This window comes from Leucopleurus acutus (assembly GCF_964270905.1).
Source record: "Leucopleurus acutus genome assembly, chromosome: 13".
Taxonomy (NCBI): domain Eukaryota; kingdom Metazoa; phylum Chordata; class Mammalia; order Artiodactyla; family Delphinidae; genus Leucopleurus; species Leucopleurus acutus.
In genome coordinates this window covers 19,752,419-19,896,597 of record NC_139155.1, presented here as the reverse complement: position 1 = coordinate 19,896,597, position 144,179 = coordinate 19,752,419, and the positions used below count along the sequence as shown (strand labels likewise).

At 40.8% G+C, this 144,179-nt stretch overlaps 1 pseudogene across 1 annotated transcript; it reads right to left on the bottom strand.

The window, feature by feature from the left end:
* Positions 1-119,870: 119,870 nt before the first annotated feature.
* Positions 119,871-120,413, bottom strand: LOC309970628 (cyclin-dependent kinase 2-associated protein 2-like; annotated as a pseudogene). The gene has a single exon. The product of its transcript is annotated as a cyclin-dependent kinase 2-associated protein 2-like (transcript).
* Positions 120,414-144,179: the final 23,766 nt, after the last annotated feature.

Genomic DNA, 144,179 nt, shown 5'->3' with positions numbered 1-144,179 from the left:
TGTGAATGTGGAATGAACAGGGAATGGAGAGAGAATGGAAAGGAAATGAAAGGCACAGTCCCCTGGCTCTGGTGCTGGGCTGTCAGGGGACCCATTTAAGATCACTGAAAACTTGATTCCAGGGTTTAAGGGGGAAGAAAGGTACAGAAATGGAAGCAGGGGCTGTCTAACTACACTTTAAAGAGTTTTTTGGTTAAAAAAAAATTGCAGTGGGATCCAAATAGTTGGTTAAAGTGGTAGAATCATAAAAAATGGCATGTAAATACTTTAAACATTTCACTTTAACTTCAAACGTAAGTGTACCTTTATTCATCAATATTTTGAGGCAGGGCCCAAGTCTTTGAGTAAGTGGCTGACGTCTGTTGAATCATCTTCGGGCATCTTGATTCTAAATGCATACACCCAAAAGGGCACATACTACAATGTCCACATTCAGTTTCTTTAAAAAAGCCGAGACTTAAACACACTTATGAAGCCATCTAAGGGTACGCCCCTTCTAGATTTTTACTGTTTCTCCTAATCTGTTAATTTTCTTACCTATACCTATTTCAAAAGCAAAAATTTTTTTTAGCAATCTGTCTTTAAGCCTTCAAAGCATTCAACTTGTTTTCATAAAAACAACTACTCCTTTTCACACTATTTTATCAGTTTACATAATATTTAAGTAAATTAAAAAAACTAAAATGTAGAGTAAAACTGGCATAAACAGGTCTGGGGAAAAATGTAATTGATACTTAATAAGCATACAGTTCACTGGTGTGAGCAGAAGTATTTGGGGGCTCTAGAGACATACCTTACCAGCTGCCCATATTCAGGGCAGTGGGTATCACTCACAGATTTTATCAATGGAATGGACACTGGAAGTTACATCCAGTGAGTCAGTGAGCTGGGGATCAGATAGAGTTTTGTAGATTCTGTGCTAGCTTGAAGGATCGCAGGGTACCAACAAAGTGGTAGTGTAACATGTCTACTGATTATTTGAAAGATCATTAATTAGTTACATTAAACAACATGGGGTTTTGTGGGGGGTTTTTGTTTTGCGTGTACAAATCACTGATTTAGTAGAGTTAAGTTCCAATATGCAGTCTAGGCAAACTTTCTTCTTTTATTTCAAATGTCCACTAGCCTGCTTTCCCGTCATTGCTATATGTAATACAAATGTTTACTTATTGTCTGTTTTCCTATTGAAACCTATGAGTAATTGTGAGGGCAGAGACTATGTCTATCTGGATCACCACTGAATTCCTGAGGTCTAAATCAAGAAGTCAGTAAATATTTGTTTAAGGAACAATGATATACTTCGTTCTTGCTAAGGCTAAGTTTCCAGCGCTCAGCAACTACAACTTGCAATAATTCTAAACCATTCATGTATACCATTCATGTGCTTTTTGCAAAACAAGCCGGTGAAGCAGCACTATACGACATTGACGGATATTCATGTTTCACCATCTAAAGGCCTACATCCTGAAGTCAACAAATATTTGTTTGATGAACAATGATATCCTTTATTCTTGCTCAGGCTAAGTTTCCAGCTCTCAGCAACTACAACTCTCAATAATTCTAAACCGTTCAGATACTGACAGGGTATTCTTTACAAAACAAACAGATAAAACCCTACTATACAACATTTGCAACTATTTCTATATTACCACAGGGTGACTTTCAATATAATTGGAAGTTTATGCTGGAGGACCCTTCCTCAATAATACATATTATAATCAATAAGCCTGCTTTTCCACTATGGGCCCCAGTACCATCACTAATAACAGCAAAAGTAATTTTAAAATGTTGCTTAAAAATCTGAGTGTGAGAATGAGAATTTTATAATAGGCTGACAGGTTCATTTTCAAGTAATAATTTGATCATGAATGACTTTTAATTAAAAAGTAAAGACTTAGCATGTGTATAGATCAATAATATATTATTGTTTTATTCTAGGCAGTGGGATTTCAGAAGCAATGCCTGTAGACAGCCCTTGTTCTGGAACTTCATTCATCAATATCAACTATTCCCCATCCATTTAATGCTTTACAGTAAAAGTAAGTAAGCAAGCAGTTGTGTCATGGCACTTTCAAAGCACTCTCAATAATGTACTCAAATGTGTATTATGTAAAGTAACAAAGTTTCATCCTACAAATATTTTCCAATTCATCTCCTTATAATGGTTTTGTTATATAATTGCGCTTTCCCTATAAACCTAAACCCTTCCTCAGGATGTAAATCTTTAATGTCAATTGGAATCATTAGGAATGTTTTCTACCTCATCCACAAATTTTTTTATTTACTCCTTGTTCTCTCGTTGATAGCTGTTTCCCAAAGCTTCATGTCAGATTCATCAACTTCTTCTCCCTTGTGCCTTTTCTATGCCTCTCCAAATAAACACGCTATAAAGGGAGTAGCACAAGAACGTAAATTAGAAGTTCACTTTGGAGAGATTACTTTGATATTTGTGAAAAAATGCCGCCCTTGTTTTATCACACAATCAGTCCCATGTGCTGTTCCTTACTGTTTTCATCTGCATCAATACGTTGATCAAAGAACACAAAATCCATGAGAAGAGAAAACTTCTTTATCCTTTGTCTCTCTAAGTTGTTAATATCACGGCAAATGAAAAGAAGGGCAGGCAATGAAATTTTTTGAATCATGGATATGAACATCTCCTAAATTATTCATCCTTCGTCAGGAAACCAACAAGTTAGAACATTCAAAATTCAAATAAAGAAGAGCCCAAGAATAGGAAATAGACGAATCCTAGAGTGTAATAGTTAGCATTACATTGCTCTTACGATACAAGGATAACCACTTCAAACATGTGAACAAAAAATGTTATTTTTTAAACAAGAAGCCACTAGTTGAAACGTTTCTTTTCTTCAAATGATGAATGTAGCCAGCGCATTTTTGTTTGAGATAACAAAATTCTTAATTATCAGTTGAGGGGAATTTAGTCTCTCAGGATTCTTGCTGCAAATTTAGACAGTGAGGACGGTAAATATGACAACATGTTGCCACCTAGCGGACATTTCAGAAAATGTCTAGACATCCAGTTTCCTGATGCTGTGTTTATACTTAGGATCATAAAACCCGGGACTTTGGGGTACCTTCCACACCGCCCTATACAGCCCTCTTGTTTCACATGGTCATCATAGGCTCTAGAATCATCAACATCTGCATTGTAAAATCAAGTGTCAAGATCAGAAGACAGAAATGAGAAATGCCTAACATTTATTGAGCATCTACTTTGTGCCAAGGTTTACCTGGATTATCTTATATGATTGATATATCTCTGATGTATATATCTCCCTATTTTACAGATCAAGAAACCATGGCATAGGACAATTAAGTGACTCACCCAAGTCACTTGGTCCCAAGCTGTGCAGCTGAGGTTTGAATGCAGAGTCCAGGCTCTTAAGTGAACAGACATCACTCACTCCCTCAGTTTATCTTGTGCAAGAGATCAAGAATGGACATCATCTTATAAAATATGGCATTGGGTGGGGAGTCTGGTGACTTCATGTTTTTTTGTTGAGTGTATACAATACTTGATACTTGGAGTAGCTCTAGGCTTCCAAGAAAGAAAGCAAGAGGACCTCAAGTAATGTGTCCCCTGGGCTGAAATAGAGTAGGCAGTGCCACTGGAGTAGGATTGCAGTAGGTACATCCTCCTTACTCCTACATGACAAAGCATCTCCAGAATTCAAACTTGAGTGGCCAATTTCTTTTTTTAAATTAATTAATTAATTAATTTATTTTTGGCTGCATTGGGTCTTTGGTGCACGTGGGCTTTCTCTAGTTGCAGCGTGCACTCTTCATTGCGGTGCATGGGCTTCTAGACGCACAGGTTTCAGTAGTTGTGGCACAAGGGCTCAGTAGTTGTGGCTCGCAGGCTCTAGAGCGCAGTCTCAGTAGTTGTGACGCACGGGCTTAGTTGCTCTGTGGCATGTGGGATCTTCCCAGACTAGGGCTCAAACCCGTGTCCCACGCATTAGCAGAGGGATTCTTAACCATTATGCCACCATGGAAGTCCCTTGAGTGGTCACTTTTTAGGGGATAAAAGATTGCTATCTGGGAAGGTAACCCAGAATCTCTGAATATTTGATCGTTTTGCCTGTTGTTTTTGCCTGTTGTTTCTGAACTCGACCAGCCCCTCTTGCTGGGGTAGAAGGGAGGAAGGGTTGAAACTAAGAACTAAAAAGTCAAGGAATTGTCCGCATACTAGGGATGGAATTTGCATGTGGAATGGAGAGACAGTGTTTTCCTCTAGTGCACCCACACAATTTGTTCAAACTTTTTCTTTACAGCACTTGGTTCTGTTATAATGAATATTTCGGTCTACTCATTGACTCCTTAACATCACCTGCACCTCTGCCTCATACAGGATCCTAATTGCAAAAAAAAAAAAAAAAAGGAATTAAAAAAATCTCTGCACCCCCTGGTATCTAGCACAATGCCAGACTTTTGGTATTTAGTTAATAACTGTTTTTTGTGTGAATAAAATAAATTTAGGTATAGCTAAAATTAAAACACTAAATATGCAATTGGATGGTATGCTGGTTTTCTCAGCTCTGTTTGCACTGGAAATCATGTAAGGGATGATTTGAGAGATTTTTGTGACATTGATTGGTAATTTACGTCACCAAACAAAATTCATAATTTGGAAATAACATAACTGGGTCTATCCTGATAAGGAATAATTAAATTGTGTGTGCAAAGGTTTAAGTCAAGTTATTTAGAAGGGAAACTAAAACAAACAGGTATTAATAGTCACCACCCTGCTAGAAAATCAGGAATTTATGGCTTTCTGGTTTTGCTTGTATGATTTTAAAAGGAAAATGTAGTTTTTCCAATGAATCCAGAAAGTAATATCCTAGTTTCACCTCCTATAGGCTATCTCTATTTAAATGTCTAGCGAATAGCTCACCGTTAATGTGTCTAAGACAGAAATCCTAGTCTCTCCTCTAAACCCTCTTCCTCCCGCTGTCTTCCCATCTCAGTGAAGGGCAACCCCATTCTCCTAGTTTCTCAAAGCCTGTAGTCATCCTTGACTTCTCGCTTTTTCTCATACCCTTCATCCCATCCATCATCAAATTCTTTTTCCCTCTACCTTGAATATATACCAAGAATCCGCCCCCTTCTCACCACATTCTCTGCCAGCACTGTGTCAAGCCACTGCATGTCACCCGGATTTCTGTAATGGCCTCTTAACTGATCTCCACCATACCCCAGGGCAGTGTAGCCTCACCCAGCAGGCAGCTGAGTCAGATTATGACCACCTCCGTGCTTAAAACCCTCCACGGGCTCCCATTTTCTCTCCGAGTACAAAGTAAATTCTCTTAACCGTCGTCGAGGTTTTAGACCATGTTGTTTCCTGCTCCCTCTCTGAGCTTTCTTATTACTCCTCCATTCCCGTTTGTTATTCAGCCTCACCAGCTTCCTGCTTTGCTTTAACCATGAGGCCAGATCCTGCTTCAGGGCCTTTACTCCACCAGCTCCTTCTTTCTGGAGCCTCTTCCTCAGACCTCCACACACCTCACTTTTCTCCCCTCAAGTCTTTGCTTAAGTGTCACCTTTGAATTGTAACTGCCCTGCACCCTCCCCTGTGGCACTCCCAATGCCTCTTACGTTATTTTTTTTCTCTTTCCAATAGCCTGTCTCACCTTTCAGCATATTATATGATTTGCTTACTATGTTTATTGATTATTCTCTCTCTCTCTTCGCTAGAACAGAAGCTCCACAAGTAGAGGAAGTTTTTATGATTTGTTCACCGATGCAGCTCCGATATCCAAAATCGTGTCTGGCATATGCAAGTTGCTGAATAAATATTTGTTGCATGAATGGATAGATCAGTCTACCCATTCTGGACATTTTAATAGATCCAAATGTCACCATATCTCGGATAGGAATTGTACTACATTTAGTTGTTTTCCTTTTGTTCTATTTCTCCTAAGTTACCTGGAAATATAGTCTAACTGGCATGTCCTTCTTACAAAAGATGCTCATATCTCTTTTATATCATTTGAGTCTCCAAAAGAAGCCCCCTTTTTAGCAGAAAGTACAGCATCACCACCTAGAGGACTTTTGTGCCCTCCAATTGCCCAAGAACATCGCTGACTGTGTCCAGAAGAGGCCAGTTCTGCTTCCAAATAACAGACAAGACCAACAAGTCAGGAATGTAAAGTCCAACAGCTCCTCTGTCACTAGAGCTGCAGCTGGACACCAGTCCCACTTCCGTGGCTGCCCTCTGTATCAGTTATCTATCGCCACAGTAAAGCTGCAGAACATACAACTTCAAAACCTTAGTGGCAGATAACGATAAACATTTTGGGGGCTCACATGTTTTCAAGGTTCAGTCAACACAGGCTGGGTTCAGGTGACCTTGACTGGGTTTACACATGCGTTTGGCGTTTTACGTTTCGTTTAGCTTTGGCTGGGATGGTGGGGCTCTGCTCCTACATCACAGCTTCCAGCAGCCTCCCCCAGTTGTGTTCTCATGGCCACCACAGAGGAACAAGAGGAGAGCAAGCGTGAACATGCCTGGGCCCCTGAGGCCTGGACTTGGAACTGTCACACTGTGATTTCCGCTGTATTTAACTGACCAAAGCAAGTTACAAGTCGGGCCAAAACTCAAGGGGAGGGGAATAGAGTTCACCTCTTGACTAAAACTGCAAAATCACACGGCAGAGGGCACAAGTTCAGGAAGGAATGAGGACCATTGGAGACCATTGACTCAGTCTACTATACCCCTCCTGACCCATATTCTACACAGAGCCTAGTCTAGCTCAAGTCCCCTAAGCCATCATGTCCCAAATTTCTATACTGTTCAGGCAGGTCTAGGTTCAGTGGAGCCTCTAGCCTCAGCCAATTGTTACACCAGAATTAACCATGCCCTGAAATTTGACTCTAATTTAGTAAAGCAGAGAACATTCCGATTATCTAAGGAAAATTAAATATAAGGGATAAATAAACAGATGAAGAAACTGATGTCTTATAAAGCATCCCTCTATGCCCAGCTCCATACTGGAGTCTGGGAGAGGGATACAGACACAGTTATCCCTAGACTACAATTCTCTAATGACCTCAGCATGGGGTACCAATTTACATAGAGTGGAGGAAGGATTTTAAAAGACAACAAACAGGGTAGAAGAGAGTAGAGCTAAACACAAACAAGATACACCAAATAACCAAAAAAACTTGAGGCTTCAGCCCATGACCACAAAGGAATGATGGGTATATAGGCATATATATGTACTTTTGTGGTATGTATGTACCACACAAGTTTCTGCCATCACCATCCACTCCTCTGCAGGCTCCGCATTTCTTCTTTAATAATTTCTTTTCCTTTGAAGCCTGTCTTTATTACACACTTTAAATTATTTCAATTCTATGAAAAAGAGTTTAGAAAGGGTTGTGACTTAAAGAGCATAGGATTTAGTCTGATGTTGAACCAAGGAATCCATGAATCTGGATACAGAAATGTAGAGCAGAGGCTTGGCTTTCAAAAGCCTTACAAGAGAGTTGGACTAGCATGCATGAGTCCACAGTAAACAGGACAAGATAGAATGGATTTAGAGCTAAATCCAATGGTGTAGACAAGAAGTTCTCAGGAGAAAAAGTACAACCATTAGGAAGACACAGTTCCTGCCTGGAAAATTAGCCACTGCCCCAGTGGATTTTGGAATTACAATGCTAATAAGTCATGTCTAAGACCCAGATGAAACGACCATTTCTCCATGAACCTTCACTTGCTTCTGCAACCTCAGAAATGACTGTGCACCCAAATCTTAGAATACTCAGAATCTGTACCGCATAACTGAACACCTAATTGTATTTTTTTCTAGTAATGCTTACTGTTTTTTCAGGATGCTTAGTCTTCAACTCCTACCGGATTGCAAACCCACTAAGGCCTGGGAACATATGTGTCTGCATAGAATTGAATGAGACCTTCGAGGTCTTTCTGTATAATCTTTTCATTTCTATGGCTGGGAAAATCAAGGACTAACAAGTTGTGACTGGCCCAAGCTCATACAGCCCCTTCGTGTTTAGAAGACTCCTTAAAATTCTGTTTGTTTTCTCTTCCTTTGATTGGTTAGGAAAGAAAAGTGGGTGAAGCTTTTTCCAGGGACTTTGTTTCATAGTATAATGTTTTGTTTAGGATTTTGTCACCTTAAGAAGTAGATAGAGAGGTTAGGCTGTAGACTTTTTTTTTTTTTTAAAGAATGTCGATTAGCTACCACTCTGTGCAAGACTTGAATGTAGCAATGATGGGATTCTACACACTGCTTAAATTCTTTCCCCCCATGCAGGGTAAGGAACTAGAACATACAGCTTTTCTATAAGTGAGTCAGCTGATGAGCTAAGCCCTGACTATGGGTAAGAAGGAGCAGTTAAAACTGGTCTAGGGGCTTCCCTGGTGGCACAGTGGTTGAGAGTCCGCCTGCAGATGCAGGGGACGAGGGTTCGTGCCCCGGTCCGGGAAGATCCCACATGCCGTGGAGCGGCTGGGCCCGTGAGCCATGGCCGCTGACCCTGCGCGTCCAGAGCCTGTGCTCTGCAACGGGAGAGGCCACAACAGTGAGAGGCCCGCGTACCGCAAACAAACAAACAAACAAACAAACAAAAAAAACCCAAAACTGGCCTAGGTTGGTAGGACCAGAGACAGAAAGGGAGCATTGTAATCAGCTGAGTCTGGGTCTGGAAGTGGGAGTGCTGTGCTTTCTCTTCAAAGACCTAAAATGAGAGGTGCTTTCTTTCCAGCCAGAGCCTTGAATGGTCCAAGGTGGCTAGCCATCACCAGTCCCATCCATTCTTGAGCTGAAGATGCCTGGAAGCTCAGCGTCTTCAGCCCTGATAGCAGAAGTGGGGAAAAGCTCAGACAGATCATTGTACATTTGCCTTTTTCTCCACTATTGCCAATAAATAGCCCATTTTAATTTTTTCTTAAAAAATGATCAATATAGTTCGATGTGTTAGCTGAGTTAGACAGGATTACCATAGTTCATCTTTAACCTCCTCTCTGTTTAGAAACCATTCTTGAACACTAATACTCTTTCCTTGCATGAAACTGAACTATCCATCCAGTTGGATTCTCTCCAGAGGATTGAATCATTCTGTAAAGCTGATGATTGGTTGTTTTTTGGTATTGTAACAACCTTATGGAGGTATAACTAATATCCAATAAGCTGCAAATATTTAAAATGTACAACCTGCTACATCTTGACATACAAACACACCTGTGAAACACCAAAATTTCCTTGTCATTTTTTGTAATCTCTTTCTCTTATTCCTGCCCCATGGTCCCCAGGCAACCACGGATCTGCTTCTGTCCCTTTAGATTGGTTTGCATTTTCTAGAATTTTATGTAAATGGACTCATACATTATATACTCTCCTTGCCTTGTTTCTTTCACTCAGCAAAATCATTTTAAAATTCCTTCATGTTCATCATGTAGTTCATCTCTTTTTGTTACTAACTAGTATTCCACTGTGTGGATACACCGTAAGTGAACGTTTATCCATTCGCTTTTTTATGGACATTTTGGTTGTTTTCAGTATTTGGCTAGATAAATAAAGCTGCTTTACATGTACAAGGCTTGGTATGGATATTCACTTTTATTTCTCTTAGGTAAATACCTAGGAGCCAAATGGCTGAATCATATGACGGCTGTATGTTTAACTTTTTAAGAAGTTACCAAATAGTTGCACCATCTTATATTCCCACCAGGAAGTTACGTCTGGTTTCCCCGTACTCTTGGTATGGTGAGACGTTTTCATTTTAGCCCCTCCATTTGATGTGTAGTGGTATCTTGTTATGGTTTCAATTTGAATTTCCTTAATGACTTAGGACGTTGAGCATCTTTCTATGAGTTTATTTTCCAGTCGTATGTCTTATTTGGTAAAAAGTGTGTTCAAATCTTTTGCCCATTTTTTAACTGAGGGTTTTTGTTTCCTATAATTAAGTTTTAAGAGTTCTTTATATAATTCGGGATAAAAATCCCTTATAAAAAAATCCCTTATAAAACATCGGATACACAAATATTTTATCACAGACTCTAGCTTGGTTTTCATTCTCTTAACAATGTCTTCCCAGAGCAGAAGTTTTTAAATTTGATGATGCCCAATTTATCAACTTTTTCCTTTATGGATCATGCTTTTGGACATATATATATACATTTTTGCCTTCCCCAATTTCACAGAGGTTTTCTCCTATCATTTTTTTCTAGTAGTTGTATAGTTCTGGGTTTTGTATTTAAGTCCATGATCCATTTAGAGTTAGATTTACATATGTATCTCTTATTATGATCATATGGTTTTTCTTGTTTGGTCTGATAATATGGTTGATGACTGTGATTGGCTTTTTATGTATTTTTTTATGAAAAAATGTGGCACCATTATAGGAAAAGATTCTGAAACCTCATTCAGGCTCAGCAGGAAACAATAGGGCAATTGATGAGTGATGCCTGATCTGCGTACAGGAAGTGGATAGCTGCTCCCGTGACATGAAGTTGCCATTTCGTCCCTCAATGGTGGCGTATTCACTAAGTGATGCTTTCACCTGTCTCCTTGCAGGCAGCTTGCTGGTCACTTCCGCTGATGAAATGCTTAGATCCAAATGCTACGGTGATCAGAAGGTAGCTTCTGAGACCCCAGTATTGTGGAGGTTGGATGTCATTACATTTTCAAGGTATTCAAAAAAAATATTTACCCTCTTCTCAGAGGAAAAAAAAAAGAAAGAGTCTGATAGACAAACAGCAGGCCAATAAGTATATTGAAGACTAGAGCTCCCATTTCTTCTGGATAAATTTATCCTTTTTTCCCTCCGTTTGGATCCGCCTGGGGTGTGAGTTATCTGGAGAAATGTGTTTCCTTTTGAAGCTGTGGAGTGTTAACAAGATATTGGCATAGGGATTATTTTCGCCTGTGTCACGCAATCCACCCTAACCTCACATGCCAGTTCTTCTGTCCCCTGCAGAGAAACCACCGAATGGGGAGAGATGTGTTTCTGGTATGTGTTACTGGAATTCAGAATGAATTTCTTATCATCACTGGTGGCTACGTGCCATTAAAATATTGCTGAAAGTGCTTTGTACTGATGCATTATGGTTTAAATTATTTTTTGTTTTTCTTGGACTCTACCCTTTAATGCTACCACTGTTTCTCTAGGGAGATGTGTAACATGCTTTAAATGGTTGATAAAAAGGTTTTAGGAACTTAACCCATTTGTAAATTGGAGACAGTCTGAATGCTGTCCTATGCCATATCGTTAAAACATGTATGTCTTATGTGTGTTGAACAATATGTGAGAGCATTTGAGAAGACATTGAAAAAGGAAACTTAGTTTTCTTGTGCAACAAAATGAAAATTGTAGGAAAAAGTTCTCAGACTGCTACTGAACTCTCTGAGACAGCTAAAGTTGAAATTGATTCTGGCAAGGACATTACGGGGGTAATTGTCCAAGAGAATGTTTTCTTACACAAGAAATTAGAGACTGGGAAAACATTATTAAAAGCAAAAATTTGTAGATTTTTGAGTCTGCCAGCATGTGTAGCAGCTATTGTATCCCCTTATGGGATTAACAACTGAATTGAATTTTAGTTAGACTCAGATTTTGAGCTGAATTCCAACTTTGAAGAAGCTTCGAGGAGGAGGGGAAAAAAGGCAGAGGGATTCAAGATGTTTTTTGACACAGTGAAACTCACCCCTACAGCCCCCCACCCAAATCACATGTTTTACAAAGTTACAAAACAAGGTCAAGCAAGGGGGTTTATTGCTTATATTAAATGAAAGATCAAAATGTTTTGATTTGTGCTTTAGAAAAAAAATCTGGTCGTGATTCTGTACCAAAATTCACCATATGTACGTGATTCTACAAGTTAGATATGACAAGATATGAAAAATATCTGTCACTAAATCTTATGATTAAACTCGACAGCAAAATGGAGAACTGGTTGACTAATCCAGGAATATGGATGTGTGTTTGTGAGCAAGTGTGTGTGTTTGTTGTGTGTGCGTGTGTCTTATGTGTTATGTGTTGTACATGTTGGGTGAGTGTATGTATTTTGAAGGGGGAAGGAGTGGCAAGATTAAAAATGTTAATTTGAAAATAAAAGTTCTTGAATATCTGAATCACAGTAATGATTCATATTAATTAATTTTGCCAAGTAGTCCATTTATTTTTTGTTTGGCTTATATATCTATAGTTCTCTGAATTTTCATTTTAAAATGCACCTGTATTGATAAACAGCTTCTACCACTCTGCATTGATTTCAAGGAATAGTGATTGTATTCTGTCATGTAGATAGACATTTTTGGACCAGACATGATGTGAATTCATTAACAGCTCATTTATTTACCATTATAAGTTTGGCATAAGTGAATTTTCCAGATAACCAACATTAAACCCGCAAAGTTTTTATTTTAACCATTTTAATAGAAACGTCTTAACTTTCCTTGTTTTTTTTTTTTTTTTTTTTGGCTGCGTGGCTTGCAGGATCTTAGTTCCCCAACCAGGGATTGAACCTAAGCCGTGACAGTGAAAGTGCTGAGTCTTAACCACTGACTGGACTGCCAGGGAATTCCCATCCTTATTTCTTAGATAAATCATTCTGATGAGGATTCCAACTGAGTACCAGATAACTGTGAGAAGGAAATCCTGTTACCTGGTGAAGAGGAATTAGAATACAATATATAATTTAAAAGATATTTTTGCGTGATATTTAATGATATGGAAAAAAAACCCTCTATAAAGTTGAATGGCAAAAAAGGAAGTAAAGCTATATTCTGTATTATCTCAATAATGAGCTACAGATAGAGTATGTACAGGGAAAAGTAGATCTTTTGATCTACTTTTAAAAAATGATCTATGTGTAGAATATGGGCAGGAAGATAGGAAACACCACAAATTGGTACATGGTTCTCTTTGGGCGATTAAAGAGGATTTTAATTTTTTTCCTCATTCTTTTTTTTATACTTCAGATTTTCAACACTGAATGGTTTTTTATAATCAGGTTTTCTTAACGTTGTTGGGGAGTTGGAACTTCCTTTCTTAATGTTGTTCTTAACGTTGTTTCTTAATGTTCTTAACGTTTTTTGAATTGTATGACAGGTACACTATTTACCTCCCTCTCAACAGTTCCTATAACATATTAAGTAATGAATACATATTTTATGTAATAGATGCTCAGAGAACATTCATTTATTCATTTTTACATAAAGACACTCTCACAAAAATTCTGAGGGCATTTCCATGCACAAGCTGCTCTTGAACTATTTCATGTAAGAGAAAGATTTTTTTAGCTTTCTTATATAGACTAAGATTTTTTTAAAAAAATATATGCACTCATTTATTACAGAGACTAAGTGATATAACCAGAGTTATAATATGGGTAATCCCTCACCTTGTACCTACGCTCTACGAAGCAAAGTAAGGATATGCTGTTTACAGGCTTCAGTCAGCATAAACCCTTAAGGATGTGCTACTCCAGCCCCAAATTTTTGCCAAAAGCTAAAAGTTGTCTGACTTGCTGCTGCCATTAATCATGTGAATGGAAATATAAGCAACGATGTCAGTGCATCATAGAATAAAGATGTTCTCCACCAACAGTTAAATCTCCCCTTCCATTCTCTGTGGATAATCAAAAGACAGCAAGAAAAAGAGAAGGAAGTTACCATGGCTAAAACGCTTTAGAGTGGTTTCTGAGGTAACGGTACTCAACCTTTAATATCATTGAGGAATGGGCGATCACCGATGGCACTGTTGTTATTTCTTGGGTTACAGCTGGTTAAAGCACACTCAACGAGCCATTTTCACCGTGGTACCATTGGGCTTATAATCCTCACACCTAGAATCACCTGAACAGTGGTAACTAGTGTGGGCTCTGGAGGTTGACCACTTGGATATCTTTCAACCAATCTTGAGCAAAAGATACTCAACCTCTCTGTACGTCAATATCCTCATCTTTAAAATATGACTCATATTAGAATCGACCTCATAAGGCCATGGAGCAAATTAAATGAGATAATTCATATACCATGCTTAACACAGTGCCTAGGACACATTAAGTGTTCAAGAAATGTTGTTGTTGTTCTTCTTATTATTAGCTTTTTAACAGTTAACAATGAACATAACTGTGCCCGTAAATATTTATAAATTCTTAATGTGCCAAAAACATGATAGGATACCAGCAAGTCTGACCTGGCAGGTGATAGTCCAGAACAGAGGCGGGCAAACTGTGACCCAGAGGCTAAATCCAGTCTTCTGCCTCTTTTATAAATAAAATATTATTGGACCACGGTTACAGCCATTTGTTTAAATATCGTCTGTGGTGCTTTTGTGCTGCAGCGGCAGAGCTGAGTAGTTGCTACAGAGACAGCATAGTCAGCAAAGCCTAAAATATTTACTATCTGGCCCTCGACAGAAAAAGTTTGCCATCTCCCTATCCAGACCAAAAAGTGAATACAAGAAATCTGGGAAGAATATTTTGGAGCTAAAGGAAATCCAATACTTAGAGAAATACCAAAGGAAGAGACTCCGAGAATGACCCTGGTTCACTAATTAGCAAGTAAAACAATAATAGTAACCATGGTAGAAGCAAGTGACGACGTGAGCAGAGCAACATCAAGGAATAAATAGAAGTTGGCTTATTTGAGGACAACAGTAAAGATCCCCTTGAAGGGAGAGGGACTGAATGAGGAAGAGGGAGTAAAAAAAAGTTTCGTGGGCTTCCCTGGTGGCGCAGTGGTTGAGAGTCCGTCTGCCGATGCAGGGGACGCGGGTCCGTGCCCCAGTCTGGGAAGATCCTACGTGCCACGGAGTGGCTGAGCCCGTGAGCCATGTCCACTGAGCCTGTGCATCTGGAGCCTATGCTCCGCAATTGGAGAGGCCACAGCGGTGAGAGACCCGTGTACCGCAAAAATAAATAAATAAATAAATAAATAATAATAAAGTTTTGTGTTATCAGTGAAGGAGAACAAGGAATACCATCTTCATGCCGAATAGCTCTGTATACCAAGGCAATAATAAAACACAGAAATGAATCAATGATGTATACAATTCCTAAAAATGTATGTGTGTGCACATCAACAACATTGACACTATAACACGACTAAGGCAGAGAAAATAGAACCTAGAGAATTCTGCCAAATCCAGTTCTCTGATTCGCTAAAAGTAGGTGTCAACCTCTTGGGAAATATGTGAGGATAACACAAGAGCACCCAGCCTATCCAAAAATAACAATTGGATGATGTCCTGCGTTGAGTTACATACTCTTTGGAAAGATTAAGGCAACAGCGCCTTCCAGAGACAATAAGTCATAGAAAACATCAGACCAGAACTACTTTCCTGAGGAAGAAAGCACTGACTCTGGGATAAAGTAGCCAAAGCTAGGAAACCTCCCATCATTCCTCTCACACCGAGCTGACCCCTCATGCATGAAGGCACCAAATGCTAATACTCAAACCTACGTAATTTGAGTCTGTAACGTTTAGGTCTGTAAGCCACATCAGTGATCATTAATATCAAATCTCCATTCTCAGATTTAGAATAACTTCTCTTGTGCTTCCACTGGAGACAAGAGAGTAAGGGTCAGCCTGCTGAGTGACCGATTGTCGCAGCTGAACTTCCAAGGTCTCCTGAGTCCTCATTCAAGCAGCCACACAGCAGTTCAAGTGGGGTAAGCATGGACATGCACAGTCAGATGCAAAGTCCACTCCTACAGAACCTGAATTTCCCACAGAACGATCAACATTTCCCTTCACTTGGACTATGTCGACTGTTTTCTCATCAATCTTTGGTAAAAGACTAAGCAGTGCAGGGAGCAACTTACGCTTTAAGCTAATGGAATCAAAACAGACCTATTACTGGCTAATGTCTTCAGGGAAAAAAAAATTCTTACCATGTATTATGTTCCAATTTTGGAACCAATGGATACCTCCTGAGACATTAAGTTCATTAGATTTATTCTACACTGACACTCTGAATGGTGCGATTTCTTCATTGACGCTGCTTTCATGGTTCCATCATCATTATGATGCACTTGGGAGAGAGACTTGGGAACAGTCTATGGAGGCTCTGCTCTGTGGCACATATGGTTGAATACATCAAAAGCAGTGAGGGATGCAAGGTTGAAATGAACTCAGCGTAGACTAAAACATCATTTCTGCAGGACTCAGAGAAAGATGCATGAACTAAAGATTCCTGAAGCATTTTGTTGCTTCTTTTCAATCTGGGACAAAATAATAAGAATATATCAGTAATTATTAAATATTTTAGTGGTTTGCAAAAATGTTGCTTTAAACCCGTTAAGTGGTCATAGGGGGAAAAAAAGACTGGAAGGAAGGAAATTCACTAAAATGTTAAGATTTGTTTTCTTTGGGTGGTTAAAAATAATGATTTTTCCCCTCTATTTTTCTTTATTTCGAAGTTTTCTAACAAGTATATTATTCTTAGGCAGTGGAGAAGATATATAATAAATTACATTACATTAGTTTATCTAATTTTTTCTAGCGTATTTGAAAAAGAAAGAAAGAGAAAATTAGCCTATTTCCTGATATGACAGATGGGTGTCTGGGAACTACACTTTTAAAATGATTTTAATAAATGAGAGTCGGCAAAATAATTACATTTTTCTGGCATTTAAGCCTAATATAAATGAGTAAAAAAGGCACAGCCCTACCTTAATGAAATATTTCTGCCAAAAAATCATTCATTTTTATTCGTCACGTGGCTAAATAACTATTATTTCCCCAAACTCCCACCATTATTCTATTTGTGTTTTCTTCCTTTCTATTTTTCTTTCTCCCTATTTCCACCTTTATTGTCCAGATCTAGCAACAAGCCGAATTGTTCCAATACATAAAATAAAGGTGTTTGTCTTTTGAGGTAATGGACTTAGCATTTTGTACATTTATTTTCCATCTTGCTTCCTACCTATAAATTACGTATGTGTGAATTGCTCTATATTGGTCATTAAAATGAGGTAGGTATTATTCTAATTCAAGAAATAGAGAGTAACTGAGTTATATTTGCAATTAATGAGAATGTTTGATATGTCTAAATCACAAGTCAACATTTAAAAAGACATTTCTCAGCACATATAGACTAAAATATGTATTTTAAGCTGTTATAAGAACTCTAAGAACAAAAATTGCTCATGTCTAAAACAATTTGTACTTTTGCATTTGCAATTTTCTTGGTCTATTATAAACAAACGTGCATTTTGTAGAGCACATTTAAATGCACTATTTCCGTGCTTAAAAATGTGCCCTTTAAGAAAGAGCATTAAAAGAAATGCTAACGTAGCCATTTTACTAATTTCACGCGGGCAAAAGGTGAATCAGTTGAAGGTCGGGAATTCAGATCAAATATCCTGTGTTGACAAGATACGTGATCCTGTACTTTCAGTACAGCAGTGAATCCGTCAGGCTGAGCCTGATCCTACATGTAACAGACATTCCCAGACCAAGGAGATATCCTACAGCATCTAGTACTGTAAGCTTCCAAGTCAGAGAAATCTTGTGCAAGTTCTGCCACTTACACTGGTAAAGAGCACCCATCTCAAAGGGCTCCTGCAAATGAAACAATGCTTGTGAAACATTTCATGTAATGTGTGTCCTGTAGTAAGTACTCAAGCAAGGTCATCTGCTGCAGTTTTACCGTTGGCACTGCCCTCCATCATTCTACGACCCACTCATAGAGTCCAATTTTAAAAACACACACACACATACTACCAGGCATTGAAATTAGTAAAGTATTAGTAAAATTAGTAAAATTTTCAATTTTAACTCCTTAAAAGTAGCAGAACTTGACCATATTATTATTACATGTATTTGCCCTTAGCCCAGCTGGACACTCTCCTTTCTCTGTCTCTCAGTCTTTCTCTGTCTGTCTGTCTGTCTCCCCTGCAGACATAGCACTCTGGAGATAGAAGGCCAATCCTATCTTTAGAAGGATGAAGAGAAGGAGTCAGAACCCCAGACATGCAGAGGGGGGCCTCACGTGGACCCCTCTGAGGAGCTGCCCTGTCCATGCTCAGCAGTGGGGCTGCTACCATCTTTGGGAACCATCTCTCACGGGAATCTGCCTTGTTTCCCTGAGCCCAGGTCCATGCTTCAGTGACCTTTCCAGGTCTCCTTGAGAAGGAGGTGGAGAGGCCTGTGGCTTATTCCTGCCAGTACCCAGGGATGGAGGCCTGCACTGAGTTCCCCTCAGAAACTCTCCTTTACCGTAACTCACTTTCTAAACTCTCTCACCCTGATGCCAGGCCCACCCGTCTGGAATCCCCCTGCAGCGCCCGCTCCCTGATCCCTGGGATGCTGCCACCCCCTCCTTGCCACTCCGCTGTCTGGACACAGAATTGCCATAACTGGCTGCATGTCTTTTGTCATCAGCATGTGTGTGTCACCCCAATCACCATGCCCCCGTCTCTACCAGTGTGCCCCCTTCCCTGGTCTCAGTCACTCAGTCTGCCTCTTCCCAGTGTCTACTGGTTTCTGGCTCCTTCTCTGACTTGGAGGATACAAAAACGCACTTTCGGTTACAGCTTTTGAGCCCCGGAGAGCCACAACTGAAGAACAGGTAGAAATCTTGTGGCTCTCATTGTAAAGGCTTCAAGTAATGTGGATTGTTTTTCCCCTCCATTAATTTCATTCTGACTCTGTAAATGCCATCTGGGATTCTTTAAAAGTTTTCTCAATCAGTGTTTGTTGTTTGAAAAATACTCCAACTTGCTTCATTGCTGGCTGTTGAGAGAATTGACGCTCTGTCCTTTGTTCCACTGTGCTTCTCTGTTTACTAACGCCCCGAGAGCAGTATTTTTAACAGATGAAGGAGTTGGGAAAGTAGCCTTGAAGCAGACCAAAATCAAACAGAAAAAGGATAGTAGTAAGGCTGCTTGAGATGGAAATGTTCACATTCCTTCAATACAAATCATATTTATATATATGATCAGGGAAGATATATATAGGGAGATATAGATCTATATATTTGTATCTGCCAGGATTTGCAAGCGAGCCATCTCTACCTCTCTACCTTCCCATAAGAAAGGGAGCTGGAGCCTCAGCAGGGGTAAATGAGCTTCCTGTAGGTTTAAGAAGCTGTTCCCTGATCCACACCGTGGTGCTTGAAAGTTCCGATAATGAAATGAAATGAATTTTTAACTGCTACAGAAATGCTGTTCAGCTGACCTAGACAGGAATCTCCGTCGGTGCTCACACAGAAAATGAGTTTATCACAGATGTTCCATCTCTTAAAAGTCTTCCTCCCATTTTATTTTAAGTAACTCACTCTCTGACTGGGTTCTTCACAAGGTTATCCACCTCTTAGCAGCAGAAAGAGCACCTAACCTGTACCTTTCCATAAAGCAACTGCAGCAAATGCATTTTTAACCTGGCCACCCTGATAGAGGCAGAGGAGTGAGGCTGGACGATCACCAGCCAGCAGCCACCTGCATACACAAATATACCCATTCCCATTTACAAACTATTTTAGGAATGTCCTGATTAGAAAGATTTATTTACGTATGCATTTACATTTGTAATTCTTTCCAAGTCCCTGAGATTTGAACATATGAGAATATTACATTTCTGTGACTGAAAATGACCATAAGAAAGCCAAATATCGAACCGAGAAAAATATTTACAATAAATGACAAAGGTTTATTATTCTTTTACAGAAATAGTTCTTACTAACCAATAAGGAACAGATAAAACCTTCCATTCCCACTTCCCACCAAACTATATAAAGGAAAAGACCAGGTAATTTGTAAATGGTAATATATGGTTGGTCAAAAAGCACATGGAAAAATTTTAAATCTGCAGTAATCAAATAAATACTTTCTAAAAATTGAAGACATACCGATTTTTATTTGTTTAAAATGAAATCAAATGAAATATTTAGTGCTTGTAGGTTTAAAGATGGTGAATATTCTTCAACACGAGTGGAACTATAGATTGGTTCTCTTGCTTTAGAAGCCAGTTTATTTAGGCTGTATGTTGATTGATGCAAGTGGTAAAAAGTATTTAATAATATGTTAAAATGTTCACTTTATTATGTTAGTCATGCCGGCACTTAAAAATGTATAGCATAGTTGCTAAATATATATATAGTACTAATCAATACATTTGTAAGAAAAAGACTAGAAAATAATAGATCAAAATATTAGTGGTTATGTTTAAATTATAGACTTTTGGGTGCCTTTTTTAGTTTTGCTTTCCTATGTTTTCTAAAATGTCATCTTTTTTTATGTTAGGTAAAAGAAATTAAAAACATTGTATACATGTCTTTTAAAAAATACCTACCTAATAATTTTCTTACTAAGAACTTTTAGCATCTCGTTCTTTGAACAGTTTTACAAACCCCCTTATATTTAACCAGTGCATAGTCAAGAAAGACTTTCTGGCAGCGGAAAGGCAAGTCTATGTGAGTTACGGAGAGTGAGAACCACAGGTGGCCCATCAACCTCATTACTCTGTAATTATATGTAATGTTGTAAATCCTAGCTTTCAGTTTTCTCCTGGTAGAGGTTTCTGTTTAAAAAGAAATCACTAGCACATCTTATTGTACAACCGCTGTCAGTCTACTTTTTCAGAAAATTAACTGAATTTTGTAAAGTGGTTTTGTTTTTAGTTTTCTGTCTCTGAGGTTAGTGACGTCCTGGGCACTGGTTGCACTTCACTGCAGAGTCCAAGTGTAGTTTAAGCGGGGTCTTTGCTTATGCCTGCATTTTGTAGAACCCTGCAATCTACAGTCCACTGTGTAACTTCAAGGTTGAGGGGTTGCGCCTGGCCCAGATGAGCTGACCTGGCAGGACGCAGGCTAACAAATGCAGAAAGCTCCTATGTGTAGGAGGATGGACTCAGAGAGAGCCTGACGTGTTTCCAGAAAGTCTGATGTGACCCTCACTCATCCAAACCTTAATGCTTTGGGGACCAGCAAACGGTACGCTGTCAATCTTGGAGAAAGTAACTGTCTTTTGCCACGAATCTTGACTCCAGTGAAGTTCTGTATCAATTTGCTACTATAATAAAATAACCGTGTCATTTACACAAGGGATTGTCTGACCTGGTTTTGGTGTGTAAATCTCTGATTTTCATATGTCAATAGGGCGGTCATTCAGTTTTGTGTACATTTCGTATGTGTGTGTGTATATGACTGAACATTTTATAAACATTATTTTTGTTAATTTTTTTAAAAAGCCTCTGAATTTATAACTATCCCATTATATAAAAAGGGGAAACTAAGTCTTACAAGGGGTTAAACAACTGCACGTTACCACAGAGCTAGAAAAGGAAAGGTTAAGTGTACGAGCCTCAGAGACAGACGGAAGTGGGTCCTAATCCCACCATTGACTAGCCATCTGACATTGAGATTTCACCTAACCTCTCTCTCTCTCCCCTCATGGTCTATCTCTCCAGAAATCTACTTGGATTCTTTACTTGGTAATGCCTTGTGAGAGACAAAGGTGAAAGCTGTCAGACTCTTCAGGTCTCAGACTCCCTTGCAGTCAGAAATAGCCTCCTATCATGGTTCTGGACAAGAAAATGCCTGCAAGAATCCTTGGGGAAGGAGAAACTGACAAACATAAAGGGCAAAACCTCCGTAGGAGAAGCTCAGCTTTTCCCCCTCGTTCTAGCGCCCCTTTCCCCTTTTCCCTGCCCAAACCACATATGTGATACTTATAACAGCAACCACCATCTTGTGACCATGAGGTGACAGCGGTGAGGACAAAGCCTACATGGTAAGGATGGCAAAGCAGGAACATGGAATGATCTAGGTTTTCGATGGCACTGGACTGCCCCGTACTTCACTAAACAGAAAAATCCCTGTATGTTTTCTCTCGCTGTTATACTTGCTGTTTTGATGGCCCAACCCTTTCCAATGGATGATAAAGGGAATCCTTGTCATCTGAACCCCAATTCATATTTACTGTACTCACACTGCTCAGTTTCACTTTTATTCAGTAATCCGTTCATTCAACAAATATTGAATGTTATACGGCAGGAACTCTTCCAGATGCTGGTAATACAGTGATAAACTAGATCAAGTACCTGAACAACTGGGAATGATATTCCAACTCCTGGAAACTCAGACTCTGCTGCAAGACACTCTTCCAAATAATCCTATTCTTCATTCAAGATGCATGTTTTTGTGAAATCCACTGATTCCCAACATAAAGAGGAGCTTAACTAGGGAGTGATTCTCTTGTTTCACCAACTAAACTGTAGGATTCTCAAGGTGAGAGACTGTGATTTGTGCTTCTTTTATGCCTTCAGTTTTTTCCACTTGATATTTTATCATAAAGTCCTGTTGGTTGACTCATTTCTTGGCCAAAGGGGAGAAATTTTAAATTTTGCCAAAAATACCTTTCCAGCAGCCTCTACCTCCCTTTCATCTGCCACATGTCCTTCCAGGCAGGTTAGAAACCTGGACCAGGTCACTGACATTTCTGTTCCTCTCTGCTGTCTCTCTGGCTTATATAGTCTGTGCAAGTTAGATTTATTTACATTGTTCTTGGTTGAAATTTAGTTCCTACAATTTCTCCTTTGGGTAGGTTCCTGCAAATCTCCTCATGCTTCATGCCATTCCTTTAAGCTATGTTTCAGCACAAAGCTTTCTTTGTTCACAGGAATTCTGAGAGTCTCTCACCACAGCTACACACAACCTATGCAGAAATGTTTCCACCACTGCTTCAGGAAGGGAGATACATGCATGGTTTCCCAAGCACAGTGGGACAATGGAAGTGTAGAGGAAAGCTGACGTAAAAAAGATTTTCATTCTCTAATGCCAAGACAGTCGTAAGCTTGAAACAGAAAAAAAATGCAAGTCTGAAATGGAATGCCCTTGCTTGGAGCAGGCAAAGTGTGTCAGCTCAGTGTAGGAAACTATCCTGTTCCACATTGGTTGACTATTAGCATATTGTAACTGAACATCATAGTTCAGAGATTCTTTGTGTAAATGGTTTAGAAAACTCTGTAGGCAATTATTGTTAATATCAAGCAATTGGCAGCACACAGGGATCCCAAAGCCTGTTACAAACTAGTAAACAGCATCGTTTCAAGCTCACCATTATGAAAAGGATGCTCGGAGAGGTTAAATGGCTTGCAAAGACCCCATGGCCAATCACAGGGAACAGTGAAGCTACAAGAGTACAGGAGTCAACGGAATTCATCCCTGAAGCACCATTTTCCCCCAAGTCCCTTGCACCATAGCAATCCCACTGACACTGTGGTCCTCTTCTCTCTTGCATTCCCATCTCACCCATTCATCAGATTTTTCTGTATGGTCCATTTAGCTTTCAACGAGTTGAGCAAATATAGTCAAAGACATCACCATGGATATATGGACACAGTGGAATTTGAACACCTGCATGGGAATAATTAATAGGCAAAAGAAAACTGACAAAAACAAATTATTCCCCAAGTAACAGATTATTTTAATCAGTGTATAGGTGACTAGATATTGTTCATTTGGACCCCGACGATTCTTCTTCCTTACTCTCCCCGTCAGAGATATTTTTGTATAACGAGTCCCAAGTTAGAGAAACAGTCATAGTGGAAGTAAAAATTAAAAATAACTTGAAATCCACAGAAACCAAGGAAAGATGTTCCTGTTACCTTTCAGAGAAAATGAAAATATCCTGCAAGGCAGATACATCTGTGGAGGATACATGAGGGTCTGTACGACCTATAGTATCTTTTTTGGGACACAGGGTGAGCTTTAAGATTGACAAGACTGACGGTTATAGAAGTGGAGGCTGAGTAATATTTATTTGAGGGAGAGAGAAAAAATAGCTGTGTGTGAGTTTTTCCACCATTCTGCACAAAGGGATTTATTGGCTGGATTCTAGCTCTGGTTTAAGCTCGTCTGTGGAATGCTGTGGCCTCACCCAGTAGAGTTTGAAGATCCTCTTGCATAATTTCTCCTTTCTTGCTTGCTCTTGTGCCAACTTTTTTTGTGATGAGGCTGTTTGCACCACTTCAATAGAGGAAAGCCTTTTGAGCTTACATAGCCAGCAGGTGAGAAAGTTCTCAAGCCCACTGTGTTCCTTGAAGCTCTCTTCAACTACTCAAGCCAACCAATAGAATCCAATGCAGCTCAACAAAACTCTATAGTAGGTTTTGAGGGTGAGCAAAGGAATGAGAAATTGTCTCATCCCCCAGGAGGATGCAACCTCCCTCTTTGCTAAATATCCATTGTCAAAAATATCTGTATCATGCATGTGACATTTAAATATATATGGTCTTTATTTTTATTTAACTTTTCAAGAGAGGCTGTCTTATCTCTCCAATTATGTTGTCAACTCTTAAAAGCCAGAAATTTTGCCCTTTGTGCTTTCCAAAGCACCCAGTAAAATTCAAGGCCTATAGTAATTGCTACTCTATAGATAGTTTTGGTCAATCAATCAATAAAAGAATATTAATTGCACCTTTATAGGAAGGATTATATTAGGCTCCTGACTCTTCACTTTAGAACTTCATCTTAAGAGCTCCCATCTAAAGGAGCAAATGTGATATTCACAAGAGATCAAAGTTCATAACCATATTCTGGAAATTAGAAATTACCCCTGTATGTATATGGAATTAGCTAGGAATTTCCCAGAACTTTCTACCAGTCTTTCCATCTCACTAAAATTATCTGGACTGTAACACAATGAACGTAATATGGCTGCAGTCAAACAATAAACAGAGGCCACAGATATTTGATAATATAAAAATCACCACTGGGCTTTCCTGGTGGCGCAGTGGTTGGGAGTTCGCCTGCCGATGCAGGGGACACGGGTTCGTGCCCCGGTCTGGGAAGATCCCACATGCCGCGGAGCGGCTGGGCCCGTGAGCCATGGCCGCTGAGCTTGCGCGTCCGGAGCCTGCACTCCGCAACGGGAGAGACCACAACAGTGTGAGGCCCGCGTACCAAAAAAAAAAAAAATCACCACTGATATATAAAAGCTTGATCAAAAGCTCCTTTTTCAAAAGTGTTGTGCAGGGTGTTAATAGTTTACCAGAGAGAGAAATAAGGGTAAATAAAAATTCTTACATCACAGGATGTCTCAGAGTCTTCACTTGATTAGAGTGAATTGTGAATCTTGATAAGGAACATATATTCTGCAACATTTCCAACATACACGTGAAAATGGGACTCATGTTTTCAAAATACCTTGTAGGACTGGGGTTCCAATGGGACATAAATTGGCCAATCTATGAGGTTTGTAGGACACTGGATCCAACCTTCAGAGAATATGCAGAGCATGACTCAAGTTCTTTGTCAATCTGAACATATTTAGAAAATATGTATAAGTAGAAATTTGCTATAACTTTCAGCTCTACATTGATTAAAAAATCTTATTCTTATTACAAACTGACATGTGACATTGCTCTTCTCTAAACGTACTCTTAGACGATCATTCTGACCTGATTCTACAGCACTGTGCAAATAGCACGCTTTCTTGCATCTATGCTTCCAGAGTATCTAGCCATGGTAGCCTGTATATGCCATTCTTGAGATAACGATCAAGAATTAGTTAGATTCATTTCCCTGATACGAAAGAGCACATTTGGACACTAAGGTCTAGGCCTTGCATATCCTCAAACACAGTATATTGCAGAATAAGTAATAACAGCAAATGTAGAGAAAATCCTGATGGCCTCCCTAGGGAGAGTTCTTTGTTTTCATGGTTTCTATTGCTTTTGTAACCGCCTTGACCTTCATCATGACTCAGGCCTTATTTTTGCAGAAGAATTCACATCAAAGCAAAATATCTGACAGGGTTTTTGTGTCTAACAAATTTTTTAATTAGACCCAAGAGTTCCTTTTCTTTCTCACATTGAAGATTTATGTGCTCACCCAAAGGTACCATATGCCCCTGAGTTTCTGGATCCTCAAAACCACCAGCCCTGATCTTTATTGTTTTAAAAATGGAATACACCCACACCTGAAATAACTACAAAGGTTCACTCCTCTGACCGTTCACCAATCAGACGACACCTGGTCTAGTCCACCGCTAATTGATCCCATGCGCAATACACACAGAAATGCACGTTGCTCTACTGAGTCCTCTAATGGCTTCCAGATCCCAGAATGCCATGAATCACAACAGAGCGTGTGTCGAAGTTTTAACTGGGAGGTTGTGTTATATATTTTTTGTTATATATTTTTAATAAGAATTCCTCAGAAAGGAATATTTTCTGAGATCTTTGCTACCCAAAGAGCAGCCCTCAGGCCAACAGCGTTGGCATCTTGTGAGATCTTGTTAGAAATTAAAAACTAAGGCTGCAGTCAAACCAGCCTAATCCAAATCTCCAATTGAACAAGAACCTCAGGTGATCCCTGCACACATTAAATTTGAGAAGCACTGAAATCTGGGAGAGATTTGGTCAAATTTCCCTTTTCTAGATTTAAACCTCACCCACACTCATTGTATGGCTAACGATTTCTTTCCTCTCGTACAGAAATAAAATGTAATTAACAAATCATGGTATATTACAAAGTGATACTAAAAGATTCGGTAGTTTTCCCAAAGATAAAAATCAGATGTTGCAACAAGCAGGGTGTGTAAAGATCTCAAAGTTCCTTTAAGAAATCTTTCCTAACCAAAATTTTGCTTATTAACTATAATGTTGTCGCTAAGTTATAGGGGGGCCTGTTAGTCTCATGTCATATAAGGTAATGGGTTTATGATTGACTTTCACAAAAGTTGATCATTTCTGCCTTGGGGAGGTAATAAAAAAGGTCAGCAAAACACCTCCATTTAAAGCAGTTTGCCTTGTATCATCTTCCCCACTAAGTGCCTTGGATTTTTGGAAAAAGATTATTTTAAGCCAAGGACTTGAACCAGAGTGGTACTTAACACACTTGAGATAGAGCAAAACAGCAGGGTAGAAAAGTGCCCTGGTCTCCATCTTTCGGTGTGCTATTTCTGCTTTGCTGTTAATTTTAAAAAGTCCCGAAATTAGGTCTAGCCCAGGAAAGAGAGTCATCCACTGATCTGAAACAGCAAAGAGCTAAACGGGACAAAGCACAACCCTAAGGGAAAGCTGTCAATTTTTAACAAACTCCAGATTTTGTATATTCAGGTTTGTTGGATCTCCTTCAAATTAAACACTCTAGGACAGCAGTCCCCAACCTTTTTGGCACCAGGGACCGGTTTCATGGAAGACAATTTTTCCACGACGGGGAGGGGGAGATGGGTCAGGCGGCGATGTGAGTGACGGGGAGTCACAGATGAAGCTCTGCTCACCAGCCTGCCACTCCCCTCCTGCCGTGCGGCCCGGTTCCTGGTACCCCTGCTCTAGGAGGCTCCTATGCTTTCATTCCCAAGGTGTTGCCATCACCAGAAGCATATTCTTCTAACTCATCTTTGAAGACTGACCTCAAAGTAATCTAGTGAGCATCACAGAAAAATGACATGATTTTGTCCTCACTGGTTAATTTTAGATGTTTCTATCCAGCCTGGTCTGCCACCTTATCTCCCAAAGTTACCTCCCAGGGATCTCGAAAAATTTCTCTAAAATTCAGAAAGTAACTCTAAAATATATCTTGCACTCTTTGATTAATTAAAAGTTTGTGTCCCGGTTTTGTTATTCCAAAAAAGAATTCTAGGACTTCCCTGGTGGCGCAGTCGTTAAGAATCTGCCTGCCAATGCAGGGGACACATGTTAGAGCCCTGGTCCAGGAAGATTCCACATGCCGCAGAGCAACTAAGCCTGTGTGCCACAACTACTGAACCTGCGCTCTAGAGCCCTCGAGCCACAACTACTGAGCCTACAAGCCACAACTACTGAAGCCCACGCACCTAGAGCCTGTGTTCTGCAGCAAGAGAAGCCACCATAATGAGAAGCCTGTGCACCGCAACGAAGAGTAGCTCCCGCTCACCGCAACGAGAGAAAGCCCACGTGCAGCAATGAAGACCCAACAAAGCCAAAAATAAATAAATAAATTTATTTATTTAAAAAAATAAAAAGAATTCTAGGGCTTCCTTGGTGGTGCAGTGGTTGAGAGTCCACCTGCTGATGCAGAGGACATGGGTTCGTGCCCCGGTCCGGGAAGATCCCACATGCAGTGGAGCGGCTAGGCCCGTGAGCCATGGCCGCTGAGCCTGTGCGTCCGGAGCCTGTGCTCCGCAACGGGAGAGGCCACAACAGTGAGAGGCCGGCGTACCGCAAAAAAAAAAAAAAAAAAAAAAAAGAATTCTAAAGCAGTTTGGGGCAACAGCAAAACGATGGCAGCACCAACTCCCCCAGTTTCTCTTTGTGAAGACAGAAATGACTCAGATGAAGATAAAATGTTCAAAGAGTATTTGTAGACCACAAGGAGTATTATAGTCCAACAAACTCAGGGATGTCTGTAGGCATTCTGGTAGGTGTTTGCAGATATCATTCAATTCACTCTACTGGCATGTCTCATCACGTATAATAGCCATCTAATTACATATATGTGAATTATACAACTAGTAAACTCTTGAAAGATTTCTCCATCTCTCAAGGCCCTTACCCCCAACTCCTCTGCCCTAGCTCCCTAGAGAGTAAACCAGAAATAGAGGGAGTGAGATGTCACAGAGAGATATAGTATGTGCATAAGGCTGTGTGCGTATGTATGTGTCTGTGTGCGTATGTGTGTGTAGCTGTGTTTCTAAATGTGTATTCATAACCCTATCACATCACTCTGAGTCTATTTTTCCTGCACACCCAAGTCAGTTGTAATATTTTCAGTGAATATGTGTGCTCCCCTTAATAGCATGGATATTTGAGAAATAATATTGATAGTACTGCATTTGAGGGCCCTATCCATGGGGGGAATAATGATAGAACAGTCAGTCCCCATCATGGGGATCAGGGCAGGCATTGCCACATGGTCTCTATCGAGAGAGCGTTTTACAGAGCCAGGGCCAGGGCAGGAATTGTGAGTTGCAGCAGTGCAGGGCACCATGTGCTGGAGGGCTGAGTTGTCCCAGTGTGTTGGGGAAAACACAGCCCTGCACTGGGGATGCCCAGCACTACCTTCCAGTTCCAGGGGCCAAAGGTTGAGTCAAGTTTAAGTGACAGAGTCCAGTGTTTGAAATCCATCAGCACCATAGAGATGTTCAGGAGATATCACAGATGACTTGTCATTCCCACTGGAGCCCCACAATCACCCGCAGACAGAACTCTTGAGAGTCCTTGGAGGTACCTGTGCGCTACTTTATAAGAGCCCCGGTGGTCTGGAGGGAAGACTGGTAACTACTCACAGGAAGTCTGGAATCAGACAACCTGGATTAAAATTACAGTCCTGCCATTTGCAAACTGTATGATCTTATGATTACCACTCACTGTACATAAAAAGAGATAAATATTTTCATTAACTACTTATCCAACAAGTATTTAATTTTCAGGGGACACAGCAATAAAAGAAAATCACTATCTTTGATAATGTCACTAAAATGATGACAGCATTCATTTATCAGGCTCTTGCTCTAGAGCTGGATCGATTAAGGTGCTTTACACACATCATCATCATTAATTCTTCGAACAGTCCTATGAAACAGGTATTAACTACATCTACTTTACAGTTGAGGAAATTGGGGCTTAGGAAGTTAAATTACTGAAGTTTACAAAGTAAACTTTGTAGATTGAGAGTTTGAACCCAGTTGTTTTCTGCTCACAAAGCCTGAGTGCTTAACCTCTTATACCATCCAATAGATCATAGGGAAGAAGCATGGTAGGATCATAAAAGTCACATTACAGATACAAATACATCCTGCAAGGGTCAGGGACCACATGAGTGTTAGAGAAGGAAGAAGAAGCACATCTACATCTAACCAGGGGATATCAGTGAAGTCATCCTGAAGGATGAGATGGCAGAGATGGATTGGAAGAGCTTTCTAGGTAGAGAAAAATATATAGATTAATAATAATGGTCTTCCCTGTAGGAATTTATAAGAAATTGCTTATACCTTTCTCTATGAAACTCAAATAACTGCCCCAGCTTTATACTAATTTGCTTTCTCCCTTGAGAGGAAAGGAATAGGTACTAATTTTGGTCTCTCATTTGCAGGAGAGGAAAACGACATTCATAGAGCTTAAATAAATCTTTCAAGATCATGTAGAACACCAATAAAACAAAAACAACAACTACAAATTGAGATCTGGGACTCTGTTTCAGTCCACGGTCTGTTCACATAATCAGTCTCTTATTTAAACACAGGCCTGAGCATGGCTTATGATGCGTGCTATTATTATTTGCTTTGCAAATACTTTGCAAATCCATGCACATCTTTTCTTTTCCTTTTTGCACATATAGAGCTTTCTCAGGAAGACTGTGGGAACATGTTCAATTTTTGAGAACGATGTGGAGAATTCATTTTTCCACATTTTTCTTGGCAAACCTGGGGATCACAGTATATTGCTTTAAAAAGTTTATCTGGGGTTATTTCATTGGCTCTTCTCATCTGTAACCCTAGTGCAAGTGATTGATGCTTACAAAGGTGGAGAGAAGTAAAGACATGGTGATGATAACTTAGCTTCACCAAGCCATTTAGTCACTCAGCCAGGACAAGAAAGAAGTTATGGTAGGGTGTGAAAATGACCAGAGTCTCCATCCACTTTTTTACTTCTGAATCTTGTCAGGATGTGGACTAGCCTGTCAAAAAGTATTTGAGCTGGTGCCCATAAATGGTGATTTACGAGGCAGTAGGGCAGAAACTGACAATTGTCTTCTCCACCTCCCTCAGTAACAGAAATACTTTTGTCCGATCATTTAGCTACCCAGAAAAAAAAAAAAAACTGTATTTCCTAGCCTTTTGCAATCAGTTGAGTCAGGCAACTAACTTCTGGCCAGTACAATAGAGGCAGAATTTGATTGTACAGCTGCCAGGAAGCATCCTTAAAGATAAGCGGAAGATCCTTCTCCCTCTCCCTCTCTTCTCCATCCAAACGGCTGGAATATAAGCTTAATAGCCGGAGCTCCAGCAGCCACTTTGAACCATAAGGATCAATGCAAAGGAAACCCACAGATAGAGCAAGAGAGAATGAACCCTAATACAATGTCTTGCCATACCAGCTCTAGACTTCATGATTTCTTGAAGTGACAAAGAAATAAACTTCTATCTTGTTTAAGTCACTCTTTCTTGGGGTTATTCTATTACTCATAGCTGAACCTAGGAGAGACTGGAACAAACTCTTGGGTTTTGTAGTGTGCTCCTCAATCAGGGGGAAAGAAAGTATCTTTCTCCTGATTTCTCTAAATAGTGGCTCGTGCAATAATTATTAGCTAGAATAGTTAATTTGCAATTTATCAAGACTATCTTTTGACATTTTTGTTGTCATTGTTTTAAACTCACATTTAAAGCATTAATTACAATTCAACTTGTATATTTCCATGCATTACACCTGTTTTTTTTCAACTAAATTGGGAATTTCTTCCATTATTGAATTTCACTCATGAATTCCAGATTTTCAAGTTTCAGTGATAACTTAGGGATACATTTACCACCTGTGTTAAAATTGGAAATGCACTTTCTTTCAGAAGTTGTCTGTGCATTTGTATATGCAGAGTTACTGAAAAGGAAAGCAGCATGGGGTTTAAGAGCTCGGTTTCAATCCCAGATATATTACTAGATGAGTTATTTACTTTCCTTGTTCCTCAGTTTTCTCATCTGGAAGATGAAAATAATAGATGATAATAACATAGATAAAAATGATAATAGAAAGTACTAATTTAGCAAGTTGATGCTATAATCAATCTTGTTTACAGATGAATACACTGAGACACGGAGAACATAAATTGCTCAAGGTCACAGAATTAGTAAAGGCTGCCAGAGGGATGCACAGGCTGGCATCCTGTGTTTTCAACAAGTACTGCGTCCCTGAAGATGTGACAAAAGCAATACTGATATTTCTGCCCCAAACCAACTAAAAGTCTACCGTAAACCTATTACTTCTACCATTCATTTTACACTGACTATAAGCTACCTTGTAACTTTTGTTTTTACCTTGTTAGGATGCTTTCCAAAACTTAATAAAAATTAAAAATAATACAACTATAGTATATCTTTGTCATCTAAACACTTTTCAAACAGTCAACAGATAGTGTTTATGCTGATGACGTTTTCAGGTTGGAGAGCATTGCAAATTATGGGTAACAAAAAGGGACATCAATTCTAATAGTGTTTGGTGGTTTTTTTTTTACCACATTCCAAGCCTTTTTATGATAAGAGGAAAATGGCACAAGTAATACAGGACCCAAATATAAATCCTACAAACCTAATTGACCAATGCAATTTGCCATGGACACTCTAAACATTAAAATAATTATTCACATGATCGTTAAGACATTCACTGCCTATGTTTCTGTTTTAACAAGTAGTGGTTCATTTTGTACATTAAGTGAATTTATTATTTTTGGCTTATCAAAATTAGAAGGAAATTGCTTAAATCGAAGGATCAAGCAGTCAAATTCCCAATCTGAGCCATAGGAGATTTACCTAAGAATTATTTTGGGACTCCCTAGATGACCTCAGGGAGTCCCAAAACTACGTAACTACTTATTCATCACTGTTAAAAATGGCCATAGTGTAGTCTCAGCCTCTAGTAAAATCAACTGAGTGGAAAAATATTTAATAATGTGACTGTTACAATCTATCAGAGACTTACTACTAAAAATGTGTGTAGTTTTAGAAGTAAAGTTATCAATATGAAAAATCCAAAATTAGAGAACAGTTATGTTAGGAGGTCATAATTTATATTTATAAAATAGTCTTCACTACTCAAAGATAAACCATAAATTTGCTCTGGAAAATATGTATTTTGAGTGTCTATTAATAAATGTAAACATTCTACAAAATGGAAGTTGCATTGAAGTTCGTTCCATTTTTAACTGAAGACCAAAAGAGAATAATTATAACAGTGTCTTATTTGTTTAGGACTACAGTTTGTAAATCATTTTGGCCTCTACTATCTCATTTAATTCTCATATGAATTCAGAGGTAGCAGGTATTATTACCCATCTCTATTTTACAAAATGGGAAGCCAAGGATCAATGATCAGAGAAGTAAAGTCTCTTACTGTCTTTACATAGTAAGTAGCTGACCTATTTATTTTAGGTCCAAATCCTGCATTCTTCCTAACACAACATGCTTCAAAATTTTAGCATAGGTCAGTAACAAACTCAAGTCCAAAAATCTGATTTTTAGCAAGCTTTCCAAGAAAAGTGAATGAAAAATGACTATAATCGGTACCTTGCATGAGTATCTAAGTTAAAATATATTTGTCCCCAGTCTAGTGAAAAAATTTTTAAATCCCTAAGAACAGATCCATTAACTCTACTCTCAATGCATGTATATTATCTACACTTAGGCATCAAGTCTACATTTATCTCAGGAGGTACATGGAGAAATAATTTGAATTAATTCCTCCCCACCTCAAAAAAACCAGAGTCAAAAATCCTTGATTTTTCCCCCAATTAAAAGAACAAGACAGAACTGCTAAAATCTTCCTTCCCCCAATACTGAGGTGCACATGCTTTTTCGTCAGCTATCCCAGTAGTTTGTTTCACAGAATTAAACACTGGGTGTGGAGTCTGTGGCCATCCAATGACTGAGTACACAGGGGAATGGGCCCGGATGATCCGGTCCAGGTGCAGAGTAAACAAATGTTCTTCCTAAAGTGTTTCCCCTTCTTAATAATAATAGTAAAGTTATAATCACTTTTTCAATAAGTTTTTTCCCATTTGGAAAAGCACAGTCCATGTGTGTGGATCTCTCTGCTCCAAAGTGTACTGTTTATGCCTGTTAATGATCGACCCCCATAGTTTACTAATCATAAGCTCATCTCACTTTGGTGGGTTCATATTGACACTCAGCTCACTTACAAAGACTATTTATTATCAGTTTTTCAAATCAGTGGTTGATTGGCATTCAGCATAACTTCTTTTGAGGGACAGTGTCTTTGTATACAACTAATTAAACTAAGAAGCTCATCTGTTCAAAGTTGCTAGAATTAGGATTGTGAAAAAATAATATTTTTTGCCTCAAAATTGCTATACTCATATATACAAAGTTTTTATATAATGTGATGAAATAATTATTGTAATTAGCATCTTAATTTGAATTTAGATGCAATTTATTTTGTCTTTTTAGAAATCTAAATTAATTCCCTGGGAAACTGATGAGAATTTTTCAAAGTAGAAATAAATGCCTGTAATAAATTGAGAGAGAAGGGAACAGGCAGACATTATTCTGCAATTAAAGTTTACTAAATTAATTCCACTTAAACTCCTTGGAGTTTAATGTGAAAAAACCAGGAAGTATGTATCTTCTTGAATTAAAAAATTCACACACTGAAATTTAAAGGCAAAGAAGAGAAAAGAACCACATAATCAGTATTTCCCTAAGCACTAATCAGAAAATAAATGTTAATATTCCTCTCACAGTTTGATATTAAAAATATAAATAAAAGGCACCAAACTTAAGAAAATTAAATGAAAGCATGGACAGGTGACTAGAAGTTGAATGTGAATATTTGTTTTACCCCAATGAATGTAAATTTCATTAGTTGATAATTAAAAGGAAATTATACAGACATTACAATTACTGCCAACGGCATAAATTATGAAGCTGTATGGCAAAACAATTTAGGAACCCATATTACCGTTACTATTGTCAAACTGGTTACCAGAGAAATCTAGGGTAAATAATATACTCTGTGACTATGGAAATGAGGCCTTGATGTGTTGCTAGACGGTTAAGGCTAATGTCATTGTATAAAACAATAATGTTAAACATTATTAGTTTTTTAATTATGTCAGTTAATTAGAATTGTTCCTGTTAATTGCCTATGATTCATCTCCAGATGAAAAATGCTCAAGTAAGAGCTTTGGCTTTTTCTCTCCCAATACACCATCTACAATAAGGTCTGAGTTTTGTACCATTGGATTTTACAGATACCATTAGCCTGAGCGACAACGATAATGATGATCAAATTCATCCATAATAAAAGGTACTTTAATAAAGATATATTATTAAGGAAGGTGCTCAAGAATAAAAGGCCATCCTTTTACTACTGTGGACTCAAAGATAGACCCTCATTTCCCAAATGTTGGTTTTATGTCACAGATTTTCACCAACAAATTAAAAAATTAAAAGCATATTGTAAGGTTAAACTAAACACTATCTGACATTTGCTTAGCCTACAAAGACCAAAACATTGAACTTCTATGAACCCTCAGCTTCTTCTCTTATATTTCATGACCTCAGGAAATATTTATATTTTCTGAATTTTACTCATATGGTTCAATACTTACTGAGCACCTTAATATACGATTAGGACCATGTAAAACACTGGATGTCCAGTTGTGGGGAAACCTTATGAGCCTGCCTTTGCAGGGCTTAGAATCTAAAACCACAAGGCAATAGTAAACCTTTTGCTGTCATTCAGACCATCAAAATTTTAAAACCGTCCATAGCTTCATGGCCAGAATACCAACAAACTAACTCTAACTTCCTCAGTTTTCCCCCATCTTGAATAAAAACACAAATGCTTGTTCATGAAGTTTTGTCCATTATTGCATTCCTAGTGGCCAAACAGTGGCTCATAATAGGTGTTTACTTAATATTTGTTGAATGGATGAATTATCCATTACAGAAAATGCAAACAATATCAAATAAGCCTCTCAATATAGATTTTTCCATTGATATTAAATGTTCTTAATAGAACACTGAGATCGTTTACACTGAAGAAAAACCAGTTTTTAAAAAAATAGGTTAATTTTTCAGTGGCCATAGTTTAGTATTAGGTACAAGGAAATGTTGTAGAATTTTGTTTATATTTTGATGAGAAGTCCTCGTTTTAAAAATATTTAAAGTGTTTAGGGAAAGAGGAGATTCCAAAGAGCAATTTTTCATACCACAATAAAATGACATCTGTGATATGATTGCTCCAACCTTCTACAATATGTGGTATCAAAAGACTCATTTTATAGATAGCAAAAGAATCAGAACAGGACAGGCCTTTCCACCCTACCAGCCATCTGCAAGATAGACCCTTCAAAGAACCTTTCAGAAGTGTTTACCATCATCTGTGGGGTGGCTTAATTAAGTCAAGATCCAATCCTTACCTTGGTTCTGAAACAAAGCTGGTATTTTAGATTTTATATTTCCATTTGCGTTTTAATGAGAAGGAGAATTTTCTGCTCCTAAACCACTTGAATTGGTTACAGTGATTTCAATTCAGTGGCAGGAGGGACTGACTAGGACAATGTAAAGATGCTTTAACACCTGCAAGTTTCTGGAAAACTTCACATGTCATATCCCATAACTAGAATCTGGACCAATGGGTCGGGATGGATGTATTGCAGAAACCTACTATCCCTGTATTACAAAGGGAGCGGTATTGAAGAATAAAGAAAGGACTAGGCAATGTTAACACACAGAATGATGAACCCTGTACACATTCGTACCTTTCTAGAAAATTGCCCGGCTTGTTCCACATGCTATTCAGTAGTCAAACTGCCAAGCAGACTTTTTGTCCTTCCAAAGATGGTCTCATTCCTTGACGTTTCAGTTTTTGTAATTTGGTTGATTGGAGAACTTGGCTGAGCAAAGCATCATCAGAGATGATTTCTCTTGTCGTGAATTCAAAAGGCTTCAGCATACAGCATAAATGATCCATTAGCGTTCATTGTCTAGAGTTCAAGAAAACACCTTCTGCAGCATTGTCACTAATGTGTGTGGATTTTTTTCTTTATCTTTCTTCTCCTTCTATGGGGAAAGCCCGCCTCCCGACATATAGAATGACTGTGTTTTCAGTATGTGAGCGCTTTGTGTGATTAACTAAAGTTGGGGGAAACTGTCACGTTTCAAAAATTCTCAAAGAATTCTGGCAAATGGCAAGAACAAGTTCCAAAGAGACTGGGAAAGACAGCCGTATTTCTAAGTTTATTGAAAAAGCATAAATCAGATAAAATTGCTAGACAAAAAAAAAAAAAAAAAAGGATTTAGCATGCATGGTGAAATATTTTCATGTGGTCAAGATAGAATAAAACATTGCCAACTCTTTTTTTTTTTTTTTTTTTTTTTGCGGTACGCGGGCCTCTCACTGCTGTGGCCTCTCCCGTTGCGGAGCACAGGCTCCGGACGCGCAGGCTCAGCGGCCATGGCTCAAGGGCCCAGCCGCTCTGCGGCATGTGGGATCTTCCCGGGGCACGAACCTGTGTCCCCTGCATCGGCAGGCGGACTCTCAACCACTGCACCACCAGGGAAGCCCCATTGCCAACTCTTTTTAGCTTACAGTTCTAGTGTAAAAACAAGGACACAAAACAATACATTGAAAAAAATAGTAACCAAAATAACTTTGAGAAAGCACAAAATTGGAGGATTAACACTATCTGATTTCAAGACTTATTAGAAAGCCATAGTAACCGAGAAAGTGTGGCAACCGGTAAAAAGATAAATGCATAGAAAAATGGAAGAGAGGAGAGTCCAGAAATAGACTCATACATATATGATATGTGGATCAATGAATTTCAACAAAGATGCAGAAGTGTTAGTTGGAAAAAGGATAGTCTTTTCAAAAAATGATGCCTAACAATTGAAATTTCAGATGCAAAATACAAATTACTTTGATTTATACCAATACAAAAATTGATTCAAAATGCATCATAGACCTAAATGTAAAACCTAATAGTTTAAAACTTTAAAAGAAAACATAGGAATAAGTCTTTGTGACCTTGGGATGGGCAAAGATACCTTAGATTCAACACCAAAAGCATGATCCATGAAAGAATAAACTGATGAATAAGACTTTGTCAAAATTTAAAATTTCTGTTCTTAAAATCACTGTTAAGAAAATGAAAAGACAAATCACCAAGTGGGAAAAAGTATTTGTAAATCATATATTGACTAAAAGACTTGTATCTAAAATATATAAAAAATTCTCAAAACTCAATAATCAGAAAACAAACAACCTTTTTTTAAAATGGGAAAAACACTTATACTGACTTCTCCAAAGATATACAGGTAGCAAATAAGCATATTAAAAATATACTTGATATCATTCATCATTAGGAAATGCAGATTAAAATCACAATGAAATACCATTACACACCTAATTTAATGGCTAAAATTTTTAAAAACTTACCACCCCAAGTGTTAATAAAGATGTGGAAGAACTGAAACTCGCATATACTGCTGATATGAATATAAAATTATCCAACCATTTTGGAAACAACTTGGTCATTTCTTAAAAAGTTAAAGGTACACCTACAATGAGATGATTCAACCATTCAATTCCTGTGCAGTTACACAAGAGAAATGAAAACTTGTCCATACAAAGACTTGTATATAACTGTTCATAGTAGCTTCATTTGTAATAGCCAACCCAATGTTTATCAATAGTTGAATGACTAAACAAACTGTGGTATATCTGTACAATGGAATACTATTCAGCAGCAAAAAGGATTGAATTACTGATAACCCAACAACATGGATGGACTCAAATTATGCTTAGTGAAATAAGACAGACAAAAAAAATGAGTACATACTTATGATTCTATTTATATAAAGTTCTAAGAAATACAAATGAATCTGTAGTGACAAAAAGTCAATCAGTGATTATTTGGAGAGGGTAATACAAAGAGAGGTTAAGGAGCACAAGGAAATATTTAGGAGTTATAGATGATGTGTTAATTTTCATAATCGTGGTGGTTTTTTCATGGGTGTATATATATGTCAAACCATATCAAATTATACACTTTAAATGTGTGTAGCTTATTGTATGTCAATTATACCTTATTAAACCTGTTAAACCAAAAACAAACAAAAAAGCAGTATGTGATGAAGTTGGAAGAAGATTTGGGGATGATGAATTGTAGGAATTCTAACAGGATCAATATACCGCATGGTCAATTGGAAACGTTTCCCAGAGGAAATGACACCTGGCATTGTCCCGAATGAATGAGGAAATCTTAGTTCATGCAGATCAGTTCATTAAATAGTTTTTGAGCACCTACTATGTGCCAGGTGTGGTTCTAAGGAGCTTACTGCTTAATGGGATAGACAGAGCTATAAATACTGCATTTCAAGGTAATTTGGAGTTAGAGCTGGATAGAAGTTTGCACGCAATGTTCTGAAAGCACAAAGGAAGGTGGATTAGCTTCACTTAGAGGTTCTGGGAAGGCTTCATAAAAAACACTTCCTGAGCTAGGTCTTGTAGATGAGAATTATTAGCCAGGAAAAGAAAGGCGGAGTCAGTGCCCAAGAAGAAGGATACATCTGAGCAAAGATTTGAAGGTGTGGACAGTATGGTGCCTTCCGAGAAATCAAAGCAATTGACATTGGTAGATAATAAAAATGAGGTAAGGAGTGACACTCATGTATTCATCCACTCAGTTTGTTATTCAACAAATATTTATTAAGTGGTTTCTATGGACCAGGCGACATCAGGACAAAACAGGTGAAGTTCTTGACCTTATAAAGCTTCCATTGTGCAGCGGGAACTCATACTAGAGGGTGCCCTTGATTCAAAAACCCATAAAGGTCAACGAAGACCAGACTATGAAGAGTCTTGGATACCATCCCAAGGTGCTCAAGCTTTATTCTGGAGGCAAGAGGGATCCATGAAGAATGTTAAAAGAAGAATAACGTGATCAGGTTCATTCTCTGAAGATCATGCAGACTTAGAGGGGAGGGTTGATCTGATGAGAACAAGACTAGAGAAGGGGAAACCTGTTAGTTCACTGTTATAAGAACCAGGATTGGAAACAGGAGAATAACAGGTTTGAGGGCAAATCCATGATGAGTTCAGTTAGAGACATGAAGCTTTGACGCAACCAGGAAACAGCTGGCTGTATTCGTCTGGGGCTCACCACGAAGGTCAGACTTAGAGATGGAGACGTGCTGAGAATCTGAATCAAGAGAAGGAAGGAAGCCTGAAGGGACGTACTTCCCACTGGTGTATCTATTAGACATTGGATGCTCACTTAATTTTTGCCTAAGGCTTCCTTTGTCCTAGCTATTTCCTCTTATTTACTATTCTTACATAGCCACCCCAGCATAATCTACTGCCCCTAGGAGGTGCCAATCTGTGGCAACAGACTCAAGATTATCAAATCAAGCAATGTTGGATTCAGAAGGGGTTTTAGAGATCATCTCACTCATTCTCCTCCACTTACAACACTATTGCTTCAAAAATACTATTTTGATAATCTACCATCGATTAACATATAAACTATCCAAAATGACCTCACATCTGGGAACTAGAGGTGCAAAAATCCCACTGTAGATTTAATAATCTGCCTAAACATTGCTTAATGATTTAAAGAAACACAAGCAACAGACATCTAAATAGAATGACGTTTTGCATGTGAATCTCTCTGAGTGTGAGGGAGGATGATACCTTCATCATGCTAAATTGTAACCCCTAAAATTTAGACTAATGATGGTGTCACTTGTCCTAATGTTTTTAAGATGCCCAGAGATGTAAATGGTCACTTATGTCTCCCATAGACCTCACACTTGAACTGCCTATCAAGACCATATCTTACACATATCTTCATGTTGAAGCGATCATATATGAGAAATGAAAGGCAGTTACAGAATCATAGTCCTTGATACGTTGATAAACCAGGCACATATCCTGGCCATTAAAATGAACAGAGCAACTTCTGGGTGGGCGTTTCCATAATCCCATTTCTTCCTTTTTGACAAAAGGGCCCCTGATTTCTGTCCTTTGCTGAATGTAGCCTAAAAACATTCTAACCTAGAGTTTAACCAATAAAGGCAGCAGTCCTACATTTAATACTGAGTGTTGTGATGGAACAGAAGATTTCCATCCCTGTGGAAACAATGTAGAAACCTGTAGAAGCCCAAGAGAAGAAAGAGTCACACCCACATCTTTTATTTCCTGTCAAGGATATTCCAGCTTTCTTGACAGAAAAATGGCCTTTTCAGTGACAGGAAGATAAAACTCAAAACTTTTGAGTTGTGGTGAAAGTTATTGTTTTGATGGTAGTGATGGTGTCACTGCCTCTCCCCGCTTCCTCCTTCTATGCCTCTATATGACTGTCTCATCTAATTGAAAACAATAGCTCTTATTCATCCTACCTGATTCCAGGGACCCTAAGTAGACTGTGTAACTCTCACGGCTCAGAGCAGCTCAGACACCATGCAAATATTGATTAGTTTCTGTCTCACACAGCCAATTATATTTTTCTGGATTTGCTTTGATCTGCTTGGTGACACTTTGGTCCTCTGTACACTTCCGATGACAAGGAGAGTTGGAATGCCTTATGGGACGCCCAGCACAGCAGCCTACACACAAAGGTCCTAGCTGCCAGATGATGTAGAGGCTCTAGGTCAGAATGTTGCTACCTAAAGTCATTATTTTTGCTAATATCTATGGAACCCCCTTCATCCTGTGCTTTAGCACTAATGTAGGAACAAGAATCTAGCCTCCCTCTTCACTCTTATAAGAGGCTCCCTTATTTAGCTAAACTATTGTCAAACTTCTTATGTTGAATATTTTAAAAACATAATTTGTATCAGGTTTAGATGACTAACACATATTTACTTTTGACATTCATCAGAAGTCTTTGACAAAATAGTCACAATTCATTTCTTAGCTCAGAGTTTCATAGTAGAGAATGTTTGTGTGTACTGTTTGGGACTGTCTTTGACTGGGAGATCGTTTCAGTATTTAAATCCAGAAATTATATGCAGTAGTTCTTATCAAAGTGTTTATCATTTCTAAATGAAGTAATCTTAGGAAACATTTTGTTATAACTTTCAGTTCATAGAAAAGTTCAATCACCATTCTAAAAAGAGGGTCTTAAAACTTCACTAGTCAGAGTGTTTGTTCCTCTTTCTGAATTACAAGGATCAAAGGCATTAACTCCAGCGAGCATATATGCTAGTTTTGTTTGGCACGGTGAAGGCAACACACAGCACCTCTCATGTGAGTTTATTGAACTCCCAAAGTACAGGATCTGGGTCCTACAGTGGTTATAAGTGAAGACATTATAAATTTCTGACATCTTCTAGAGACTGACAGTAAAGGAAACGGGCTTTCATTGTTTCTCCCTTATAGTTCACAAATACAACCCAGGCAATTTAGGAAGAAAATGAAAGACAAATCACTAAATGCCAAATTACAATTTCCATACTTCGATCTTGCTTCTCCACTGCGGGATGGGGCTCTTTAATATTCTACAACGCCTGTGACAACTACTTCTCCAAGTGTTGGATATGCAATTTCGATCTTTTTCTCTGAGTCTTTGTACCTTTTAGTCTAACAACAAAGAGGAACAAAGATCCTAATTATACCCATAATCATTATTATCTGAAGAAGTTCCCAGTAATTAAATTTTAAAGAAAATTTATTTAATGAGCTTCCCACAGTCACATCCAAGCAATACACATTCAAGTAGATAGTGATTAGTATGAAATAGCACTAATTTGAATGACTTGATAAAAGCTCCTACTTCACTACTATGTTTTTAATAATTGTGTAATTACATAGAGAATTATTCCTGTAAATATCGCTTGTTTTATATAGAATAGAGGACATGAAGATGTGTTCTATCCAGAGCAAATTTCCAATATGTTGAAGCTGTAGCTCCTTGTGTCAGCTAAAAAGTTAATATGTATGTCTTAATTACACAAACACACACACTCTCTTGCATCGAATATACACCTTTCATTTGCATGAGTTCAGAAGAAGTGCTTAGCTTGGTAGATGCAGAGGTGGAGGGAAAATAAATCTTCTCTGAAGGAGTGCATGGTCATTACCAGTGAATGGAAATGAAAAGCATATTTCAGTGAACATCTCCTAATTATCCCATAAGAGAGGCGCGATAATTGGCATAGACTATATCGATGTTGTCGCGTCTATATCATTTCCAGTGATTCATGAAGCTTTAGAAATGTTAGCATGTAATATTGTGCATTTGTTCTTTTCATTTCAGGGCAAAATAAAGTGCTGATCTTAAATACAACTATAGAAAGAACTACGGCTCAAAGCAGACCTCGTTCATTTGAATATTTTTTCATATCATGGGACTAAAGTAACAAAGGATCCCACACATCCTCAAATAACTACTATAAGAGGCAATGAGACAAAGGTGACATATACTGGCCAAGGACTCAGGAGACCTAGGACCAAATTCCTGCCCTACCTCTAATTAGATGGGGTAACCTTTAACAAATTACTTGCCCTCCCTGGGTCTCAGTTTCTTCATCTATAAAATAAGATTAGAGATCTAATTTCTAAGGCACTTCCAACTTTCAGCTGCAGTTTTTCTCAACACCACTAGCTCTATGATACAGAGCACTTAATTTTATAAACAGAAACAATCTGTTAGATCTATTTCCCTCTTCTTACAATTCAAAATGAAAGGCAATATTTAGTACTTTCAAAAGGAAACATTTGGATATAAAGCATCTAATGCAGCTCTGGGTACCCAAAATATTTATTCAATATTTTATTCTATACGTCAGTGATACAATGTTATACTGACTTGTTCAGTGGGCAATAAAAAGTTAACAAGGTTAAAATGAGAAAGTAAATAAGATAGATTTGGCATAAAGTTTTGATGTCACGCAAATAAAATTAAAATGGTCCTTCCTTCCTAACTCCTACCAAACCCTCCTTTTCAACTGCACACAATTTTATCCTTGGGAAATAGGACTTGGGATAGATGGAAAAAAGAGAAAAGCATCCAAAGTCATTGGAATCCAGCTCCTTATTAGCTGACACTTCATCAGTAGAAGTAATTGGCCATCCTTTGTGCAATCTATAACTTGCAGAGAGATATTAGCAGTTTTAGTGCTGGAATGGAATAAAGAAAAGTTGAGTAACTCTAATGGCAATGCCCTGGGACTCAATTCCAGAAGCAAGGTTAGCGTGGCTCCGGCTGGTGTGACTGGCCACAGAAACCCTTGAACTGCAAAAGAAAATGTACTTGATCTTGATCTGGCCATGTCTGATTATGCATTGTTAGAATTCCTCTTCTGGTCAACTTAAACATTATCATCCCTGCTGATATCAACAAGACACAAACGAAGTATGAATAGCCCCTGGAAAGTCCATGGTTTTCCTAAGCTGAAAAACAGGTTTGGAAAGAAAAGTTTTATCACCATTTATGTAGAGAAATAAATTTGGGTGCAAAGCATCACGACTGAATTTCGACCATTACATAATTCACTTAGACTTTCAGGAATCCAGGACCTGGTCATTCACATAGGAAATAACTCCAGGTAAAGCTACTAGAAACACAAATCCAAATTCATGTTGGGTATTTATTGAAGGTTAGAAGAATTAAGGAACTAGTCTTAGGCATTGTTCACTTGTCCTCTTTCTTATGGTTCTTACTAAATAAAAATTCTTTTTAAAAAGCACTGTAATTTTTGAAGCCAATTCAGCAGCCATCTAAGATTCTAGAGATGAGGTTTTTCTTTCTTTCTTTTTTTTTTTTTGCGGTACGGGGCCCTCTCACTGTGTGGCCTCTCCCGTTGCAGAGCACAGGCTCCGGAGGCGCAGGCTCAGCGGCCATGGCTCAAGGGCCCAGCTGCTCCGCGGCATGCGGGATCCTCCCGGACCGGGGCACGAACCCGTGTCCCCTGCATCGGCAGGCGGACTCTCAACCACTGCGCCACCAGGGAAGCCCTAGAAATGAGTATTATTAAAGCCAGCCTCCGTAATCAAAGTGGGGCAAATGACCAAATGATAAGAACACAGTTAAATTGTTCCCCAACACCCAGATTCCATGAAAAAGGAATCTTTGCATATGCTTCCCAATTTGGTGTGATCCTTTTGTGGAAGCTTTTTCAAGATGTATAGACAATCAAACATAGCTAGATAAAAGGACAAAAATTAAATCTTCAAAAATTATAGATATTAAGAATTCTGTAGAGTATCTGCCACTTAGGGTTTTCTGCTTCAAGTCGGCTTTCAGATTAATGGTCGAAAAGATATTAATTGCTTTCAATCCAAAATTGTATTTACATTTGCTTTAAGTTCAATAACTACCACATTTCACATAATTGCATTCTAGTCAGCGCACTAGTCTTCATTTTAAAGTGTTTTGTGAGTCCTTAAGATGCGAAAAAATTAACATATCATGAAAAGGGCAATTCATTTGAGGATGAAATCTGGATAGGAGAATTTCACTCCGTAAATACATTATTTGAGCAGGCTAGACTCAATAGGAATCATCTTCAGGTTTTCCTGTTTAATTTCAGAAATAAAGCAGGCAAATTTAGGAACAAGAAGAAACCTGAAAATAAAAGTAAGTTTGATAGCAACTCGTTGGCAATGTCGAGAAGCTGCCACTTTTCTGGCTGATTTTATTTTCTATGCCCATGTTGTGGGAGAAGAATGCCAGCACAGAAAAAATAAAAAGCTGAAAAAATGCATTTTGATTAGTAAGGAAATGGTCCTGATTGTGAATTTCTAGTTTGTCTCATTCTTCTGGCTTTCCTTTCAAAAGACTTTTCTTTCATGTTTTATGCTCCCGGGCTGTTAATGTACCCTGATTTGTTGGTTCTGCTTTCAACTCAGGCATTCAGTACCTATACCTGTACTTCTCCATCTCCTTTATTACACTACATCTTTTGATGCTGGTAGTTATTTAGGTATGCTTTTTATCAAGTCCCCAAGATACACTGAAAAGAAGTCTTTCTTCCAGCTCAGCAGGATACATAATAGCCCATTCAGCTTCATTCAATTCAATTTCACAGGGCTTCACTGAGCAACCTACTATGTGCTAGGCAGCTGGGCAGCAAGAGTAGGGACCCGTTAGTCTCAATGTACATGCAAGTTCTTCTTAATGTTGCTTCCTGCAGTATTTTCTTACTTCTGATGTCTCATTTCTCTTAATTCCATCACACACCTCACGTAAACGGCAGCCTAGGTCATTTAGCCATAAACTAAGTTTCACAGCTGGGTAGAGGCAGAACTTTGTATCGTGAAGCAATACCCAATGACCAGAACAGTACGCTGTCACCTCTTCTGTGTCTGAATTCAGTGACTCAGTCAGTTGGCATTTAATTAGTTAATAAACAGACCGTTTCAGGGAGAGCATGCATTAGCATCTGACACCGGCTGGCAGATGAGCCTTCTTGATTGATTAAAATATACATTTAAATATATTCCCTTAATTTATATCAGTTGCAAAGTGAGGCAGTTATCTTTATAACTGAGAGCATTAGCGTAAATTATTTAGTATCTTCATTCTAATTTGCACCATATTATAATATCTATCTTGATCTCAGAATGAAATAAATCATCTGTCCCAAACTAAGCACACTGACTCCTGAGATTTTTATATCTCTTTCCCATCTTTGCCTCACAATTCTTCCAAAGGAGACTGGAACTTCAAGGAATAGCAGTAGATTACTTGAGTGGAGAAAATAAACTTTAAAAAATGTTGTGGTTATTTTCAGAAGAATGACGAGCTTAGACTCTGACTTATGTTTATTTAAATATTTTATGATAAATTGAAAATAGAGAATAGTCTGAGCTTCCTCAAGACGTTTTGAATTTTTTATTTTGTCATTGTTGCTGTTTTGGGGGTTTTGTTTCTAATCTGGATTAAAAATCCTTCTCTTGCCAGTCACTGCTGATAGTTGATTATGTGGCTGGTTTTGCCCTGGGCTCCCTAGGCAGGATGGTACAAAAAGAAACAAAAGATTTAACTGCAGTCATGTGTGAAGAATGAAGAATACAAGAGGTAAGTGAAAACGTAAAATATGGTACAGTGTATTTAGTACAAAGACACATAAAGAAAACACTTTTTCAAAATAATTTTTGCTGGTAATAAATACATATTAATTATAAAAGATTTAGAAAATATAGGAAAGGACCAAGAAAAAACTAAATTACCTATAATCCCATAATTCAAAAATAACCATTACTGACATATTGATGCTTAGCTTCCTACACTTATCTGGCTGTATTTTTCTCCCTAAGTTATGATTATACTAAGCTAACTGTTTTGTAGCCTTCTTTTCCACTTAATGTTTTAACATGAACATATTCCCATGTTGTTAAATAAAATTCTTCTGGAACGTTTTTAATGACTGCATAGAATTCCATCATGTGGATACAATGTAACTAAAGTTAACCAATTCTCATTGTTGAATACTTTTATCATTCATTCTCTGTGAATATTTAAAGTAATACTTGAATATTTTAAATAAACTTTTCACACATCCGTGATTAGGAAACTATCTTGTGGTACACATTACTAGCACTCACTAACATCCAATCTCCTCTATTGCATGGGCAATTGGAAGAGAGAGAGATTTATGGGACAGGAGAACATGGAGGAATTTTAGAATCCGTTTTAGTGAAGTTTGAGGCCAGATACCACATTGATCTTGGTGGTGATGGCGAATTACAGATATTTGTTACTAGATGGAAACTAAGAAATGAGATCACAAGGAATTCCCTGGTGGTCCAGTGGTTAGGACTGGTGCTTTCACTGCGGTGACCAGGGTTCAATCCCTGGTGAGGAACTAAGATCCCGCAAGCGCGAGGTAAGGCTGGGGAAAAAAAAAAGAAAGAAAGAAAAGAAATGAGATCACAGGTCCAGGAAATGGTAGTGTAGATAAGCTTTCATCCATTTAGGAGATAATGCCCAAAACACAGGAAAAATTACATAACAATAAAAGATTTCAATAAGCTTCAAGACAAAAATGCGGGCACAATGAGGGAATGAATGATTGTCAAAGGTTTTTCTACACCAGAAAATTCAAATATTTTGTTTATGTACCCTCTAAAACTTTTTAAATTTTGTATTCCCTTAAACACTTTAAATGTACGTATATAAATTTTATTGTGTATTTATAATTCCAAAAAAATGTGTCTTGCAATGTATTACGTAATCTCTGTTTTTGATGTATTTTTATCAATATATTTTGAACTATGAATATATGTTGAATTTTGGATTTAGCTCACTCAAATAGTCTGTTAGTCCTCATTCTCAAAAAAATCAGCCAATCAGACTTACTTTATGCTGGAAAAATAAAATCTGACTTTATTTTTCTAATTCAAATAAAATGCTAATGAATGTCCCAATGGCAATCTTTTTTTAAAAATTTATTTATAATTAATTTATTTTTGGCTGCGTTGGGTCTTCATTGCTGCGTGTGGGCTTTCTCTAGTTGCATCAAGCGGGGGCTACTCTTCGTTGTGGTGTGTGGGCTTCTCATTGCAGTGGCTTCTCTTTGCTGTTGAGCACTGGCTCTAGGCACACGGGCTTCAGCAGTTGTGGCACGTTGGCTTATTGCTCCACGGCACGTGGAATCTTCCCAGACCAGGGCTCGAACCCGTGTCCCCTGCATTGGCAGGTGGATTTTTAACCACTGTGCCACCAGGGAAGTCCCCCGTAGCAATCTTTTTATTTCTGAATTCTATCTTTTTTTTTTCTGAATTCTATCTTTAATTATATCTGTGATAGATGATAGATAGATAGATAGATAGATGATAGATAGAGTAGGCACGATGCTTTCCCTGAGTTTTCCACCTTGATGAAATAAGGTACAGCATCCTTCAAGATTTCTTATAGTAGCTTTTTGCTTGGATCTTAAAGGACAGTCCCTTAGGAGTGAGTCATCCACAAGGAACACGTTTGTTTTATGTTACAATTGTGTTTACACCTTTTGCAATGATTTTTGTGCCCCAGAGGCTTTCATACAGTGGAGTAAGAAGATTCAGAATGGATGAGATTTGCATTTCTTTGGTAAAGTGGAGCAATTTTTAAAGAGCAGGCAGGAAAGGAGCATTGACCTACCACAGACCTCAGGCAGATTAACTGCAGGGGATAATGTGATTGAAGTTCATAATCAGAAGAGTGATTCCCTGAAAGTTATCCATGCCCAGACACCCTCTGGAAAGCCTTTCTTATGCCCCACGTTGAAGACTCTTGTTTAGATAAGGGATCAGCAAACTGTAGCCTATGGGCCAAATCTGACCTGCTGCCTGCTTTTGTAAATAAAACTTTATTGGAATACTGCCTTGTTCATTGTCTTACATATTGTCTCTAGCTGCATTTACACCATGACAGCATGGCTGAGTAGTTATAACAGAGACTGAATAGTGCTCAAAGCCTAACATAGTCACCATCTGGACCTTTACAGAAAACTTTGCTGACTCCTATTCTAGAAATTATAAAGTTGCATAAGTAGATCAGAGAAAGAGAGAGTACTTTAGGTTGGGCTGGGCAGCCTAGAACATGTTACTTAGCTGGAAAAGATTTGGAAAGGTGAAGAGAATAAAAATGGACAAAAAGCATGCTATTACTGTATCAAAGACTAAAATAAGGACTCCATATAAATAAGCAGGCCCATGCTAAATTTTATAGATGAGATAATTATATATGAAGAAGAAAAGCCCACGAATAATGCTTTAGTCAGAGAATGAGCCATTACACACACATGCTATCATCCCAGCCAAGATGAGGGTAAATTGTTCCCAGTCACAGGGGCATTTCCCCTGGAAGTCTCAAAGTAGCAGCTAACAGTGAATGAGATCCTTAAGCAGGCTTTAATAATGGTGGATGTCTTCACTAATGCAACTAATTGATTCAGATATGAAACCCAAGCTCAGTAATGTAATCTAAGTGATATTTAGTTTTCTAATGTGACTCTGATTTCCCAGAAGAGGCTAGAGTGTGTAGGTTAACCCTCACTAATTTTTTCTTCTATCTGTTATTTCAGGAAAATTTCTATGTCAATCACTCAATATATTCTTAAAATCACCACCTAAAAGCCATAAAGAACATCAACAAAAACTAAGTAACAGACACCAATATTCCACTAATTTGACTTAACTAGGGTTGGGATTATTTTTAGAAATATTAGGAATGTGACTTCTGTGTAAATGCAGTAAATCCAGCTAGGGAGGCTAGGCATATCTTAGAAGAAGGTCCTAGAGAAACTCCTTTAATAAACTGAAAGATTTGGCTGTATTCACCCCATCAGTTATAGCATTATCGGCATGTATGAAGGACCTGCCACATAGAATACATTGGGTATATCTGAATGTAGGGTGGCAATTTTTAAACCTTACCTTTGCAGATGTGGTCATACTGTTCACATACAATAATTAGAAGAAAATTTTTGTAAGGAGTTTTTGAATTATTAAAACTTCAAAATTGATAGTGTCTAAATTCATATTTTTTTCTCTGCAGTTTCCAGTCCTGTCTTATGATCAGAGACTATTTCCAAATTCAGCATTTAAAATTTAGTATAATAAACATTAAACATCTTATGTAGAGATAGATACATCCATAGACTTCACTATACCTTGACATTGGTTCCGAAGTTCCAAAATTTAAAGAAAAATGTCTTCATACCTTTATTTATTTGGCACTTGATGTATTGGTCAAAGCCCAATCAGGAGACAAAAACCACATGGTAATTTGAATATGGACAGTGTAATATAAAGAACAATTAACAGAGAGTTGGAGTAACAAGGGCTTGGTTAGTAGGAGTTAAAGGAAACAACAAAGAATACAGGAATAACACATATGGGGAGTAGCCACTATGCCTAGGACTGAGATAGAGTGCCAGGAAAGACTCTTCCCCAAACAGGGCTGAGATACAGACCTCATTGAAGGGGGCCTGGCTATAGCTCAAGGGATAACAAGAAGTAGCTGGGGTGCCACGCTGGCAGGACTTGCTAGAAATCTGTCCTCTGGAGGTGCTGGGGAAAGCAATCCTCATGCTGGTGCCAAGCCTCAGAAATCACTATAAAGTCACCCAAGAAAGTGGTGAGAGAGGATGTTCATGAGTCTCTGCCTCGCCAGCAGCACTCCACGCTGAAGCCATCACAGGAGATTCTGTGGAAGCTTCTGACTGCTGTGGGCCACATTAAGCTTCAGGAACTGGGATCTAGAATAGCCTTCCACAAAAGGAGCCAGGTATGGGGGAAATTGTGCCCTGTAAAAATCTGGTGAGCCAAGCACACCGGAACATGGAAGAGAAACCCCTTTTTCCTTATCCTGCCAACACCCTCTTTAATGACAACTCTTAATGCTTTTCCAGCTGGCGGAGGAGAAATATTTACAAATCCCACCTCCATTATTACAGAGCAGCAGACAAAGAAGGGTATATTTTGAGCTAAGAGGTAATAAATCAATAACTGTCACACGTGGCTTTCATAAGTATGTCTTCAATATGCTGTAGATCTTCACACTGCTGAGAATTCCACAATTGTCCATTTTTCCATATAATACCTGGAAGGCTCTTGGTAACCATTCATTCAATATGTATCTATTGAGTACCTTTGGTAAGTCTAGAATGTTCTCAAAGTCAGGAGTAAAAGATGAAACTTTGTAATCCAGGCCATTTTGTACACTTGAGTAGGAGAGGTAAACGGATATCAGCAGTTGGATACGATGGGCTGGGTACTCTACCAGAGGGGTAAATACCCAAAGCCCATGAACCCCAGGGGAGAAGAAACTAAGTCTGCCTTAGACGAGAGGAAGGTGAGGATGAACAATATCCTGCAGAGAAGGTGACATCTTATCTGCATCTTGAAGGAGGACTGGAAGGTTTCCAGAAAGACAGGAGGCCTCTTTTGAGGGTGCCAAACATGCAAAGGCCCAAGGTGCCAAAGATAATGAGTTATTGACTAAAGGGCCAGTAGTTCCAGGAGGCTGCATACACGAAAGTAGTTAGCAGCCACATGGGAAGACCCATTCGGATAGAAAAATTACAATTTGACTCTAAAGGTTATCTTTTCTCCATCTCCTGGAACAATTTTTTAGAGAAATATACTATTTTCATTCATCTTCCTAGGGAGTTGAAGATGGTAAAATTAAATGCTTCGATTTGTACTTGTTAAAAGAATCAAACTGAATGCAAAAGAGAACAAACAGTATTAAGAAAGAATTGACTTGCTCTGTTTTTTTCTTTTCTTTTTTTTAAATTCAAATGTGACTCTGGAGAGCCACCAACATAATATATTGGAGGATCAGAACATCTGAGCCACATCACTGATTAGCCTGCTTTTCACCCAAACTGAAGGGAAAAAAAAAATATTGATGAACGAAATAAATGACTCATTGAAAATGACTGAGCATGCAACATTTCGGTAAAGGTGGCATGGCAACTCTACTGAGCCGTATTTTAATTTTGAACCACGGCAGAGGGCAATACAATTCCCTGGTCATCAGTTTAGGATTTTAGAAGAGCTAATAAAGGTTTAACATTGTATTATGGAGATCTGAGGAGCTTCCCGGAGCAGAAGAGGAGTGGAGATTTTTGGGGAAGATTCTGTTTTCTTGTTTTCTCTACTGTAGGGAAAATGTGTGCCCTGGGCATGGAGAGAGTGGGGAGGGGGTTCTTGCATCCAGAACGCTTGTTGGGACTTAGAAGTCAGGTCCTGTAGCAAATTTTATTCCTACTCAGTTTAGAAGTCAAATGTTAGCTCTAACACTTCTACGTGGCTCTGGAGAGACTCATTAAACTGGCTATAAAAGCTGGTTAGGGTTCATGGCTACTTTGACCCATGGGTAGAGCAAGTAATCATTTACATAACCCTCTTCTCCCAAGCAACGCCCCAGAAGACTTGTCCCAATGTCCTCTGCATTGCCTGGCATTTTACTGGGTTGCATAATTCTCTGGGCATGTTGTAAATATTAAGTGATTGTGTCAAGCTACTGCCTTTTCCAGAAATCTTCTGCAAACGGCGTATACCTCTAGGATAGATAATAATGGCTAACATTTATTTGGCACTTACTAATTCATCCCATGTCTAAATTATTAAAAATCATGTACCCATTTAATCCTCACTGTGAAATAGGTTCTTTGAGCAACCCTATTTTCCAGATGAGAAAAACTGAAGCGCAGAGAGATTAAGTAAGGTCCTACAACTAGTACTTCTTGAAGCTGCTACTTGAAGGCAGGTGGATTCTAAGGTCTTGCATGGACTCATCACTTGCCACTAGAACCTTGATCAGGATTACATTGTAGGATAAATCCTGATGAGGGCTTACAGGAACCAAGAACTGTTTTAACCATTTTGTATACATTATTTCATGTTTTCTTTAAATGTAATACTCCCATTCAGTAGGTAAATATTGAATGAAAAAGGAAACTGAGGTGCAGAAAGATAAAGAAAAGTTCCCAAGATCATGTAGTTATTAAGGACTGAAGCCAAGGTCCTTAGTAAGGACCAAGGTCAGCCCGATTCCCAACCCTACAATTCAAATAGATTGCTCAGTTCTCCCAATGACTATACCCCCTCAACTCAAACTGTCATCTACATTTTTGCCATATATATTCTTATTTCTGTACATTTTAATAGAATCTCCAGAGTCAGAGTTGGCAATATAGTTGGAAGAAGGAGGTGAAGAATTTTTCTTAGAGATGATTTGCATAGCAAGCCCACTGGACTTAGTGGGGCTGATGGTAGTTGTGGGGAGGAGGTTGGTACCACTGAAGCAATCTCTAGGTGCCAGTGTAATTCCAGCATCTCTTTGCTTATCCTTTCTGTCCAGCTGTGGGCTTCTCTTCCATGTAGCAATTTTGATCGATTTCAATGTGCTTACTCCTCCTCTGAACGTTCAGTCTTTTTTTGGTAATGCCTCCAATTTGACAGCTATAGTGTATGCAAAAAAGAAGGGGAAAGAACCATTATTTTAAAGCCATCTACTAAGTATGGAGTACGTATGGTACTGTACTGTTGTAGATCTGTATCTCATGGATTCTAAAATATACAGTATTTTTTACATCTTAATGCCTCTGGAATCAGGATGCCCCTCGCAATCTACTGGATCTGGCCATCACTACTGACCGTCCAGCAGACATGACATAATTCTCATTGTCCAGTTATTATTCTTGGTAAAATGACTGGACGACTCCAACCCCTTGGCATTTCAGTCAACAAAACACTGAAGGACCATTTGAAGAAGGAATAAAAGTGCTGGTTAGTGTTTGAAAACCTCTATCGATTGACACCCCCAAATCAAAACATGTACCGTTTGTGAGAGCATCCTGGGAGAAATCCCAGATGTAAGAATAGAACATTCTTTTAGGAAACGCCGCATCACCATCGATCGTGCAAGCCCAGAGGGTGCAGTTGTAGAAAACAGCAGAGACATCAAGAACTCTGAGTCCAAAAGCTGGAACGAAAGATCAGATGAGAAGTCCAGGAACCCTTGGCTTGTTCTTTTCTCTTATATTTCCCCTTTTACGTATGACCAAGGTCAGATTTGATTTTTAAAAGACCTATGTCTAAACAAGTCTAAAAGAGCTCTTTGAATAAATAATAAATTCTAAGTAACAAGAAAGATTGTATTTGGAAATTAACTGGCATTTTTCTCTTAGTGAAACAAAATAATGATGCCACTTACGGTAGGTGATATCTTAAACTTGGGGAAGCACAATGCACCTCATTTTATTCTCACAATAACCCTGTGAAGTAGGGCTCATCATCCTCAGCTTACAGATGCAGCAGAGATTGCTCAGCTAGAAAGAATTAGAGTGGAGGTTAAGGTTAAGTCAGGTCAGACCCCACACTCTTGCCTTTTTATTACCCCATGGGGCCTCTACAGGGCTTGGGCTCAGTCACTTACCGGTTTTGGAGTCTTAGGCAAGCCATTTAATTTGCCTGGATTTCAGTTTCTGCTTCTGTAGAATAGAGATGCAAACACCTATATCACAGACATGCCGGCAGGATTAAATGTGGCCAGACTTCACAACCTCCCAAACCTGTAAAGATGGGAGGCAACCTCCTTGTCAGGAATCAGCCTTGGTCCCATGGCAGCTTCTTGAAATGCCTGCTTTTCGTTAGAGCATGGTTAGAAATGTTTTCCCGTGAATGTCCCATCACACCTAGATGGTCAGCATTTTGAGGACAGAGATTTATCGTTAAAAATCCTACCCTGTATTTATAGCATCCTGTGCACATAACGGGCGCTGAATGGATATTTGTCTAAATGAATAAAACTGCATCTGAAAACTTGTGAAGCTTCAATGCTACTGATGTTATTCCCTGTGAACCTGTTGGAACAGAGGACAGGCTGGGAACAGCATATGTTGGTGATGATTTGGCTGCAAAAAGCGTGAGACTTTTTAATAAAACTGCACTAGACCACATTCTCTCCCATAATGATATTTATGACATTTTAGGTAGCAGGAGACTCTGGAGAGAGGAAATAACAGAACAGGAGATAGAATAAAGAGTTGCAAACACTGATTGTTTTTTTTTTTTTAAAGGATGCGTGGCTACAAAAGAGTCCCACTTGGGGTGTGATACATGCCTTTTCATCGTGTACTAAGTCATATGAGATCCTCTGGAAGGAGCTTCTGTCCTTAGAAAGCAATTTTCACTCAAGTTCCAAAAGAATGTCAAATAATTATCTTTTTAAGTACATGTTTATGTATTGTAATTAACTTTAAAATCAGCCTTTCTAATTCCCAGTGCCTAAGAAATTCCCTGGTTGTAAGTTAGTTATTGAGGGAGGGGCGTTCATCCAGGGCCCGTAGATTTTGTTTAAAATTGAGCTGTCTTCCTGCTGTTTAACAGTCCCTGTGTTGTTTGCAGAAAAGTAATGCATCTCCCTAAATGCACCTAACTCTCTACCAGCCAATGAGTTGGACACAGGGGCCTCGATGTGTAATACCAAGAAGAAATTTGTGTACATGAACACACGCTGACAATGCAGTTTTCTTTTTTTTTTTTTTAATAGCCAAGATGTATGTGATTTTGTCTTCCGGAGCTTCTCAGCCCAGCTTGACTCCCATTCCATAGAGAGGGTTCCTTGAAGCCCACATGCAGGGACGCTGAACCAAGAGACCCCACAATTGTTCCCATTTGTGGAAGACTTAAAAGCAAATTAATAAACACGGAGCTGGGGAGTAGGGATGTGTTTAATAATTCTGATATATTGCAAGACTGGAGCTACATGTAGAAGAAAAAGAAAGCTGAGTATGACATTTGATTTGAGGGGGGCTCCCAAGTCCTGGGGCCCCAAATTCTTCACCTACTCTCTTGCCATGGCTTTCAAATTTCTTGCTATGATTGCCATTTAAAAAATTTTTTAGTTTTTTAAAATTTTATTGGAGTCGCGTTGATTGACAATGTTGTCTTAGTTTCAGGTGCACAGCAAAGTGATTCAGTTATACATATACACGTATCCACTCTTTTTCAGATTCTTTTCTCATGTAGGTTATCACAGAATATTGAGTAATGTCAGTTTTTTAGATAAGGCCCTCTCTCCAAAGTCAAAGTGATACAAAGGACTGAGTATAAATCGCTTATCCCACAGTCCTGAATTATCCTGAATCTCTTTCCCTTACATTAGACATAAGACTTTTTGAGACTAGTCCATTTTAACATTAAAGTTTAGAATTTAAAATGGCCTGGGATGAGTGGTCCAGCTAAAGAAGACTGATCCAGGTGGGGACGGTATTCCATTCTGGGAAGCATGTTCCCAGGAATGGACCAGGTACAGCCAGAGGGGGAAAGTCAAAATAGCAAAGATCACTTCTATGTCTTTAAGGATTGTGGCGAGCTTGGAGGTGTCACATTCTTTTAAAATAACAATACACCCTTAAGATGACTGTCTGCTGTGTCTTAATTTGAGAGATGTTGCAATGTATTATAAGGCCATGGGAATTTATAACACATTTTAGCAGGAGGGTCAGCCATGACAACACATAACCGCTGCAAAAACCCGGCCTACCTTCCCGGATGGTAGAAGAACTCACAAAACCAGTGACAACGGGCTGCACCCCGTTACAGAATTCAAAAGCTATAACCAGTTGTTATAAAAGACAATTGAGCCACATGCTGCAGTTTCCCCCCCCCCCCCTTTCCATTAAAGCACAACAGAGTATCTTTGGCCTAATGTCCCCTGTGGGACGGGTTAGGGTGATTTGTGTAGAAATTCTCCCTTGACAAGCAGCTGTGAGTGCAGGCTTGCCGAGTTGACAGGCAACGCAGAACACCCTCCACGCAAGAACTCAGGAACAAAAAGCAAATCAATAGACATAATATTGCAAAACACTGCAGCAGGATCAACAGAGCTCTCACATCTATTTGATTTTTTTCTCCCTCATCTGTCAACACAATTGAGAAGTCGCGCTTGCTGATTGTGTTCAACTGGCAGACTCCACCGACTCTGGAGCCGCGACACTTGGATGTCACAGTCTCTGCGGCTCTTGGTCGCCAGCCTGGCAGCCTTGGAAGCAGCCTCCCTTTCGGGCGAGCTGCGTGCATCGGCCCTGCTTCTCTCGGTCTGGATGAGGCTCACTCCCCATTATGCATCTCTTCTCATCATTAGCACCGGCAGAAGAATCTGTGCCATGTTCTCTGTATCCAAAATATTTGAGGGAGGCAAAGAATCCCAGGAAGTCAATGAAAATGCGCTTCTATTGCCAGCTAGCATTTGCAACTGCCAGACTGCCTTGCATTCAAATTAGATTACCCAGCCAAGGAAGGACAGGGAGGGACTGGTTTCCAACTCAGCTTGCTTTTGTGACTAAATGGCTACGTTTAAAAAAGGTACACTCGATTCTCTTCCTGAGAGGTTATACTCTGCTGGCTCCCTTGCTCACTCCCTGCAAGATTGTGAAGTAATCAACAAACCCTGAAACTCCCCCAGAGACGGGAACAGTGAGCCGGTTGCCCTCTGCCCACCCAGTCTGGTGCTCGGCAGACAGTTGGGATTGACCAGTACTGGCCATGTTGAACCAAAGGTGCTAGAACCACAGAGAACAAATGTATGTTGGCCCAAGAGCCCATGGACCTGAACTTTTCTCGGAGGGAGACCAGGATGACCGCATCCTTCTCTAACACTCTGGACAGGATAATTCGTCCAGTCGGTCTGGCAGTGGTTGTCCAAGTTGCCCTTGCCAGACCCCTAGGAAGTAGGTCTCTGAGAACTTGACCATCAAGGTATAATAGGCTTTACAGGTGAGCCAGAGTGGGCAGGTCTGGTGGACTTGGTGAGTAAACGAGTTGAACTCCCCGTATTCCAGCCTTGAAAGACCTTTCACTAGTTGCCAGAAGTAACGCTGGGAGCTTCCCCTGTTGGTGCCTCTGCCTCCTTCACATTCCTGGGGTCACTGAGCAAAAACTGATCTTCCGTTTGCAGATTGGTGCCCTGAAACAAGCTGTTCTCTCTGAGCTGTTCCACTTTCCCCAGGCACCTTGGCCTTGTTTTATAATCTTAATCTCTCGCTGTCTTTCTATCTCTATCTCAGTCTCCACAGATACACACACACACAAACTTCCTTCCTGTTTATTATGGACAATTTCAAATATAGCAAATAGACAGAATGTATAATTAACCTCCGTGCTCTCAAACCCAGCTTCCACCTAATATCAACTCATGGCTAACGTATTTCATTCATTTTCCCTCTCTCACTGTGGTATCATTGTGATGCAAATCTCAGATAGCCTAACACATCATTTGCAAATAGTTTGATATAGATCTCTGGAAGGAAACGAAGTATCATCCGCAAGAAACCTCTGAGACCTCCACAAAGGGTCCCTCCTTTGAATTTCCGTGACACTTTGCATGCTCACCACTAGAACAAACTTGGTAGCCCATCTGTTTCCAGATGGTCTTCCTTGCTAGAGGGTAAGATCGTGGAAGCCTGAAAGCCTAGCCTAGCAAATAGAAGCTCAGCGAATTGCACTGTATTCAATAGGTCAGCGCCCCTTCCACCCATCACTGATCACCCTCCCAGTCCCTAACTCACAGAGGCACAGAGGGAAACAAATCATTCCCTTTGTTATTCCCCTTTCAGATAAACCATCGAGATGGTGTGAGCGTGGTTTTTAGACTCTGGATTTTAAGTGGGTTTTTTTTTGTTTTGGTTTTGGTTTCTTTTTTTTTTTTAATTTTATACTAGCTACTGTCAGTGCCTGTTCTCAAAGGCTATGGGAATCACCAGCCTCGTTTCTCAGCATCCTGCAGAGGACCTCATGTCTTCACACGTCTGATCCAGGCACTGAATTTTCCTGCCAGAAAACACAGCTTTAGGTTATAAAATCACAGCCGCTGAAATAAGCAGCTGCCCGTTTCCACCTAGATTTCTCAGCTGCAAAAATCATTGTCTTTTCAGCGTCTGTACATTTCATCAGTAAGTAGCCACCCTCTACTTTCATTTTTGGTGGTAAAATAGTAACAAGGAGGAAAAATATGGATTTTATGAGTGTTCAAAGTTTTACATTGCAAGTCCGATCCCTATTTGTAATTTCCCTGTTCATAATTCTCCTTAAGTTTTCATACACGGTCAAATTACTTGGCTATAAAGTCACAGAGTGAAGCACAATTTTGATATTCTATGTTAAAATAACCATTTTACAGAATAATCAGGAGAGCCGAGTGTGGCTTTTACATTAAGGTTTTTAATAGTGTCATTTTATGGAATAGAAAATGTCTTTGGACGTGAAACATCTGAAAAATGAGACCAAAATGTTTTTATTTTTAAAAACCACTGATTAAAGATATTTTGTCCATAGGAGAATTATGTAGAGCAACATGCCATAGAATGGAAATAATATGATTTTATGAGACCCAAGTTCCAAGGGTGAATGTGCCACAAAGTAGCTCCTGACCTTGAACCCATCACCCAAGTTCCCTGCTTCTAGGGTTGCCAGATAGAATACAGGATGCTCAGTTGAATTTGAATTTCAGATAAATGATAACTACTTTTTCAGGATAAAAGTATCCCAAATATTGTACTGGACAAACCTATCCCAAAATATTATTTTTTTACTTATCTGAAATTCAAAGTTAATTGAGGGTTCTATATTTTGATTTGCTCAATCTTGAAACTTGTCCTGGGTCTCATCTTCGGAGGCCCATTGTCCCTTTCTTAGCTCTTGCTTTTCCTTTTTCAAGAAATATTTTTGTTAACCTGAATTTAACTAATCTGTACATTAAGTTATTAAAGGAATAGTATTTCTATTTTCCCGTTAATTTTACAAAGGTGTTTCGAATTTATCCTATTCCCTTTGAATATGTAATTATTTCTGGATACATTCTCAGAATATAGAATTTATCCAGTTCAAAAATAAAAAAAATTACCAAGTGACTTCAAGCCTGGTAGAATTGAAAACAAAGAAATAAATAAACCCAAAGTGTCTTTCCTTTCATAACCATTTTTCCTTAAGTAAACACAGCATTACAAGGCGTGGCCTCCATCCTCCTCTATGGCCAAGTACAGAAAGGGGATTCGAGCCCAATAATTATTAGTAAACATCATGGTTAATAAGAGAACATAAGGTTCATGGCCAGAGTGTTGGAGGAAAACAGCTTGGTACAACATGAACTGTTCCTTATTTACTATTTAAATCAGGAAGCTAATTGCTCCTTGTTTACTTAACCATTTACACCTGAAAAAAATGTCAGTCAGCTAAAAAATAATACCAAAAAACTGCATTAACTATTAACAAGCTGGAACTTCACAAGCTCATATATTCAATTCTGGGCAGTCTGTATTAGTGACACCTGAGATCAAAGTATAAATTGTGCCTCTATATAATCTCCTCGGAAAGAATAAATAGAAAAATATTTGCTTAAGACCTGATTTGTGTTTCTCCCCCTCGCCCCTGTGTTAAATATATTCCTTATTGGTACTCTTTTAGCCAAAACTTATATCTTTAGTGTTTGAGCTTCTAATGAATTATAGAACAGGTTTTTTTCTCTGAAATCTATGTTTCTCACAAAGCTAATGAAAACCATATGTTATTGCTCTAACTCTAATCAAAAATAAAATATGGTTTTTGTTTGTTTGGTCTTATTGAAGAGAACATTATTGACATCCTTAATCTTGTATTCTAGAGATTCAAAATGGATATCCAAGCCTCATCAGGACAGGTGGCAACTAACAGAGTCTTTCCTGAATTCTTAGTTTTAATGATATTTTAAATTCTGTCAGTACCCCAGGCAGAGAAGGATAAAAAAACAACCATAGTACTGATGGTATATGAGTTAATGGGAGGATAACTGATAAAATTAAACCTTTGTAACCTGCTGAGCTAACCCAAACTTGCTAAGCTACTAGAACATTAATGAGTAAGAGAGCTTAATTAAATTGTTTGTAATTAGTTCTCCCAAGAGGAAAAAGCGTAAAAGTATCACAAACTAAATACCTGTGGCACTTAGTTGCAATAGACAATGTAATTACCACACAAATGATATGCATAGATACCTAGAAAATATAGGTGTGCGTCATGTATATCAATGCCCTACAAACCACTGTGGTTTCTTTTCTCTTGAAATTCCTCCTAGCGATAGTTGTAAATTATTGATATTAATATCTACCTGTTATTTTATGAAAATGATATGTTCTGTCTTATCTGTAACAACTCTGAGTCTTAAAATGAACTAGGGATTTTCAGTTAAAGGCATAACATTTTCTATCTAAGTTTTAATGAGATTTAGATCATCCGTAGACTCTAAGACAAATTTGCACGTCAGAAGACCTGGTTAGGAAGGGGCCAATGAGCAGTGAGTTTACTGACGTGTCAAAAGTCATCTCTGACTTTTCCAGAGGAATCAATGCAGCCATTTCCAGTGACAGTTGTGCATCCCCCCTCTAGGGAAGCCTGGCATGACGGCGAGCCCACTGGACCATAACGCACCGAGCCCGCCGAACTTACAACGTACCTGTGTTCTGAGGGGCTTATTCGTGAGCTCAGGGATTGCATTAGGTGCCGAGATGCAGAAATGCAAAAGACACAGCCCTTGGCTTAAACACCTTGCAAGCCAGTAGAGTTACGGCACAGAGGCAAAAGCTTTGACCAAGTGAGCTCAGTTTCCTAAAGCTCATTTTCATTTAGTGTTTTTTACACGTTCCTCTAGAAACGTCATTGGTTATTACATGAACACTTCCAGATTGTGACGAACTAACATAAATGATAGTGCATATGAGTGTATTTTGTGGGACTTGTGATGGCTTCTGCCATTATCAACAATCCATATCCTCCATCCATGCCTTTTGCTCGTTTATATTTAGTCATAGCTGTCGGCTTGACTGGGCCATGGAGCGCCCAGGTATTTGGTTAAACATTACTTCTGGGTGTGTCTGTGAGGGTGTTTCTGGATGAGATTCAATCAGCAGAGAGAGTAAAACAGATTGCCCCGCCCCCCAGCGTGTGGGTGAGCCTCAGCCGGTCCCTTGAAGGCCCAAACAGAATAAAAGGCTGAGTAAGAAAGAATTCTTTGGGCTGGGACATCAGTCTTCTGCCTTTGGACTCGGACTCAGACTGGAACTTACCACCCCTGGCCTTCCTGGTTCTTGGGCCTTCAGACTCGGACTGGAATACGCCATCGGTTCTCCTGGGGCTGAACTTGGCCTCCATAATTGAGTGAACCGGTTCCTTATTGCTGTCAATATATCTTTCAGGTTGTTGCCTGACTTTTGATATTATTACTTCTTTGTTTTGACATAGCAGGTTAAACATTTTTATGTCATTCCCTACAATTTCTCAAGACTTCCTCTTAACAACTGTAGAATTGAATAAAGCAATTCTGCTACTTTTCTTATGACTTCTTTTCTAATTTATCTTTCTGTATTTCACTTCTAAAAGAGAGCTTTCCCCAAAGATACGCCCTGTGATTTTTTTTTTCTTTTTGCACGTTATCACAGTATAAAATATATACAGATGCAAGTCATAAGTGTTCACTCCAAAATTTTTTTAAATGAACACACGTGTATAAAAAGCTTCCAGATCAGAAAAAAAAAAAAAATCCAGAATCCCAGAAGACACTTGTGCTCCCCTCTTGAAGGTAACTACTCTCCTGACTTCTAAAAGCAAAGACAACATTGCCTATTTTTTGAACTTCATATAGATGTAATCATAGCGTATGTCCTCCTTTGAATTTGGCCACTTCTACTCCGCATTTTGCTTGTGAGATTCAGCCATGCTGGTAATGGTTATTGTCTGTTAATGCTCATTGGTGTATAATATTCCCTTGAAGGAAGAAACCACAATCCATTTATTCATTTATTGTTGATCAGCTTTGGGGTTGCTTCTACTTTTGGCTTTCATGTATTATGAACATTCCTGTAGATGTCTTTTGTGAATGGATGTGCCCATTATTGTTGGTAACTGTGTAGGAGTGGAATTGCTGGGTTGTAATAGGATACTTCTGCTTCTTTGTCTTTTCTTTCAACACATTTTCCTTCACGAGTTTCATCAACAATATATTCTGGATTATCCTCTAAAACATGAGTAACTTGCTATTTTATATTCCCCACCTGCTCTCTTAAGCACCAACAAAATTATACATTAGTCATAAAAAAAAAAAAGCCCAAGTTCAACTCCTTGACTGTTCAACTCCTAGATTGTGGACTCACCCTCCTGCTATATCCCAAGGCAAAGGAGCATTACTTCCCGTTGGAAGTTTGCACTCAGACATCTACCTGGTCTGCTACCTCTGGGACCACAGATGAAATATAAAGATTAATTTTTACATTTAATTTAAGGCCCAAGGAAAAAAAAGAGGTTAGAAGTGTTTAAAGATGGAATGGAATGCCTCCATAGCAGGGAAAGTTCCAATGCCCGCCTTACCACACCAGCTGCATGAGAGACAGTTCTAAGTTGGAGGCGATTCAAGGAGGAAATGGTCCTTGCATGCAGAAGAGAAAGAACTAACCAGCCCACTCCTCCCTGGCACCTTAACCCCAAATGCCTGGGTCTGCTTACGATGTGGACCAGATCACAGCTCCTCCTCGGGCACAGAAGGAGGGGAGGGGAAGTTTCATGTGGACCACGAACCCTAGTCCACAATGTCATAGTTCTTAATCAGAACACCTCCAGCTTAGCAAGTCGGAAACCAAACTCTGGTCTTTTCCCCAAACCAAGTCCCCTTTCAGACTTCTCAGTTTCTGTCAGCTGTAACATCACAATCACACAGCTAAACATCTTAGAAACCATCTCAGATTCCTTTCCTTTATCTAGTCAGTCAGATGTTTTCAGCTCTTCTTCAAAGCTGTCTATTCTTCTTCAAAATGGCTTTCGTGTCCATATCAGCTTTTATTAACTCCCAAGCTTCCTGACTATCTCCCCGACTCAGTCTACTGCCCCATCCAGCTTGGCCACCACCTTGACACCAAGCTTTTCTAAAACAGTGACATCCTGAGGTTGCTTGTCTGACTACAAGCCTCCAAGATCTCCACCAGAGCAACAGGAACTACCGTGGACTAATGGACTTTTGAGTGGATAACAAGCCACTCTAATTTACATAGTGAAGGAACTTTTTTCAAGGAAAGTATAGATAGGGAACTGTTGAAGGATGACATCTAGAAGAATCAAAACTAGGAAGATTTCACCCATTTGGGAATCCAGGTTTACAAGCACACTTTAGAGGACAGTTCCAGCAGAATACTTGGAGCTGAGGGCTCACCGGCGGATTGCAGGGAGGTGAGGGAGGAGAAGATATCTTGTGGGTGGCAGATATGGGCCTGTGCAGGACACATAGGCAATGGGTTTTGAATAACGTACAGAAGCCAGCATTTTCCTTCATGAGAAACCCAAGATGGACTGCCTATCACTGCATCTCTTCAAAGAGCACTTGAACTTGAGCACCTGATAAAATTTCTTCGTGCTTGAGATGGGCCATCAGTCTAGTTCCCCTTTCTGTCTCTACCACTTATGTCCAAAGCTAACCCAGGTGACCTGGCCACCGACCTACTCACCCACCAAACCACCAGTCTTGTTCTAGTTCAAGGGCTCCAGCTTCAACCATGACACCTCCCCCCTTCTCTACTCCTGTTCCGCATTCCACCATATACTTGAGCATACATTCAAGATTCAACTGGGAATCCTGAAAGCAATGAAAAAAGTAGACTTGGCTTGATTAATCTCTCTTCTCTCCCCTCCATCTTCCTACAGACATTTGGTGAGTACCTGCTATATGCTGAACGCATTACCTGCTATAGGCTGAATACATTACTATGGGTTTTTACAAAGGCAAAAGTAAATATCATACACTTCCTATCTTTGAGGAATTTACTCCCTAGACAGGGATGTAAGACTCTCTCTTTTTCTCCCTTTCTCTCTCTCTCACTCACTCACAGGCACACACAGGTGCACACACACATACACAAGATAATAATATTGTGGTTAAATAACAATTGCGTATGGTCTGGTTTTTTATTGTGCTTGTCTTAGAGGATCAAGTAAGTGGTAGGATGCTCTGAATCTAATGGACCTCGTTAGCTTTAGGCTTCTGTAGCTAGAGGCACCCTTCCAGGTTATCTGGACAATCTGGGGACCACCAGACCAAGATGCAAGTAGAGAGAGAGATTAGAACAACACATAGAAGTGTCAAAGGAGGCCAACAGGAAGTCCAGTCCCCTCCTCCCACGCACTTTGTTTGTAGAGCTGATGTTTTAAGAGACTGTGCTCTGAAGGGCACAGGTTGGTGATGTGGCCTCCACTTCTTCCAAGAGCTTTGCTTTTCTGGATACTCAGCCTGTCATTGGATCCCCAGAAGACAATAAATAGAACAGGTGAGAGCTTCGCTCATGGCTGCTTTGAAGAGATACTGAATGAAAGAGTCCTTGGGAGGATGCGAACTAATTCCTGAAGCATGAAGATGACAAGCTAAGACAATAAATATCTGGGAGCTTGCTGACTTGTGAAGAGATCCTGTTCATCCCTTTTTGTTTCCATTTGGGCTTCCTAAGAGGTTCCTGGCCTGAAACCGGACCTTCCACAAGGGCTCAGACTTTTATCTCCACAGGTACAGTTTCAGCTATAAAAAATGCAAATAAGAAGCTAGGAGTGCTTCTCAGGGAGGTACCTCACACCCAGGTACCTAGCCCTGGAAGTACTAGAGTAGAGACTGGAAAAAAGTAGAGATTTTCCTCATTTCCTTTGCTACCCAAGAGATGTGGGGACTTCCCTGGCCATCCAGTGGTTACGACTCCGTGCTTCCAATGCAGGGGTTGCGGGTTCAATCCCTAGTCAGGGAACTAAGATCCCACATGCCACAAGGCATGGCTGAAAAATTTAAAAAAAAAGAGAGAGAGAGAGAGTGATGGGAAGGTAGAATGTGGTTGTTGTTTAATGGCTGCACATTATTCGATTCTCCTCCTATCAAGAGGTAAGGTCTTTGAAGCCTGCTCCGGAATCTGGGTGGGCCTCTGTGACCAATCTGATCAATGGACTGTGATGGAAATGGTAATTGTGGCTTTCCAGGTTAGGTCATTAAAGGCCATGCAACTTCTACCTGGCTTTCTTGGGACATTTATTCCAGGGAAAGCCAGTGTCCATGCAAGAAGTCCTAGTAACTTGCAGCCACCAGGCTCAGATGCTACGTGAAAGGATTTCAGTCACCAGAGCCTTACTTCCCAGTCATCCCCACCAAGGCACCAGACATGTGAGTCATGTGGTCCTGGTTTCTCCAGACCAGCCCTTCCACCAGCAGAGGATGACTTATGGACCTTAGAAAATGCCAGGGGGAGAAAAAATATCACCCAGATGTGCCTGCCTGAATTCTTGAACTATAGAATCCATGCGATGTAGTAAAACACAATTTATATTAAGTTTCTGTGTTTTGAGATAGTTTGCTAGTGCAGCAATACTGTATACAGCCTGGGAATAAGTGTCCAAAGCCTTGTTGAAGGAGATTTGGGTGCAGAAAGGAATGCTTGTATATAAGTTGATTTGCTGAGTGGGTCTAAAGTGGGGGACTGGGGAGATAAAAATGCTTCCTCATTGGCTTTTAAAATGTTAACGTTGCCATGGCCCTCACATTCTCAGCTCCCCCTTGGTACAACATGCCTATAGCACTAGTAGAGAAGGATCCAGAAAACCTGTTTTATGTCCCCATGCTGTTGCTTGGGGGCTATATTAGTTTGCTAGGGCTGCTGTAACAAAGTACCAGGACCTGGGTGACTTAACTGAAATGAATTGTCTCACAGTTCTGGGGGCTAGATATCCAAGATGAAGGTGTCGGCAGGGTTGGTTCCTTCTGAGGGCTCTGAAAGAGAATATGTTCCATGTGTCACCTCCAGCTTCTGGTGCTTTGCTGGCCATCTTGGCATTCCTGGACTTGTAGAAACATCACTCTCATCTCTGCCTTTATCTTCACAGGGAGAACATCATGTGTATGTCTGGTATGTCTACTTCCAAATTTTTCTACTTTATAAGGACATTAGTCATTGAATTGGGGTCCATCCTAATAATCTCATCTTAGCAAATGACATCTGCAATGACCTTATGTCCAAATAAGGGCACATTCTGAGGAACTAGGAATTACAACTTCTACATATGAATTTGTAGCAGGGGACACAATTCAACCATAACATGGGCTGTGTAATCTTTACTATGAGGGAAAATAATAATAAGACATGTACTACCACCTCAAAGAGATGCTGCAAGAGTTAAATAAAGTAGGGAAACCGGAAGGCTGTGCATTGGGTGCCAATGCTTAAATTTCCCTGCTCCCGTCCAAGCAAGAAGGCACGTGAGGTACACGGGGTGATGTGCCACATGTCAGGTGCTCAGCTGCTGTGCTTGCATAAGGGTGCGGGCTGAGTGGGTGTCTCGGTGGCATTTTGCAAGGGGATTTTTTGGGGGCTGGCATTTCTTTGTTGCGTGGGATGGAGTGCATTGATGTTATTTTCACTTCCTACATTAGCAATGGCAGGTGCACGGTTATGGAGAACTTCATCCCCCCGGTCTGCTTCGGGGGTTTGTGTGTGGTCAGGTTGTTGTGACAAAAAGCAGTTCACTGAACAGAAGAGGGCACAAAGCAGCAAAGAATTCAATCTAGGCTACTTCCCGCACCCTGTTCAGCTGGGGCTTGGCAAACCATGATGAAAAAGGGGCAGTCACCTCTACATGGAGGTCCTGGGACAGGGGTCTCCTTGTCGAGGAGACAAAGATGCCTGCCAAAATTCTCCATCACAGCCGCTGCCATCGTCCCTCCATCACATCAAGTGGACCCTTGACCCACTGCCCCAGGGAGCCCAGAAGCAGGTACATACTGCAACACTGTGTCCGTGACTACCCTGCCAGAAGGAGATGTTCTGGGAAGCCCTCCCGGAAAAGCCTGATTTTATAGAAAGAGGCCAGTTTCCCTGGAAATGGAAACAAATATTACTTACTTATTTTACTGGAACCAGGTTGATTCTGAAGTGGTGCCCACCAATGGCCTGAACAGAGGTCAGGACTGTGTCGGAAATCTGGGCACATTGCCCTTTAAGCATTTGCACATTGTACATCTGAAAGCCAAATCTGAGTCCGGGGACAAAAATCAGCCTTCGTGAGGGCATCTGGGTGTCCTGGGATGAGATGATACAAGGAAGCACACTGGCTTCATTGAGATAAGTGGAAGATTACATGACTGGGACCAAAGCTCATGGAGAAGGGGACATTTCAAGGAATGGTGTGTTGAGTGACATTCTCTGTGTCTACTATCCCAAAGCCTACAATAGAGAAGTGGAGGAAGGCCCGTGATCCTCCTTCTGGGAAAGTCTTCCCACTGGTGAGAAGCAAAATTACATTTCAATTGCAGGACATGTATTTGATTCAAAATCCCTCCCCTCCCCCCATGCATTGTCCCGCAGCTTCATCCTACACCTCCCCAAGCCTTTTCTATCTTCCTCTGTGATAATGTTCTCCACTCTATTTATATGAAGGAAAAAAAATTCCAGGCATAAGAGTTGGGTTTCTCAAAGTGTGTTCTGAGGTCAACCTACATCAGAATTACCTTTCCACGTAGGGAAGGTCATCAAAAAGCAGAGCTCTGTCTTACACCCGTGGAAACAGAATCTCGGAAGGTAGGGTCTGTTTAGGTCCTTGGTACTCAAAGTGCAGACCAGCAGCACCTAGAGGTTTGTTAGAAATGCACACTCTCAGGCCACACACTGGATCGATCGAACCAGCAATGGCATTTTAGCAAAATCCCCCACTTTTATACACATTACCAACCAAAGATCCATTAATTGGTCTGACTCTCCAGACCCAGAGCTGGTTTCCCACCTCGGAAAAATGACTCAGGTACTTTGGTGGCCCTCGATTTCCACCTTCATCTTATTTTCATCTGGATACAGGTATCAGAGGCTACAAGGAAGGTTTTTCTAACCCCTGAACTGTCAGCAGCCTATATTCTCTCTCTCCATCCCGACAATGCCTTTGAACTGCACATTTCCTGACTTTCAAAGCACAAAGCCTCTTTTTCTTTTTGAGATTATTATACCAATTTATTATCCCACCAGCAGCATATAAATATTTTTTTACATCCTTATTGGAGTACAATTGCTTTACAATGGTGTGTTCATTTCTGCTTTATAACAAAGTGAATCAGTTATACATATACATGTGTTCCCATATCTCCTCTCTCTTGCGTCTCTCTCCCTCCCACCTCCCTATCCCACCCCTCTAGGTGGTCACAAAGCACCGAGCTGATCTCCCTGTGCTATGCGGCTGCTTCCCACTAGCTATCTACCTTACGTTTGGTAGTGTATATATGTCCATGACACTCTCTCACTTTGTCACAGCTTACCCTTCCCCCTCCCCATATCCTCAAGTCCATTCTCTAGTAGGTCTGTGTCTTTATTCCCATCTTACCCCTAGGTTCTTCATGACCTTTTTTTTTTCCCTTAGATTCCATATATATGTGTTAGCATATGGTATTTGTTTTTCTCTTTCTGACTTACTTCACTCTGTATGACAGACTCTAGGTCCAAGCCTCTTTTATTGGAGCATGAATAGAATCTTTGCCTGAAGCAAGAGATCAGCTTCACCAGCTGACATACTATGTGTCACCTCCTTCTGAAAGCATCTGATACTGTTCCTTGGTGGCTAATGCTAACCTTCCATTGTAACAATTGTATATGCATAAAATGCCTGTGAAATTGTAAAGAGAAACCCACAATTAGCAAAGAGGAGAGGAGACTGGTGGCTTTGGAACCAGGAAAGGGTGACATGTCTCCCTGTATCCCTATTTGTAACCATTAAGGTATGACCTTACAAATTAAAAATAGATTTAAAGTAAAAATTAAATAGAACACAACATTGTAAATCAACTATACCCCAATAAAAGTTTTTTAAAAATTAAGTTGAAAAATCGTCCTGTCCTTAAATTATTCCACTCAAAGACCTTTGCCAGCTTACCCCCTTGCTGTTGGCAAACCAACCATGCCATCACTCAGCCAAACGTTTGTGTATCAGTTACCGAGTACCTTCCTGGAGGCGAAAAGAAAAGAAATGTGAGGGTCATGAAGGAGGAAAGAAGGAAAAAAGAAAAAATAACATCTATCTCAGCACACAGATTTAACCTAGAAAAAGAACTCAAAGTTAGGGAAAATGGAAGTTGTGTGATGTGCTTTTCTCCTTGCCCCATTCTAGCCTGTTTTTGCTTTCTTTGAAAATCTCTCCATGATGCTAACAGAAGCCAAAATGTCCATCTTCCCTGGCTGGCTTCCCAAATGTTACACCAAAGTCAATGTTACACATTCTGGGATTCACTGAAATGACCAAGAGACCTCTAGTTACAGCTTCAGAGAGGCACCGAATGAGATGGAATTAGGACAGGAAGAAGGTGAAAATAAATTACTTTCTGAACCTTCTTGGAAGAGGTCCCAACCTCACGACTTCATTTTGAAATGGCAGGAAAAACAAAACACGTTGAAACAGGGCTTCGGTAGCAGCCCCAACTCAAACGGATGCAGAGAAGTGCTGAAGTATTCAAAATACTGCCAACTGGCACTTACGTATGCAAATGAGTTACAAATGTGAGGGTCCAAATTTTGGGTTATGTGTGCCAGGACGGAGGGGATGGAGGGAGCATGTGTCTATTTCTAGACAGCACCTTTTTTAGAAACTGATTTCTATATTGTCAGCTTCCCGAAACCATTATCTCACATTTTAAATGATAAACATATTTTTAATTCCATAGCCTGGTACACATTTCAGAAAGACTATTACGTGTATCTGGAGGTTGTAACTGGTATCAAGTACCACGATGTTGAACGGCACTGTTCTCACCCATAGCATCACTTTTTCAAAGATCATCAAGGTCTGATCTGCTGGCAAAATGCAGATGCTGAAAAGTGTAAATGTCAGTAGAGCTGGGGTTTAATGAGGACACACCAAGAAAGATGAACTACATTCTTATTCTCCTCCAAGAAAATCCATTATAGCGTTTCAAAAAGAAGATGTCATCCTCAAAGCAGCTTTTCACCTACCTGAGTTAACCCAGGGTTAACTTGCAAAGCACTTACTTAGTCTCCTCTGAGCCCTGCCCTGGGACTGGCTCTGCCTGGGGAAGGACCCTCCTGCTGGGTGGGTACTCACTTCACTGACCAAGGTCCTTCCTAACTGCTGAGTCTCTCCTCACCCTGCCCTGAACCTGCCTTGCCCTTTCAGGTCTTCTGGTTCTCGGCTCTATATAATGCTCTGGGTTTGCATCTAGCCTTACAACCTGGCATTTGTGTCCTGATTCTTATCTGCATACCTGGGCTCTGACCTGCTCCTTGCTTTAAATGTCACACTTCCTGGTACCTCATGTGGCCTGTTGACCCCTTGGTGACTCACTGCTCTTTGAATGCTCTATCATGACAAGTTCTGGCATCAGCACAGTTGCCTCTGACCCCTCCAGCTGCATCCACTGTGTGGACATCCACACCCTTGTGTAATACCCCCAGCTTAATTCAACCTAGAATTATCAAAAAGAAGGCTTAACTAAGGCAAGCACCCCTCTGCTCGTTAATATTCTAAACCCACAAAGAGTAGAGAGACAAAGAGAGAGCAAGACCATCCTCAGGTAACAGACATCTCACTAAAAATGGCAAATAGGGGCTTCCCTGGTGGCGCAGTGGTTGAGAGTCCGCCTGCCGATGCAGGGGACACGGGTTCGTGCCCTGGTCTGGGAGGATCCCACATGCCGCGGAGCGACTGGGCCCGTGAGCCATGGCCGCTGAGCCTGCGTGTCCGGAGCCTGTGCTCTGCAGCAGGAGAGGCCACAGCAGTGAAAGGCCCGCATACCGCCCGCCCAAAAAAAATGGCAAATAGTAAATGTGCGCCATCATGCTTGAACCGTGAATAAAAGTATTTCCTTTGGAGAGAAACGAAGTGAGGAACAGCAACGTCCACCTTCTGCAAGTCTCCACAGCAGATTACACATGGGAACCAAATGGGTTCCAGGCTCTTCTTGCCAGACATGCAACCTGCCTTCCCAACCTGAACTCCCAGCCCTTATCAAGAACTGTGCAGGCTCTGAGATTTTTTCCTATGATAAGCTAATAAATTAGCTTGATATCATTTCATGGACACCAGCAAAAGAATCAAGACTCCAGGATCAGAGCAAAAGGTCTTTATCATGCCTAGTAAAAGCGGTATTGAGGTCTTCGTGTTCTCATGGGTTTGCCCTGTGCCCCAAGCCCCAAGCGGTGATGCAAGGGCTCATTGTGGATGCCCACACAGGCAGGGGGTTGCATTACAGGAAAGGAACGCTGAACTTGGGGATTCGCCGCTTTTATAGCAAGCAGAAGCAAGCCGGCCTGACCTCAGCCCTCAAGCTTGCACACAGCAAACACTTCAAGAAACAGGGCTGCTCAGATGTCTGGGTCGGAAGTAGGCAGGCGTTCTCAGCAAGAACACACGGGACTTTCAGAGCCATGGTGGATGGCCTCTCCCACCATTCCTGCCCCAAACAACTCCAGATACGTGGGACTCCAGGCTCTGTCCCACAGACTCTCGGTATGCTCCTGTGTCCTGCCCTTGGTCGTGCTTAGGTTGCTCCACTGCCCTAAAATATGCTCTCCCAAACCTCCACCAAGGAAAGCATCCTTCAGTGATCTCTGCAAAGATTGCTTTCCCCCACGAAGCCTTCCCTGACCCCTATTCCTCCCTCCAGAGGATGCTTCTCCTGCATCTTGGAGTGAGCATAGCATTTCTTTTCTGGGCATGTATGTCTGACTCTCCGCAAGACTGGGGGTGGGGAGGCCTGTGTATATTTCCAGGTATAGGACAAGCTCATGCACGTGTCAGATAAACAAAAATGACCAAGACACACAGAAGAGAAAAACATTGAAATCCAAAGAAAAAATTAATTTGTAGACATCCTTAAAACCAACCACCTCCCTTTCAGTTCTTGGTTTCTAAACACCATTCCTGGACAACAGTGTGGGAAGACGCAGAGTTAACATCGCCCCACAACTAGGGCGTCTGCCGGTCGCTCGTGAGGGCCTCTGACACCCAAGGAGATGGGAGGAACCCCAAAGTGAACCCGTAGGACGTAGAGGGACTGAGGAGGGAGGAGAAGTGGAGGCCAGACAGGATTGGCGCCCCTGAGGCCAGGGAGATCAGGAGAGGCAGGCGGGAGGGACTCTCCCGGAAGAACAGGAGAGGAGCAGAGGGCGATCTCCTGGCCCACTGAGGCCGGGGAGCCTGCCGAGCTCCCAAGCAGATACCCCCGCAAAGCCCCATCCAGACCACGTGGGTCCTGGGGGCATAGGAAGGAGGCCAGGGAGATCAGGAGTAGAAGGCAGGAGGAGCCAACCAGGAGGAGTGGCAGAGGAGTGGAGGGCGAGTGCCCCACCCACTCGAGCCCAAGAAGCCTGCTGGGCTCCCATGTGAGGTCCCATGCCCTCTGAGACTGGGGGGTGGGGGGCAGGCCTGGGCCCCTTCTGTTTCTTGAGCCTAAGCCCCACCCCCACAGCCCCCAGAACCATTTCCAGCCCTGTGGGTCCTGAGCATTGGCCCCGCCCACCACCTAAACCTTGCCCTTGCTTAGGCCCCGCTCCTCAACATCCACCCTCTGTGGATTCCTGCTTCAAACCAGATGGACATTCTCCCATGAAGGATGCCAAGTTCCATTTGCCTACAAGCATCATCATAGCTGGAATCCATCAACCGCCTTTGACAACTTCTATCACCCCAGGCTGGATTGAGCTTAATTTTGCTACCACCCCCTCTTTAGGACACTGATTCTCATGACCCCTCCAGAGGACAGTATTAAAATCAGATCACTCCACAGTTCCTCCTCATTCCCTTTTGTCACTGCTGAGGTTCCAACACACATCACTGCCAAAGCCAAGTTGATGATGGGCAGTCCTCATATCAAGGAACTTTGCAAACTTTGCAAACTGTGAATGCTAATAAAAATTAATTATTTTTTTTAATTGCATCAGCCACTGTCCAATTCTGTCACTAGAGACCTGGCTCACAAAATACAATTTAAAAGGAAAGATTTATTATTAATTAGTGTTCAGAAAGCTTCAACCACAAGCTCAAAGTATTCATAGGCGTGGGTCTCTAGTGATTTTAATTAAGCAACACTACTGTTGCAGCGCTCTTTGGGTTCTGCCGAATTTCACATAGGCAGCCATTTGGGGTAACGTTACTAATACACACTTAATGCAAATGTTAACCAGGTTTTCTTTCCACCAGGAATAGTGTTAGATCTTCCAATTTTCTTCAGAAATGTTGAAGTTGGAAATCCACTTTTAAAATGATATATACATAATCTCACTCTTTAAAACATGTCAGCCACTAATTAAATTTCATTACACAAATAAAATTAAGACCGCAACCTCTGATTTTATGAATATCTTGAGGCTTAAGGCACATATATTTAAAGAAGATATAATAAAAAGGACCGTTAAGAGACAGGAAACAATGAAAAGAATATTTCTTAAGTATCTATTTGCTAATCATTGATTAGCATTAAGACATGTATTATCTCATTTATACGAAGAAGCTACTAAGAGTTGGGGTGGGAGACAAAAGAGTGAAAAGAGGAAGAAAGTAAAGGGTTTTGACACAGATTTCTGGAATGTCTTGTTTATCACCGCAAGGGTCAGCCTACAGGAGCATTGAAGGTTTCACTGAGGGAGCAAGATTTCTAAGGCAGGAAAACAGCAGTCTTCTCAGGAAAACTTGGCTATTTTGTTAATTTATTTCCTTCATATGTTTACTTTTATTTTTAGAATAACGGATATACTTGGAATCCTAATACATCACGCATTAGGGAATGAAAGTCTTCAGCTTCCTGTCTTCAATTCTCTGATTAAATTTAAGAAGAGTTGGTTATCGTGTCTCGTCTGTATGTATGTGACCTGGAATTCTCGCTCCCTTGCCTCTCTCCCATCACTGTTACCCTGCGGGCTGTTACAGCATGCAGGACGAGGCAGATGCTTGGAAAAAAACAGTCTGGGGCAGTTGGTGGATCATGTCCATGGAGGGTTGGACACGTGCCAGCTTCCCAAACCTCTCTATCACAACCCCACTGCTGGACCCCGCTCCCAAGATCTGCTCCGCGGCCCTGCCAGCCCACTCTCAGCTCATCGTTCCCCATGTCTGATTTCATGCTTGATGATGGGGTATGTATTGGTATCCCAGCAAAGCACCACCAACTGTGCGGCTTAAACAAGAAAGTGATCATCTCACAGTTCTAGAGGCAAGAAGTCTGGAGTCAAGGTATCAGCTTGATTTCTGAGTTTTATTTCCTACTAAGGGCTGTGAGGGAATCTATTCCATGCCTTTCTCGGAGTTTCTGTTGCTTTGCTGGCAATCCCCGGTGTCTCTTGAGTTATAGAATCATCACCCCAATCTTCACGTGGACTTCTCCCTCTGTACATGTTTCTGTGTCCAAATGTTTCCTTTTTATTAGGACACCTTTACATTGGATTAGGGCCCACTTTAATGACTTCATCTTAATTTAACTATCACACCTGCAACGACCCTATTTCCAAATAACATTTCATTCTGAAGTACTGAGACTTCAACATGTGAATTTTGGGGGAAATGTTCAACCCATAACAGGGAAGGAATCTCAGAGACAAAATAGGAACTGCAAATCCAAGAAGAGGGAATAGGGTTGAGATCTGATCCTGTTCCATATTGTTCCGCGGGAAAAATGCCAATGCCTAGGATTTGGAAACAGCCCAGGAGCCCTTCAGAGCCCCCAAACAACCCGAGAGCTTTGGCAGAAGCTCTGGGGCTGAGCACTGCCTGACCGTGCAATGCCAGAACCGTCTCTGTTAATAAAATTGCCTGGCCTCCCTCTCTTCTCTAACTTTGCCTTGGACGTGGACAGCTCCTGCAACCAGACCAAATGCGTGGAGGGGACGTGAGATCTTCTTTTGAGAACCGAGGTGGCAATTACTCCACTCCCCATGGTAGTCAGCTGGAAAGAGGCATAGCCAACAACTTGCTTTCCGTTTATTTTTGTCAACTCTGCTATAGGTACATCTCTGACTTCCGGCTGTGAGTCCTAGGGCAATGGGTAAGATCTTCCACATCAGGTCACGAAAGACTGATCTCTAGTCACTACTATTTATTTTTCTCATTTTGGAGTGAACTCTGTTCACCATGAGATGCCTCCTGACTAGTCGGAAACTGTCTGAGTCCCCACCTGTATTCTGTGAAATCCTTCCGGAGCGTTCCTTTTGGCTGCTTCCAAGCAGAGCTGAGGGACGTGCCTGAACAGTAAGACAAACAAACCTGGATGGGCTCCAAGCCCCCTGGCAGGGCTCCCCCCAGCCTCCCCTGTTTTCTGAGCATCACTATAGGCATCTAAAATCATCACCAGCCTGCTGTCACAACATCAACACAGCTCACTACTCACTCAAAAGTATAGCATCTTCATGCTTCATGAATCCCAGAGGCTCTATGGCAGCCAGGAGAACCAGAAGGGATGTCCCTACATTTTACTTTTGTCTTTGGGCCAGAAAGTGCATATATTAATGCCTCTACTGCCATATGCCGTTCTCATACTACACGTCTATAGCTATGCCCAGTACAGGGAGGGTTGGCCCTATACCTCTAATTTATGGTTTCCTGTTGACATTTCTAAACCAGACTCCCTTAATTTTGCATTTGGGACCATTCAATGGGGAACAGGACCAAAGTTTATCTTTAGAGTCTACCTAAAGTGTTAGTTATGCAAATGGATAATGTCAACAAGATTTCCAGGAAGAACTCTTAAACGGTTGGTACTCGTTTCCCAGGGCTGCCAAGAACAAAGTATCACAAACTCAGTAGCTTAAAACAATAGAAATTCATTCTCTCACAGTTCTGGAGGCTTTAAGTCTGAAATCAAGGTGTTGGCAGGACCATGCTCCCTCTTTGACCTGCAGGGGAGAATCCTCCCTCACCTCTTCCCAAACCCTGATGGAGGCCTTCAGTCCATGGCATCCCTTGGTTTGCAGCTCCATCACTCCAATCTCTACCTCTGTTGCCAGCATTCTCCCCTCCCTCTCTCTGTCTCTGTGTCCCAATGTCCCACTTTTTATAAGGACATCAATCATATTGGGTTAGGGCCAACCTTAATGACCTCATCTTCACTTGATTACATTTGCAAAGACCTTATTTCCAAATTAGTTCACATTCAAGGTACCAGGGATTAAGACATAAATATATCTTCTGGAGGCGGCGGGGGACACAATTCAACTTATAACATTGTTTAACTGTAAAATTCTGTTCAAATATTTCTAAACCACACGTTTAAATACTGACAATAGCCACACTAACTAAAAGTAACTTGCTTCAGAAACCCTCAGTGGCTCCTTGTTACCCACAGAATGTTGAAATACCAGGGTCTATGTTATGGACCTAATGCATCTTTCCAATCTCATCTTCTAGACCTCACCAGTGAGACAGCTTATCATTTTTGTGAGCACACGTTGGACTTTTCTACCTCTGATATACACTTCTTGGAATACTTTTCCCACACATCAACATCTTTCAATATCTCTCCTATGAAATCTTATCCAATTGCTCACTTGTTAGCTTACAAGTATCTCTTGAAGACATGCTATCTGCCAAACAGAATGGAAGCAGATGAAAGGCATACACCCTTCTTTCAAGGTGCCCCTAGTCTATGGGGGGTTACACAAAACAATTGTGGTGCTAAAAACAAGCTGTGAGCACCATGGAGGTAGACTGTGTGTACTGAGTCCCTCTACTATATAACAGACACAGTAACAGATATGTTATGTCCATCATCGTCTCACCTGATCCTCACGTACACACTGTGGATGGCATTTTTAATCCTATTTTGCAGATAAGAAAACTGAAGCTAAGAGAGTGTCAATATTTGATCTCGGTCACATAGCCAGCAAGTAAAGAATTAGGTCATGATCTCATATGCACCTCATTCCAAAATCCCTGTTGATAATGTTAAATGTGTTTAAAGCTGAATGATGGCAACATGGAGTTTTTTTTTTATAGATTTCTCTCTAATACTGCATATGCTTGAAAATGTCCACGCGAAAATGTCCGTGCTAAAAGTGTTTCCGAAATAAAGAATGAATCCTTGCTATGAGCCACTGCATGGTAGCTGTGGGGTTAGAAGAGCAGGGTTTTGTATGTCGGCAGCTAGGACTGCCTCTTCCGAATCCTCATTGCTCTGGTTTGGAACATCCCATAGAGCATGATATTTACACGTGCACTATATTTTCCATCAACATCAAACCCCAACACCCGTGCATACACACAGCCAAATCCAAAGAAAGGGTAGAGAAAGGATATATTTATTGTACGATCAATATATTAAAATACTTATTTGAGCAGCATGGTGATTTGCATATATTACCCGGAAATAAATATTTATTAAATAAATAAATACGAAATCAGTGAAGAGACACTAACTACTTGGAACTCCCATCTTGTTTTCTTAAGCCCTTGACAATAGGAAAACTGTCCTACTTACAAATGTATGATTGAGACTTTTTACTATTACCTTATCACTATATTATTTTACTACATATATATAGCTCATCTTATATTATCTTATACATCTTTATCTTATTAATATCAATTAATAACATAAACTCACCCATTCCTAACATATAAGTATGTATTTGTTACCCACATGAGTGTAATCCAAACCTGACAAGGGGGTGATTTTTGTCTGCTTTTATTCATTAATGATTCCCAAGCATCTGGAGTGGTACCATGCACACAGCAGGCATTTAACAACTATCTGTTAAGTGAATTGAGGAATGGACCAATACATGTAAGTCATATGGACTACCTTATAAAAAAAGAGATGCAAGTGATTCAGTAATTTTCTATCAGTCTGTTAAAAATGTCCACATAATCCCAGTGATCATATATGTTGAGCTGTGTTGAATTACACAACTCAGCTCAGGTGAGTTTCTGAGTGAGTTTCTGTTGTGTTTCTTTTATGTATGGTGACACCTCAGTTATCCAAATATCACTTATAGAGTTCTCCCAACCTCCTAGGGCACAACTCTGAGCAAGATGCAAGTAAAAAGACCACTGAGTTACCACAATAGGTATTACAGAGCCTCTGTCCCTATGGGCTATTCTAATACATTTGGCTCTCTGGTTTTCTATATCGCAACAGAATAAAGAGATATAGAAAACTGAGAGCCATGGGATATCAGAACAAATGGACATCCATATGCAGAAAAAAATGTTGTAACCTCACGTTTTACACAAAAATTAACCTAAAATAAATCATAGACCTGAAGGTAAAACACAAAACTAGGGACTTCCTGGTGGCACAGTGGATAAGAATCTGCCTGCCAATGCAGGGCACACGGGTTTGATTGCTGGTCCAGGAAGATCCCACATGCCACGGAGCAGCTAAGCCCGTGAGCCACAACTACTAAGCCTGCGCTCTAAAGCCCACGAGCCACAACTACTGAGCCCATGTGCCACAACTACTGAAGCCCGTGCACCCCAGAACCCATGCTTTGCAACAAGAGAAGCCACTGCAATGAGAAGCCCGCTCACCACAATGAAGAGTAGCCCCCGCTTACCACAACTAGAGAAAACCTGCGCACAGAAACGAAGACCCAATGCAGTCAAAAATAAATTAAAAAAAAAATTTTTTTAAACCACAAAACGATAAACATTTTAGTAGGAAAAAAAAAGAAAATTTTTTATGACATTGGGTTAGTCAAACATTTCTTAGATACAACAGCAAAAGCATAATCTAAAAAGAAAAAATTAATACATTAGAATTCCACAAAATGAAAACTTTTGCTCTGCAAAGGACATTGTAAAGAGAATGAGAAAACAAGATGCAGACTGAGAGAAAATATTTGCATATCACATATTCACAAGGGACTTGTATCCAGAATATATAAGGAAACTTTAAACTCAGCAATAATTAAAGATACAACCCTATTTTAAAAATGGACAAATGATTTAAAGAAGCACTTCACCAAAGACCGTACCTGGATGGCAAACACTTAAAGATTTCATTATCATTAGTCATGCAGGAAATGCAAATTAAAACCACAATGAGATGCCATTCCACACTGGTCAAAATGACTAAAATTAAAAAGTATCAATAATACCAAGTGATGGTGAAGATGTGAAGGAACTAGATCTCTCATACATTGTAGGTGGAAATGTAAATGGGATTGCCACTCTTCAAGGCCATTCTTTAAAAAGTTTAAATATACATGCACTTTCCATATAACCCAGCAATCCCAGGAGAACTGCAAATTTACTTCACATAAAAACCTATCCACAAATGTTTCTAGCAGTTCTATTCATAACCACCCTAAACTGGGAAAAAACTCAGATGTCCTTCAATGGAGGAATGGGTAAACAAACTGATGTCCATCCTTACAATGGAATACTACTCAGCAATAGAAAATAATGGCTTCCTGGTGCATACAACAACTTGGATGCCTCTTATAGGCATCATGGTACATGAAAGGAGACAATCCCAAAAGGTAACAGACTGTATGACACCATTTATACACCACTCTCTAAAAGACAAAACTGTGGGGACAGAGAACAGATCTGGGAGTGTCAGAGTTTAGGGATAGGAAGACACCAATCAGAGATACAGGAAACCATGAGTCAAAGAAAGCTCTCATTCAGAGACGAGAGACTCAGGCAACCCAATGAACCAAGCTGGATCACCTCGACACAGGGGTAAACACAAAACAGGCTGCAAGGAAAGAGGAGTCCCCAACGGGAGCACAAAGGGACAAGGGGATGCACAGCCAGGGGCCAGCCAATCCCAGAGCAATTCTTTTCTTCTTTCCTGAGCTACCTGGTTTCCTCTCATCAGCCTGAGAATGGGATTTTAAGTGGCAGTCTCCTGCCAGAGTAGCCTGGAAGTACACAGTGATTTTTTTTTTAGTAGATTTCTATGCCAAATGATTAATGCTAATATTTCTAACTCATAATAGGATACACTTCGTTTCTTGACAAAACCACTTACAAGGAATAGCTCATTTACTGACAAAGTTGGATAATTGATGTGTTACTATCTCTGCCTTATGATTTCTATAATGGCAGAATAATGAAGTATTATTTAGTTTAATACAATCACTGAAGCTTTTCGATGTTCTTGGAAGGAAGAGACACAAGCTAGGAACCTTTAAAAGGTATAATCAGTTTCTTATACAAGACTTTATATAAATAAAAAGTGGAATTAATTTAAATGGCAAGTGGTTCATTGTAGATCTTCATTATGTCCTAGGACTAGTGGTACCAGGAAAATTAGTCAACCAAGACTATTTTGAGATTATAGAGGCTGTAAGAATCTAGACTAGATCTATATAAAACAACCTTTTAAATAAGATTAGAGTTAAAGTGTATTATGAATTTTTATGTTTCATATGACAGCAAAACTCAGTTAAGTGGGAGAAAAAAATAAAAATAAATAATATTTAAAAAGGGACAAGAATAAGAGGTCAGAGTGGACTTTTCATTGACTCAGATTAGGTCTCTACCCAACTCCACCATCTGGCATTTGGCATTTGTCTGTCAGCAACATAATTTCTAAATGAGTTGACTGATTTTTAACCAAATTCAATACCTTCCCGAACAAAGAGTAATAAGATACGACTTAAATCGCTTTTGCAGCTCAGTTCTTTTCTTGCAACAGCTGATAGAAGTCTGTAAAACAATCCAACCAAGAAACTGTACCAGCCTGTTTTGCAAATAACTGCTTAATATTAACAAAAATATGTGTGTGAAAAAATATGTGTATGGCCATGGTTTATTTGCAAATCATGGTTACTACTATATCCCTGAACTAGGAGTCTCATTTGGGCTAAACACATGCCGTAGCTCACAGCCTTTCCCACGTGAAATCTGTTGAAAACAAAGATATCACAACTTGAAAACTTGCCACAGAATCACAGGGCTATAGATTTGAGCTGTGGCACAGGAGTCCCAGAGAGTTAGTGATTTCTCCATAACCTGCTGATTCTTTACAACAACTGGTGGAGAAAACCAGTGAAAACTGAAGCTGAAAATTTGGGTTGCACAAATTGGAAAATTAGAGGTTCCAGAAGATAAGTAAATTTATCTGTTTCAATGACAATGAAGCAATTGATAATAAAACATTTCAGAGTCTCCTTGGTCAAGTTATCAAATACAATCATTAATCCAGGAGGTCACCTAGTTAGGATGGAGCCTTCATGTTGTCCAGTGGAATTCCTGAGTAAGAATGGAGCTTGTGTCCTCTATGGGAGATAGAAAGCAGTTATGCTCTTCAGGATCAGCGTCACAGCAGAGGAAAGATATTCATCCAACATGACTTCAGAAAGGATGTAAATTCCAGGGACGCGTAGGCTACAAATTGTGGGGCAAAGGAAGTGCAGAGAAAATATAAGAAGCAAGGGAGGAAAGGTGTCAATTGTTAGAGACTCTAACGGTGGTGCAGTCATGTTAATTAAAGGGTTCCACTAAATTTTCTGGGCTATTTTCAAAATGTGTGAGTGTGTCATGGTGTACCAGTTGGATTTTTTTAACTGAATCCTAGAATTAGAATAGGAAACTCAGTAAACACAATGCATCTGAATTTAATAAAACACCCGAAACTAAAGTGGTTTCCTGAAACGTGGTTTGAAGAATTGGATTGAACTGGGTCAGATGGAGGCCAGCCACGGAAGCAGAAATTTGGCCAGGGGTCCGCACATACAATGGGGAACATAATCGACCAACTGCGAGGAACCTGGGAATGAGGAAACGAGGGTGAAGCTCTACGTGCACCAAAAATACTCATTTGGGTTTCAAAAGGCTCTGAAAGTATATATGTAAAATAATTAAACTTAGAATATTGAGTGGGAAAAGAAAATTGTTAGCTCCTTAGAGACGACAGCAAATTCACACATTAGTTCTGGACAAGGCTATGGAAAAAAATACAAACTCTACACCTCAGCTTAACCCACCCTTAACTGCATCACCCCATTCTGTGTTCTTTGAACCCCTCTGATCTCCTATTTTAGTATTTATACTTTGAACCATGCCAGCTTACATTTCATATTATTATATCATATGTATTGGAAGCTTTCACATATAAGGCATTTAAAACATTTAATTCTAATGGCCCTATAAGGTAGAGATTATTATACTTTTTTTTAATAGATGAGGAACAGAGGCTTCAAGAAATGAATGGTCCATGGTCACAAAACAGGTACTACCCAGACCCCAGCTGTCGGTCTCTAGAGCCCGAGACCCTAACCTGTAACTACTCCTTATTCTATTGTATCTTTTATTATACCATGTATTTAGTAAGTTTTTTTAAAAATCTAGATAGTAGTAAAAAACTTCATCTACTTTGTCCTGGTTCTCTTTCATATTGGACAAGCCGTAGATATTTCGAAAGAACCCAGAACAAGCAGCCCTCAGGCAGAATGAGAACTATATTCTCTTATTAGAATGTGGGAAACTGCCGGCTTGTAACCATGGTTCCTGGCGGAGGGGAGCTGGGGGGAAGCAGGCTTGGAGAAGCACCTAATGCCTTCCTAAGCACTGCTGGACTCATTTCTGAAGAGCAAATACCTTCCAGGGATGTTGGAAATCCTGTGAGGCTGAAGGGCCAAAAGAGCAAAAGAAGGGAGTTAGAGCTTAAAACAGCCTTTGGAATAAACGTCCTCTCTTCAATAAAATCAACATGACATAAATTGGGTCTTTGGATCGAACTTCAAAATGGAGCATTCAGCAATGTCTCTGATCTTTGTAACATGTTTTAGCTTTCAGCTGTCACTCTGTGTTCAGCTGCTGAGGTCTCCAAATGTGATTGGTTCTTTGCCAGAAAATAATTGTACAGGTCCATTCTTAGCTTCTTTCCGAGTGAGATCTGTGTTCACAGGAAGGCATGTTGTTTCTAAATAAAGGCTCCATCTTATTAAATTCTTTAGCCTATATTTTTTTCCAGAGCAAAAAAGATTTTCAAGAGTTTTATTTTTCCTAAGGGGGAAAAAAAAACCCTCCTAAGTCTTGTCATGGCTATTCATGGCTCTGTGCCTGTGTTTTTTTGGTTTGGAACATGAAGGGGAGTTGAAAGCACCCAGATCAGCTGTTCTGCAACAGCACTGAGCACCTTTTGGTTCCATTTCCTTCTGGGACGCCCTCCATTAAACTTTCCAAGGGTAGGTTTGCCTATATTCCCAGAGTTAAAGAACATGATATTTCACCCAATTTAAACAAGGACCCCATAAAAGCCAATATGGCAATATGCTCTCCAAATGGTTTCCTGACCTCAGCAGCCTTGAAATTAGCCACATGCTCCAGGAGGCAATTAAGTAGGGAGTGGAGACTAGTCAAAAGTGACATGAGTCGAGGGATAATGGAACCCCCCTCCACACCCCAAATGATTTCCTTTATAAGTCAGCCCCAACTTATATGAACAGAGTTTTCTTTCTTTGCAGAAAACAATTTCATAAGTGCAACTACGCTCAGGAGGGGTTCAACCATTTTCAGTCATTAATAACTTAATGTGAATTAATCCAGGGCATTGGAGAAAATTGGACATTGGAAAGACAAAGAGTCATCTACAAAGCATTGCCCCAGCAATGGCGGGGAGTAGATCGCTGGTCTCTTGGAAGATGCCTTTAAGTGGTGTTTGGGATGGGGCTGGTGAGAGATACCTACAAAAGGAGAAATACAAATAAGGAGAAAGTAGGCGTGACTTCCCTGACGGTCCAGTTGTTAGGACTCCGTGCTTTCACTGCAGGGGGCACAGGTTCGATCCCTGGTCGGGGAACTAGGATCCCACATGCCACGTGGCACAGCCAAAAAAAAAAAAAAAAGGAGAAAGTAGGCAATTTGCGTACTGCACAATTTTAGTTCACCCCTGAATAAAACCATTTAACTTCCAGGAAACCTGCATAAGGCTATGATTCCAATGATGATAACTGCAGAGTTTGAAAGCAACCAAAGAACTTAGGTTTTGTTTGTGGCTAATTTGCAATATTTGAGTGACTACAACCTACGGATTCTAAAAGCAAGTCACAGAGGCCCCAGAGTCAAAGCCCCAAGTAGCCTTGCAGCCTCCTGGGCAGTACAAGACTGGAGTTTGTCCTCTAAGCAGGGAAGCTGAATGGGGACAGAGTACACCCGCATTTGGTCAGGTTAGAAACACATATACCTTATGATCCTCCCCACCTCATGGAAAACCATAACTGAATTTGTGAAGGACAGACAGAGGAATTACCGGTAATATCTTCCCTCTTCACAAATCTCTCATTAATCTCCAATTCTATTTTCTTTGGGATGGAGTTCCTGGGTCAAGGGTAACGAATGCAATTACAGAAGGATTCCAGGTTCTAAAACATCCAGGGGAAAAAAAATCTTAAAAGTTATTTGTTGATGATGTATTTTCTATTTCAATCTTTCTCACATCTCCTGCTGCTAGCTCACTCCCTGCCGCTTCAGTGTGGTTATCAAAAGCAGAGTTTGCAGGATTCAAGCTCAGCCAAAGCAAACAGACCCAAAATTGGAGATACGATTTCTCTTAATCCAAGAGTAGTAATCCAATTTATTTGATTCGAATACTTTAAATTTCGTCAGCTAAACTAGCAGCGTTAGGGTTTGGCCAAATGACGTCTAGCAAAAGCAGTCCATGAGGTGTTGACCACTTGTGAACAGGATGATTCTCCTCTTAGAAACACATGTGCTGTGCTAGCTTTTCACGTTGGTGGCTGGCTAGCACAGTTGGTGATAGGTTGAAACCACTTGGGAGGGGTGTCTTTGACTGTGATGTCCTGTATCCCCTGCCTGACCAGTCCTTGCATAAATGTAGTTGCTGATGGCAAGAGAGTGAGGAACGGTGGGTGAATTGGTGCGTGTCTATCTTCACAAGTGGAGAACTCTTGGGCCAGAGTGCAATCTACTTTTCATGGAGTTAGTGTAATATTTGAGTGGAAGAAGAGATTACTTGGTCAATGTCCCTGATATTAAGCAAGACGGAATCTCTCCTACTGCTTATCCACAATACAAAAGGAATAGAGACTGCGTCCAGATCTTATGGGTTCATTAAAAGCTTTGCATTTATTTAAAACTACTTTCAAGGCTTTGAAAAGTAGCAACATAAATAGAATAGCATCAAATGGGGCAAAAGAGCTCTAATTTAGGAATCTACTGACCTGGGTTCTAGTAATTCTCTGCCCCTAATTATAAATAATTTCTGTGATTAAGCCTAAGTCTCCAGGTATGAAATAGATTCCTAAAGTCTTTATAATGACCAATTTTAGAGTTAATTGAAGTAACTTTTTTTGTCCATTTTATATTGCTAGATTCCTATTATTATCATGTTTAAAGAGTCATTCCCAATTTTGTTCAAACTAATTTCTATGGTAGTCAAAAATACAGAATCTAACGTTCACAAGCCCAGCAATGGTGGGGAACAAGTTGTTGGTCGCTTGGAAGATGCATATAAGTAATATTCAGGACAGGGGATTGTGGGAAGTACCCACGAAAAGAGAGCACAAATAAAGAGAAAGTAGGCAGTTTGCCTGCTGCACAATTTTAGGTCATCCCTGAACAAGACCATTGGTATCATTTACTTAACTACCCAGGAATCCTGTATAAGGCTTTGATTTCAATGACAGCCACAGAGTTATTGGGCCATGATATCATGCCATGGCCAAAAGTGCTAGAAGTCTGGTAAATCAATTTGCCTTGATTATTTCCTCCCTTGTTCTTTTATACCTTTGGTCTGTGGGCCAAATCAGTCTACTTCCTGTTTTAGTCAATAAAGTTTTATTGGAACACAGCCACACTATTTCCTTATGAATTGTCTATGGCTGCTTTCCTACAACTATAAGAGAGTTGAAGGGTTGTGATTGGGACTATATGGCCCACAAAGCCAAAAATACTTACCATCTGGTCCTTTGCAGAAAAAGTTTGCCAGCCCTGTTCTACACATTTAGATCTATATTCACTGTCTTTTCATTGCAATATATAATGGTTTCTCTTATTTTTCCTTGGACTTTTGGTTTCACATCTAATCAACATCTTCGACCTCATTAATGTCCCCACTCTTCTTTCAGTTCGTTCTAGGGTCATGCTTTATTTGTTCATGCAATCTTTTCTTTCAACCTAGACTCATCTGCCAATTTAATATCAGCCAACATTCCTCCCTTTAAAAGCCTCTTGGAAAGTTTGTCCCAGAGGAAGATTTCAGTGACAATGACTGATAGTTAACATGCCCTTAGTCTGGTTAGCCTGGTCTGACTCTCTTGATGCCAAAGATAAATATATAAGAAACAACTATGCTGAATTTTGTCCTTATAAAATTAGCTCTGGTGCTAGAGACACTTGCAATTTCACAAATACTGGTAAAAATACACACACACACAAAAATACTATTGATTTTCCATCTAGCTGGAGTTGTATTTCCTATAATGGAGATGTTCTTCAAAGCCACCTACTTTTCCTCACCTAGTAAGAGAAAGGCATGCTGTCTCAGAATGCAGGAGGTGATAATTCTCTTTGGGAACATAACTGATCTATATGAGGATTGACTCTGTAACTTTGAGTGCTGTGACCAGAGGAGCTTAAACAAATGGCATTACCAGCCTGACACACAAGTTTAATGATCAAAAATAAGAAATATCTGGTATTTCTGGCTTTCTTTCACAAAAGTTCTTAAATGTGAAAGTGTAATAACCATCCAGTAGTAGACATAAATTCCTTTAAAAAATATTGAATGAGCGGGGGCAAAGGAGTAAGTGGAGATAAAAAGAACAGGGGCTGCTGGTGCTGTAGTCATATCACAGGTTCTATTATTTGTGAGATAATTCTGCTGTATCTTATCCACGAAAGGAATTACTATAAGAAAGTTAAGATAGCATTCAATCCCAATGCAGATTCCCCCCTGGGAGGAAATTAACCCCTGTTTGAGCACTTCCAGAGGCAGCATGGGAAGTTTGTTATAAAGTTTTTTGGTTTTCTCCTTGGTCCAAGTTTTATCATTTGTAACTAAACAGAAAAACAGAATAAGTTCTGATAAACCCTTGACTTTGTACTTAGGATAGTCATGAAGCATTGTTTCAGTTTCTGCTCTGAGCTAGGGATCTTGGTAGCCATTGAGGATATGAAGAAGTATATAGCATAATACTATAGTTCACAGTTAATTGTACAGAAGGCAAATAGATAATCGCAATCAATGTAATTATGTGCAAAGTGCTGTGGGGTCACAGAGAGTAGAAGAGATTTCTCAAAAGAAGTCTCAGATAAGCTGCCTCTTAAAAGACAATTAGGAATCTGGGGGTAAAGAATTTAGGGGAAGGCATTTCTGGACATAAGAAACATCATGGGCACGAACACGGAGAGCTAAAAGAGGGCAACACAGTCAAGGAAAGGTCAACAGTTTGGAGTTGCTTGACCTAAGGTATGTGATTAGGAAGACTGGAGAAGGAAGATTAATCTCAGATAAATCGGGATCAAACAGAAAAACAAAAATCTTTGTCCATTTTCAAATAAGTTTAACTTTAAACATCAGGCAATAGGTCTCCCTAAGCAAAGGTGTACCTTGAACAAATTTATATTTTAGGGTAGGTATAGAATATAACTAGAAGGTAGAAAACCTGGAGACAGAATCCAATGCAAAGATAGAACAGTAAAGATATAGACTAATAGGCTAGTTTGGTGATGGGCGTGAAACTTGTAATGAAAATTGAAAGGAGGGGATAGATTCAGGAGATATTTAGACAATAAGGTAAATGGAAGATGGAGAAGAATTGGGTAATGAGTGGTGAGGCAAAGAGTGAAGTTAAAGGATCACTAAAGATTCTAGCTGAGATTCCTAAATTGTATTGCAATAAAAGTGGACCATAGAAGACAAGAATGAGGAAAACGTAAGTTGGTTTAAGATGTGTTGAGGGTGTGGCCCCTCAGGAATGTCGAGACAGAGTTGTCTAGATGTGCACTGGAAGTATAGGTCTAAATCAGCAGAGAAGAGGGTGAATGTGTTTGTTTCAGAGTTGGCATTATTTGGTGATGGTTGAAGCCTTTAGAATGAATGAGATCCTCAAGAAATATGTGCAGAAAAAGAATCAGAACCAGGACCAAAAATCATACATAAATCCATAAGGACTATCAAATGTTGAGGAACAAAGATATATAGGCAGTGGAAAAAACAGAAAAGGAGAGGAGAGACACAAGGGACCCTGGAGTGGCCTTACTGAAGTCAGAAAGGAGAGTTTTAGGGTCATGTCATCAATGTCAAACTGTAAATGATAAGTACAGTTTAAGTGGGACAGGTACAGGTACCGTAAAGACAAAATTAAGAAAACATTGGTACCCACCCATAAAAATTCAGAGCAAATGATGGTGGCGGTTGAGTGGGGTACAGGTGCTGGAGGTGAGAGCCGGATTGCAGTGAAGTGAAGAGTGCAGGAAATGTGGGGAAATAGAGACAGAGGGTTCAAATGCTCTCAGATAATTTCCAAGAAGCTTGCATTTTGAACCATACATTCAAACAAGAACACTACCATGAAAGTGTAAAGCAATAAGAATTGAGTGAAGGGGAAAAGATCACATAGAATCTGGGAGCTACAGGGCAAGCTCTGTGGGTCCAGAGACCACGTACTTATATGACACAGCCTTTGCAGGGCCAGCCTCATAGGCATGCGACTTGTGCAGTGGTACAGGGCCACCTGCTTAGAAGGACCCCACACTCCATTTAATGCTCTGCCCTCTTGATTTTGAAATTCTTAATAATTTTTGAACAAAGCACCACGGTTTTATTTTGCACTGGGTCCCATACATTACATAGCCAGTCCCGGGCCTTTTATCTCCCACTTGGCCCAAAGTATAGCTGATTGGTGTGTAACTCAGATGACCTGCCAACCTCTGACTATGAAGGCGGTCAAAAGCTGAACTCCTTGCCTTCCTTTTTGTTACTCTAAGAGTTTCCAGATCCAATTTTTCCATTAATTTCAACAAGGACATAATAATTGCTAACATGCTTTGAACAGTTACTATGTGCGAGATTGTTCTATGCATTCTATACCAGCAATCCATTCAATCATTACAACAATCCCATGAGTACATACTGTTATCACTATCTTTTTACATGAGCAACTAGAGGCAGAGCACGGTGAAACAACTTACACAAGGTCACATGATTCGTAAGTGGTAAAGCTGGGGTTCGAAACCACACACAGTCCCAGTGCGTAGTCTCTGCACTTGAGCACTCAATTCCGTTGTCTTCCTTCCCTGGGTTCACGGTTATGGAGATTTTTCTTACCTCTGCCTCTGTCCTCATGTAACATACAGTCTGCCACCTGAAATCTGCTCCACATACAGCTGCTGCCTCGCTGCAGGAGGAAAACATTCTTCTCTCCACTTGAAGCATAAAGACCTCCTGCATGTGGGTTTAGGGATCCATACCCACTAAAATGTCTTGAATTGGTGCACACCTCTCTCCCATGTGGGAAGTGATAAGACCATGAGACTGGGGTATGGAATGGGTTATGGTCCCCATCCTACGGTCTCTGTCTCTTCCTCTCCTCCCTCTCCTCGACTCATGCACTTGGGTGTCACCAGAAATTTTAGTTCTCGTCCAGAAAAGTTGAAATTTGGATATAGCTCATTCCTTATACAAGCGTCAGATTGAACATTTGGTCACTGTTCACAGAGAGTTTTCCTATTACTTCTCTCTCCCAATGCTCCCATTTTCTCAGAGAGTTAAAGTAAGGGAGATCACACTTACATATGGAATATAAATTAGTCAAACTCGTAGAAGCAGAGAGTAGAATGGTGGCTCCCAGGGGCTGGGGGGAGGGGGAAAGAGAGGATGTATGTCAAGGGGTACAAACTTTCAACTCTGCAAGATGACTCAGTTCTGGAGATCTAATGTGACAGTAGGTAACAATACTGTGCTGTATACTTGAAATTTGCTAAGAAGGTAAATCCTAAGTGTGCTCTTCCCACCAAAAAATAAGGGAACTGTGTGAAGTAAAGGATATGTTAATTAGTTTGAGTGTAGTAATTATTTCACAATGTATACACATCAAATCACCTAGATGTGTACCTTAAATATCTTACAATTTTTAAAAAGAACGTAATTAGGGCAAGTCTTTTCTGGAAGGTAATTTGATAAATGTATTAAAAATGTTTTAAAAAACACACACAAAGTAAGAGAGGTCACTAGCAATAAGATTTGCAGAATGAGATTGGCTAAGATAGAGTCCCTCAGCACTTCTGTGAAAAAAAAAAATCATTGCAGAGATGAAGGAACAGAGACAATGGAATGGACTTGAAACTTCTCAGCACTGAATGCTTTTGAGGAAATGAATCTTTGGGAAAACGCCAGTACCTATAAAGGCATAAAGCAGTATTTTAGCAATATAAATTTATCATTTCAAAATTTTACAACTATAACATTTGTTCCTTACAAATTCCGTCAAAGGGGCCATGAAAGTATTTCTAGAAGCATAAATATTTTCAGTTTTTTAGTGAAGCTTCTGTATGGTAATTTAAGACTTAGTTCAGCCTCAGCATCCGTGGGATTCTAATACAGTATTTTTTAAAGTTTTGAAAAACATGTTCATTTTTTTAACTTTAAAAAAAATTTTATTTTATTGAAGTGTAGTTGATTTACAATATTGTGTTGATTTTTGCTGGACAGCAAAGTGATTCAGATATATATATATATGTATTACATTCTTTTTCCTATTCTTTTCCATTATGGTTTATTACAGGATATTGAACATAGTTTCCTATGCTATACGGTAGGACCTTGTTGTTCATCCATTCTACATACAATAGTGTGCATCTGCTAATCCCAAACTCCCAATCCAATCTTCCCCAACACCTCCATTTAAAACATATGGACTTAGCCTATAACAAAAGATCTCAAGTTGGTGCTAAGGAGAAAAACAACGACTGTTCATGCTTGTGGCTACCTTTCCAGGAAAGGTAAGAGAACTAAAATGTATTGGACTTGACGGAGTGTTAGGTAAACAGAGCCCTGAGTATTAAAGTTTAGGCTCTAGTAATTAGGAGGGAAGTACAGGACAATAAGCCCAACAGGGTGTCCCTCAAGTACTTTAGACTCCGACTGTGTTTACTGTCCAGTATCACTATGGAAGTATATGCCTGACTACATTTATGGTACCATTTAGAACTTTAAATTAGGCTCTTACACTTAGAAAGAGGTTACTAAATTACTCACCCTGTAAGGTTTTCCTTGATTAGCGTAATTCCACCCATTCCATGCCTTATCAAGAATACGTTTCCGTGGTGGGCACGTGTTTGGAAGAGACATTCAGGGGTATATTTTCACGGTATCATGTCAATGCTGAGATACCCACCTTTAACTGACATGAATGGCAAACTTTGGGATAAAATCCCTTTGCATAATTTGCAAAGGAAACTTTTCAAATTTCACACCTTTCCCTGTTGATGAGCAAGGGAACGTTGGTAGCAAGTGACAATCTATTTATTCTTCCTCTGGCTTTCCACTAAAGGCTTTTCCTTTTTTAATCACCTTCAATTTCAACATTTTATTCAGAGAGAGAATGTGTGGATACCAATGGTTGGTGCCTAAAGCTGGAACCTTTTCCGTGTAGAATTCAAGATTCTGTCCTAAGTGGTAAGAAAGCTAGCGAGAGAAGCACACATGTCCATAACTAGAAGTGGGGTTATCACAAGGAGAAAGGAGGCCTCAGTAGTCCTACCGTTTAACATGAATGGTGCCTCTGTCTGTGAGCCTCTGGGAACTCCTGGCTTCATTTCTTTTTGTTCCTCAGTATCTCAGGAGCACACCAAGAAGTTCCTGAGCCCACACTAGGTGGCAGCATGGTATACTGGTCATGTGGGGAGAGCTGAGGCCCCAGCAGTCAGAGCCCACAAGGCTCAATCACAGAACACACACACACACACACCTACACACACACACGACTTCTAAAGGGTCCCAGCTTCTCAAGTGTCATCTGTGACTGTACTTTACCTGGCAACGTGGGTCTCAGTGCTGGAAACGTCACCCTAGGATTTCTTCAAACATGATTAAAGGACTTTTACTCTGTGCAGCCCAGATCCTAATCTCATCCTCTGATGCCTGCGGTTTTATAATGTGAACAAGGTCTGCAGTTGCTTTCTGTTCACTTTGTGAGCACCCACAAGGTCCTTTCCATTGAATTCCTGCAACCTTGTACACTGGGTGTGTTTGAACGCTTCCCTAGCAGAACTATTTCATTTAAAAATGACTTCCAGTCACAGCCGGGTTCAATATTTCCGTCTCAAGAGGAAAAGTCAAACTTGAATAGGACCTATGCTCAGAGCAGGAGCTCTCACCCTACGATTTCCAAGGCCTGGGGAGAGGGATCTGCCCACAGCATTTTAGAGCTGAGAGTCCATCAAAGCCAGTCAATCTCGTTTGACAGGAAAGGAAACTGAGACCCAGAAATCCAGCTTTGTCCGAGGCCACACAGCTTGTTAGAAGCCACGCCACAACTGGAAAACGGGTTTCCTGACACCCTGTCCAGGGCCTTTTCCATCACTCCCTGTGTGATTTATAGAGAGTCATAAACACACAGCAGATGGAACCTCAGGGCCCCCCTTCCCACCCCGCCCCCTGGCAGCTCTGGACCCCTCAGGCCAGCCCAGCCTGGACACCCCATCTCTCTGCCCCCAGGGTCCTTCTCTTCATGAGCAGGAAGGTGGAGGGACAAAGAGAAAGCAGAGAATCAATATTCATTGGGAACTTGGATGACAGATACAGAAGTACTGAAATACTGCAGTTCTTCTTTGGCATTTCCTTTTGACCAGAAGAAGGAAATACCAGAAATCTCATAAGCCAGCCCATTTGGGCAAATTTTTTATACTCAGTATTCATATATTTCACATTTTTCTCCAAACCTTTGAGTACTAATTCAAACCGTCCAGCCTCCAGCTTCCCTAGGGGTTCACCTATCACTAAATAGTGTTGATTTGCAAGACACACAGATTCTTTTCATAGAACAGGCTCTTCTTTCATGACTTTCTTCAGATGCTGCGCCTTTTCCCAATTAAGCGATGGCCCAGCTTCTCTCTGGTTAGGATTACAAACAAACACCACCACCCTTTGCCTCTGCTCCAGCCACCCCTCCCTTCACTTTGACACATGGTTCTTTTGATCTCAACCCCAGACCATAGCAACAGGTTCCTAATTATTCACCAGCCATAAATCATGGCAGTAATGTGGTCCTTGCTAAGGAAAAGTATTCTGGGGCCATCAGAGTCTGGAAAACTTGGTGTGTTTAGTGTTTTCAAAAGCAAAGCAGTAGGGGGAAGGAAAGCAGGAAGAGAAAAGATGTTTAAAATGTTTGTCGAAATAGTTGCTTTGATCTTAAACCCTCTCCCAGAGGAAGTCAAGAGTCTGAAAACTCAGTCTATATTTTCTCATATTTGGAGGGGAAATGAAATCCACAAACCCACACTAGAGGCAGGTGTAAGTAGGGCCTCCTAGGGTGAAGACCAAGTACCTTTCCAAGTCATCAGAGCAAACAGAGTAAACATTTCTTTCCATCTACCTCTTAATTTTGTTAATTTAATTTTAGCTACTCACTTATGGGAAATCTTTTTAATTCCTCCATGACCTTATTGAATGGTAGTTAATCTGGTTAAATTTGGCATTTTCACCAGGAAACTCTCCGCGAATCCCAAGTTGGTTTTTTTTTTTAATTGCCCTGGGCCAGGATGTGCTTCCTGAGTCCTCAAAAATCCCAATAATATCAGTAAAACGGGTCAGTATCAGTCTAACCTGTGGCCAGACTATGTGAATATAATATCATCTTGTGAATGAGGTTTGTGGCTTCATTGAACTGAAAACCATTCCTCTTTTTTATTTCAGGATGAGAAATGTGACATAAACGTTGAGAATAGGCTATAGACATACTTCCTCTGGTAAATTCTTCCTCAGAAATAAATAGAAAATACCACAGACTTTTTTTTTTCTTCCATTTAATTAGTCATTCTACTTGGCTCTAACATGTGGACAAGACTGGGCTGGAGTGAAATTGTGAGGTTTGTCTTTGTTCAAAAAATAGTCATCAGGCTTCCCTGGTGGCGCAGTGGTTGAGAGTCCGCCTGCCGATGCAGGGGACAGGGGTTCGTGCCCCGGTCCGGGAGGATCCCACATGCCGCGGAGCGGCTGGGCCCATGAGCCATGGCCGCTGAGCCTGCGCGTCCGGAGCCTGTGCTCCACAACGGGAGAGGCCACAGCAGTGAGAGGCCCGCGTACCGCAAAAAAAAAAAAAAGAAGTTATCGAAGATCTACTCTGGGCTAGATCCTGGGGTGATGGCAGCTATGAATTCAAGAGCAGACAAGGTTAATGCAACTGTTTATCAAGGTGCGTTAGAACAGGGGCTCCAGACTAGTGCATAATACAGAGCAGAGGTTGGCAAACTTGTTCTGTCAATGCCCAAATAGTAAGTATTTCAGGCTTTGCAGGCCGTACAATCACTATGTTCTAGATTCTGCCTTATAGCATGGAAGCAGCCATACGCGATACATAAAGAAATGAGCATAGCTGTGATCCAATCCAACTTTATTTAAAAACACAGGAGGGGGCCCAAATTTGGCCCATCTCCTATAGCTGGGAACTCCTATTCTAGAGGGAGACACCTTTAAGTTTAGAGAAAATTACAAACCAAAATGATAACTGCAATGAAGAGGAAATACAGAGGACTGGGTGAGCTCAGAGAAGGGCAACTGGCCTCATTGGAGCGTTAATGGAAGGCCTTCTGGGGCAAGTAATAACTAAGTTAAGACCTGCTGGGTTGGTAAGAGTCAAACTAGAGAAGGGAATTGGGGGAGCCGTTTCAAGGCAAGGGAATGGCACATGTCACAATTCAGAGGATGGGAACTGAAAGAAGTTCTGGATCACTGGACTGGAGAGAGCAAGGGTGGAAAAGATGAAGTGAAGCTGCAGTCATACAGTAGAAAGAAGCTCATCTGGAGGAAAATGAAAAGTCCATGAAAGATCTGAGCCAAATGCAGGATAGATCAGGCACATCAAAGAGACCACATTGGCACTTACATAACAAATGTTTTCAGGACCCTTTTAGGAACCTCACTGCTTCCATATGCAAACAGAAACAGAAAAGGCTTTACTGCTTTACCTTCTCTCCAAAGGTGCTCCCAGGGATAACTGAATGCAGTACGTGGAATTCCTCCCTCAGCATCTGTATCTTAATAGGGATCAAAGCCTTGGCTAAATGGATGACGTTCTAATGGTAGAATTTCAAGCAACAGCCCATGCAAGGAAAAGGGTTTTGTTGTTGGAGGAGAAGAAGAGAGAGATTAGAGCAATTTCAGCCCCCTTGAAACCATACCACATAGTCTTTTTTTTTTTTTCACCAAAGCATAAGGTTCTACTTAGGGGTTTCCCTTGTGCCAAGTTTCCTAACTCATTTGTTCAGTTGGATCCTCAGAAATAAAGAGATTTTACTTTAACCAAGTGACATTGATCCTATGAACCCCTTGAAATGAGGCCCTGAGGATACAACATCATTTCTGTAATACTCTTACCAAAAATGCATAACCTCATTGTAACCATGAGAAAATATCAGATGAATCCAAATTGAAGAACATTCTGCAATACGAACCAGAACTTCTCAAAAGTGTCAAGATCACAGAAGACAAAGACCGAGGAACTGTCACTGATTGGAGAAGGTGAAGGAGAAATAACAAATAAATGCCATGTGGGATACTGGATTGGATCCTCAAACAGAAAAAAGATCATTAGTGGGAAAACTGATGAGACCCCAATAAAGTCTGTAGTTTAGTTAATAGTACTAGACCGATACTATTGGGCTGGTTTTAACAATTATGCCATAGTTTCATTAACATGAGGGGAAGCTCGGTTAGAGGTATACAGGGAACTCTATTATTTCTGCAACTTTTCTCTAAGTCGAAAATTGGATGAAAATAAAGTTTTTTTTTTAAGAAACAGATTTCTTATTAAAATAATCCTGCTATAGTCTCCCATTCTAGACATAAAAGACTGATAGTATGTTTCCTTGTCAAGTTGTTAATTTCTCTGTTAATAACCATGAAGATTGCCAATCAGCTTTTATATTCTTCAGATCTCAGAGTACCAAAAGTCATCAATAAAATAGAGAATCTTACCACTTAATCACTGATGCATGTGGAATCTCCCCTTCCATTTGGTGCTGACCATAGCCCCCAGAAGCTTCCCCATCTAATGCCACCTCTTCCTTTCTTTCCCTTGTGGTCTTGGGCCAGTGGTTACCCAACGCTGTGCCTGTTTCTTCAATGAGTAACAAAACGGTTCCCTGCTGCTTCACAGGGTTTGTGGAGGAGTATTAGAGTTCTGCACACTGCGTGGCAGTTTTGTCAAGTATAGAATCCTGGATGGGGAGTCAGGAAACCAGGATTCTTGACCCAGTTCTTCCATTCTTAGGCCCTGGAGTCTTGGGTAAATCACTGACCTGAGATTCCTAACCCATAAAATCAAGCCTTTTCAGGAAAGATCTAAGATCTAGATCAGTAATTCTTACACTCGCCTAGGCTTTAGAATCATCCAAGAAGCATTTGTTTTTTAAAATATTCGTGCCTGGCCCCCCTCATATTTCCTGATTTAACTCTTTTCACATGCAGGCTGGGCAACCAGAATTTTTTTAAGGCTCCCCAGATTAGTACTGACAGGTAACGGGGCTTGAAGACTACTGATCTAGATGATCTCTAAATTCTAACCTTCTAGGGGTTATCAGTAATGATTATTTAAACAAGATGAGTCAACAAAACTAGGTCGTGGAAAGTATTATCTTACATCTAAAGGAACCCTGGCCGTGGGTAGATAAGACTACAGTAAGAAACACTTTCCATCCTTTCCTCAAGACTCTGTTGTCTGTGCTTGTCTGATGTGTTATCATCTTGACTAATGACTTACACAAAGAGCTGGAGTATTTGGCTTGTGGAATACGCCCTGAAGAAGATGAAAAACTATGTACAGACACTTTAGAACAGGGACGTCATTTTTCTATCTTCAGCACCTCTGTCACTGTGTCCTCTTTCTGTCACCTCCCTTTCCTCCTTCAGCTCCATATTCCACAATCTACACTGATATAGAGATTTACATTTAAAATAAGGTGAAAATGGCTGACATTGGTGAAGTATGTCTATTTGGGGGGGGGGGCGCTGAGGAAGGAAGAAGGAGAACATTGTTCTGTTTAAAAGACAGCAAGTACTTAAAGTAGGAGGAGCAAATCCAATGCCCACAGGAAGGCCAACCTGGCAGACAGACAAGAGGGAAGTGGGACCTCCTGGGAATCAGAGAGCTCACGGCCTTCCCTAATGGTCCCCCCTGAACAGGTCAAGTTAACTCTGCTCCAGCCAATTGTGGCTGGAGCGTGTTGGCTCAGCCATGCCAGAACATTTGATTTTCAAGGGAATCAAAAATCCATAATTGACTTGTAAATGTTGAAAACCAACTTTCTAAATGCATACAAACACTATGTAAGCCAAATCAAACACTTCCACAGGCCAGATCCTGGCAGTTTGCCATCTCTCCTTTAAAGGTTAAAAAGTATGATAGGGGCTTCCCTGGTGGCCCAGTGGTTGAGGGTCCGCCTGCCGATGCAGGGGACACGGGTTCGTGCCCCGGTCCGGGAAGATCCCACACGCCGCGGAGCGGCTGGGCCCGCGAGCCATGGCCGCTGAGCCTGCGCGTCCGGAGCCTGTGCTCCGCAATGGGAGAGGCCACAGCAGTGAGAGGCCCGCGTACCGCAAAAAAAAAAAAAAAGTATGATAGGTAGAATTGCAGGTAAAACTTAAGAGTGAAAGAGGTGTTTTGTTTTGTTTCACTTTGCTTTGGGAGGTGGTAATATGGGAGCCTTTTGGTTGCCCTAAGACAGGCCAGACCCTCTCGATCCAGGCTTGCTGGGAGCCCACTGAGACGGGGACTAGGTAAACCAGAGCAGATGCAGAAGCTGACCCTGGTGAGACTAACACGGCAGAACACCACACAGGGTCCAAGCTCGGATGCGGCTCAGATAAGCATCAGTGGCCAGGGCAGCCCATTTGGCAAGTAGGAGTTTGAGAGTCAGAGGGTGTGGAGGTCAGGGGACAGTCAAGCTGGAGCCACGTGATTCTGAGATGTATCAGTTCTGCTGGATGCCTTCCAGCAGATGTGATAAGGTAGGAAAATTCTAACAATTCAGGTAAGGAAGGAAGAAAAGAAGGAAAGGGTGTCTTGCCCCAGTCGGAAGGGCTACAGTTGAAAGAAGGGCTCAAATCAATAATAAACACTATATAGACCAAAGCAAACACTTCTACAAGCCAGATCCCACCTGAAGGGGAGATGGTAAGGTATCCCATGGACTGGAGCAATGGTTCCACAGACACAGGAAGAATCAGTGTCCAAACTTTAAGGTTGACCTACAGCAACAAAAGCAATTGGGCTGCCATGACTCACTGCAAATCAAACCTATTGGGCAAGGTTTTTAATTCCAAGCCCTACCGGTTGTGAGACTGAGACTTTAATTTTTGCCCTGGTCAGGACTAGAAACAGAATGGAAATAGATCTTGGTTATACAGGTGCAGTTCATTTGACCAGTAGAGATCTGAGTATGAAAAGGGCAGAAAAAATGAGCCCGTCCCAATACCCTGAAATCACCCCAAGTGGATAGCTATCATCTCTGCTGTGTTCAAAATGCTTGCGAGAGAGAGAGAGAAACTTGATACCATCTACCTGTGCCAGCTCTGTCTTAGGTCACTGTGAACCTTCAACCTTCAGCTTTACTTATTCACATGTGAATCTGGTCTCAGAATACCAGAGATCAATGCTAGATAGACTATTCCAGAAGCAGTTCTGAGAACTACCCAGTTGTCTTTGCAGTGGGTTTGTTTGTTTGTATGTTTTGAGATTTCTGATTTTTTTTTGATTTTTAATAATTGAAGTATAGTTGATTTACAATGTTTCAGCTGTACAGCAAAGTGATTCAAAGTGTACATTCAAAGTGATTCAAAGTGATTCAAAGTGTACATTCAAAGTGATATATATAAGTATATACTTTTTCGGATTATTTTTTATTATAGGTTATTACAAGCATTGAATATAGTTCTCTGTGCTATACAGTATGTCCTTGTTGTTTATCTATTTGATATACAGTAGTGTGTATCTGTTAATACCAAATTCCTAATTTACCTATCCCCCGCCTTTCCCCTTTGGTAACCATAAGTTTGTTTTCTATGTTTGTGAGTCTATTTCTGTTTTGTAAACAAGTTCATTTGATCATTTCTTTTTAGATTCCTCATACAAGTGATATCAAATGATTTTTGTCTTTCTCTGGCTGAGTTACTTCACTTAGTAAGTAATGATAATCTCTAAGTCCATCCATGTTGCTGCAAATGGCATTATTTCATTCTTTTTTATGGCTGAGTAATATTCCAGTGTGTGTGTATACGTGTGTGTGTGTGTGTGTGTGTGTGTGTGTGTGTATCACATTTTCTTTATCCATTCTTCTGTTGATGGACATCATTTAGGTTGCTTCCATGTCTTGGCTATTGCCAGTGGGTTTTTATTCTTTCCAAGAGCAAAAGGAAGCAAACGTGGACAGTTGTTCTTCAAAAGAGTAGATTTCTTAGCACAGTTATCTACAAATTCCCATTCACCAGATGAATGCCATCCTCATTCTATTCTTGCTTTGGTTAACAATGCCATAGTGGTAAGAGCATAATGGAAAGAAATTTCCCATGAGTAAGTTCTGGCTTCACTGCTTATTAACAGGAATTTGGGCAAGTAACTGTACTCTTTGAGCCTCAGTCTCCTTGTGTTTAAATGAATTTAACAACATCTGCTCTACTTACCAACCTCACAGAGTTGGTGAGAGAGTCAATGTGATAACTTGGTTAAAGAACCTCATATGGCAGCAATTGTTAATGCAGAGGGGCAGTCTCTCCTGGAAAGAATATATCCACATTTCTAGGCATAGTGAAAAAGCACTGAAACTACAATTTTATTTAGAAAGCAATAAAACCTTCTATGTTGATTCTCACCTGGTGGCAGCTCCTCATAGGCAGATAGGGCCGTGACAAATATTTAGATTTTTTTTTTCCAAAAGGGATAGGATTTTGAAAAGTTGTATAACACTCATCTATGTAAATATAAGATTTTAGTTCTTTGATTTCCATTACACTTAGCATGCTTATCTGCCTTGTGTTAACAAAGAGGTATAGATTATAAACAGGAGGCAAAGACTTCTTGTGTTGCTTTAATCTGGTGTTTTTGTTTGGTTGGTTGGTTGGCTGATTGGTTGTTTAAAGCAACTTTACACTTAGAACCTTGAACCTGACTCTCCTTTAGGACCCCAATCCTTTGAGAGACTTCAAAGGAAACCTGACAGGAACATGGCATTTGAGCAGGTAACCCCAAGGAATGGCAATCTCACAGGAGGTTTATTTTATTTTATGTTATTTTATTTGGGAGACAGAGTTTTACAAATTTCATCCTCAATGGTAGAAACAGTTGCGTTGGCTTGACCGCAGCTGTGATAAACAGAGCATTCCTTGCTGCTTTGCACGTAGATGTTTATGCATGGCCAGCACCGTTAACTCACACACCTATGGATTTCATAAAATCTGAGTGAAAACAATCAGTGCAAAGGTGCAAATTCTGAGTCACACTTTAGAAATTTCAATCCAAGCTCCACGTCATTATAGTGAAAATGCTAACGTTACTTCTGTGTAAAACATTAATTTTTTTACCTGTCTTTATCTTTTTGTAAGCATTTGTTTCTCCCTGTATTTAAGGAAGAACTTCTATGATGAAAAAACCTTTTGGGGGAGGAGAACTGATCAATTTGCTCCTTTCCATGTTTACAGTTTATATGTCTGGGGGCAAGGTATCTTATCTTCCCTACTTGTTGTAAAATGGAGATAAATCCATAGTGTTTTGATGAGAATAAAAAGTCAATATATATATAAAATACATGGAATATCACAGTAGATGATTCATAAATAACTGTTGATTTTACTCTGAACTTTTTTTTCTTAACAACTCATCTGCTTCTATCTCACTTTGATTCTCAATTTTGTTTCTCAAATTTCACGTCTAGAAGGGCTTAGAGGTAGAAGTAATCCATTATGACACTAATTTTATAGACTAGGGAAGATGCTAGAGGCCAGAAAACTGAAGTAGGTTTCTGCTTCATGGGATCTTGGAATCCCAAGATCCCATGACGTCTCAGAACCAGGATTATCCATGTTTCCTGATTCCTAAACCAGTGATCTTTCCATGAAACAATATTTAACTATTTCTTCTATTAATCAGTGGAACTTATTTCAAGCCTACTTTGCCTAAAGTTATTTGTAAGACCGTGATATAAGTTTTTAATTTGAATATTTTATTTCCAACTCATGGGATCTTTTCAGTCCCTGGAGTTTCACTGTACTGCTATCTTCAATGTTCACGCCAATGAAAAGGCCTGTATCAGAGGTTATTTACAACAGGTACTCTCGCAATAAACTATTCTTAGATGACCCACAGATGAGTCAAGACTTCCAGTACCTATCACAACCACAAACCCTTCCAGGGACTCCTGTCCATAGCTGCTGCTGAGCAAGGCTGCCCTGGGAGCTTCCTTCCTTGTTCTTTGGCCATGGTTCTCTACTACTTTCTGCCCTCAGCTGATTGGAGCAAAGAGTGGGCACCTGACCAAAGGCAAACAACACGTGGGTTTGTCAGCATCCTATGAAGAGGCCTGGAATGAAAGCTTTAACCAAAAAAGATGAAGATGAACAGAACCAGTTAGATTCTGCTTTGGGGAAAGAACCCATTAGTGACTAACAAGTGCTATAATTCATACTTTGCATATGACACAAACTCCAATACTATTCTATGGTAAAAGTGAAGAAAATTGAGTCATTAATTCACTGTCTATAATGGTGATGATATGAGTAGAAACTTAAAAACATAAACAACATGTTCATAAAAAACGTAAAGCCATGGAGGAATTCCCTGGTGGTCCAGTGGTTAGGACTTGGTGCTTTCACTGCCATGGTCCCACGTTCAATCCCTGGTTGGGGAACTAAGATCCTGCAAGCTGCCCAGCATGGCCAAAAAAGAAAACAAAACAAAACTACAAAAAATATATATATAAAGCCATGAAGTTGAAATGCATTACGTTTAAGCTTTGGTCTGGATATCTCAACAAACTAAAAAAAGAATAACATAAAAAAATCTAGAAATATGAACCAGTACATATCCTTAGGTCTTAAATCTTCTAATTTAGAAAAGTGTGATCTGTGTCGTGTTTCATGTTATAAAGGTTTTCAAACTTTAATCAAAGACATCTTTCCTGTCCAAGCAAAACACACACCATAAAAGATATCTCTAAAAGCCAGTGGTTAAGAACCTGCCTGCCAATACAGGGGACACGGGTGTGAGCCCTGGTCCGGGAAGATCCCACATGCCACAGGGCAACAGAGCCCGTGCGCCACAACTACTGAGCCTGCACTCTAGAGCCCGCGTGCCACAACTACTGAAGCCCGTGTGCCACAACTACTGAAGCCTGCACGCCTAGAGCCCATGCTCCGCAACAAGAGAAGCCACCGCAATGAGAAGCCCGCGCACCGCAAAGAAGAGTAGCCCCCACTTGCCGCAACTAGAGAAAGCACGTGCACAGCAAGAAAGACCCAACACAGCCAAAAATAAATAAATATAAATAAATAAATAAAAATAAATTTTTTAAATAAGTTTTTTTAAAAAGTCTTTAATATTGCCAGTAACATTATCAAGAGAACTAAAGGATCTGTATAAACATTTTGTAATAGTGATCTGAATATCTTAGTGAGGAGACTTGGAGAAGCCAAACTAGGTAAGAGAGTGAGGTTAAGAAGGGCAAACAGCACAGGATCCAAGGTCAGGTGTGGGCCAACGGGTGTCCATAGGATATGTCAGTTAGAAAATTTCATGATCGTGGATCAAATTGTCTTTATAATTTCATGAAAAATACCATTTAAAATTTGTTTTAAAATGATGGTTCTTTCAAACTACCATACCAGACAGTGTCATTTGTAAATCAGTTTGTGATTAATCTTGTAACCTTTTGGGAAAATATTCATTCCAGGGCTCCAGATTTTCTCCACATTTGGTTGACTTAGACCTCAGATTCTTTCATAGCCTGTTGGCCATTCTGACTGAAGCAACACCTCTCCAAAAATTAATACTGGTCATTTCAGTCCAGAGAAGATGTGCCTACTTATAAGAATCACTTTGAAAAAAATCTTGATGGATTTCAGGAAGATATTTAGAAATCAACTTTGGAGAATTTTACTGTTTTTATATTAACATTTTATCCCTTAATTGAGTTTCCCCTCTTATTTTTCCATTTGGTTTTATGCAGAAATGATTGGAATGTAAAACATGAAGAAAGGACAATACACTCATGTGGCATTATTTGGATCAAGCACCTGGTTGATTTAAATCAATTATATCACTTCTCTCCACCTCCACTGCCAAGCACTGGTCCAGGCCACCCTCCCCCTCACCTGGATTATGGCAACAGCTCCCAGCCAGTCTCTCTGCTTCTCTTCTCACTCCTCCAATCTATTCTCAACAGACACACAAATAAAGGAATATTAATTGTATCACTTCACTCTCCTTCATTCATTTAATAAGCCTCAATTACATCTCTTCAATAGATTTCCATCCATCACAGTGGGAAGAATAAAACCCCCACTTCCCACTCTAGATTTTTTTTTTTTTTTTTGCGGTACGCGGGCCTCTCACTGTTGTGGCCTCTCCCGTTGTGGAGCACAGGCTCCGGACGCGCAGGCTCAGCGGCCATGGCTCACGCGCCCAGCCACTCCGCGGCATGTGGGATCTTCCCGGACCGGGGCACGAACCCGTGTCCCCTGCATCGGCAGGCGGACTCTCAACCACTGAGCCACCAGGGAAGCCCCCACTCTACATTTTAAGGCCATCCTTGATCTGGTCCCTGCTTCTCTTTCTAGTCTTGGCTCCAACTCCTGGGGTCATAACCCTCCACTGGGCTTCTTTCATTCAATGTCTGGAACACACAGGCTCTCTCCCTCTCCTCCCCAGTTTTTGCTTACAAAACTCTTTCTCATCCTTTTGAGGTTAAATACCACCTCTTTAAGCAGGACTTGACCACCCATCTAAAGTATTCCACCTCCTCTACTTCAGTCCCTTGCTGGTTACCTTCATAGCACTTATCATAATTTGAAATCATCTTATTCGTTTATTGTGTTTTATCCATAAGGGTAGACAAATGGCTGGCTTGCTGACCCTTTTATTCCCAGCATCCAACACAGTGCTTGGCCCAGAGTAGGTATCCAGTAGGTATTTGTTGAATGAATGAAAACAAAATGAATGATGTTTTCCCTTCTCAAATCTTTGCCATCAACTTGATCTGAGAGTTGAGAGTATAATGGCTGAATTGTCTAAAGAAACTCTATGTATCCCTTACATTTCTTATATTCAGAAAATGGCCCAGCTCTAGTGCTGGAGCTGAGTGGCTAGACCTGCTTTCCTGTGGGAGGGGCTGGGGATACCATCCATTCCATGGAGCCCATTATTTCCCATCGTGTGTCATGCCTACACTCAGCTTTTTGTTGTCCCGGTTTTAGTGCCATGCGGAAGAGATGGGAGAACATAAGAATAGGAAAGTCCCAATGTAGAGTTTCCTGCACTCCACCAGGGAATGGAGGGTGGTTTAAAGCAGGTTCTCTGGACTAGAGTCCAGTGATTAAAATGCAAATAGTCAGGACAATAGCAGATGGGTATCCCCTGAGCACCACGCAAGTTGTTCCAAAGACCTCAGATTGAGTTTGGGAGCTACTGGAAGAACTTGGAACACAATCGTGCATCAACTTGAGAGAACACTTTCAGATGCTGAAAACTTTCCATATTCCAAGGGCATGTTTGTGAGCTCTTTTCTCCAACACCCAACTCTCTTGCACTTGGTGACATGTGACTCTGGGTGGTGTTACATAAGCCCTAAACTCTTTCTCTCTAGTGGATATAGACTGGGATCTTCCACGGCAGATTCATTTGTAAAGGGATATGTCTTTCCATGGGTTCTTCGTAAATTGGGGCGGGAGGTGACGCTATCCATTGTTCTTTAGTGCTAAGCATCAGAATTGTATGGTGGAGGGGAACCTCACATAGTCCAGGGGAGGCTGGAAGTTTCTACCCTCTGGGTGAATAGAGTTTATCATCTAAGCTCCTCTGGGGAAGATGACCTGGTAAGACTGGACACCCAGAGAATCTGACTGGGGCCAAAGCCAGAACTGGAGCTCCAAATTATGACCCAGATGTCCAATAAGAGAAGTAGCTTGAGAAAGTCCTACAGAAAAGTCCCTCAGTGGTTGTGTTTTTTTACAAGCTCCTCCTTGACTTCACCCCCACCTCTACCTTTGTTTGTTCAACCTTTCATTTATTGACTTTAAATTAAAAATAAACTTTAAAAAAAATGTAATACAATAGTGATTCAGTGGCTCAGTGATCACGCAGCCCTTGCCCTAAAAAATGAAACAATTAAAATCCAATCAGTCCTGATAACGTTTTGTACTATGCTGCTAGACTTCCCTTTGCTTTGACTCCTCTCCTTCCGGCATCCTGTTCTGGGACAGAAATGACACCACAAAGGTTTCCTGTGCCTGTCCTCTCCACTTCTGACCCCTCACTACATCCTCTGCCCACCTATTTGGAGAGCAATGATTTGGTTCCTCTGGAATTCCTCCCTGTCCATATGCTTGATGACACTTGTTGCTAATTTGGGATGCCATAAATGCTGGGCAAGGTCCGGACTGAACTCTTGTCGACTGTTAGTCTCCTAGTTACTTGCTTATTAGCAAAACGGGAAATGTAATATTCCCAGCTATTATCGGTCCTAATTTGTTGGGGGTCTCTCCTCACTGCAGTCTGCCTGACTGTTCTGTATATCTGAAACAACTGAAATCCTTAAAATCTTTCAGGTACTTTCTGAATGCTCACTTATTTTGAAAAGACATTCTTGAGGTGTCAGAAATCAGTGTCCTTTGGGGCAACCAGAGAGAGGGTCCTCTGGATGGAGCCTGAGGTCAAGGCTACCAAATCGGGGACTGAGGAGGTGCCCCCTGCTGTTCACTCTTCAGAGCCTTCCCTTGTTCTCTGGGGATCTTGTGTACATAGAATTAAGGTTTCCGCCTATTGCATAATAAGCAACGGGCACGCTTAATTCTGTGGTCTGCAGAACACTTCACACATTGTTGTCAGTCAGAATATATTAAACGGTAGTCATGACCATAATACCATATAAAAATAATTAGAAGAAGTTGGGTCCTGTTGCCTTCATGGCACTCTCCTCCCAGCAAGTTAACACCCGATGGGGTTGGGAAGTCGGGCCAGGTGCAGAAATGAGCCCCAGGCTGTAGATGGACGTGCTGCTCGCTGTGTGCACATCCGCCCTGCGTCAGGAGGCCTTGGTCCCAGTCCCCGCGCTGCCTGCCTGCTGGCCCACCGCCTCTGGACACTCAACACTGCCTTCTCCTCCTCCAGACACACAACTGGAATTAACTTCCCAACGGCACACGTAGGCCACATATTTTTGTCTTCTTTCTTAAAGTGAAATCATTTTTTCCTATCTATTGAGAGACCCTGTTAACTCATTTCCTCTGAACTCACACCTAAACAGGATCACTGATGCCTCAGAAACCAGGACTTAAATATTGGCCTTCTTGGAGTCTGCATGTCCAGAGCTGAGAAATTCTAGAAATGTTTAGCCAAGTGCCTGGCCCAGGGATCGCAGTCAGAATGTAGTTTTCTGAAGGAAGGAAAGAAGAAGGAAGGGGGGCGGTGATGTTTTCTGACATTCTAAAACCCAGAGACATTCAAGGGTTAAGCCCTCTTTGGGTCATTCCAAGCCCTTCAAAGTGATCTAAATCTAAGAGAAAACACCTATTTCTTTGCTCCATGCTCTTGTGACAGAGATCTGGAGAGGCTGGGAAGGATAGAATAGCAGCAGTTACATTAATGGTACCTAACAGTAACTGAGAACTTTTTACAAGTCACTTTGTAAATCTTTTACATGCACGGGCTCACTGGATTCTCAGAACAACCCTACGGATGATGTAGGTTATACTGTTATCCCTCTTTTAACGATAAGCAGACAGAATCTAGAGAAGTTAAGTAACAGGTAGGAAGTCTTAAGGGGACTGAATTAGATCTCACATTCACTTGGGAATTTTTGTAAGAACTTTTGTGAAGGTTCTGGGAGGCTTCTCCTCAGTGCCAAGTTCTCTTTGGCTTTGAGCTGGCAGAGTGTGAAGTAAGGGGCCCAGTGTCCCCATTTGCTGTTGCTCTAAATTTGAGTCTGACTTGACAGTGATGCTACACTGAGTCCTCTTCCCAACTCTCCATCAGCCAGGATCTCCTGGTTCTCAGGACCCCCATCTCCCTGATCCTGGCAGTCTCTTGAAACAGCAGCCATGTTTCTTCTCTTTATTGCCTCCCCATCTTCTGGGAGGCGGGGTGGGAGTGTGCGGGGGGGACGACGGTTCGGTCTCTTTCAGCTGGATGTCATCAAGGCTTTTCTGAGTCGCTGCTATGGAGACAAAGCCCAGGTACCGTTTCCATTTGCCACACTTGCTATTAAAAGACAGGCACGGCTTGTGAGCCCAAGATGTTCAGTGAATCAACCTGGAACTTACCCCTTTTTAAAAATTTTAATAGAGGGTAATTCATGCAAGTTTTTTGGCAAGCCATCTGCCTCAGGGACCCAGCACAGGTTAGATAATTAAACTCAACCTGTTCCTGCATGGCTGTCTGACTTACCATTTACCTTGTCTCAGACTCCTCGGCTCCAAAAACCCACTCTCCAAACTGGTTAACTCACTGTTTCCCCCAAACACCTGTCTCGCCTTCTTATTTTACCTCGTGCCATTCCATCCACCTGGAATGCCCTTCCCTTCCCTCTCCCTCTCCAGATCCTTCTCATGTGCTTCACAACGTGTTCCCTGATCACCTCCCTCACAAATATCCTTCTCTCTCCCCTGAATTCCAATCATGATGAATTCTATAGAATTCAGCTGGTAATTAATCATACACAGCCTTATGATATTCCTTCCATTGTTACCCTGAACTGTTATTTAAATCTTTAATTTTAATATAACTGTTTCCATATGTTTGCCTCATTGCCATAATTGGAATATAAGATCATCGAAAGCAGGAGATATAGCGTAAAATTGCACTCCCTTTAGTCCCTTGTACAGGGCTAAGTTGCAGATTTTTCTTTTTCTTTGTGATTTATTTATTGGCCAATTAGACAATCAAAATGATAAAACTTTACCAAATTACTTTGTCAATAACAGATCATAGCTAGTGGGTGACAAACATGTGTGGGTGTTGGGAGAATGTGGTCCTTTCGTCCTTGAGGTGTGTTTTAAACCAAAGCACTGAGGAATGAATGAGAAAAAGGGAGCCACGCTTGAGGTATAGCAGGATAAGAAGGCATTTGTGAAGGAGTCCACTGGCCAGATCCCCTCCAGACAGCTTCCCTTCTGCTCTTTCTCTTCTAAGTGAGGACATAGTACTCTAGAAAAATACTTCCATAACCTCTTACCTTACCCTTCTCTTCTCCTCCAGCCACCTGGCAATTCACACACTCATATTTCTTCTCCTTTCCTCTCATCTCAAGCCCTCATGGAGACACAGTCTAATGCTTCCACTATGACTGAGGCATCTTCCCCTGCTCCTCAAGTCCAGGTATTTTGAACCCTCATTGTAGATAGAAATTTAAAAATTACAATGTTACCTTAGATGCATTTAGTGTATGTGGTAGACAGCCTCTAGGACAACCTCCAAGGATCTCTGCCTCCCAGTATTCATGGGTGTGTAGAGTCCCCTCCCTTGAATACAGCCTGGACCTAGTGACATGTTTCTAATGAGTGGAATGTACAAAAGTGATGGTTTGTCACTTTTAAGATTAGGTTGCAAAAAAAACCCTCTGATTTCTGTCCTGTGCACTTCTCTCTCTCTCTCTCTCTCTCTCTCTCTCTCTCTCTCTCTCTCTCTCAGTCTTCCCTTGGAAGGAATCAGGTGGTGGGCTGTGAACAGCCCTGCAAAGAGGACCACATGGAAACTGATGTCTCAAGGGCCCGAGAACTGCCATGTGAATCAGCTTGGAAGCAGATCCTTCCCCAGTTGAACCCTAAGATGAGACTGCAGCCCTGCCAACACCTTAGTGGCAGCCTTGGGAGAGATCCTGAGCCAGGGAACTGAGCTAAGCTGCCGAGATTAAGTCATACTCACTGTGAAATTATCAATGTTTGCTGTTTTAAGCCACCACGTTTTTAGAATTATTTGTTAGGCTGCTCTAAACAACTAATACGGTATTTAATTCTGGTAAACCATTCAGGAAATGGCCAAGATTGTCTGAATGCCTCTGATTATATTTACAGCATTTTCCTTCTGAGAGCTTGAAAAATATGGATGGTTCATTTCAGATACGATCATTGAGTCGACACTAAGGTGGTTGCTACATCTCCTATTTGCTGCCTGCCTTTCATCATGGTGAAAACAGCTGATGCTTAGCAATATAGATCAAGAGCTGGGCAAGGATTTTACAGCTAGATAATATCTGGTAAAAGAGGGAGCACGAAATGAGTCCCTTAGCCAGCTCCGAATTTCAAGAAGTTCAGGGAAGTCTGGTATCCTCAGTGGTTTAGTCTCTGAAGTTCAGCAAAATTTGAACAGCTTAGAAAAGAACTAAGCTATTATTTCACGATTTGTGATAATACCTTCCCTCGTCAGAATAAATCTCACTTGTTTAATGGAGGAACTGGGGCAGCAAACCACAGCCCACAGGCCAAACCTGTACCACTGCCTGTTTTTATAAATAAGGTTTTATTGGAACACAGCCACGCCCATTTGCTTAGATACTGGCTGTGGCTGCTTTTGCGCTGCAATGGCAGAGTTGAGTAGGTGCAACAGTCAGTGAAACCCACAAAGCCTAAAATATTTATCATCCAGCCCTTTACAGAAGAAGTGTGTTGATCTCTCCTCAAAGGCAATGATTTGCAGAACGTATTAGAAGGAACACTGTTTCTATGGGATGTTAATTAATGTTTTATGGGAAAACAATGGGTTCTGTGGTCAAATGTTTAGGAAATACTGAGTTAAACATGTTGCTTTCCACAAAACTTCTCTGAGCCCTTCATAAATCTCTAAGAGGAGGACATGGAATACTACATTTTTTCAACTTTTTTGACCAGGAAGCTCCTTCTTTCAGATCACCTCTCAAGAGACTAGTGTCCAGCTCATGGGGAAAAGCTATGAAAGCAGCAGTTTTTAAAGTATTAACTTTGCAAATAAAATGGGGTAGATAAACATCAACAACCTTTGATTTCTAAAAGCATCCGTAACAATTTGAAAATATGCAGAGAGATGGCCTTACTGATCGTGAGCCCAATATGAAATTGACATTCAGAAAGTCAGACATAAACATGAAGTTGTGTGTTAACAGTGGGCTCTGTCTTTGCAGAGATAGCCACACTCAAAATAATTTTAAAGTTGAAAGGAGAGCAATATGAGATTCTACTTCAGTAGGTCTCAAATTTTGTACCGTGGAGTCCTCATGCTTCACATAGATGCCTTAAGGACTATTGCAGCTGGGAATTAAGGACGATCCAGATTTCAATAGCCAATTTGAAAAATGACTTCTGTTACTCAAAAGAAGTTTGATAATCATTAATCTATTCCAAACTTTTGTTCTAGAAATGAAGGACAACAAAGAATGAAGATTTCTAGAGGACTAGAGAGATCATGGTCACAGACGGTCAGCCCTGGATCTACAAGCCAAGGTTCAGACCTATGTTATGACTGTCCTTTCCCTCACACCACAATGTCCTGGTTAAGGCCTGTGGACATATTTTGTGGGTAACTGGCCAGGGTTAGAGGCCCAGTCTGTAAGCCTGGGAAACTGCTGGCTCTATTCACAACCCCCATCTGAACCAGCATGGGATGAGGAGAAGAACACCAGGAAGAGTTTGGTGAGTTCAAGTGAAGACGATAAATTACAAAGTATGACACTGATATAATAGGATGTAGAGAGGGATGTTTCCTGTTGTCCCAGAAACATGGCCAAGGTCCAAAGCTGAGCATGAAACTATTGGTGATAAGCACTTTCCCAGAGGGCTCCATCTCCGAACTGTCCCCAGTCAAATTAAGAAATGAACTGAGTTGAAGATGGATGGGTAGTAACTAGTCTTTGGTGAAGTCCGTGTTCATGATGAAAGTCTCTTCCCTCATGTCTCTGTGGCCATGGAGGGTGCCTCCCTCTCCCCAAAGCCAAGTAAGGCAGTCTCCAAGAGAATCGTGAGTAAACACTGATGGTGACGCTGAGAAAGGGAGACTGGTGGGGTACATGATGGGCTGCAGATCTCAAGTTCTCCTCTGGTGCAGCCACAGGAATGGGGCCTTGAAAGCTATTGAGAGAACGTGCTAGGAAACAAGAAGTATGGCATGCTTTCCTTTCTATGTTCTAATACCTGCAAAGGCAAAAGGATAAAAGTGTTTACTTGATGCATATGACCTGGAGTCTTGGCAGGGGGTGCGGCCAGGGGGAGCATATTTGAGTACAGAGACTAGTGTTCACTTAGAGGTTTCTGAAGGCAGTTGTCTAGGTCCAGAGCTCCAGTCAGCAGGGCTGGCATATGCCTGGAAATTAGATGCTGCAGCCCTACCCCATCTCAAGTCTCTGTGGACCTGGGAAACACAGAAGAGGACTCCAGCAGTAGAGAACTCTCACAGTTCCATGTGAAACAACATGGAAGTTAGAAGGACAGGGGCCACGGAGCCATTCAAATAACCACTGGACCAAGTGATGAGAAGCCCAACACAAACAAGGGGTTGGAGATGTTTATTAATGCTCAAACCCAAGATAAAACTGCCTTCTGGGTGGAAGGAGGAGTTCTCAGTGATAGAAGGGGCCAGGGAGAAGTTGAACACACATGAACACACACACACACATTCACACATACACCTCCTGCATGCAGGCTGACACATGAACTGAGAGCACCAAGATCAGAAAGGACCGGACTGAAGGAGGACTAGACCAGGACCCCTTCCTGTACCACATGCTCCAGTCCATCTGTTCCTTCCCTGCTGACCATGCCACGATGGAGGCTTCTGGTGTCTAAAGAAAGGAGTTCAAGGAGAGGAGGCAGGAGGCAAGTACGTGAAGAGCAGACTGCCAACTTCCAAGCCATCGAGTGGAAGACACAACAGTTTTGTGTGGGGGGGTGGGATACAAGATTTGAGTCTGATTTGAGACTGAAGTATCAAAATAAATAGGACTGAGTCTTAAATAACAAAATGGACTGTTCTCATAACCAAAAGGGACAGGGAAGTTAGAGGAGCTGGCCAAGTTGCTGTTAAGGGAATTACTTCCCAGCAGGAAAGGTGGGTCAACATAGCCTAGTTGAAGGGGCTGTTATTGGATACGTATAAAATGGTTTCATTTGTATACCCAGAACATGTTGAGACGCCCCAATAAATTTGTTCCATAAGATAAACACTTTGGACAGAATTTTAATGTTTTCTTATTTCTAATGCTTTTCTTCTAAGGGATTCTGAAGGCAACATGCCAATATTTTCCCCGTCCTGCAAATTAGCACACAGAGAGAGTGGTGTTGGTTATCAAAGGGACTCTGAATCTATCTACAGCCTTCTGTCTTCTACTCATATCATGAGGCAGCTGACTCCCTCTCAGACCCAAATGTGATCCACTTCTAATTGGGAACAGAACTTTTCAATGCTTGAGCCCAAAACAAATTAAAAAGTAGAGGCTGAGGAGGAGGGGAAGGAGATGGGAAAAGTTTTGCTTTTCCCCTAATTTGAGAATCTGTGATTTCTCACTGGTTTTTATCAGTACCAAGATTTTTTTTGTTTTGTTTTGTTTTGTGGTTCTTTTCATGTCTCTTTTCTTTTTTTTTTTTTTTAATTTTCACAGTTCTCTATTCAAGACTAAATTTGTCTGTTTTAAAAAGTCCATCTGGCTTTTATGTTATGGAAGCCCACACAAGCCTGCACCAACCGTTCTAGAAGCAACAAAGAGTTATCAAATAGACCGAGTTTCAAATGAAGGGACAGCAAGCTAATTAAGGGATAAGTTTCTTAATAAGGAAAAAAGCACAGTGGAGAGTTGAATGATGCCAAAACACATGAAAGTTTCAAGACTAAAACTGTGAGAAAAAAAAAAGCAGAAATGAGTTGGCCAATTTTTCAGGCCTCACTCAAAATAAATACATCTATTCCCATTTGTATCAACAGATGAATGTAAATATCACTCAAATAATCTCAAACTAACATTAACATTATACTGAAATATAAATAATTCTGAATATAAAGACAAGTTCAAGACATACCAAAATATAAATATAATAAAACTAGAAATAACATTACATTATATTTACTGTTAAGAGAATGTCACTGGTTTTCTTCAGAAACTTTATTTTTCTGCCTCAACCATACTTAGATTTCCCTCTTACATACTATTCTGGACAGTTTAATTTTCTTTTAACAATGAATGAATAATGTCCAATATAAGAAAACTTTTGCAAGGAAATCATTTTGTTCAAATGATTCCAGTACAAATGAAATGCAGTTTTGGGCTTTATTTTTAATATTTCATATCAATGTTAATGGACAAGGAAAGAGAAATCACCCAGGAAAGATCAATATTTTCCCATTTATTGAAAAGCTTGTAGATTTAAAATGTATATTCCTTCCACATTTGCATGATCTGGGGTGGGGAGAGTGGTTTGAAGAGGTTTGAAAGCTTTTTTCAATTTTGCCTCAAATGTGTTTAGGAAGCTGCTTTACTACTATACCTCAGTTCACTCCTCAGAACAAGAAAACTGTTGATAACCACAGCAAACCCTGCATGCCTCTAGGAAATGAATTAAGAATCCATTTGTGAGATGTTTCTTTGAATTTCATAAAGAAATGGCATGTTGTAATTGCGTGATACCCCAAAGTGAAATCAGGGTGTGGTTACGTTGGAGCATTTCTTTGGTTGAACTAAAGATAAACAAGCAGCCCCTTCACGATCTCTCACTTTTCTGAATGTAGATTTCCTCAAGAGAAAATCAAATTGTTGCAAATTATAGAAATGGAGAGAAGACAGAGAGATGGATGGAGAATTTTGAGGAGGGCAATAGACCAGACAAGCTCAGAAAGCTCAGTTACCATCCTGTTAAAATATAACCCACAAAATGTTACACCATAGCATCCTTCACAGCCATCTGCTTCTGCCATTATCTTTGATTCCCACAAACAGATTTCAAAAGTTGAATCTGGCCCTCAGTGAGTTTAGGAACATTTAGCAGGATTTTCTGGGTGGGATCAGAAAAGCCACTAATTAACTCAGCATTCCTCGCTTCAGAAACAATCTACCTCTCATCCTTTCAATTAAGACACAGCATGGTCTTATAATTCCTTGTGCCTTTATTCTAGGACCTAGAATAGAATTTGAATATGTATACTATGCATTCCCATCCATTTCTCTGCATCTCCATTTCCACCCCTCCCCCCAGGCCTAACCACCATCATGTCATCGTTCCACATCTGGATTATTGCAGTAGCCAGCTACTGGTTTCCTGTCCTCCACTCTAGATTCCCTCCAATCTCTTCTCCACAGGCAGAGTGAACTTTGTCAAAAGTAAATCAGAGCAGGCACTCCCCTTTTAAAACCTTCAGTGGCGTTACATTGCATTATGGGGAAAAAAAAAATCCCAACTCAATGTAATAGCTGCTAAAGCATTATATGTCAGTTAGCTATTGCCGCATAACAAATTACCCCAAACTTAGTGGCATAAAATAGCAACAATTTCTCTTGTGTCAATGGGATTTTGTTGATATTGGCCAGGTATGCCTGGGCTCATGGATGTATCTGTGAGTTGGCTGGGGTTCTGCTTCATGTAGCTCTCATTATCCTACGTGAAGACTATGTGCTAATAAGCCAGATGTTAGTGACTTTTTTGTTGTTGTTGTTTGTTTTTTAATTTTAATTTGCAGCCAAACACAGTCTGGGAGTGGACCTGATTAGGCAGAGCATGTACTATACCTAGGGCCCACAGCACTTTCAGGGGTCCACAAAATTATTTTCATTTTACTTTAAAATCAGAAGAAAAAAATGAATATGATAAAAATAAATATTCAATAATGAGTCCATTAGTATTTTTGTCTTATACCAACACAGTTATAAAATATCATTTTTAATCATTTTTTCATAGATGATGTAGCCCTTGAAGGTCAAAGGGCCTAAGGTCACAAAAGCCATAATGCAAACTTGCATAATCCTAACTAATGAAACTAGAACCCTAGAAAACTGATTGTTGGTCCTGTTTTTTCACTTCTGTAAGCCATGGAGATTTATGAAATTTCAATTTCATCCTTAAAAGAACAGGGAGTTAACTGGTGAGAGTTTCATCTAACCTCCTGGAAAGTGGGTACCACAAACACTGGGGGATTCCTTCCTGGATTCACTAGCTTGCTCTACCCTAGCACACTTGGATGTTTTCCTCTATCTAGGAGACACAATTTTTAATGAATATCATCCCATGATTGGTCTATTACTCTGAGGTGCTCATCATCAACTCATGATCATGAGTTGCTAATACAACAAAGCTATGTGGAGAATTACTTTAGGCCTTTACTGAGAGCAGTGGAAGACTCCTTCCTGCAAGAGTTTATGCTATTTTTCCAGGCAGAGTATTTTCTCATTTTATTTACATAGAAGTCCTCTTTACATTTTATTTACATGGAGGACACAATCACATTGTCAATTCTCTTAGGTTTACAGAAATCTCATGCTGGCAAAACACCGTGAGACTCAGAGGAGACATAAAAATGGAAGTTACCATTTGAAAAAGTGAGGCAAAACTATCCTTCACCTTTCAAGATAATTAGATTCAGTTTAAAAGAACTTTCCTTATCTGGCATAGTCTTGTCCTTCCTACAAGAATAAATATGCTTAGTCACCATATATATATATATTTAGTTATTCCATCCTCTTTTAAAGAAGCTGTGCAAGTTTTTAGATCACTGCATAGAGTATATTCCAAAGTTCATTTGTCTTGTGAAACTATGAATTAGCTTTGCAATTTTAAAATTATTTTGACATAATTCTTTATTTTTTAATAGATAGTTCATTTCCTGTTTCCATGTGTCTCTTAATGATTATGTGAGAGCTTGGATTACTTTTCCTTTCTGGTCCCCAAACCACAAGTGGGAAAAACTGCAATCCTGAAAGGGCCACGTAAGCTACCTAAATATTTTCACAGATTCTGTGATTTCTTTTTTTGATGAACTGGGAGAGAACGTTTCATGGCATTTTTACCCTTCCGGAATGTAGAATTCATTTAATATCTTCTCTGTTTACACATATTTCTTGGTATTTAGTATTCCTAATACCCACGGGGCTCCATAAAAATATGGCTTGTCAAGCCCTCCTCTTTCGGAGACTCCACAGGTCTTGTGGCCCATGAATTGAAGAAAACACTCCCTCTTTCTCAGCTCTCTGTTTGAATTATTGTGCTTAAAATTCCTAAGCTTGAGCCAGTCACCTATTCCTCCCTTTCATTACACTTCTGAAGGTGATACTTAGACATATCCTCAAACAACGTGGAGAGACAATTGGGAACGCCCTCTGTAGCACCCTGGGCAGGAAGCACAGGGGGCTGGCCTGGGCCGACTCATCCAGGAGTCACCTGGAGAACAAGCTTGTGCTGAGCAAGGTGGCCACTCGCTCTCAGCTGTCTCCCTTTCTCACTTCTAGGAGGGAATGCCTAATTTCCCTTGTGGGACTAAGACAGTGATTCTCAAGGGCTGGTCCCTGGAACAGCAGCATCAATATCACCTGGGAACTTGTTAGAAATGTAAATTATTGAGCCCCACCTCAGACCTCCTGAACTGGAAACTCTGGAGTTGATACCCAGTCACCTGTGTTTTAACAACCCTTCCCGGTAATGACGATTCTCATGTTTGAGAACCACTGGACTAAGACCTGGTTTTTATTGAAACTAAAAGTTAAACACACGACCTATTTACTTAGCACCTCCAGAGGCTTTTTGAAATCCGTGCTTCCTGGTCCCTATTAGAGCTCTCTGCTTCAGGTGCTCACTGCAGCCTCTGCCCTTCCGGGTCCCAGGCAGTGTTGGCAAAGGGCCACTGGAAGAAGTGTGCAGAGTCTGTTTTTGACAGCTTCTCCTAGTTCCTTTCAGCATTCTATCCTTTACATTTCTCTCTGTGTCACAGTCACACCAATTGCTGTTCCCTGGATCTTTTCATCCCCTCCCACTCTAAGATTTCAGGCGGTAAAGGCTGAAATTGCTACTCTTTCCAAGACAACTTGAATTTTAATGCAATATCTTAAAGACCTCATAACCATCATTATCATCTGCATCAGTCAGGATACCTCGGTTATATTGCACTGACAAACAACCCCCTAAACTCAGGGGTTTACAGCCATGAAGGATTATAACCACACTCACACCGGATGTCCAGTGTGATTCAGTGGGGAAAGGAAAACCTGCTGATCGAGGTGAACTGCAGAGGGGACCCCAGCTGGCAGCAACTGGAATCTGACCTGCGAGTGTGGCAGAGGGAAAGAGTGTGGCAAAGCACAGACTGGCTCACCAGGCTCTGTCCGGAAGTGACAGTGACATGGCTTTCCTTCCCATGTCATTGGCCAAACCTGCTAACATGGCCACGCCTGACCTCAGTGGAACACTGAAGTTTAGTCCTGCCCCAGGGAGAAGAAACGGCTATTGCTGAACCGTAATGTCATCTTGGCCCATCAACCAAAGGACAGCCCACCAGTATAGAATTTCAAACTCTGTGGTAGATAATGAAACAGCCTCTGGTGCACCTGCTGGGTGGGTCCAGGGTGGAAGGAGCTTCCCTGGCGGAAGCTGCTTCTTGATGGTCCTCAAGCATAGTCATGGGGACTGCTCCCCAGAGGAAAAAGGAAACTGACTTGGATGGAGTGCCACCAGAGGGCTGGCAACCGTGCCAGACCTTCTCCATTCATATTCTCACCCAATCCTCATCTCAGCTGGAGACAAAGGAACTAACCTTCTACAGACAGAAAAAGCCAAGGCCCAGAGCAATTTGAAACTTGCCCATGGGGACACAGGATGTGGCAGAACTGGGATTCTGATTTCACGGGCGCCCACAAAACTAGCTCTGCTATCAGAAAGATACAGGCTGGAGGAAAGACACCTCTCTCTCATGTGGCAAAGCAAAGCAGTGATTCCTCCACTGAGCCCAGTGTTTCTGGGACAGAATCAGCCTCTAGCAGTGGGACAGGAATCACTCTCAGGCCAGTGCGGTTACTGCTGTCAAAGTGAAACTGTTTCCCCCACTATGGTTACAGATTTTCAGGATTTTAATCAAAGGAGCAGTTCTTCAAATAAATGTAGGGAAAACTATATTATTTTTATTTAATGAATATCAAATATTTTTTTTCCAAATTATCTTTTACTTAAACAAAAAGGGCATATTTAGCAGGAGACTCACTGAGAAAAGAGTCACCACGGCCCAGGAGACAGGGCTGGGAGGCGACAGGCCTTCTGAGGCCCTGCTGGGGAGAAGGGGCTGGGAAAAGTGGTGAGAAGTCCTGGGTAAGTGCTGAGTGGTGTGGGCCCCAGAAAGGAGGAAGCTCCAGTTGGATCAACACTGTTGGCAGGTCACGGGTGGGATTCACAGTGACCTCGCTGCTAACTCCTTTGGGGGTTTCCAGTTAGTGCTGCCGACTGGAGTGAGAGCCGCCCACTGGTTCCTGGAGGCCACCCACCAAAGGACACAGGACAGGAAGCCCAGGATGGGAAGTGCAACTCGGGGTGAAGGCCAGGGAGAAGCAGGTGCTCTGCAGTGGCCCGGAAAGGTCCAGATGCTGAGGCAGCGTCGAGTCCTGTTGTGTGCGGGCATTCCGCTCTGTCTCTGCCAGGCACTCTCTGACTAGGGCCCGGGCATGGATGGTGCCTCTCTTCAGGTGCTCCATGGCACTCTTGCTGCCAGCATAGGTCGGATGGGCCGGATCTCTTTGCCCATCTCCTCTATGACTGACAGCAGGTCAGTGTAAGGGCTCCGGGAGCCCTGGGCACCAGGTGGTTTCACTGCCTGCACGTAGCCCATGGAGGGCGGTCCACAGTCATTAAACAGTGGTCTGAAAGGGGCAGCGGCTCTGGCGTCGAGCTGGCGATGGGACACTTCCGGCTGTAGGGACCGGGGTGCCGGGCCCAGGGGTGCTGCTGGGGGCGGGGGCGATGGGTTTGTAGGACATCCCCAACTCCTGGGTGCCGCAGAAATCTAGAGTGTCCCTAGATGAATGAAATAAATAAACTAGTTTAATGAAACGAAAAAACTCCAGCATTTTAGTAAAGAATACTTCCTATCTTCTTTGCAGGAAGCTCTCTGGTTTACATCACTAATGGCGTATGGAAAGAAAATCTCTGGCTACATTTCAGCTTCTAAACCGTTGAACAATAAGCACCAATAATGCACATCAGAAGGTATCACTGGTGGAGAAACTAAGAGGGAAAAATATCTGGGAAACAGGAGAAGAGAAAGCCTCCTACAAAGTGGGTAACAAGCAGATAACTTTGTCAACACCGGCTCCAAAAGTGCTTACCTCACTCAGAAAGGGCACCAGAGCCCTCGATGCAAACACATCATGAAATTATGTCGATACGACGCTGCACTCAGCAGCTCTATCAGCAGGGCTCCAGCTGACTTCAAACGCCTCCCAAGAACACCATGAACTAATAACCACGAGTGCTGTCCAGGGTCAACCCTGAAACACCCCAGGACACAAACACTCAAAGCCCAAGAAGGATGTGATCTTTCAAAGAGTTTTGCAGAGGTCCAAGCCCTTCTAAGTGAATGCAAGCCATAGGGACTAGATATTGGCTGTCCTGTAATCCCCAAACTGTCACGATTATAAAACAGGCAGTCTCCAAGAAATTTCTTGGCATTTATTATCAAACCCATTAGGGGTACTTTGGGAAAAGAAGAGATCTCACTAGCTGAGGACAAATGTCACAATAATATAGCATGGGGGTATCAGCAAACAACCATTTGTTTTCCTTCCAATCCCCGGGAGTGACTTGGGTTAAAATAATATAAACTTGGAGGCACTCATGTATGTGGAACTAGCATAAATTAATCTCTAGGCCAACTGCCTGTAATATAGTCACTTGCTGTCTAAATTCTATTGAAATGATAAAAGCCAGCCTAACTTTAATTACTAGGGTATCTTTCTGTGTTTTCAATAAGATACATACATAAATCCTGAAACTCAACAAATAATAAAGGAAAAACAGCTAAATACATATATAGCTTTAGGGAATACTTGGAACTGGCTGGTGATCCTATCATTAGCCTTTTAAAATCCACCAGCTCATCCTATAATTTTCCCTTTACTATGCTTTAAACTCTCTTTATTCCAGCAATGATGCTGAACACATTCATATATCACAATATGTCTCTCCATGTTTTCCAGATGGTATTTGATAAAATGGAAACAAAAGAAAGAGCAAAGAAAAATAGATGTTTTCTACTTTGGTTCTTGAAACAGTTTTTCCCTCGGTAGAGAAAAATACGTACCCGCCCATCCAAGGCTAATGAAAAAGCCCAAGAAATATGATTCATCTAGAAGTGACACCCACTGGACCCAGAGGTTCAGGCCACTCTTTGGTCTTCAGCGAAGCTCTACAAACCAAGGGTGAAGCGTTCCTTAACTCAGGTGTAAGTTATTACTAGTTTGGGCTGGAAGGAAATTGGCAATGGTTTAGGTGAGTGGTTTGGGGGTAACAAGACTCATCCCAGTATTTGCCCCCAACCTTGATCACCAAGTTCAAGGAGAAAGACATCCACAGTTACAGTAATTTCTATTTTTTTAAGTCAGCATTTATAGACTCAAAGACCTTTAGTAAATAAAATTACCAATTTCAAGTGCATCAGAAAAATATTCTAATGGGTCACTTGAGAAGCAAAAATACCAAGTTAGACTATGACTTTTCCAAAGCCACCTATGAGGATTTGATTTTTGTACAGCAGATAACCCTGCGAGGATATTTATTTTCCTTTCAAGACATTTAAATATAAACATTTATGTCTTATAGCTCTTTTGTGAAGAAAAACAGACCAAACTTCAAAGAAATAAATTACATGGATGGTAAGGAAGATCAAATCATTTTGAATAAGGAATAAATCTTGTACATAATTTCTCTCATTTCCAATGGTCGTTGCCATTTTGTCTAATTCATCCCCTGGAAATAAGTTGGGGCTGCTTATAAGCCATAATGGACTGCAAATATGGGCGCCTATCTGCTCTGCATTCACTGGTAGGGCTTGTACTGATGGTCAGGGAGGAGAATCTCATGGGACCTCAGGAATATTCACTCAGCATCACCTGGCCATGCCCTCCAACAAGGACACCTGGTCTTATTGATTGCAATCCCTTCGCCCAAAAATGTCCCCTCGTGTCATTTATCATCTCAAAAAAATGCCCAGAGAGGGGTGCAGGTGTCCCTATTCCAGTGAAACCATCTGCTACTGCAGTCAGGTAAAGGGAGCAGTGACTGGGGCTTCCCAGCTTTGCCTGAATCCTTTTCTCTAAACCTTCAGCCTGAGCCCCGCCAGTGTGTTGCTCGGCTCAGCCTTCCTAAGAGACACCATGGAACGTGAAACCTGAATTCATATTTCTCTGCATTTTGAACGAGCTGCACAACTTAGATGAGCTACTAGGACAAGCTGAGCCTAGATTTTGTCATCTGAAAAATGGGATAATAATTCGTACCTTGTAGGTTCTTCCAAACACTAAATGGGATAACATTTGTGAAAACACAAAGTAAGAAGTACCTGGCATATGACTGACGTGCAACAAATTCAACCTTCTTTCTTTTAGTCAATGATACATAGTTTTCCAACTGTCCCCAGCTCTCTCTCTCTTACTGTCCTAATCTCTTTCAGGCTCTTCTAAAAAGTATTCACTAGCAACTACTAGCATCATATGGTATCAGAGCTGGAAGGGTCCTCAGACATCATGCAATCTTGCTGGGATTTTTGCTATGCTTTTGCCCCACCCATACATCTCCTTCAGGGAGTATCAAAACCACTCCTCTAAATGCTGATACGACATGTGCCTCTATCGTTTCATAATCTGAATAACATCAAACATTAGCCGAGGTAAAGGAGCACGGACCATCAACACAACCTTCCCATGTGGTTTCTTAGAGGGGAGCTAGTATTTATTGAATACGTACTATGTGCCAGGCGCTCAATCTTTGTTATCCTGTTAACCATCACACCTTTTTAAGAAAGGTTGCATATCTTCTGTTGTTGTGGTATATTTTGTACCTGTGGGAACACAGATGTCACGTGCTCAGTTGGTGACAGAGCCAGGTTCAAAGCCACATCTGTATGACTCAGAGCCTGTGTTGTTTTCGGATATCTTATGGCAGAGCAATGGCAAAAGCCACAACAGCCAGGGGTAGAAAGAGGAGCTCAGAAACAGAGAGGGAGATGAGGACTCTAAAGTAATAAAGGCAGCGACTGCCGGTCGTAAGCACGTGGGCAGTCGCCTTGGGGTCTATTGCCGTAGTGAGTTCCAGGAATCATTGGAGAGCATGGAACCCTTATCAGGAACCGAACCATCCATTGCTTGGAAAACAAATTCTGAACTTTGCTAACCCTGAACAGAATACAAAGGTACAGAGGAATAAACAAAAATATGTGAGACTTGAGAGAGAACATTTGCAGAATTGAATTCAGGTTGGTTTGTACGAAGGACATATGCCAGGCGCTGAGCTACTCTTAATGGATTCAAATCAATTCTCTTATTACTACGTGGTGGGGAGGAAAAGATGAAATGCTTTTTGAAAGCCCTTTGAAAAGGAAAAGCTTTATAAAATGCACCGATTCATTAATTTATTGAAGAGATCTCTAGATTGGGAATCAGAGAGACCTAAGGCTTAGTGTCAGTTTTGCCTCTCACTAGCTGTGTGACCTTGGTCGGGCACTAAATTCTGTAGTCCTCAATTTCCCCAACAGAAAAATTAAGGGTCCCTTAGCAGTGTGTAAAATTTTGTCCCAGTTACTCACGTCATTGTATTCTCCAACCATTCTCTGCTGCCACAAAGAGTTGGGGGTGACTGAAAGCCAGAGCTGAGGTTTGCTCCCTCGGCATTGTTCCAAGGAAGCTCTAAATTTGCACATTGTACAGAATCAGGAGCAAGCACACACACACACACACACACACACACACACACACACACACACACACACAGAGAGAAAGAGAGAGAGAGAGACAGATGGCATCAGGCAAAGTTGCTAACCTTTAAAAAGATTCCAGTCTGGCTACCCCAGCAGTCTAGTGGCAGGAATCTGTGCCTAGAGGAGTTGAGACAGGTGAAGCTCTCCCAGGCTGCAGCGCCCAGACCCTGTCAATTCAGCAGCTTCGCCCCCTGCCCCTCAAAAAACAGCCACGTGGCTCTCTAGCCACTGCCCCATCCACGCGGTCTCTGGGCAACAAGTCTGTAGAGGAAGCCCCTGCTTTCTCTTGTTGCAGACCGTTAGGAGCCAAGGAGTTTTGGTGAAAGTTGGGGAGTAAAGTTTTGGTAAAAGTTGGGGAGTAAAATTCTGACTTGGGGACTCTGCCCCGAGTCAGAATTTGGTACAGACTTATTTTCTTTGTTTAGTAGAGTCCTGGTCTGTTGGTGGGTTTGAACGGTCTCTGTAGAGTCGGGTGATGGCTAAACAGTTTGGGAATCCTGTACCTCAATGAGCACCCTTTTCTGCAGAGTGCATCCCTCAAGAGTCTGTCCACTCCCACTGAGCAAAACCTTTTAGGAATTTGCCTCCAGGGAAGAATCCATGAAAAAATGGATTCTACAGCCAGACGGACTAGATTTTTGTTATGGGTAGTAGAGTGTCCCTATCCCCTTCACCAAAAGAAAGATGTTTAACAGTCCTAACCCCCAGAACCTGTGGATGAGATATCACCTTCCTTGGAAATAGTCTTTGCAGATGTAATCAAGTTAAAACAAAGTCATTACGGTTGGTTTAATCCAATATGATTGGTGTCCTTAATAAGAAGAGGGAAATTTGGACACAGCCACAGACGCACAGGGAGAATGCTGTTTAAAGACACAGAATCACGTAGGCACAGATGGAAGAAGGCCGTGTGAAGGTGGAAGTGGAGATTGGAGTTACGCAGCTGCTGGCCAGGGAACCCCCGGGGCCACCAGAAGCTGGAAGAGGCAAGAAAGAATATTTTCATAAGGCTTCACAGAGAGGACGGCCCTGCTGACACCTTGATTTCAGACTTCTAGGCTCCAGAACTGTGAGACAATAACAGTTGCTGTTTTAAGCCTCCCTGTTTGTGGTACTTCATTATGGCAGCCTTAGAAAACGAATATGATTTCTTTTTCAGTTTTACCGAGAACTGGCTGTGTGACCTCTGGGCAAGTTTCCTAACCTGTCTAGCACTCAATAGCCTCATCTGTAAAATGGGAATAATGCCAATACCTGCTTCAGAAAGTTGGCATGGAAATGAAATAAAATAATAATATAAATTAATTAATTTAATTTAATTCAATAAATATGATGCTTGCCACACAGTAGCAGCTTATATAAGTGTATATAGTGATGATGATGGGCCTATATTGTATCCTTTCTAAACATCATCAATGATGATAAATCTTTACTTTTTAAACCAAAAAGGCATTTAGAGCTGATTGTGTGAATAAGGCGGGCCACCAGGCTGAATTTATATTGTTTTAAAACAGAAACAGGGGCTTCCCTGGTGGCGCAGTGGTTGAGAGTCCGCCTGCCGATGCAGGGGACACGGATTTGTGCCCCGGTCCGGGAAGATCCCACATGCCGCGGAGCGGCTGGGCCCGTGAACCATGGCCGCTGAGCCTGTGCGTCCAGAGCCTGTGCTCCGCAATGGGAGAGGCCACAGCAGTGAGAGGCCCGCGTACCACATAAAAAAAAAAAAAAAAAAACAGAAACACGATCTGACTTTTAAATAGTAAGCGTGGGTGTGTAAGCGTGCAGGCATTGGAAAAGCCCTAGGTGGTAATAAATGTCAATCTCAATGGCCCATAACCAAGTGATTTGAAAAAGAGGCAGATACACTGGGGAAATTTGCTGTCATGAGTGGCACACCCACACATTACCCCACTTCTGAATCCACAAAAGGGCAGAGCTGCATCTTCCAACCCAATGGTTAAAGAGAGCAAAGGCTGAACTTTGGTGACACCTTTGCACGCCACCCACATTTCACACAAATGTTCCTCATCCCCTGTAGCCTGTGTCTCTGAAGTACCTAGAAAAATGCAGAGACCCAGCAGGTTTAGATACGGGTATTAGCAAGACAGGAAAATATTTTATTTTAAGCACACAATGTTCCTTTTTGGTGGGAAAGCATTATTTCAATGTTGGCAAGTTCTTTTCTGATAGTTTCAATAAATGGAAACCCCGGTATGTTTACACCTATCACCTGGTTTGTCCAGGTGCTTTGAAAGGTGAAAAGATGTTATCTTCCTGAAGAAGAAATCAGTACTCTACGCTGCTAGAAGCGCATCCTTTTAAGGCTGCTTGGTGGTGGAAATATCTCCCATGTATAGCCTCCAGAAAACCGTCTTTTCTAAAATCCTCTCTTACTTGTTAGAGGGACTTCCTGGTGTGAGAAGAGTGCCGTCCTATTTACAGTTCATGGGCTGACCTTTGATAGAAGGTAAAACTCTAGTTTACTTTTGACTAAGAACAGAGAATCAAAACTTTGAAATGCTTCCCAAGCTCAATAATCAAATTATAATCAAACGATCCATCCTTACTTATGAGCACTTCCCCCTGCTTCTCCCTAAGCTGTGGTGATGTGAGTCACAGCTTTTGTGCTTTAGAGAGAAAAATAAATACGTATTGAGCACATATTATGTTGTGGTTCACTGCTAATCCTTTCAACACACATTGTCTTGTGTCGTTCTTGCTACACGAAGCGTGGGTTATTCTTCCCATTTTATAGGTAGAAATGCAATGTAATAGAATGGAGAAAAATAACTAACCTGCATCTACTGATAGCACAATTTAGGATTTGCCTACTGGTCTTCACTCTCTAAAGCCTTAAATCTTCCCACAATGCTATACTGTCCAATCTTGTTGGTTACCCGAGACTTATACTTTGGGAAAATATATAATAAGGTGTAATGAAGGGTCAAAATGCCAAATTCCACCTGTTAAACGCTACAGAATTTGGAGAAGAGAACGATCTGGCGCATTGGAGGAAGTGAGAAAGGCACATGACTTTGACAGAACTCTGTTTTTTCCATCTAATATCAGGCAGCAGATCTTTCACTTGCCTCCCATGTCAGCAGGAGAAAGAGGAATGTATTCATTTCAAATGCTTAGGATTCTAAGATAAACCATGGAGCAGTTCAGAGAGTGGGGCATCCTTGCCTACATAAACGTTTACTGTCTGCATTCTAAAAACTGTCTGAGCCAGAGGGCTTCCATGTGGTTATATCCTGAGATAAAAGGCAATATCTATGTTAGAAATAATAACAGAGACAAGACACAATACATGTGGAGAGTCACAGATGCTGGCCTTTCTGGGGTAACCAGAAATGTCGCTCTTGAGGTCTTTTATTCATGGATGTGTTCATTTAATTATTCATTCGAATATTTATTGAGAGACTTAAGTATTCCAGAAACTTCTGTTATAGTTTTTTGTCCTTATTTTCTTTCTTTAGGAGTGTTTTGAAATCCGCTTTCTTTCTTGGAAGCCCTATTGTCAGATTGTTAGAAATGTTGGTTCAGAAACATAAGTCAGCAAGACTTCTACATGACTCTTGTATGAACTGCCAAATATGGAATCCAGACTCATGGTGATATATTCTTAGAAAGGGTTATATTGAAGGAAAGCCTCCATCCTCTCTCTTCTTAATCTCCATCAATTCCCCTTAAGGCCCTTGACCCTAAGAAAAAGGTTCATTTAAATTCTCCAGAATGGTACCATTCAAATCTATAAAAATTTCATAGTTGGAAGATTTAATAAAGAAGTACTCCACATTTAAGAAAAAATGAATTAGAAGACTTTGAAAAGTGGCTTCTTGACGCTTGTTTGTTATTAGTGTAATCACAAAGACCACATGAAAATTTTAATTCTCTGGAACCAAGCCTAGCCACTAAAATGAGAAATGTGACAGTTATGCCTTGGAACTGCACTAGAGTATCAGAGCAGGGGAAGGGCAGCTGTTGCAAAAGCAATAATAACTGCTTGCCTCCCAATCTTATGTAATCATGAATAGATTCCTATAAATCACAAGGCAGGAATCACTCCTATTTTTAGATGAGCTTATTAAAATAGTTTGTTTAGGTTTCACTTCAATGCACAGAACATGAGCAACAAAATACTTCTTAGATCTGGCAAGAAAAGATAGGCCATAACTTCATCCACTCTGGAAGTATGTCATTTGATCATTCATTCATTCATTCATTCATCCAACAAATACTTATTGAATGCCTCTGATGTGTTAGGGACTCTTTAGGCATGGGAGATACACGAGGGCATAAAATATATATATTTTCTAGTGGTGGCCAAAGAGTAGATGAAAATAGAGGCAATCAACAAAATACAAAAGCAAAATAGACACCCCTTCAGATAGTGGTTAGTGTTATGAAGAAAAATAAAGTGAGGGAGTTTAGGGAGCACCAGTGGTCGGTAGAGAAAGAATTGAGGGAAAGCTTCATGGAAAAGGTGACACTTTCAAGGATGTGAAGGCAATGAGGCAGTGGGACATGCAGAGACGGCATGGGTGGGGTGGAGGGGAGAGAACGCCAAGAAAAAATTCTAAGAAGGAGCATGCTTGAAAGCATTCGAGTCACAGAAAGAAGGCAGTGTGGCTAGAATGGAGTGAATGAGGGGTCACATCATGCGGAGCTCTGCAGGCCAGTGGAGGGGAACGGTCTTTTCCTCTGAGTAAGATGGAAGCCATGGGCGAGGAGGGGAGCAGATTTATCAGATGAAATCACAGGATACCAGTGAAATTTTAATTTCTGATAAACACTGTGATAGAAAGAACAATGACTCCCCCCAGATGTCCACATCTTCATGCCAAGAACTTATTACTTTATATGGAAACTGTTACCTTATATGCCAAAAGGGACTTTGCAGATATAATTACGTTAAAGGTCTAGAGATGGGAATATTATCTGGGATTAGTGGGGTGAACCCAATGTCATGACAAGGACCCTTAAGAAACAGAAGAAGGAGGCAGACGAGTTGGAGAAGCAGACGTGATGGGCTACGTTGAGGTTAGAGTGATGTGATTGTTGCCCTTGAAGATGAAAGAAGGCATCACAGGCCAAGGAATTCAAGCTGCCTCGATAACCTAGAAAAGACAAGGAAGCAGATATTCTCCGAGAGCCTCCAGAAGGAACTCAGTCTTGTCAACACCTTGTTTTTTAGCTTCTGATCTCCAGAACTGTAAGATAATAAATTTGTGGTAAGATAGTAAGGTAAGATAATAAATTAAGCCATTAACTTTGTGCAAGTTTGTTACAGCAATAGGAGAGTAATACAACCTGTTATAGCAATAGGAAAGCAACACAAAGAAATAATTTTTTAGTTTTGGAAACTCTAAAGTTTCATGGGACGATGTTTTAAATATGTCCCATGAAACTTTAGAGACAGTTATACTGAAAATTGTTCACTATTTATCTGAAATTCAAATTTAACTGGGCATCCCATATTTTAACCTATCGTGGGAGTTCAGAAACTTGACATTCTCTTATTTTCATTGTAAAAGAATTACTCTGGCTCTGGTATTAAAAACAAGGGTGGGAAGGAAGGATAAGAAGCAGGGAGACCTATGGGAGGGCTAGCACAGTCATCCAGATGGAAGATGACAGCGGCTTGGATCAGGGTGGCCGTCGTGGAGGCAGTGAGTGTGACCATCTGCATCTTGTCCCTAGGGAGGTGTCTTCACCCTGGAATTTCCCTTATGCCCGGCATTCTTCTATTAAGACTAAGTAGAATTTAGCTCTGCAACTAATTCATGTGTCTCCAGTGACTAAAACCCCCCAAAGAAGAGAAGGCTGGACCCAGAAAACAGAAGTAACACATGGAATTTTCATGTGTGCAAAGCATGGATCACCATTTCCATGCTTTTTCTGCCACCCCAAACTTGTAAGCCATTTAGAAAGAGGGCACTTGGAGCACTTATTCATCTGTGGATGTTATTAATCTTTCGAAAAAGCAAAACTTTTTTTATTACAAAGACCAGAATTTTAGTGTACAAGTGGTTTCCTTGGCATAAATACTTCCCAAATACACATTCGTCTGATCCATGGCAAATCTTGCTGGCTTTCTCAGCTGGTCTGAAGAGCATCTTACTCCACTCTTTTCTATTCTTAGAGATCTTTCTTCTGACTTTCATGAAAGACTTAGGAGTCTGGGTGTCCAAAGAACTAGAATATGAATTCTCTTATGTTGGCCATGATTGTTCTTCTGGTCCATTTGGCTGGGAGGGTACACTTTCCATTTTTATTCAACTCTGCTTGTCAGTGAATTCATGTAAGTGGGTTGTTTGGAGACCGCCATCACCAAAATCCCCCCTGCCAAGGGAAAGTGAAGGTGTGTATGAATGAAATTGCTATGCAGATTAGGCGAGCACACTCAGGTCCCTAGGTATCAGCTTCACCAAGATCTATGGTTCTTCCCACCGGGCTCAGACACAGGTTTTGAACTGGACAAGTGGAGGTTCAGTCTAATCTTCATCAGTTTCTCAGACAGAAGGAATGAAGGTGATGGTAGCTATAACAGAAATGGAAGTGATTCAAGTATTTTCCCAGTTGTATTCTACAAATGTTTATGCTGCCCATTTCACAGAAAGCATTATACCAATTATTTTACAGATGAAAGAGATACAATCTCCACCATCATATTTATAGGCAAAACATGCAAACAACTCGAAGAGCCCCTTATATTTGGGAGTCTTCCACCTAATCCCTCTTCTCAGCTTTAATTTCTCTCTCATTTTGTTCTGGAAGATTTGTCAACAGATCTGCAACTCACGATGCATTCAGGACATTTGTACAAGTGTGGTGATGTGACAAAGTCTGAAAAGTGTGCCCAAATCAGGCAGACTCTCCAACGAGACAAGGTTATCTTATCGGTCAAGTTAGCAACCGCTTTTGCGCTCATATAGGACATTTTATGAGGTACCACAAATAAAAGCGTACAAATACATGGACAAGCACGTTTCTTTCCTTTCAGGGATTTGTATTCTAACTGAAGAAGAGAATTATCAATAGAATGCAACCACTAGAAAGGTATGTAGGCAAAGACAAAAATTCCAGTCTTTGGAAATGGGAACTGGATTGGAGAGAGGTCAGCACCGTGTGGGGAAACAGGAGACTGAAAATGGAGAAGAGATGGCTTTGGGCAGGGAGGGGGCAGTTGGTACCCTTCAGATGTTCTTGTAAAGGCCTTATTCTGGCATCTTCTGGAACTCAAGTAGCTGAGTTAGCCAAATCTTTCTTCGCATCGCTGCCTATGAAAGGTTATATCTGTAATGAACCGGTGGTCTCTGGGAAGTCTCACGTGTGTACCGATCTTTCCTGAGAATGTTCTTGACAGTGTCAGTTCACAAATAACACCCCTACAGGGTCGCATAAGAAACCTAGCGATGAGTCATGAATTTTGCTTTCTGACACAACCCTGGTGCTAACAGTTTCATTTCAAACAGTTTACTTAAAATCTTGAAAAAAGGACCAAATGATCACAGCATTTAACTACATACTAAAAAAAAAAAAAGGTTCCCTCCCCAGGTCTGCAAAGTGTCACACATTTGGCATTCCTTGTTTTGTTGACTGCCTTTCTTTCTCAAAATATGTATAAAGAATGTGCCAGAGGGCTTCCCTGGTGGTGCAGTGGTTGGGGCCGATGCAGGGGACGCGAGTTCATGCCCCGGTCCGGGAAGATCCCACATGCTGCAGGGCGGCTAGGCCCGTGAGCCATGGCCGCTGAGCCTGCGCGTCCAGAGCCTGTGCTCCGCAATGGGAGAGGCCACAACAGTGAGAGGCCCGCGTGCCGCAAAGAAAAAAGAATGTTCCAGAGGCTACAGCATTGGGAAGTTTCATCTTCTCTTAACATGATCAAGACGAAGCCAGTGGAGAGCTTGAATTAGGACTTCACAGCCTGTCCATGCTGGTTAGAGGCTAGCTCTTCATCCTGACCACTTCCCTCGTCCTCTCCAGCTCCCCCCATCATCCTGGGAGGCCATCAAATGGACCAGATGGAGAAAAAGAATTCCTACTGACCTGCTAGCTTTACCTGAAGAATTCTATGCACAGGTGACTCTCCTCTGGTCCCGCTCCTGCTCAGGCCATCTTGTGAGTCATCAAGTCATGCTGCAGGCCAGTGCCCGATGGCTCCCGTTGCCTCATTTCCTGACTCCTTTAAAACCTCGCACCTGTATTGTATCCACACGGGAGGTTTAAATTAATAGCAGCCTCGAAGAGGATGGGCTGACACCCCGGGTTTCTTAAATGAATTTGGAAGTCGTAAGGCTTTAAATCGTAACCTACTTCCCTGGAAATGGTCTGTTCCCCAGGACATGTGAATATGCTAACGGAAAACAACAATGTTGTCTGTTTTTCTTTTTTAAGAGAACAGAGGATGTGACTTAAATGCATCATGTTTCAGGTTGGACATTGGAGAAAAGGTAAGAGGCTCCTTCCCTAGGAGTTCTTAAAGATAGTGACTTAGTTTTAATTGACTCAAATCCAAAGATAGAGTTTTCAAGGATGTGCCAGAGAAACAAAATGCCCACCTATGTAATAAACCTTCACGACAGTACTGCTGTTACTACAGGTTTACTATTATAAAAATCACTGCTACACATAAAAGCCTGGAAAAGACAAGAACATGAAAAAGTTTTGTATTGAGGACCACATGATTCAATATGCTACATTCATATTTAATTTTATTTCTACAAACATTTATTGAGTTTAAATGCTGGGTGCTAGGGAATTAGATATCAATCAGAAGCAGCCGCTGCTTTGGGGGATGTCCAGCAGCAAATCCAATTGTCTCTTAGGGGGAGAAAGCTGGAAAACGCCTCCGAGATCTTATCTTAGCTCTGACTTATATAGATGGGGATTCAAGATGGAGAGAATATAAGACACTTCCACAAGGACACACAGGTCCAGAACTTCAGCCTCCTAAATCCTGCTCATGGATCTTTCTAGAAAGCCCAATTTTGCTCATCAAAGACACAGGTGAGTAAAGTAGAGAAAGCCTGGTTTAGAATGAGTGGGTCTCAGTGTCCGCCCAGTTCCACCACTAACTAGCTGCATGTATCCATAGGTACTGGGTCCCTACCTGGGTCCAGTATTTCCTCCCTAATGATACAGATTACCTGGAGGGCTTCTTAAATGCGCTCATAGCCAGGAGTCTCCCCCTGGAGATGCTGACTTAGTTGGTATGGACGGAGGCCCAGACCTCCGCTGGGTCTTATCTTCAGAAAACTTGCAGAAACGCTGGACCAGATGAGCTCTCATCTTACCCTCCAACTATGAGAACATTTAAAGTAAAGTGAAATCAAAGAAGATGCGGCAGCACAAACATCAGTGTATCCAAGGTTCTTGCTTCTACAGGACGAAATCTCTTACCTAGCTCTATTACTGTGATCAAAATTCTTTGCCCGCTGATCTGACCGGCTTCTTCTGGTCTTCTGAGGAAAATCCCTCCCAATTATATATGTGGAAGACTCCTAAAATTCATAGACACTTCCAGTTACCTGCAGACCATGGCCTAGCATAGAATGATTTTCCTCCATGCAAATTTGGGGTATATATGAACATGTGGAAAGAACATGTATTTATATATTTATATCTCATTAGAGAGACAAACACATATATTATCACCAAATTTTGCCTAGCGTATTAATAGGTTTGGGGGTATTTTGCTGTTATTGTTGAAACAAGAAAAGCAAAAACTGTATTGGGTTGGCCAAAAAGTAACATCTTACAGAAAAACCGCGAACCAACTTTTTTGGCCAACCAAACACTTGTCTTTCCTCTTGTTTCCAAGATGAATTGTTAGTGTTTAAATATGGTATTTCTGATAGACCAAATACTGCTAACAAGCATAAATGAAAGCCTTCAGTTAAACACACACATCGCTGGATTAAAATCAGAAATGTCAGCGCAGGCACGAGTCTGTGAACACACCCAGGTCACAGGTTTGTGACTAACTGATTGGTATGAGTTTTGCCAGCGTAGAAGCTCCAGACTGAGTCTCTGGCTGGTGGGTCCGTTCCCTTTCCCTCCATGAGAAGGCTAGACAGATAGGACCCATTTAACAGTGACGGCGGGATAGTCTATAAGCTTTGCTGTGTCGTTCCTTCCCTCTCTTTGAGACGCAGGATTAAAGACATTGATTTCTGATATGAAAGAAGATCTGGCTGAGGACATCATTCTGGAAATGTCTTGGCCTGAAATATCTGACAAAGCCAAGCAACAGGCTGGGCAGAAAAATCAGAGAGAAACAAGAGACTCGAATAATTCAAGCAAAACCAGATTCCTGATGCCTCTAAGAATGAGTGTGTGTGTGTGTGTGTGTGTGTGTGTGTGTGTGTGTGTGTGCATATTTAGCTCTGAGTTTCTTCTTCTAGTATGCATGGATCTAACTGTCCCTTTTCTCAGCAGATAATTACCGACTCCTCCTCTGTGCTAACTGCTAAACAAAAAGGGGGTTCCATGAAGCTAGAATAAAGAGGTGGTAGTCCCTCCTCATGAGGAGGTATGACCATCACTTACATTTCCTCGTTTATAAAATGGGCATGGGGGTGAGAACACAGCAGTGAGGGAGGTAGAATGAGCACGAATCCAGAAACTGCTCTATTCCCAGTGTTGTCCCTCATTCACTGTGTCAATTGGGCCTCAGTCTCCCCATCTGTAAAATAGGAAACACTTTCAATCATATGAGTCAACGATACCATGCAGCACAGAGGACCTTGTGAAGAAGAACCATTAATGGTCCCAAAGATATACGCAAATGTCAATGTCAGTTATTTTCTTGGGATAACTTTATAGGGTCATTTATAGGACTTGGGAAGGATGAGATGTTTGGGGTTTTTAGAGGTAGGTTTTTTCTTTGTTTCTTCCTTCCTTCCTTTCTTCCTCCCTTCTTTCCTTCCTTATTTCCATCTTTCTTCCTTCCTTTTTTTCTTTTTCTCTTCCTTTCTTGTGAAAGGAGAAGGGACATGGGTACCTTACCCTTGTCTTTTCTTCTCACTGTTTTCTGAAGAAGGTTCTGGCCCCTTGCTCTGGAGATACAGTTATTACAGAACGAGTCCTTTCTTGGCCTCATGACCTGTAACAATGCAGAGACAAGTCTCCAGGAGCTGATTTTAGAATTCAAACCCCAAGCAGAAGTGGTAGATTTAAAATTCTGAGCCCAGCACAAACCTCTTCATTTTCAAGTTCATTTACCCTTGGCAACATGCAACCTCCTGTTTACTAAGAGGGGAAAAAAAGCTTTTAAAAGGCTCATTTAAAAGGCTGAGGAGTCTTTTGGGATCTCCGAAAGCTCTTTAAAAACATATTTTGATGATACAAGTGTAAACAAATCAAGAGCATATGGATTGAATTTCCCTTAAATTACACAGGGTTTTTTAAATGATGGGAGGGTGGAAATGTGTTTGGAAAAATATGTTTTTGGTTTTACTGACTCAGAAACATGGGAATGAGTTGAAGCTTTTGACAGACCCCAAATGATGGCAGGTTTGTCCATCATCTGTCTTTGAGGGTCTGTAGTCCTTCACAAGCCTTCTCTGGTTTCGTACCCAAGGAGTAGAGATTTCCGTTAGTGAAGACTCACAGAGAGGAAACACCAAAGCCATGCGTTGTGAGTTCTATCTTTCCCTTGAGCAGAAGAGCCCTATTTCATGGGGGTTGGCAATGCAGAATCCCCTTGGCCCAGTGAAAAGGATAAGTGTTCATTTTGTAAAATACAAGTCTGTACAGGGCTGCACAACCTGGACCCAGTGCCAGTGTCAGCAGCCAGGCTGCCTTTCTGCAGCCCCCAAGCTGGGAGCCACCCCGAAGACTTTACCCCACGCTTTTCAAAGTCCTCTGCAGAGTCACCTTGTCATCATTACAATTCCTTATCTTTCAACCCAAACACACAACGTGCCAGAAAAACGGGGGTCAACAAGCTGGGCCACTGCCTCTGAAGGGTTGCTGATGCCAGGATTTCAGAATAAGGGAATAAAAGCCAAGGATACGCAGACAGAATGAAGAAAGGTTGTGGCCTTATGAATACTAAGGCTTCATCTACAAAGCAGAATGTCAGCATCTCTCATTTTGATGCGTCCATCCAATCCGGTCCCAAAGGAAAATGCTTTAAACACTCTAGACACTTGCTCTACTTTCCTGTTTCCTTTATCTGAATATGCATGGTTCAAGAGCTAGAGCAATCCCAGAGAGCTTCTGGAAGATTCAGGAAGGTTCTAGGCGGGCTTGGAGGACCAGGATCCTCTGAAGACACTTTCAGTCAACAGATGCGGGGCCAAACGAACCATCAGAATTACTTAAAGGCAAAAGAGCATTGTGCTTCCATTTTCACAGAATTATCTGAGAAAAATGGATTGGGTCGCTGTGAAGAAACTTCACTTTGGAAAGTTTAGTCAGAAAACATGCAATTACATGAGAACTTGACTTACCTGAGATCAAAGGAAACTTTGCATCATTTTTTTTCTTTTTAAGGAAAACAGCGACAAACATTCCCAGTGCCTCTTTCGACCCACACTCAAAGAGAGAAGTTACCATTACACCCCCATCCTGTTTTGTTTTGTTTTATTTTGTTTTCCTACTTCAGAGGAGTGATGTGAGAAAGTACTTTGGAAAAATAAAGGGCTCTCTAGTAAAAATAGCTGCTACCCCAACTTGTGTCTTGAGTCCTAGAGACTTCTGTCCCCTGTGACAATGGTGAATGCCTAACCAGCGCATAATCTTAACAGCACAATTTGCATTGCCCGGGCAGCTGTCTGCCACACCAGCTCTTTATGAAATACACCCACGGCATTTGACTCAATTACCTCTTGCAGCTGTGAATTCCACAGGTCCACCGCACTCTGCATGGAAAAGTATTTCTTTGTATCCGTTCCAAATTTCTTAGCCATTTGAACCATTCCTTTGAGTGAATTGTATATTTCTAAGTGTTCATATATCACCATTTTAGGCCCAAGTCCCATTAGCCTGTATTTAATATGCAGCTCAGAATATTGTGTTCGAAGGATACAGAATATTGTGTTCGAAGAGTATTGCGTTCAAACGATCTGTGTAAAAGCAGATCTGGTGTGTTGACCTCCACCGGAGTTTTGCTCAGAGTTCTCCAGCAGTGGACATCCTCCCAGCCCACCAGCCTCACAAGCACATGATCACAATCATAAGAGGGAAAAGCACTTCAGGGACCTGGGATGGAACAGTTCAAATTTTCTCCATGGTAGAAATACGAGTTGTGGCCAGACCTGATATACAGGAACATTCCTAAGAGGTAGGTGAGTGTACTGCTTTACGGATGAAGAAACTGAGTCAGAGAGAAGAGAGGTCACTTCCCATAAGAGACAGAGGTAGTATACTGCAAGCACCCAATCCAAACTAGGCATTCTGAAGACAAGTCCAGTGTTCTCACCCCTACCACAGAAGGCTCTACGTAAGAAGATAAGAGTAAGATTCATGGATTATATAAATTAATGTTTCCCTGGGCCAGTAAGAATGGACATTCACAGCTCCTTGGAGCTTGGTCCCAATCATTGAATGCCACGCTTCTTCCCCTGATGGGCACCTTAGAATAGGATGTGAAGGAGCCTGGGAGTTTCTTTCCATATCCTAGAAATAGACCTCAAAACATATGCACAAGCATGGACTTCCAGCATCTTCATTTAGTCTGGTAAATTACATTCTGGACCATTTCTAAGTTCTTGCCTCTCTGTCATCATCCTCCAGGTCATACCACATGGAGGTCTCTCCCCACCTCCACCCCAGGCAACCTCAGTTCCTGTCCTGGCCAAGTGTGTGATGTTGGTGGTCCTTTAGCTTCCCTCACTACCATTCTTCTACTGGAAAACAAGGGTGAATGTGAGATGGTCTCCATGTTTCCACGCTAGTGAAGAGCACTCATGCTTCACTGTCAGAGCTTCACAGTGCTAGCTTGGCTGTTTCTAAATCGTGACCACAGGCAAGAGCCTTAACCTCTCAGAGCTACAGTTCCATGGCCCCATCACAGTGGAGAAAATGCCTATCTTGCTTTGCTCATACAGTGCTTAGCCATGATGGACCCAAAGTCCCCAGCCCTGTGTTCAGCCCATAGTAAATACTCGATATGTGTCAGCTGCTTGCTTTTTGCAAGTTTATGCTATACTTTAATAAGTGGTGCTAAAGGATGCTAAAGATACAACAGGCTATTACATCCTATTGCTTTTGAACGGGCAACTCAACTTAACAGCCTACTCTTAAAACCAGGTGTAGCAGTGACAAAATACAGAACTTAGGGCTATAGCTTAAACCTTTATTCCAAATTAATGTATGACCCAAGAGTAACTTCTCATGGTGTACACCAAAATAGAGTTGCTTGATGAACAGAAAAGAGAACTTTGTGCCAACACCCCTCCATCCCACCAAAGGAGAAGAAACGCCAGTTGGAAGTGAATTTAATAGCGACACATTAAGTTGGGCGCATCTGCTTCCATTCCATGTCAAGAAATTACAGTCCACACTTGCATTCGGCAATTTATTCTTTTTCTAAAAGTTTCTTTGCTGTCATGTACAGGCTATGTTTAGGGTTTAATGTTTCAAGATGATTTTACTCTAAAGCCAAATAGAAACAACTATGGGATATAGGGAATCTATGATCTCCAACATCTATAGGACCAGAATATCATTTGCCTTTTCAAATAATACAATTGTTTTAACCACATTTTTTTTTTTTTTTTTTTTTTTTTTTTTTTTTTTTTGCAAATCCTGGATCAGGGTATTGTTTTCTGATGAGAAATAAAAAACCTGTTGTCGGCAATTCAGAAAAACTCTGAAATGTTCCCAAATAGCATGGAGTCAAAGCACCATAACATTAAAAAGTTCTTTAGCCCTTGTTTCTAACATCAGCTCAAGTGGCCCAAGTGACTTTAGACGAGTCACTCAACCACAACCTGCGTCAGACCGATCATTTGCAACAAGAGAGATTTTGAGCTCCATGCATACCATCCAACCTGGTGTTGACATCCTACGCTCTGTGGCGTGCTATTCGGCAGACAACCAAACAGTTACAACTTCTTTTTTCCCCGACCATTAGAAATCTAATTATTCAAGAGATTTTATCAAAGCATCCTTACCCCAGGTTCGTATCTGATAACCCCCACGGAGACTGAGTTTGTGACGTTCCTGTATTCTCAAGAAACAAGTCTATGAAATTGTAAACTTAAATTTAGATTTGAACACCAACGTCGGCTGAGTCTGCATTAAAAGGAAGGCAATTCAGAATGCCTACCTGATCGGTCTCCAGAAGGACACAGTTTGAGGCAGACCTGAAATTGCTTTTGAGCCTCTCTGTGCTCAGCTCTGGGCAAATCTAAGACTCACACTCTGCTCCTTTACTAACTGAATCATCCCGGACAACTTGCCAATGTTCTCTACACATCCATTAAAAAAAAAAAGAGAGATAATTACCATATAATTTTTATAGCATACAATTCACCCATTTAAAGTGTACATTTCAAAAATAAATAAATAAATAAATGAATATTTTAAAAAATAAAGTGTACATTTGACATTTTTTAGCATATCCCCAGGGTGTGCAGCCAGCACCACAATTAATTTTAGATATTTTTGTCCCCTCTAAAAGAAGTCCTGTACACGTTAGCTGTCACTCGCTGTTTCCACACACACCCCTTCCCAGCCCCTGGCAACTACTTTGTTTCTGTAGATTTCCCTGTGCTTGACATTTCATATAAATGGAATCAGATAGCATGTGACTTTCTATGGCTAACTTCTTCCACTTGGCTTGATGTTTTGAAGTTGATCTGTTGTAGTGTGTATCAGTACTTCATTCCTTTTCATGGCTGAATAATATTCCATTGTATGGACAGACCACATTTGGGTGGTTTCCACATTTTGTCTATTATGTATATACTGCTGCTGTGAGCATTCATGTACAAGTCTGCCCATCCATTTTTGTATCTACAATATTCTATTGCTTTCCTCACATGGCTATTTTGATTACTTTGATTAATGTAAAAGCTCTTAATAAATTACTTGAAAGACAAACTTATCACCTTTCACGTTATCACTTGCTGTTCTCCACTTCCCTGATGGTACCGTCTCTGTTCCAGGTCCTCGAGCTTTTCCAATATTTCAACTGTCCCTGCACTTTTCACTCTACATTGAATTCATTTCTGAATCCTCAATATCTAGGATGTGTCTTAAAATCAAAACCTCATTTCTTCTCACTGAATATCATCCTCACCATTAACTAGTCACCCAACCTCCAAGCTCGCTTCCTTTCTTTCTATGACAAAATTTTAGTTCTAGCCATCAAAGACTTAAAAACCCTAAATGGCTCTCCACTAAAAATGATAGGGTACTAAGTCCTTTACCAGGTAAAAAATTTGCAAGCTACACACTTGGGTACGTAAAAACTTTGACTTGATAATTTTTCTATAAATGAACTTAAATTATCTTTTAAGCCCCATTTAACCTACTGGCAAAATACTTGATCTAGTTATAGCCAGGTAGTAAATTCAGATACTTTATGATTTCCCACAGGCAACCTCTCCCATCCGTGGTCCTGATGAGATGTCCCCCTCCCCTCTGTTCTCAGCTGATTCCACAACCTTGCTCTTCGCCTTTCCTGCTTAGAACTGGTCTTGTGTCAGTTCTGTCCTAAGTCTGCACCCCTTGCTGACACAGAGGGCTTCTCTTCAAGCCCAGTACCTCTCCAGGCATCCAGGCAGGGAGGCACCTGCTTACCTGTGTGGGATTTCCACTGTCCAGTCACCGCCACCCCAGCATAGCAGGCAAGGAACAGGACCCCTTCTCAGAGAAAAAGCCATCTTCTCTCTCTCCATAGCACCTCTTGTACCAGCTCCGACTACCTTTATCTGGTCTATGCAGACAGGCTAGTTGAGCTCTTTACCGATTTTCTTTCCAGGACATTTTTTATATCATAAATTGAAGGCTCATATTCCCTTAAGTGTTTTGTTTTCCAAAACACCCAGCTCCTGGAAATTAGGAGCCTTGGCTCTCAAGACCGTTGTCTCTTCCATGAGTTTCAAGAGCGCTTTTTGGAATAGCTTGTTCTCAGGCCTGCTTGATTCCAATGCCTGGGCCCGTCACCGCTATGTTATGCTGCCTCCTGAGTTCTGGGGGGTATCAAGGGCTGGGACCCAACTGTCAACACTTCAGGCCCCTCGAGAGCCTGTCGGGGTCCAGGGGAAACAGCAGGGAACTCCTGGCCAGAGCAGCTCCTCCAATTACATGTAAGTTGTTTTTCTTTTGAAGTTGGGGCCACTGATGTGTCCCACCCCACGCAGCCCCGCCTGCTCATGACCGCTGATCTGCAGGGCCTTGTCTGGGTCTGAACTAGCCTTCTCTTTGCAGAGCACCCTTCCAGAAGGTCAGTGAGGTACCAGATGAGACTGTCATACCGTATGACACGTCAGCCCTAGTTCTGCTTCCTGGTGCCTGTGGGGTCTGGACGGGGCATTGGGGGACAGAACCCTGACAGTTAACTAAGGAAAGTGAAAGCACACAGGTGTGTGGAGTCCATTCTCAGGAAAGACATGGAGCAGAAACACACCATAAATATTACTAAAATCTGAGAAAACAAGAAAAAGTAGAAGCCAAAAGTAGGCAAAAGTATAATCCTAGTTCATTGTCTGTCTTCTGATAAAAGTACCAAATGAATTAAAAGCAAAAGGACATGGTAGCCAATTCCACAAAGAGGAAAAAAGAAAGCCAAATAGCAGTTTTTGTTTTTGTTTAAATTGGCTATTCCTCACTATTAATGGAAAAAGATAAAGGCTGTAATTTGTCTATAATCATTGTTGTGAATTCAGAAACTCAAGCTTCTGGTGAAGATGACTTTTTGCTGCTCTCTTAAAATGGAAAGGATGTAAACTGATTGGAACAAGCAGAAAAAGGATTTGAATTTTTTTTCCCTCTCTCTGTGTGTCCTTCTAACTTCTAACATAATTGAAAGATGAATTCATTTGGCGAGAAGTGCCGCTCAAATTCAAATTTGGTTCCTCAAAGAAAGAGGCCCAAACCGATTTTTCTTTGGAGTCAGAGAATAATGAACCATAGAGATGATACATTTTGCATATGGGTTTGCAAAAGACACAGTGTTCTTGTGGGTTTTTTTTTTTTTTTTGGTCTTGAATATGGGTCGTTGTAAAAGGAAGGTCATCTTGCAGGATTACTTCATTTGGTTATATCTCTTACTCAAGAGCAACTCTTTATCCATATTCTCTGGTGATAAATCCTCTGAAATTCCCTGCTAAAACAAGTCCCATTGATAGCCGCCGATAACCCGGGCTCAGCCTTCTTAAGTTTTATGTCGATTAATCTCTGATTCATGTTAATGATCTTTCAACTGTTTTATTCCTTCTGATGCTGGAATTTTTATCATCTTAATGTGCTTACGGATAACCTAATCCATCTCTTCCTATCGTTGGATGACCATTGCCTACACGATTTCTGAAATCTCCCCTCCTCTACCAGCTCACTACCCTCCCTGTGCGCCCTTGGAGAATTTGCTTGGACTAAACATTTTGAATGCTTGGCTTCAATTTCTTTAAGTTTCTAGTTTGAAGAAATCACCTTATTCTTTTTTAATTTTTGGTTGTGCGTGTGTTTATATATTTAATGTGTTCACTCCTGCATTTGTATATAATTGTCATTTTCCTGAGGCACCACATTTCCCCCCAGTTACTTTCTAATAACCCATTTTCAGGGGCATCTGCATGGTAGAGGCCGCAGCTGATTTAGATTACCCCCAAATTTTCAGAAACCACCATTGACCTAAGTAAGCCTTCCTTTCACAACTCTGTCCCAGGCACAGCAACAAGCCAGTGGCCATCCAGGCCCTCAGCCTTCTTGACTTAGTGAGCCGCTATTTCTAATGATTTCTAAATTGTTTCTTGTTTTAATTGCTTAAAGCCATTAAAAACACACACTCAACATTTGTGCATTTTGAAAGAATTGCCAGAGTGCTCAGACCAACGTTTCCACTGACACAATATGACTGAGAAGGAACATCAAAGCCTTGCAGACGAGACCGCTGAAAGCATTCTTGCTTCTCCACCCATCGGAGCTCGACATTGTCTAAAACAATGTGATTTCCAGAAGAAGCTGGCTAAATACAGGCCCTCAGAATTCTGGCAAAGTTAACTAAAGCAGCATTTGAAGAAATGGAGGGTTTGCTACCTGGGGAGAAGATCTTAGCAAGGGGGCATGGAGCCCCCTTTCTAAGAGGTGGGTCTCACATTATGTTACAAAAAGAGGCAATATGGTCCAGGTTCAAAATCTGTACTCAAAACATTGGGTTCACAGAATCTAAGGCTTCAAGGGAATTTAAATGTGTCTCTGGGGAGGATGCACCCATTCCAGTATAACTAGCTTAGTGGGTGTTTAGAATTCAGGAAGTGGGCCACAATGTACAAGTCTACCTTCTGGTAGGTTCCAAATCTTCATGGGAATTTCAGCTTGACATGGGCAGTTGTGTGGAAGGGTGATAAAGGGACCATGCTGTATGTCAAGCATGTAGCTCAATACTTGGCAATAAGTATTGGTCAAATGAGTAAATGAATGAATGATTGTATGAGCCAACAAATTTGGAGTTCAAACATAATAAAACTAGTTGTGAATGTACCTATGTGCCCATTCTTTCTTCCTTTCCTCTCTCATTTTAGTAACAGTATAGCTTTCCAGCAAAAAAATATATCTTTCTTTGCCCAAGATTTAGCCTTCTACTCGTACCTGG